We start from the raw sequence: 144,179 nt of genomic DNA on the forward strand, positions 1-144,179 counted from the left end.
TGGCTGCTGCCTGTTCACCTCTCCTGCCCCTCTTCCCCTGCTTCCACACATCCTGCACACCACAGTCAAATTAATCTCTGTCTAAAGATCTAGATATAGATGCAGATATAGACATAGGCATAGAAATCGACATAAACATTGACTTAGACATAGACATGGACGTGAACACAGACATGGACATTGACTTAGACAGAAACATGGATAAATATTTTGATGAAAGATTCAAAAGGTCAGGAATCATGTCTGATTCATTTTGTGTCCCTAGAATCTATCACAGTACCTGTTTCAGAGCAAGGAAGGTCTCCAAAAATACTGGTGGAATTAAGCTGAATGGACTATCGTTTCCCAAATAAAGTATTGGTGACTCCTACCAAATAATAGTATTAGGTACAGAGGCCTCACGTCAGCATCTGGAACTCTCCCCATCTGACCCCACCTGACCTTTCTCATATTAACTACACGTAGCATACACTCTAAGCATACATGTCTCCTTCGTGTTCCCTAAGCCCCACCTTGAACTTTCTTACCCCCATGTCATTTGTTCATAAGTTCCTCCATTTAAAGGGTCCTCTTTAGCCCCACCTATCCCTTCTAAAATGTCATGGCCCATTTAAAATACTACTTCCTCCTTGAAGTGTCTCTCTTTATCGCTTTAGGAAATGTAATGTTTCTGTCTTCTGAATCCCTTAGAGCTGTATATCTTTCTATGGCCTAACCTTTCTCTGACATAGATTTTAATCATTGAGATAATAATTTGTCTTGTATGGAATGTCCTTCATCCAGACTCCTTTTTACGTTCATGATTCAGTCTAATATCACCTCCTCTGTGAAGCTTTTCCAGCTCTCCCAGGCCTGTTAGCCGCTCCCACCTAAATGCTTCTACAGCATCTGAACATCCTCCATTGAAGGACTGGTCATCATGGTTATGGCCCAATTGCTGTTATCTCTCAACTGCCAAGTGCCTCAGAGATATAGGTGGTACCTTCTTGGACTTTGTCTTTATGGCTTCCACCACAGTTTCAGCAGTAATTGGTAAATGAATAAGTGAAAGACAAGAAAGACACTGTCCCATTTTCCTGTGTTCCCAACCTTCTTTCTCTACCATTCTACCTGTTTGCCTTCTGTTATCAGTATGCTATTTGTAGGATCACAGGTGGAGGCGTGGGAAACAAAAAAATAAGAAAAACTAAGCAGCACTCAAAAATACAGGAAAACACAACAGATCATCTGATCTGAGGGCACAAAAGCCAGGTTATCAGTTACAATTAGAATAAATGGTTTTCATCAAATGAGTTGGTGGCAATGACTGTTAATTTATTTGTAGTTTCAGTATTTCCCTCAAACAACAGCAACAAGAAAAACAATAAAAAATAAAAATAAAAAAACTAGGGCCTGGCATGGTGGCTCATGCCTGTTATCCCAGCACTTTAGCAGGCAGAGGCAGGCAGATCACTTGAGGTCAGGAATTCGAGACCAGCCTGGCCAACACGGTGAAACCCTGTCTCTACTAAAAATGCCAATTAGCTGGGCGTGGTGGCATGCACCTGTAATCCCACCTGCTCGGGAGGCTGAGACAAGAGAATCACCTGAACCTGGGAGGCAGAGGTTGCAGTGAGCCAAAATTGAGCCATTGCACTCCAGCCTGGGTGACAGAGAGAGACTCTGTCTCGGAAAACAAAAAACAAACAAACAAACAAAACCTAGAATATTATACTGGTTTATAATATATTTTGAACCCATTGTTCAAGATCACAGGTATGTCCTTTAGAGGAACAGCTGACTTGTGACATATGGGCAAGGAAATGTGTATTTTTATTAGAAGGTTATCCCTAGGCAGAAGCTGATAAGAAACACTTAAATGAATAGAGAGCACCAACTGAAGAGGAACACAAAAGCCTTACTTGCAGGTGATGTATCTGTCATCTTACCTCCCACCACTTGGGGCAGCATAAAATGAGTTTTCCTGATTGATTTTTAAGACAAAGCAGTTAAAAACAAAACAGTCAAGTCGCAAATTCAACATCGCAAAACAGACAAATAGATTTGTGGTTACTGCCTCTGGTTTTCTAGAAAGAAAAGCAGAGGCAGTAGAAGAACCATAAGTAGTAGACAAACTGGCCTTATCACCAGGGTCCTAATATGTCTTTTTTCCTCCCTTCTGTGCCTTTACCCTGGACCACCTCTTCTACCTAGGAATCCCTGCTTCATATAATTTAATGAGCATATTAGCAAACATTAGCTAAACCCTCCCAAAGATCTTTATGAGGCTGGTGTCCTCATCCCTATTTTACAGATGAGGCTAGTTGTTAAGACTTCACAGTCCTATCTATAGCTGCTGAACCTAGGTCTGAAATCCTGGACTTTCCTGTTTCAACAGCTGTCTCCACCATTTTCCTTTGTAAAACGCATACCCAAGGCACAACTCAAGGACATCTCAAAAGTGCCCTGATCACTCCTGGAAGGAGACCTTTTGTTCCCGAAATGTCTGTGGACTCTGATAGCAGTACTTTTAGTCACAAGCATTAATAATAGGCAAATGCTCCTTGTCCCGGATGCCCATGAGACATCAGCTTCTTGAGGGCAAGGATTGCGGATCTTTCTAGCCTTTATCTATGAATTCAATATTTTCCCTGAGAAATGCATGTCAGGTATTCAAGAAAGTCAGAGAAACCTAGGGTTACTTTCAGCGATTAAAGCCTCTGGCCATAATTTGATGAATTAAAACTGCATGAAAGCAGAAGAAGACATTGAAAGTGCTTTGCTTATATAAATGCATTAATTATTGCTCTATATTCTAGCTTTCATATGAAGTTACAATTGATATTAAACTCATGGAGGAAATGTAAAGACCCCAAAATGGCTAAACTATGTAAACTTGTGGCCCATATTGAGCTGGAGACACAAGTCAAAAGGTCTTCCTACTCACATAACTTTACTTACCTTAGTCTGTGGCACATAATCATGCTTAATAAACATTAACTTGATAGACAGATGGGTTGGTAAATGGACACAGTGATGCATGAAACATATAAGTGAGTATGTAAACAAATAAAACAATATTGCTTCTTTTTAGTAATGATTTTTGAGGAATATTAATAATAATGCTTTAAACCAAAAACAAACGAATCCAAACAATCCCATCCCTGGTAAGTTGTCTACAAACAAAGCAAAGCTCTCATGATCTCTGTAATTCTGTTTTGACAGTATGGCTTCTGTGTCTGAAATATCTACAATCCCTTTGTTTACAATAGCACCTTAACTGGGTGATTTAAATGAGTAGAGATTGCTTTTACATTTTTCTACAATTATTTAAATGCACATTTCAATTTTCCTGAATTGTGCAAAAGTAATTTGGAAGATTAATTTCTGAAAATACCTGCTGGAATTTGCATACACCAAGCATAATTATTATTGATATTTGCATAGTTCTCCCTGCCCACGTGCATGCACTATTACCAACTGTTATATAACCCATGAAATTATTGAAGAAGTTGCTGTCAGTACAATATGGATTCATCAATAAATGTTCAGCCTCATAGAAGAAAAACAAACTTCACTGTTCAGCTGTAGAAATGTGTCATTTCATTTTATTTATTTATTTGGGGGCAGAATCTGCAAAGATAAATCCAAAGCAAAATAATGTGGCAGTCTTGTGCAATAAAGATTAATGTTATTGCAAAGAACCTCTGAGATTCCTAAGAGGTTGAAAACCCCATTGAAAAAGCTAGAAAAGCAATAGGAATTGGGGAATCTTCGTGGGGAAAAGAAAGGAAATAGGCCGGGCTCGGTGGCTCATGCCTATAATCCCAGCACTCTGGGAGGCAGAGGTGGGCGGATCATGAGGTCAGGAGTTAGAAACCAGCATAACTAACATGGCGAAACCCTGTCTCTAAATACAAAAATTAGCCGGGCATGGTGGCACGTGCCTGTAATCCCAGCTTCTTAGAAGGCTGAGGCAGGAGAATAACTTGAACCCAGAAGGCGGAGGTTGCATTCGGCTGAGATCGCGCCACTGCACTCTAGCCTGGGCAACAGAACAAGACTCCATCTCAGCAAAACAAAAAAAAAACAAAGTAAATATACCCTTGCTACAGAGGGTTGGGGTATTAGAGTGTAGTCAGAGAGCTATGCCACACATGGCTAGAAAGAAAATTCACAGAGATTTGGACTGTGGGAATCACAAATTCTTGATGAATGTATGGACAGGTTAATTAAATGCTTATAAGGTGTTACACAGGAATGTGACATTTCTTTCCTTTAATCTGCTTGGATGGCAAAACCAAATGGAAAGAAATATGGACAGAAATTATGCAGGAGAAAAATAATAGAAAATACTTTTATAACACCTATTATGTGGTAGGCATTCCTTTTTTTTTTTTTTGAGACAGAGTCTCGCTCTGTTGCCCAGGCTGGAGTGCTGTGGCACGATCTCAGCTCACTGCAACCTCCACCTCCCGGGTTCAAGTAATTCCCTGCCTCAGCTTCCCGAGTAGCTGGGACTACAGGTGCCTGTAGTAGGCATTCTATTAATAGCTATATATATGTATATATTTAATTCTTATAATAAATAGTTATAAGAAGAATATTTAATTCTCATAATAAATATTCATTCATTCATTTAGTTCACCGACTTCAGAAACATTTTGTGTATTTGGCATGTTATAAGGGACTGTGAGAAGCTACAGAGATACACAGATCAAGTTCTTACCCTCAAGCAGCTCACAGCCAATGACACACAAGAGATGTCAAATGTATTTTATAAATATGTATATTGTATATATGGGGGAAATAACAATTGACTCTGCTGGGAACTGGAAGGAAGTTCTTAGAGGAAACAAGAGTGGCGTTTAAAAAATAAATAGGCAATTTCCAAATCAATAAGAACAGAAAACCATATTTGTATGTTGGGCATCATGCACAAAAACATGGTGCTATGAAATGGCATGCCTTGTTTATTACGTCATAAATATCTCATTGCAGCTGGCAGTGGGAGAAGAGGAAAAGACACAGATGACCAAGGCCTTGAATGCCTTATGGGCAATATTGAGCCACTGAAAGATTTTAACCCGTTTCCCATTTAGAAAAAAAATAATGTAGCTCACTGCCAGCACTCATTGAATTTTACATAAACACACTCTTTGAGGGTCAAGCAAATCTGACTGATTTTCAATGTGAAAATAAAACATAAAAACCATTCTTGGAGTTATTTCAGACAGAACTAATATAAAAATTGTCTGAATCATCAGAACCATCTATTTCAGATAAATCAGATTCATCAAATGAGTCTTTGGCCAACAACTGTTCGAGGACGATGGTAACATCACAGGTAGAAATGCTATTTTTTCTAGGATTTGACATTTTCAGTGATCAATAATTACTATATTTCATAAATGGAAATACCACTACTAAAAACAGAATGATATAAATACAGTGATGTCTTTTGTTCCCAAAGTCAATATACGAGAGTGAGGCAAAAATGATAATAAAAGCCAGATATTTCATGGCAAAGGTTATCACACGGTAAACATTGCAGCGGCAAGTGACTCCGGCAAAGTATTCTCAAGGCAAATGGGAAAAGTTAAACAATAAAAATGACATGGATAGGTCCCATCTTGAAAGGATCTCTCCAGGAACTATATAGAGAATGGGCTTATAGCATTAATTCTAGAGGAAGGTAAGTTGTTGCAATTTAAAATATGACCAAGGAATAAAATATCATATTATATATGTATATTATGTAGGTACAATATATGTATAATATAATGGTGTATAATAAATATATATTATATTTATCAAAAATATATTATGTATTGTACATATATAATATATATTGGTGAGAATGTAAGTTGTTGGAATTTAAAATATGACCAGGGAATAAAATGTCATATTATATATATGTATAATATAATGTACTATAGATAACATATATTATAAATATATGCATATAATATATAGTATGTATACTATATATTATATATTTATACAATATATAATATATACAATATATACTATAGTATGTATATAATAGATACATATATAATATAGATATATAACATGTATATAATGTATATTATACAAATATATATTATATGTATATTATATATGTGCCTATCATTGGCTGTTATATCAAGAAAAGTTTCAATTTCTCAGGGGGCGGGGCCAAGATGGCCGACTAGAAGCAGCTGCGATCAGAGGCTCCCATCAAAAAGAACCGTAATCAGCATGTGAATCCTGCACCGGCAACCCAGGTATCCATGCTCTCTCATCAGAATAGTCTAGGTGACTGGCATGATCCACAGAGAGAAGGGAAGAGAGCTGTGGTGCGGGGGCCCCTACTCCCTAGCCAAGGGAGGTGGTAAGTGAGTGTGCTACCCAGCTGGGGAAACCGTGCTTTTTCCATGGAACTGTGCAACGCATGGATAGGAAAATCCCACTCGCAAACCCATGCCACCAGGGCCTAGGTTCCCAACCCTGGAGCCACGCAGATTCTCAACAGACTCTGCCTGCTGTCTAAGCCATTTGAGCTCCTTGGGGGAGGGGCAGCAGCCAGCACTGGGACACATAACTGCCTAACACACGAAGCGGGGAAGGGTGCCATCCATCTCTATAGTTCCGGGCTGCACTATTCCCTTTTTGGAGCCAGGGAGGCTGGATGGCTTGGTCCCAAGAGCTGTCCCCCATAGCCCAACACACCTGCTGTGACAGACTGTGGCCAGAGAACCTCTTCAGGCCTGACCCTGACCCATCCTTCCTTACTAGGCAGGGCCTCCCTGCAGGAACTCCAACAACTCCAGCCAGAGGCTCAGGGACAGGACCCTGATCTCCCTGGGCCTGATCCCCTAGGGGCAGGGGTGGCCACAGTCTCTGCTGACTAGCAGACTTAGCCTTTTCTCCTGGTAGTTCTGAGAAAGCCAGGCAGCCCAGACTAGTGGGTTTCCCCTGAGTGAAGCACACCCCCCCCCACAAAGAGACAGTCAAAGTGCTTTATTAAACAGGTCCTGTTCCCCTGCCACCGAACTGGGTGAGACCCTCCAACAGGGTTGTCAGATGCCCTAGATAGGACTGATCCTACTAGCATAAGGTTGGTGCCCCTCGAGGTCAAAGATCCCAAAAGAAGGAGCAGGCACTCATCTTTGCTGTTCTCCAGCCTCCTTGAGTGACATCTCCAGGCCTGGGAGCAAAACAGATGAATAGGGCCTGAAGTGAACTCCCAGCAAACCACAGCAGCCCTACAGAAGAGCGACCTGACCATTGAAAGAAAAACAAACAGAAAGCAACAATAACAGCATCAACAACAACAAAAAAGCCCCCACAAAAACCCCATCGAAGGGTCAGCAGCCTCAAAGATCGAAACTAGACAAATTCATGAAGATGAGAAAGAATCAAGAAAAAAACAACAACACTGAAAACCCAAAAGGCCAGAGTGCCTCTTTGCCTCCAAATGATTGCAACACCTCTCCAGCAAGGGCACAGACCTGGACGGAGGATGAGATGGATGAATTGACAGAAGGCTTCAGAAGATGGATAATAAAAAACTCCACTGGGAGCTAAAGAAGCATGTTCTAACCCAATGCAAATAAGCTAAAACCTTGATAAAAGGTTAGAGGAGCTGCTAACTAGAATAACCAGTTTAGAGAAGAACATAAATGACTTGATGGAGCTGAAAAACACAGCAAGTGAACTTCAGGAAGCATACACAAGTATCAATAACTGAATCCACCAAGCCGAAGAAAGGATATCAGAGTTAGAAGACCACCTTGCTAAAATAAGGCATGCAGACAAGATTAGAGAAAAAAGAACGAAAAGGAACAAACAAAGCCTCCAAGAAATATGGGACTATGTAAAAAGACCAAACCTAGGGTTGATTTGAGTACCTGATGGAGATGGGAGAATGGAAACAAGCTGGAAAACACACTTCAGGGTATTATACAGGATAACTTCTCCAATTTAGCAAGACAGGCCAACATGCAAATTCAGGAAATACAGAGAACACCACTAAGATACTCCACGAGAAGATCAGCCCCAAGACACAAAATCTTCAGATTCTCCAAGGTCAAAATGAAGGAAAAAATGTTAAAGGCAGCCAGAGAGAAAGGCCAGGTCACCTACAAAGAGAAGCCCATCAGACTAACAGCGGACCTCTCAGCAGAAACCCTACAAGCCAGAAGAGATTGGAGGCCAATATTCAACATTCTTAAAGAAAAAATTTTCAACCCAGAATTTCATATGCAGCCAAACTAAACTTCATAAGTGAAGGAGAAATAAAATCCTTTCAAAACAAGCAACTACTGAGGGATTTTGTCACCACCAGGCCTGCCTTACAAGAGATCCTGAAGGAAGCACTAAATATGGAAAGAAAAAAACAGTACCAGGCACTGCAAAACCACACCAAAATATAAAGAACAATGACACTCTGAAGAAACTGCATCAACTAGTGTGCAAAATAACCAGCTAGCATCATGATGGCAGGATCAAATTCACACATACTACTGACCTTAAATGTACTGACGAAATGCCCCAATTAAAAGACACAGACTGTCAAATTGGATAGAGTCAAGACCCATTGGTGTGCTGTATTCAGGAGACCCATGTCACATGCAAAGACACACATAGGCTCAAAAGAAAGGGACGGAGGAAATTTACCAAGAAAGAAAATTTACCAAGCAAATGGAAAGCAAAAAAAAAAAAAAGGGTTGCAAACCTAGTCTCTGACAAAAGACTTCAAACCAACAAATATCAAAAAAAGACGAAGAAGAGCATTATGTAATGGTAAAGAGAACTATTCAACAAGAAGAGCTAACTATCCTAAATATGTATGCACCCAATACAGGAGCACCCAGATTCATAAAACAAGTTCTTAGAGATCTGCAAAGACACTTAGACTCCCACACAATAATAGTGGGAGACTTTTTTTATTTTTATTGTTTTTGAGACAGAGGCTTGCTTTTGTCACCCAGGCTGGAGTGCAATGGTGCCATCTCAGCTCACTACAACCTCCACCTCCTGGGTTCAAGTGATTCTCCTGCCTTAGCCTCCTGAGTAGCTGGGATTACAGGTGCCCGCCACAACGTCTGGCTAATTTTTTTTGTATTTTTAGTAGAGATGGGGTTTCACCATGTTGGCCAGGCTGGTCTCAAACTCCTCACCTCAGATGATCTGCCCTCCTCAGCCTCCCAAAGTGCTGGAATTTCAAGCATGAGCCACTGTGCCCAGCAATAGTGGGAGACTTTAACTCCACACTGTCAGTGTTAGATCAAGGAGACAGAAAATTAACAAGGATATTCAGGACTTGAACTCAGCCCTGGATCAAGTGGACCTAATAGACATCTACAGAACTCTCCACCCCAAATCAACAGAATATACATTCTTCTCAATGCCACATGGCACTTATTCTAAAATTGACCACATCATTGGAAGTAAAACACTCCTAAGCAAATGCAAATGAATGGAAATCATAGCAAACAGTCTCTCAGACCACAGTGCAATCAAATTAGAACTCAGGATTAAGAAACTCACTCAAAACCACACAATTACATGGAAGTTGAACAACTTGCTCCTGAATGACTCCTGGGCAAATAATAAAATTAAGGCAGAAATCAACAAGTTCTTTGAAACCAATGAGAAAAAAGCAACAACATACCAGAATCTCTGGGACATAGCTAAAGCAGTGTTAAGAGAGAAATTTATAGCACTAAATGCCTACATCAGAAAGCTAGAAAGATCTCAAATCATATCCTGACATCACAATTAAAAGAGCTAGAGATGCAAGAGCAAATTAATTCAAAAGCTAGCAGAAGACAAGAAATAACTAAGATCAGAGCAGAATTGGAGGAGAAAGAGGTGTGAAAAAGCCTCCCCCAAAAAATCAATGAATCCAAGAGCTGGTTTTTTGAAAAAAATAATAATAATAATAACAAAATAGACTGCAAGCTAGACTAAGAAAGAGGAGAAGATAGAAGATTCAAATAGACACAATGAAAAATAATAAAGGGATATCACCACTAAACCCACAGAAATACAAACTACCATCAGAGAATACTATAAACACCTCTACACAAATAAACTAGAAAATCTAGAAGAAACGGATATATTCCTGGATACATACACCCTCCCAAGACTAAACCAGGAAAAAGTCAAATCCCTGAATAGACCAATAACAAGTTCTGAAATTGAGGCAGTAATTAATAGCCTCCCAACCAAAAAAGCCCAGGACCAGACAGATTCATAGCTGAATTCTATCAGAGGTACAAAGAGGAGCTGGTACCATTTCTTCTAAAACTACTGCAAACATTTGAAAAGGAGGGACTCCTCCTTAACTCATTTTATGAAACCAGCATCATCCTGATACCAAAACCTGGCAGAGACACAACAACAACAAAAAAACTTCAGGCCAATCTCCCTGATGAACATTGATGCCAAAATTCTTAGTAAAATACTGGCAAACCAAATCCAGCAGCACATCAAAAAATTTATCCATCATGATCAAGTCGGCTTCATCCCTGGAATGCAAGGCTGGTTCAACATTCACAAATCAATAAACTTAATCCATCACATAAACAGAACCATAGACAAAAAATACATGATTATGTCAATAGATGCAGAAAAGGTCTTTGATAAAATTCAACATCCCTTCATGCTAAAAACCCTCAATAAACTAGGTATTGGTGGAACATATCTCAAATAGTAAGAGCCATTTATGACAAACCCACAGCAAATATAATAGTGAATGGGCAAAAGCTGGAAGCATTCCCTTGAAAACCGGCACAAGACAAGGATGCCCTCTCTCATCACTTCTATTCAACATAGTATTGGAAGTTCTGGCCAGGACAATCAGGCAAGAGAAAGAAAGAAAGCGTATTTAGATAGGAAGGGCAGAAGTCAAAGTGTCTCTGTTTGCAGATGACATGATTCTATATTTAGAAAACCCCATCATCTCAGCCCAAAAACTCCTTAAGCTGATAAGCAACTTCAGCAAACTCTCAGGATACAAAATCAATATGGAAAAAAATCACAAGCATTCCTTTACACCAACAAAAGGCAAGCAGAAAGCCAAATCATGAATGAACTCCCATTCACAATTGCTACAAAGAGAATAAAATACCTAGGAATACAACTAACAAGGGATGTGAAGGACCTCTTCAAGGAGAACTATAAACCACTGCTCAAGGAAATAATAGAGGACAAAAACAAATGGAAAAACATTCCATCCTTATGGATAGGAAGAATCAATATTGTGAAAATGCCCATACTGCCCAAAGGAATTTATAGATTTCAATGCTATTCCCATCAAACTACCATAGACATTCTTCACAGAATTAGAAAAAAAAACTACTTTAAATTTCATATAGAATCAAAGAAGCCCCCATGTAGCCAAGAAAATCCTAAGCAAAAAACAACAAAGCTAGAGGCATGATGCTACCTGACTTCAAATTATACTCCTACAGTATCCAAAACAGCATGGTGCTGGTACCAAAACAGACACATAGACCAATGGAATGGAACAGAGACCTCAGAAATAACACCACACATCTACAACCATGTGATCTTCGACAAACCTGACAAAAACAAGCAATGGGGAAAGGATCTCCTATTCAATAAATGGTGCTGGGAAAACTGGCTAGCCATATGCAGAAAACTGAAACTGGACCCCTTCCTTACACCTTATACAAAAATTAACTCAAGATGGATTAAAGACTTAAATGTAAAACCCAGGCAATACTATTCAGGACATAGGCATGGGCAAAGACTTTATAACAAAAGCACCAAGAGCAACTGCAACAAGAGCCAAGATTGATCACTGGTATCTAATTAAACTAAAGAGCTTCTGCACAGCAAGAGAAACAATGAACAAGCAACCTACAGAATGGGAGAACATCTTTGCAAGCTACCCATCTAACAAAGGTCTAATGTCCAGAATTTAAAAGGAACTTAAATTTAAAAGAGAAAAACAGAACCCCATCAAAAAGTGGGCAAAGGGTATGAACAGACACTTTTCAAAAGAAGACATTTACGTGGCCAACAAACATATGAAAAAAAACTCAACATCGCTGATCATTAGAGAAATGCAAATCAAAACTACAATGAGATACCATCTCATGCCAGTCAGAATGGCAATTATTAAAAAGTCAAGAAACAATAGATGCTGGTGAGACTGTGGAGGAATAGGAATGTTTTTACACTTTTGGTGGGAATGTAAGGTCAGCCATTGTGGAAGACAGTATGGTGATTTCTCAAGGATCTAGAACCAGAATTACTATTTGACCCAGCAATCCCATTACTGGGTATGTACCCAAAAAATATAAATCATTCTACTATAGACACATGCACACGTATGTTTATTGCAGCACTATTTATAATAGCAAAGTCATGAAACCAACCCAAATGCCCATGAATGATAGACTGAATGAAGAAAATGTGGTACATATACACCACGGAATACTATGCAGCCATAAAAAGGAATGAGATCATGTCCTTTGCAGAGACATGGATGAAGCTGGAAGCCATTATCCTTACCAAATTAACGTAGGAACAGAAAACCAAACACCGCATGTTCTCACTCATAAGTGGGAGTTGAACAATGAGAGCACATAACACATGGACACAGGGAGGGGAACAACACACACCCAGGGCCTGTTGGGGGATGGGGAACAAGGGGAGGGAACTTAGAGGACAGGTCAATAGGTGCAGCAAACCACCATGGCACACACATACCTATGTAACAAACCTGCACGTTCTGCATGTGTATCCTGGAACTTAAAGTAAAATTAGAAAAGATTTATCATTAATGATAATGGATATAAATCCATATTTCAAAGTTTCTTTGATCAATACAGTATTTCTACAGGCTCCACAACTTTTTCAGAAAGAGCCCACCATCTCTTCCCTCCACCATCCTATGGTCTTTCTCCTCTCAGTAAAAGACATGATCAATCGCCCAGTCCTCCAAACTAGACACCTGAGAGTCTTCACCAATGCCCCATTATCCTTTATTCCCTAAATCTATCCATTCATCATTTTCAGTTATTTCCTTGTCATCCACCCTTTTTAGTTATCTTTACCTTTTAAATACCACACATATCAGTCACAGTTTCTTTATCCTACTATGGCTGCCCTAATTTCAGTTGGCATTTCTTCCTCAGACTAAAACTGCCCTGCTTAAAATGCCAGCCCCACTGTTACTGCAATGTGACTTTGTACAAGTTGTTTAACCTGCTTAAGTTCAGTGTACCCATCTGTAAAATGGGATAACAATAGATTTTTCAGAGTTGTTGTGGTCATCCAATGAGCAACACAGGTAATGTTTCTGTACAGTGCTAGCACATAGCAATTAATTGATGTACCCTATTCTTATATTTAGCCTTCCTATTGCCAGACTCATGTCTCACCTCCCACTCACTGCAGTATCAATCCATTCACCATAGGTTATATAAAAGTGATTTCCCTAAAACACAAATTTGACCAAATTATTCTCATGCTGAAAACATAGATTTTTCCATACCTTTTCATCAATTACAAGACCAATCCAGATGTTTTGTAGGACAGAAAATGTTTTGAATGGATATCCTGTATTTCTATGTCCAATCCTACTGTTGCCACTCCTTAATGTGCCCTTTATTCCACAGATGTACTGAAACATTTACACCACTCCACATAAACCACATTCCCTCCCTCTTCTAAGCCTTTGTATTTGCTGTTTCCACACACAGAATACCTTTCCCTGTCCACTGTCACCATTCTTCCAACTCTCATGTTGCAGCTTACCCTCCTATGGTCAATTCACATGATGATTCTGATATGAATTCTTGCCTAGTGTCCTGTATCTAAGGATAGAGTTCATCATTCTCATCATTTGTGCTCCCAAGGCCCTCTCCCTGTTCCTTGGTCATAACACCCTGCATGCTGTACTGTAATCATCTCCTCTACCACAGCCCACAGCACCCTGTTCAGTAATTACCTTAGAAGGTATTTGCCTCACGAGATTGTGTGCTCCCTGAAGGAAGAGTCTGCCTCACCCCAGCCTCAAGATCCAGCACAGCAACATCATGCTTAACAAGGGCTCAAAGAAGCCTTGGAGTGTGTCCCAGGTAACTAGGTTTTCAGTGACTTGTATGCTCATGTGTCTATGTGGGTTTTTTCCAGGAAACTGGCCAACATCCTGAAGTCAAACGTTTATAGGAAGCCTTTGGCTTTACTTTTTTCTTTTTATTTATTTATTTATTATTATACTTTAAGTTTTAGGGTACATGTGCACAATGTGCAGGTTAGTTACATATGTATACATGTGCCATGCTGGTGCGCTGCACCCACTAACATGTCATCTGGCATTAGGTATATCTCCCAATGCTATCCCTCTCCCCTCCCCCCACCCCACAACAGTCCCCAGAGTGTGATGTTCCCCTTCCTGTGTCCATGTTAAAGACTTAAACGTTAGACCTAAAACCATAAAAACCCTAGAAGAAAACCTAGGCATTACCATTCAGGACATAGGCATGTCTAAAACACCAAAAGCAATGGCAACAAAAGCCAAAATTGACAAATGGGATCTAATTAAACTAAAGAGCTTCTGCACAGCAAAAGAAACTACCATCAGAGTGAACAGGCAACCTACAAAACAGGAGAAAATTTTCGCAACCTACTCATCTGACAAAGGGCTAATATCCAGAATCTACAATGAACACAAACAAATTTACAAGAAAAAAACAAACAACCCCATCAAAAAGTGGGCAAAGGATATGAACAGACACTTCTCAAAAGAATATGCAGCCAAAAAACACATGAAAAAATGCTCACCATCACTGGCCATCAGAGAAATGCAAATCAAAACCACAATGAGATACCATCTCACACCAGTTAGAATGGCAATCATTAAAAAGTCAGGAAACAGCAGGTGCTGGAGAGGATGTGGAGAAATAGGAACACTTTTCCACTGTTGGTGGGACTGTAAACTAGTTCAACCATTGTGGAAGTCAGTGTGGCGATTCCTGAGGGATCTAGAACTAGAAATACCATTTGACCCAGCCATCCCATTACTGGGTATATACCCAAAGGACTATAAATCATGCTGCTATAAAGACACATGCACACGTATGTTTATTGTGGCATTATTCACAATAGCAAAGACTTGGAACCAACCCAAATGTCCAACAATGATAGACTGGATTAAGAAAATGTGGCACATATACACCATGGAATACTGTGCAGCCATAAAAAATGATGAGTTCATGTCCTTTGTAGGGACATGGATGAAATTGGAAATCATCATTCTCAGTAAACTATCGCAAGAACAAAAAACCAAACACCGCATATTATCACTCATAGGTGGGAATTGAACAATGAGAACACATGGCTTTACATTTTAAAGGCTTTTAGAATTAGCAATGCACTAGCAGAAGGAAAATCTCAAGTTTTTTTCTAAGCACAACTACGAGATTAGAAAACCAGTTGCATAGTTGAAAGATCACGGACACAAAGGACAACCCTGCACTTGACTCTCAGTTCTGCTAACTTTTAGCTGTTTTATTTTAAGCAAGTTACCTACCTTTTCTGGGTGTCAGTTTCCCCTTCTATAAATTAGAGATGACAACAAACCACATAGAGTTGTTTTGAAGATTCAAGGAGAAAATGTGTGTTAAATATTTAGTACATAGTATCAGTTTAATACATGATTAGTATTGCAGTTATTCTCATTCTTATCCTCAGAATTCAATAAACATACCACTTCAAACCCATTAAGATGACTATTTAAAAAAAAACATAACAAGTGTTGGTGAGGATGTGGAGAAATTGGAATGCTCAGGGAATGTAAAATGGTGCAGCCACTGTAGAAAACAGTATAGTGACTCCTTCAAATAAATTCACATAGAATTACCATATGATCCAGCAATTCCACTTCTAGGTATATACCCAGGAGAATTGAGGCTGGGTGTGGTGATTCATGCCTGTAATCCCAGCACTTTGGGAGGCTGAAGTGGGTGGATCATTTGAGGTCAGGAATTCAAGACCAGCCTGGCCAACATGGTGAAACCCTGTTTCTACTAAAAATACAAAAATTAGCCAGTCAGTGGTGGTGGTCATCTGTAATCCCAGCTACTTAGGAGGCTGAGGTGGGAGAATCGCTTGAGCCTGGGAGGAGGAGGTTGTGGTGAGCCAAGATTGCGCCACTGCACTCCAGCCTGGGTGACAGAGTGAGACTCCGCCTCAGAAAAAAATAAAAATAAAAAAAAAGAAAGCAAGCACCCAAACAGATATTTGTATACCAACATTCATAACAGCATTATTCACAATAGCCGAAAGGTGGAAACTACCCATGTCAACCAACCAACAAACAAACAAGTAAGTAGAGAAATGAAATGTGTACCCATACAATGGAATATTATGCAGCCTTTTAAAGGAAGGAAATTCTGGTATGTGCTGAACATGGATGAACCTTGATGACATTATGCTATGAAATAAACCAGGTGCAAAAGGACAAATAATATCACATGATTCCACTTACATGAGGTATATGTAGTCTTCAGATTCATAGAGACAGAAAATAGAGTGGTGATTATCTGAGGGGAGAGGAGAATGGGGAGTTACTGTTTAATGATTACAGGGTTTCAGTTTGGGAAGATGAAAATGTCCTGTGGATGAACAGTGGTAATGGTTGCATAGCAGCAATGTGAATGTACTTAATTCTACTGGAATGTACACTTAAAAATTATCAAAATGTTAACTTTTATGTTAAGCATATTCTACCACAATAAAAACACTCAATGAACAAAGTTTAATCAGATCTGCCAGAATAATTAAACAGCTGTAGTAAAGCCAACTGCATAATTAAACTCATAGGAGGGTTTTTGGAAGGTTAAAGTGAAGACTCCATGTTCCTTCAACTCTAATCTGATTCCTTTATCTCAGAATGATGTTGAGATCCTGCGAATCTTTATTTTCCATAGAAGTGAGCATGCATGCATGCACGCACGCGCGCACACACACACACACGCACATGCACACGCACACACACAGAGTCTCTGGGGCCCATAGAGACACAACCTGGAAACAGGGCTTGCCAGGATTAGAGAGCCAGGCCAGCCCATGTATCATTCACCCAGAAGACAGCCCTCCATGGAGAAAAAGAACCTCATAGTCTCCTAACAAAGAGGATAATAAATTCCGATTAGCCAAGGAAGCTCTGAGTCTAAATACCAGCAAAGCTCAGCCCCTGCAAGTGGGGACGAATTATCTGAAAGGTCATCCTAGAGACACTGAACAAAGGGCCTCTAGCAGCTGGGTTTCTTAATTTGAGGAAACACTGAAGCCTTTAAAGAAGCCAGAGGCAGAACTGGAGAGATGGGAAAGTGGAGCGGCCTTCTGAGCACAGGGAGGATTTAATAGGAAGGGAAACACAAGCCCCGCAGGAAGCTCTGGGACCTGGCAGCCATGGCTCTCTCTGCCAGGCTGACGGCCTCTGGAAAGAGCCGCCATCTCCTGTGCTGGGCCAGGGTGGCCTTTTTTGGCACTGTAATAAAATAGGATGGCTCTGATCTCAGTGATTAAAGCTTTAAAACCACAAGCCTCTGGGAGGGAGTAGACTCAGAGTAACAACCCGTACACCCCTGTTCACTCTTCTCCAGGCTGTGGGCTGCTGACAGAGCCCAGTCTGTCTCCAGAAAATTCCAGGGGCCTCTCAGGAGTTTAAGGCCAAGCCTCGACCAGTGGCCTCTTGCCTGGGTCCTGTTGTCACAACCCCAGTGGTTGAAAGATGGAAAGCTCCGTGGGAGGGCCAGGTGGCAGGCACGAAGCAGCCTGCTGGCCTGGAGCCATCCCCAGCTTCCAATAACCCCTCTGTCTAGAAAACCAAGGGAAGGAGAATGAGAGGGTCATCTTACTTGGGTAAAAACCTGAGCAATTGGCCTCATCCTGGACAGAGGGCACCCCAAGGGTAGACCTGAGTCAAATTCCTGAGTCTCTCAGGGAGCAAGGGGCTAGCTAGCACTGGTATGTTTCGAGCCAGAGACCATGCTAACAAGAGAAAGAAAAGAATACATATGGTGAACCAAGTGCTTAGTGAGGTTTTCCTATTGACTTTAATCCTCACAACAACTTTGTGTGGTAGATAATGTTGTTCCCATTTTAGACAAAAGGGAATGGGGTACAGTCAAAATTTGAACCTGTATCTAGATGGCTCTAAAGCCGTCTCCTCTACACCACACTACCCCTAAATTAAGCCTTTCACAAATACTAGTTTCCTATGCCTTGAAAATAATCTCTAATTCATATATTTGAGACACAGAAAAGTTTAGTAGCTTGCCAAATATACTGTCAGTGAGTTACAGTACTGAGACTGGAATTCATTTCCAACTGATTCCAAAGCTGATGTTCATTCTTCCATGCCTCATATATCTTTAGTTAAAATAAAATAATCCTGTGGCTTTTTGCCCATCAGCAAACATTTTGCTCCTTCAGTTTTGAAGCCTTAGCCCTCTAAAGAGTAGCTCAGTAATTATGCTGCCCCAGTGCCCCAGAAGTCACAGTTTACTGCAGAATGAGGTGATATGAAACAAAACAGACACATCTCCAGGCCAAAGAAAGGCTATCTGGACTGCACAGACTTGATGACTTTTATTGAGACCTGAGGCCCATTTATGTACAAAAAGCAGTGAAGGGAAGTGGCAGTATATATGTGCATTTGGCACATGTTTAGTTCCTGCTCTGGCAAACGGTTCTAGTTTTTTGGTTTTGGTGAGAAAAGACCCAGTGGGCTTGAGCAATAAAAATGACCAATTATTTTATGGAGAGAAATTAGATGTCATTAGCCAAAGTAATAAAAGCAACTGTCTCTTCCAAGATTCATGTATTCCAGCAAATGCAGGTATCTTTCTTCTCTTCAGACTTAAATTCTGCAAGTATGTTAATTTGCATAGGAAATATATACTTTTTTAATCAGGTACCTCTCTTAGTTTCTTGGTGGAAATGTTCCCAATGGCAGGAATATGCAAATTGAATAAAATGGAAATTGTCTAGGATATTGCATATCACCTTATAATTTCAGTTAAAATGGCAAAGCCCACTTTAAGGATTACTCATGCCTAAAGGAAAGGGAATAGTTAAACCACAAAGGCTTGAAGGAGACCTCTTATATTGTTAAAGAACAATCCTAGGGCCACTCAGCTCCTATGAGCACCATCCTTGCAATACAGACTTTCATATTAAAGGAAGAACAAACGATGGGAAGTCTTTAGCAATAGGAGAAAGGCTTCCATGCAATACTTGTGGTTCCAGCAATATGCACAGTAGATATTCTGAAAAAACTCCTTCCACATATAAATGCTAGATAAAATATAACAAACATCTTTTCAGATGCATGGCTGAGCTCACAAGAAAGGGAAATCCCCAGAGGTCAGAGGTCAGAAATGAAGAAGAAACTCAAAAGCAAGGTTGTAAGCATGTGTGCTTATGCTGTTGCTTCCCTGAGGTGACAGAGGGCAGGCACAGTCACTCATGGTAATCTAGGAGTTTGGATTTTAATGCCCATGTTGTGAAAGGAAATGAAGTCTTGTGCTTATGAAATGTGGGAAGAGTCAGAACTTACACACACATAAAACCAGGACCCATGAAGAATAACACATATGATAAAAGGATACACTAGAAATGAGCTGCCTATCCCCAAAGACAGATAAGAGGAAAGTTTATCTCTCTCAGCTAGGTTGTGGTTAGGATAATATATTCTTGAAATCTGTAAACACCAATTTGAATAACATGTATGCTTGGGGCTCTAATTTATATTACATAATCCTGGAACCTCTAAGCTAGAATATTATACAAAATAGGTCCTAGGCTTTTAACATCCCTAGAGACTCTGGAATACCACTCTTATGGACAAATACTTTCAGTCAAAAATGAACATGATTCCTATGGATAAAGACCCACTCACAATAAACTCTCAATCCTAAACTAAAAACACATCAACAATTGATCTATTGTGAGTGGCTATCAGCAGAAAAAAAAATTATAGAGTTAAGCCCTAAAGAACTCCAATAATTAACCAATTTCATAGAGACTATACAAGTATATTTAAATAGTTTAAAGGCATAAAAAAGAGCTGCCAAAATGAGACACTGAGAGAAGAATATACTTTAAAAAGAATTAGAACTTATAGAAATGAAAAATATAGTTATTGAAATAAAAAATTCAATAGACAGTCTACAACTAAGCAAAGACCTTTTGTTTACAAAAGACCAACTGACTGATAAATTTGAGGTTATAAATTGAAGCTACCTGACACAGTGGAAAAAGCATGGGCCTTGTGGCCAGACAGACTAGACAGAATTTTGTAGAATGTGCACCACATCAAATTATAAACTAGTATCTGGTACTTATGAAATGCTTATTATGTACAAAGCAGTATCATAAACACTTTATATATTATTTAATATAATTCTTACAATAATTCTGTGATATAGGAATCAGTATCTTCATTTTACAGGTAAAGAAGCTGAGAATTAGGAAGGAAAGAGCTTGCCCCACATTCCACTGACAATTGAAATCGCTAGGATTCAAACCCAGGTCTGTCTCACCCTCTTAACCGCTGAGATTTATTGCCTGTCCCATTAGACTGAAATCCTATTTGAATCAGCTGTGTAGGTTTACATTGCCTGAGAGTAGGAAAAAAGTATTTTCATCCTGAAGACCTAATAGAGCCTTTCAAGAATGTATTTTACAGCTCTTTTCTTGCTGATAGTAGCAGAATTTGATCTACAGCTCAAAGTGTAGGACCAGTTGAATGTGGAAGACTTCACGGGTTAGACAGGCATCTGATGTCAGAAGACGCAATGGGCCAGTTCTTTAAGTCTGGAAAGCTCAGGCTAATATTAGTGATCAGAGCCTGTCATGGAAGAATTTGAGAAGTCAGTAAAATGGTGAAGGATTGGGGTGACTTTGAAAGTCAAGGCTAGCAAAATGTTCAGAATTTAGTGGTTCAAATGGTTAGGGAGATTAGTATTATCAAGGTGCAATTCTGAATGAGATCTGGATCAGAAATTAGTCATCATTTTTCCGTTCTCTTATTCTCTCATATTTCCTCCTGAGGCTGGTTGCTTGAGTCCTTAGAGGAAGCCCAGAAAGTAAAGATGACCTTGCCTCTGACTAAGGCAGAAAATCATTAGGCTCTGCTTGATGTGTCCTATCTCAGGTTGTATCTCCAGAAGAGGATAATGCTCTATTAACATCTTGTGCAGGTAACCATATTACTACAGTTGTTATACAAAAACTAGAGCTCATTAGAAGCATTTCTAAGAATACGTATTTCATATTTCACAGCTAGTTTCTCAGAAAACAGTGTAAACAATCACTAAGCATTTAAAAAAATTAATGCAAAACCCCAGGAACCTTGCATGGAATGATTTATGTTACATTTGTAACATAAATATAATGCAAATGAACAAAAATAAAAGCTTAAAAAATGTATATTGGGACTTTTTTTGACTTTTGGATAGGCTGTTGAATGGTCGGTGAGGATTGAAATATTTATAATGATAACAAGAATTTATTTTTAAAGCCTTTTTCTCAAGGAATTCTCACAGTTCTCTCTTGAGTCTACACCATTAGACTTAATTTACAGATGGGAAAACTTAGGCAAGGGCAGTTAATGAAAATTGCCTAAGATAAAATAATTCATTAAGTGACAAACCATACTCTAAATTCAAGGTTTCCCAATTCTAAATCTCATGCACTTTTCAATATGTCTGGTTAGCAACTTGGTAGCTGACTTAAAGCACATGCAAAAACTATGGGTTAAAGGAATCTAACAAGGTGAAATTTATCAAGGATAAACTTAAGGTACTGCCTGAATTTATGCCAAAATACCCTCAAATAAGTGAGGTATAATGTCCCAGCAGCTCACTGAAAAAAGACTCAGGAAGTCTGGTTAGCAGGAAGAACAGCATAAATCATTATATGTGACAGGACCACAAAAACTGGAAATTTAGTGACTTTATGCTACATCAAGAAGACAGACAACTCCAGGAACATCTTGCTCCATTTTGGGGTTTATGCTTTAAGAGGAAGCTATATAAAGTGAAAGACGATCCCCAAAGAGAAAACAAGATGGTAATGTACCAGAATGTCACCATATAGAGAAATGATGAAAAAACTCAGCATGTTTAGCTTGGAGAATCAATGAGATGAATTCGAGATATTCCCACCCCCAGGCAAATATAGAAACCCTAGGACTTTTAACAAGAGGATAATTTACCTGGGATAATATGGCTGTTACAGTACTGGACTGTGGAATGATACTTGTCTGGGTTTGAATCCTACTTTCACTATTTACCAGCTATACTTACCACCTTGGGCAAGTTATCTAATCCTTTGGGTAAGTTATCTAACCTGTCTCTCAGGGTTCTCATAAATAAAATTAGACTAATAAGAGTACCTTCCTCCTAGGATTATTTTGAGGATTAAATGAGTTCATACAATTCATAAATTTAACACAAGCTATTGCTATAGCAGAGCAGAAATCTCATTAAGTATTATTTGTTGATGCTATTATCCTTTCTCCAATTAAGTGGGCCATTCACTACCCAAGAGAAGAATCTGTCTCATAGGCATAATGGCAGCTAGGAGATGGGTCTCCACTTCCTCAGCATTTGAGACTCCCACACTCACCTCAGATGAGTCTTTCATTTCCATGAAGTGCTCTCAATGCGTGAAACATTTGTACCAAAATCTAAACCATCCCAAAGAACAGAAATGCCTTTTAAAACACAATCTCCTAGATTTACCATCTTCTACATACCGGCTGTGTGATCTAGAGCAAGTTAATTTGTCTCTCAGAGCCTCCGTTGCCTCATCTGCAAAATGCCTTGTTGTAGGAAAGATGACTGAGAAAATGTGTGTGGCTGTTCCCAGTGTCATGCCTACTATAGACAAAATGATCAGGAAATGCCTTTTTTCTTTCCATAACTTAAGAAGAAGCTGTGACAACGTGATAGTTTTGAAATACATCCATGTAGTCAAACAGGCTATATTAGTCTATTTTCATACTGCTATGAAGAAATACCCAAGACTGGGTAATTTATAAGTAAAAGAGTTTTAATGGACTCACAGTCCCACATGGCTGGGGAGGCCTCACAATTATGGCAGAAGGTGAAGGAGGAGCAAAGGCACATCTTATGTGGCCACAGGCAAGAGAGCGTGTGCAGGGGAACTGCCCTTTATAAACCATCAGTTCTCATAAGGCGTATTCACTATCACAAGAACAGCATGGGAAAAACCCGCCCCCATGATTCAATTACCTCCCACTGGGTCCCTCCCATGACACGTGGGGATTATGGGCACTAGCATTCAAGATGAGATTCAGGTGGAGACACAGTGAAACCATGTCACAGGCACTGAGCCCCATCTTGCTATGAACACAGGGATGAATAATGTATGACCCCAACACTGAGTCTGCTCATGGTCTGGAGGAAGAGGAAGTAAATAAGCAAATGCCTAAGAACATGGCAGTAGCTAGTGATCTCAGGCAGGTTGGAATCATGGATGGGAGTAAAGGGCAGCAACCACACTGCAGGAACTTGAGGAGCAAGCAAAAGTTGGAGTTAGGAGATAACAAATATAGCACACTCTTAAGAAACTAAAATGGAGAAAGAAGGAAGGAGAAGGAGAGGGATATCCAGAGTTATCAGAGGCATGTGTGTGTGTGTGTGTGTGTGTGTATTTGTCTGGGGCCATATTTATAACCTGAAAAAAAGAACTAGTAAACAGGGAATAATTAAATATCAACATGACAAGGGCAGCCATTGTGCAAGTCCAGTTGTCAGAGTTGACTGATAGGTGTATAGATAGCTCACCTCACCTTTACATCGGGGTGGAAAGCCACAGTGGACATTAGGACAAAGGGACAGTTCTAGAAGTTCCTATTCGAGGGATACAGCCAGACCCTCAGCACCTCCATAGGGGATGGATGTTATCCAGAGCCCTGAAGTCACCCATGAAGACAGCAGGAACCTCCGGAACTCTTCTTTGCGGTAGAGGGCCTGAGTGAAACACTGACAAACCACAGTCAAATTTGTTTCTTGCTTTGTTTTTTTGGTGGTGGTGTTTTTCCTTGGGAACCGGCACATTTTGCATTGAGGGTTACACAAAGCAAAACAGCTCTAGTGTCAAATGGAAATCCAGCAGGCTCTTCCCAAGATGTACGCTTCCTTTGTACAGGCTGCCGACTTGGGAGAGGGGGCCCAGGACATAATGCCTGTGCCTCTTGGGAAGCACATCCAGACAATGGTCTGTGTGTGAAAAGGGGAACAGATTAACCAGGACCGGGGTATCTCCCAATTGCTTTTCTTAAAGAAAGACTCTATTGCCAGGAAGCAAAGCACACACAAAAACAATACCTAAGCTAACAGAGTACTGGCTTTAATATACTCAGAAATAACAGAACACGGGCAGGCTACAACTTTCCAAATCCCCTTGAAAATCCTTTGCCAGAGCAGAGATGGTTTGTCAAATCTATACTCTTTGTTTAATACGTTTGTTCTTTTGTTTGATCAAGGGGGGAAGCCGTCTAACTCATTATATTGGGGGAGCTGCATTCATTCCTTTGTGCTTCTTTTTCTTCTTCTAATCTTTATTAAAATCAAAAGAAGAGCCACTCTAATCCTTCAAATGATAATTTATTTCTCAACCTACAAAGTCAGAGTCTTCGCTATTATTTTAAAAACAAATCAATGCAACAATTTTAATTAAAAATGAAACAGAGTGAACCTAAAAAATAAATAGGCATTTGTTAGATCAACGAGCAAACTTGTTTACAATTAATGGGCAACAGGGCTCCTGGTGATAAAGAAAGGGTTTTAAAGCACCAGAATGTTTCACTGCAGTTGGTAAATTCTCTGGACTTTCATTTGAGTCTTTAGAGAGAAAAATACACCTAGAAGTCTCCTAATGAAATGTCCTGACCCTGGGAAATTTTATGCTTCAAAATGTGCTCTACCCACCCCCCCAACTGCCCCCCACTCCCATCTCTGCCAGCCGCTTCCTTGGCTAGAAGACTCAGTGGGTTCTATTTTAGCTGGGGTTATTCATCTCAGATAGCAGAGTAGGTTTGGCATTCTCACAAGGAAAAAAAAGGCTCTGTATTAAGGAGACATGCTTTGGCCTGCTCGTTGGTGGGTGGAGCTGGTGGAGTGGACTGATGATCTTTAGGAAGGCTCAGGTTTCTCCAGCAGGAGAGAAAACCACACGTAGTAGGAAGTGGACTTTCTCCCAAATACCACTGAGGAAAAAAAAAGTGATTTCCTGAAAGGAAAGCTAATGGAAAATGAACTTAAATACGTAAATTTATTCAGTGTGTATTTTTTATTGAGAAGCTACTGAGTTCCAGCAATGGCATTTAGGATTGAATTTCAAGAGATGATCTTTCAATTGGTTTATGGTGGTCCAGCAGTCTCCCAGCTCTGTCTCTGTGGCAAGCCTGAAAAAAGGAGTCACAGAATCTAAGTTCATGGTTCAGTGGAGGAGGCAAAGCATGTGATGAAGGCTGTGGCAGACATGGATGCTAAGTGCTGTGGGAGGGGACATGGAGGGAGAGAGAACCTCCTTTGGAGTCACCTGTACCTCTGGACCAGGTCAGGGAAAGTTGTAGGGAAGAGATGCATTTCAGATGGGCTCTGAAGAATAAGTAAGACTTAAGCAAGTGGATGAGGATGAAGAAGAGCATTCGTGGCAGACCAATACGAGCAGGCTCAAGTACTGTAATAATGTAAGAATGTAGAGGAGTGCAGGGATGAGGGGCAGATGGTTATAATGGTGTTTTTTCCCCCTCATAAACTCCTATTCCTCCTTCCAATGTTAGCTTAAGCTTTGGGGACTTCCCTAAGCTGCCTATCTTGGTTCTGGGGACTCCCTGCACAGTACTGTGTGTCACTTGTTGATTCCCCCACTAAACTGTGCCCCTTAATCTGCTCAATCTCTCTCCCCTTCATTCCCAGCACCACAGTGCCTTGAGAAGTGGACTGAGCAGGAGGCCAGGGTCAGATGCTCAGATTTTCAGGGTGGAATGAGATATAACACCTCTGTTAATGCTGCAGCAAAAAAATGCAACTGAAGTGTGTTGTGTCTAAACTCCTTATGCAGCCCTGGACACTATGATTGGCTGCCCAGGTACCCCTTCAGGAATGAAGAATTTGTCACTGCATGGAAGGATTTCTGTGGGCAGATAGCCCTCAATTGTTAGCCCCTGAAGGGTCTCAGCTGAAGAGACGACCTGACCCAAGTTCACACACTCTTCCAGAGCCATCTGCATCCAGTGACTGATTGTCAGGGTGTTTATATGCTCAAGCTTCTCAACCTAATATTAGACAGGTCTCAAAAGCCATCATCCCATCTTCACAACTTCCTGTGGATTCGTTGTGAACTCCTGTGCATCAAGCCTAACCACAGCTTGACTTCTCTCTCTGCCCAATTGATCCTGCTTTCTTCTCTTTCCTTCCAAGCTCTTAATCCTAAGAGTCCTCCCCAAAAGATTTCCTCCATGCTACTCTCTATATTAGGATCTGCTTCTGAGACAATCCAACCTATTATAGCCTCTTGAGGGTCCAGCCTCAGGGAACCCAGGGTTGACCTGTCACAGTCACACTTAGCATACCTGGTAGGTTTGTTTTTTGTAAAAGCAGATAATTTGAGAGGAATTGTAAACAATTAATAAGTCTTGTGAACACGACTATGTTAACAAATCATCAGAAAAAACAATTAGCAAATTAAGAAAAATAGCATCCAGGTCTGGCAATTTTGTGAGTGTTCTATTCTGGAGAAAATAAAAATTAGTACAGGTCTTCTAAAAAGCAATACGATAACATATATCAAGAATTAATTATAAATCATTCCAAACATGGAATTTATCCTGAAGAGATCATTAAAAAGAATAAAATGAATCTATACAGGATGATGTTCTTTGTAGCATTAACTCGAATGAGAAAAAAAGTGAAACACCCTAGCTATCCAACATTAGGGACAATAATACTGTGGAACGATCTGCAGTGATAACCATGAAGACTAAATGAAAAGCACAAAGCACTTATGATATAATTATAGGGGAAAGAAGCAAACATTTTAAAAGTTCATTATGACTACCTAAAATCTAAGTGGATTCAGATAAAGTAAATAAAAGGAGATGACACAAAATGATTTTGAATGATTTGTTTTCTTTTTCCAAATTTTAGTGTCATCACATTCTTCCCTTTAAAAAATTTAACTAACACATTATTTGCATGATTTGACATCTAGTCTTCTTGCGTGAGAGAAAGGGAGAGTAAATATGAAAGAACAGAAAATCAGACCTCAATAACATGGGCCTAGAATGTGATATGACCTTTCCCTGCCCCCAACTTTCTGAAAGAGATCAAGGTCTTGAAGTGGATGGATATAATTTGACAGCTGCTCTTTGAGCCCTACTTCAAGAAAAGAATAAAGTCATAATTCTCAAGGGGTATCCATGTTTTTTTTTTAATTTAATTTTTATTTTATTTATTTATTTATTTTTTTTTTGAGACAGAGTCTCGCTCTGTCGCCAGGCTAGAGTGCAGTGGCGTGATCTCAGCTCACTGCAACCTCTGCCTCCCGGGTTCAAGTGATTCTCCTGCCTCAACCTCCTGAGTAGCTGGGACTATAGGCATGTGCCACCATGCCCAGCTAATTTTTGTATTTTTAATAGAGACGGGGTTTCACCATGTTGGCCAGGCTGGTCCCCATCTCTTGACCTCGTGATCTGCCCGCCTCGGCCTCAAAAAGTGCTGGGATTACAGGAGTGAGCCACTGTGCCCGGCCTCCGTGGTTTAATTAAAAGAAGTTCTTGTTCTCAGTCTATTGGGGCCAAAGAAAATTACTCTTCCGTATACCATCTCCTTTTAGTCACCATGCACATTTAGTCAATCCCCTTTATAGCAGAAGAGACATCTCCAGCCTTCTTAAGAGAACTCCTTCAGGAATCCCTTCATTCCATGATTCTTGGACTCCTGATTCTACTTTGCATCATGGTACCTGGACTGTATGACCTGGTTTCCTGGACTCTCCTTTAGCTATGATACCCCAAGTAACAACATGTGTTATCATCACAGCTTCCAGTTATTTTGTATTTCTGTGTGCTGAGCACTATGCTTAGCTTCTTATCCATATTTTGTCATGTAGTGCTTATAACAACTCTATGACTATTATTATTCCCACTTGGAAGATGAAGACACTGAGGTTTCAGGAAATTAAAAACTCAGTGCAAGATCATAAGTCCAGAAGGGTTCAAGAACAAGATTCAAACCAGGTTTGCAACCAATAAAAACTATGTCTCAACCATCATGCCTGGAGATCATGCTGATTCACACAAAAGTCAACATTCTGCTCTTTCCACTGAGGAGCATTTCGGGAAATTCCCTTCTGTCATTTGCCTTAAAGACTCCATAATTCTTGGGAGACACAACTGTTGCTTTGCAAAGCAATTATATTAAATATGCATTAGACTGCTTAGCTTGTCCTGAAAATGAATTAGTCACCTTTCTCTTTTTTTCCTCACTCTGCATCTTTTTATACAAGGAACTTGGTGACCCTGCCCTGGTGTGTGCACGATAGAGGGCAGGGAAGAGAACAAGCAGAAAAGGGAAAGAAATATGTGGGGATGAATCTAGCTCATGTCCAGAGACTCAAATGGGAATGCCCTGTGGAAATGAACTGTGAAGGCCTGGCCAACAGGGCTGTCTGTCTAGTACCTTCTGCCTACTGTGTAGCTTCACAAAATAATTATCATAGGTTAATCAGGTCGGCAAACTTGCTGGGCACTGACAAGCCGGGCCGCCTCAGGTGTGCTCTCAGTGGGCAACCGCGGAGGCTCTCTGGCTGCTCAGATGAGCAAGTTACCTGGGAACAACTGATCTGCTGAGAAATCTGATGGCTGCCCCATGAGGGGAACCAGGTCACTAGGATCGCTGGGTGAAGGCTGCTCACCCTTCGAATAGTCTAACCCTCTGTGATCAGGCTGTTTTAATCCCCACATCTCAAGCCTCTCACAAATCTGGAACTGGTTCGTAGTCTAAGGCCCTGGCAGGGATAATATGTTTAATTGGCTTGAAAGCAGAAAACACAAAGTACAGGACATGCAGCAAAGTTAGTTTTGAAATTACAAGAAGTCCGGTGCCCTTCAGAAGGGTTACATGGGGGTATTTCTCCAAAATGGATTGTTTTTTGTTTTGTTTTGGGGAGCTTGTCTTTTTATTTTTGTTTCATGGTGTTTTTATCTACTGCATAGAATTTGGAGGAAAAAGCCCAGGATTTGAAATGTGGACAGGAATTTAAATCCTTGGTGGGCACATAGCAGCTGTGTGACCATGGCCATGATACCTAACCTCTGTGAGGTACAATGGGGATAATTATATCCACCTCTTAGGGAGGTCATGAAAATAAATTGAGATAAAACATATGAAAGCACCCAGCACTGGCATACTCAGTCCATATTAGTTTCTCATTCTCTTCATTATTTTCATCATCATCTTTATCACATCCTCACCTTTTTTCAGCATTGTCAGTAGCTGCAGCATCAACCCAGTGCCCTGACTTTCGAGACGACTATGAAAACACCCCAACTGCTGCTAAATTACCAGCAACAAGGATCTGGTGAGTAAGTTATTTTGGGGAAGTCAGGTCTTGTCAGCGTGCGTCGAGTTTCTTGCAGTCCTGTGTGTCAGTCTTTCTTAAACCCCTCAGATACCCAGAACCTCTCTGTCTACTAAAAAGAACTGAACTATTAATGTCCCTCATAGAAGAAGAAAGGGAAACCGGCTCCTGTAAATGTGGGTCAGGAATCACCAGGGAGGTAATGACTTGGTCTGCTCTGTGTTCTCTGGCCCTCCTTGGTCCTTCCATGAAAGCCCTCTGTCAGGAGCCCTGCGTGGCCATGGAGTGATTGCCCTTTTGTTCTACAAATTCCTGGATATGACTCACAGAACCGTTTAAGCACGTCTCTCTTCATGTTCCTAGGAATTTTCCTGACAAGAGCAGTGCCTATCCTGAGGCAATCGTATTTCTCCTTGACTTCTCTCCAGTATCAGCTTGTTGCTTGACACCACTGCACAGCCAACTGTGTAATGTGGGTGAGTCTAGCTGCATTTTCCTCAGACACAAGCCTGGCTACCCAGTGCTAAGGTGACATCAGGCCAGGCCACAGTAAGTCATTTATCCTCCACGCCTTCCTCTCCAGCCCTGAGTGAGGTGGAGTCCTTGAAACTATCACCATCCAGTGGAAATCAGTGCTGCACTTTCAGGAGGTTAAGCATGAAAAGAGCATAAAAGGTGCTATTACCCCGTGTCTCAGTAATTCCCCTTCTGGAAACCTTTTCTGAGGAAATGATGTGAAAGGATTAGGTCATAGTGGCTGGTAGTTACTGAGCACTCACTATGTGCTGACACTTATAATTGCCAGGTATATATTGACTTATTTAATCATCATAACAACTCCAGGAGGAAGCAGTCAGGTTATCCCCGTTTTTCAGATGAGAGAACCAAAGAACAGTGAGACAATTGTATGTATGTTCATGCTGCTTAAGTGTGTAGGAGCTGAGCGTGAGCCCAGGTGGTCTGATTTCACAACTCCTCACTCTTGACTTCTATACTAGTGTGGCCTCCATGCACAAAGCTTGATATAAATAGAAGAGGAAGAAGAAGAAGAATGAGGAGGGATGGGAGAGAAGGAAGAAGGCGAGCAGGAGAACAAAAGGAAGGAAAAGAACAGGACAGGAAGGAAGATTTAGAATAAAAGTTAAATTTATTGTTATTTATGATAGTGAAAATCTGGGCCAGGGCCATTTGGGTCAAGTATTCTGGCATTCTAGGTACCCAGAGTATTCTGAAGAAAGAGAGTTCTGTGGGTACAGCTGCCTTCTCACTCACTGGGGAGGAGCACAGTACTGAGAGTGGGGCTTACGTTTACAAAGTTGGTATGAAAATTAATAGGCATCTACATTCCTAGACGTCAATAAATAGAGTGAGAGTTGTTTGTTTGCTTGCAAATTGGAATGGAGAAAAATAGGTCCAGTCCTAACAAACTTTAAATTACTTCTGCTCTTCCCTTCTTCCTGAACACTTTCATCTGTCCACATTACTATGCGAATTTTTTGATGCTGTCAATGGGAATTTTTAAAATAAGTATGTTGCTATGTCAAAAAATTTGGAAATTAAAAGATGTTGTTTTACATTCTTGGCACAAAATGCCTCAGGTTCAATCTTCTCAGAAAAATATCAGGCACATCTATCTAATACCAAAAAGTTTTCAGAATGGTTATCCTAGGAATTCTCTTTCTGAAAATTTACTATAGTGAACTAATTGACAAGGGGAGAACAATTTTTCACAGGAAGATAATCCAATATCACTTATAACAACAAATATTAGAAACACCTCAAATGTCCAATAGGGAAATAGTTAAGTATCTTAGGGTGTATCTCCTCCATGGGATAGTATGCAGTCATTGGCAATGATCATTTCAAAGACAAAATGTTGCAAACTGAGAAAATGGTTAAACGTAAAACACACAAAAATTATATAGAAATTATTACCATCAAATGATATACATTTTTGCATATAGACAGAGATACATTTTTCGCATGTAGACAGAGACTGAAAGGCTGTACAGAAATTAAATCAGATTAATGATGATGGGATTCAAGATAGTTTTATTTTTATATGCTTGTTTCCACATTAAATATTACAAATTTACAGATCCAATGATAAAAGGACAAAGCATTGTAATGGGTGCAGTGCAAAAGGAAGTCTTGGGACAAGAAAGAAGATAGACAGGAAGCTACTGCCCTAATGAGGTATGAGATCCTAGTAGTGAAGTTGAACAGTGATAGTAAGGGGAGGATACCAGAGATAAGCTATAGTCAGTGAGAGTGAGAGGGAATCACTGATGTTCGAAAGTTTGTGATTTGAGCCTAACAATAGAGAATAACAGTACAGGAACAGGACTAGGGAGAATTTTGGAAACATTATATGTGGAGGTAACATAGAGACATTCTTTAAGCAATAGCCAGTTGGAAGTTGGAGTAATGTTTTGGAGCTCACAGCAACGTGTGACTCTGGTCCCCACGTGTCTACATGCGCAGAGGATGATTTTGTATCCAAATAGAGATCTGAGCTCATGGTAATTCTTAATATATAAAGTATAGGACTCAGGCCAGCATATTACAGGTCAAGATTCACCTTAGTGATTGCCAAACTTAGAGTTCTGTAATTGTTTTCTTTTGACAGATATTACTCCAAAACTTAGAAGCTTAAGCTTTTGTTATCTCACAATTTCTGTGGGTCAGGAATCCAGGTGCAGCTTAGCTGTTTGTCTCTAACTAAGGATCTCTCAAAAGGGTAAAATCAGGGTGTGAGATAGGGCTGCAGTTATCTCAAGAGTAATCTTGGAGAGGGTCTTTTTCCAAGCTTCCTCATGTGGCTGTTGGCAGGCTCAGCTCCTCACTGACTGTTTGCCAGTGACATCAGCTCCTTACCATTTGTACCTCTCCCTTGAGCAGTTTGAAACATGGCAGCTGGCTTCCTTCAGAGAGAGAAAGAGAAAGGGAGAGAAGGAGAGGGAGAGAGAGAACCCAAGAAAAAAGTCTCAGACTTTTTATAACCTAATATCAGAAATGACATTCCATTACTTCTGCTGTATTTTATTTGTTACAAGGGAAATAAGCCCAATTCACATTGAAAGGGAATCACAGATGGGGAGGAGCAGCAGGAGGTGGGGATTACTGGGGGTTATCTTACAGGCCTCCTACCACCAGTTTTGTGGAGGTAAACTGAAGTTGTTCCACACCATTACCATCAGCACCATCACTGCCATCTTTGCCATATTCGTTCACTACTTACTCTTTTGAAAAATATGGAGAAGTTGATTTTTGCAGAACTGCATAAAGTTAGCCTTCAAAGATCTCTTCAAAGCTATCCAGCTCAGAAACAGTAAATGCAGTGCAGTAAGCGTGTTGCCATTCTCCCTTTTCATGCTGCTGTCAGACATAACTAATCATCCAATTCCCCCTCCCATATCCATGCTAGGCATAACTAATCATTTAAGCCCTTGAATGTTGTGAGCATACCCAAAGTCTTGAAGTAAGTAGCAAAACTGATATTTGAATTCTGATCTGATGCCAATATCAGTTCTCTTCCTGTTACTCACTGTCTACCTTTCAGCTCCACTCCTGGCAAGTTATTTTACAGCTCCATTTCCTATGCAGTGTGACATAACAATTCTAATATTCGGGTGGTTGTGCGGTGAGTGTATATGTGTATACCCACTGGCATGTTCTGTTGAATAGAATTGGCAAAACAGTAATCCAGATCACAAGATCACACATGTACACACATATACATATGTACATGTATATTTGTATATATTTTTCTTTTTCCAGAAAGTGATTATGCCTTTCCCATCCAATCTAGTCAACCCACACCAGTGTGAACACTAGCAAATTGTTCTTGCCAGTAGTGGAATGTGCAATGTGCCCAAGGAGATTGTCTAAAATTTAAAGGACAGAGACCAATACAAAGTATTCACTGCCTATATCCCCCTTACTTAGAATAGGGTCTGCCATGCAATGTGCCGTAAACATCTGATGAATTAGTGTGTGAATGATTACAGGAATGAAATCAGTTATTTTTCTACCATCAATCATTCAGGCACCACTTCACAGGTTTTGCCATACACCAGTGTTTTTTGAACTTAATATTTCTCTTTAAATCAATTAATTTTAAACCTAAATAATTTTTAAACAGAACCTGTAACTTGCTATCATCAATTAAAAAAAGAGTTATTTTTAAATGACATAGCATATCTATTTTACAACATTCACAGATCACCTAGAAATCATCTTGCATAACACTAGGGGTGAGTGCACTGCACTAAACAAATGAATGTAAATCCCATAGCATGTGTCCATGTTTGGAGTCTCAGAGATGGCTGAAGAGGCCCTTTAAAGAACCAGTGGCAGTGCCTGCCAGGAGCCTGGCAAGAGTAACTGGCCTCTTTAACCCTAGGAAAGACTATTGTAAAGTCTGTGAAATATCAGTGGAATTGGAAGAGGCGTGGCCAAGGCAGTGGCAGATGAGAATCCATTAAAACATTCTATAGGGAGGCTGTTCTCACTTCCTGCCAGGATGCTAGTCACATTCACTCATTCATCCAGTACCTTTTCAGATTCTACCATGAGCCTAGTCCTGAACTAGGTTCCATGAAGACCAAAAGGAATAAGGCCCAATGCTTGTCCATCAAGAGCTCAATCTAAAAGAGAAGTGAGAAGTACAAAACAAACAAAAACCCTTCATGCACTTATAAATTCTCTAATAGGGTCATGCATAAGATGTTCAAAATACTTAGGAAGCAAATGCCGCTGCCTCAGAGGATACAGAGAAGAGGTAACACCTGTTCCTCGATGCAAAGAACAGGTATGTAAGGGCGCTCAGAGCAGAAACAGAATAGGTAAAGGCCTTGGAGGTAAAAGACAATGAGCATGACATGTGTGGCAATAGCAGTGAGTATACCAAAGGAAGTGGAAGGGGTAGAGGTTAACTACGAGAGCATGGGTTATGAGGGCTGCTTAGCTTGGTGAAAGAGTCTGGAATTTATCCTGAGGGCAAAGGAGGTCATGAAGGATTTTAAGCAGAGGAATAAAGCAGCCAGTCGTATATTTTAGAAATGTCCCTCCAGCTGATGTCAGTAGTACAGACCGGGGATGCAAACTCGGTTTTCTCATCTGTGCAATGGTCTTTGTAAGCTACTTCAGAGGGATCACAGGAGAATTAACACCTCTGAGTGAAGCACTTTGATTTCCACAGAGAAAAAGTCAAATACATCTATAAAGTTAAAATACTATCATCCTTGAGTTTCCATAATCTTTTCTCTGACCCATCTCGCCCACATAAGCATACTGCCCCAGGAAAGAGTTTGTGAAAAGAATTCAGAAGAATGTAATCCTAATATACAAATTGTGCTATTGTTTATAACTAATCACAGTTAATGTGAGTAGAAAACAAGAAGGGTGCCATACACAGAGTAATTAGCTTTCCTGAAAAATTTATAGGAAAGGAAATTGGTTACAGAGGAACGGAGGTCTCAGCTTGGTCACTTCCTTTTTGGATTTGGGCAAGTCTCTTAGCTTTCTAAGCTTCACTTTTCTCAGCTCTAAAATGCAAAAATAAGTTTTGTGTTATAGATCTCTAAGGCTCTTCTAACAGAAGTTCTAGGTTTTTAAGATGTTCTGGGCAGGGCACGGTGGCTCAAGCCTGTAATCCCAGCACTTTGGGAGGCTGAGACAGGTGGATCAACTGAGGTCAGGAGTTCGAGGCCAGCCTGGCCAACATGGCAAAACCCCGTCTCTACTAAAAATACAAAAATTAGCCAGGCGTGGTGGCACATGCCTGTAATCCCAGCTACTTGGGAGGCTGAGGCAGGAGAATCCCTTGAACCCAGGAGGCGGAGGTTGCAGTGAGCCGAGGTCGCACTACTGCACTCCAGCCTGGGTGACAGAGCAAGACTCCCATCTCAACAAAAAATAAATAAATAAATAAAAATTAAAAAAGATGTTCTACGTTTTTTTAGTTATACAATCTCTTTGATGGTAAAACATACAATAAAAAGTCACAACTTATACAGACAAGTATTAACAATGGATTGTTTTAACATATATTTAACTGGGTGTTAGTATAAAAATAAATCTTTTTATACTAATATATGATGCACATTAATACAAGCAGAATTTTATCTAACTAGTACAACTGTTTTTTTGTTTGTTTGTTTTGGGTTTTTTTTGGGGTTTTTTTTTGAGACGGAGTCTCTCTCTGTTGCCCAGGCTGGAGTGCAGTGGTGCGATCTCGGCTCACTGCAAGCTCTGCCTCCCAGGTTCACTCTATTCTCCTGCCTCAGCCTCCCAAGTAGCTGGGACTACAGGCGCCTGCCACAACCCCTGGCTAATTTTTTGTATTTTGAGTAGAGACGGGGTTTCACCGTGTTAGCCAGAATGGTCTGGATCTCCTGACCTTGTGATCCGCCCGCCTCGGCCTCCCAAAGTGCTGGGATTACAGGCATGAGCCACCACACCCGGCCAAGTGTGTGTGGTTTTCTTTTTGTTTTATACTAATTATGGTATTCTTGCTGTCCTGACCAAATTTTTATTAGTCACATTATCACCTTCTTCATTTTTTTTTTACTTTTATTTTAGGTTCAGGGGTACATGGGTAGATTTGCTATATAGGTAAACTCATGTCAAAGGGGTTTGTTGTACAGATTATTTCATCACCCAGGTAGTAGGCCTAGTACCAAATGGTTATATTTTCTGATCCTCTCCCTTCTCCCACCCTCCATCCTCAAGTAGGCCGCAGAGTCTGTTGTTCCCCTCTAGGTGTCCATGTGTTCTCATTATTTAGCTCCCACTTATAAGTAAGAACATGCAGTATTTGGGTTTGTTCATGCATTAGTTTGCTAAGGATAATGGCCTCCACCTCCATCTGTGTTCTTGCAAAGGAAATAATCTCATTCTTTTTTATGGCTGCATAGTATTTCACGGTGTATATGTATCACATTTTCTTTATCCAATCTGTCATTGATGGGCATTTAGGTTGATTCCATGTCTTTGCTATTATGAATAGTGCTTCAATAAGATGTTCTATATTTCTTAATGGCAAGAGTTTTATAAGTATCTGGAATAAGAGCATTTGAGTCCAGAGAATGAGAAATGCAAAACCCTTAGGGCAGCAATGAGTTTTATGGGTTAGAAGAAAGTCAAAATGCCAATGTAGATATAGCACAATTCACCAATGGGGAAATTAGTAGAAAATAAGATTAGAGAGGTAGGCAGTGGCTGGATCAGGTAATGCTTGGTAGGTCATTAAGAAGTCTGAATTTCATTCTCAGTAAAATGGAAAGCAATTGAAGTGATTTTAGGGACAGAAACACAATCCATTTTAAAAGGAACACTGGCTACTGGAATAGAGAAAAGATACGGGGAGAGGAAAGAAGGAAGAGTAGAAGCAATGAGATCAATTTGTAGGCAATTGTAGTCCAACAAAGAGAGCATGATAGCTTAGACCAGAACTGTCGGATGGAGGGAAGTGAGATTAAGGTAAAGCTGACAAAACTTGCTGATAGCTTAGGTGTAAGAAATAAGGGGAAATGAGAAATCAATAATGATTTCTAAGTTTTGAAAAAGACTGGAAATAATCAGAGTATTTTGAGAGGGAAGAAAAGATCAAGATTTCTGTTTTAGCTGTATTACGTATAAGATAGATAATAGACATTCTAGATGTTTGGCAGGTAATTGATATCCCATATATCATGGAAGAATTTAGGACAAGAGATAGAAAGTTGGGGGTTATCAGACTGTATGAAATAATCCATAAACAAATGCAGGTGACGAGAAGACAGTAGAGAAACACACTGAATTGTCAGAGCAGGGATGGAGGAGCCAGCAAAAAAAAAAATACTAAGATGGGTTGGCCAGTGAAGGAGAAGAAAATCTAGAACACACTATCACAGAAGCCAAGAGAACAGAGTGTTGAGGAGAGAAAAAGTGGATAACTTTGTCAGAGCACCTGAGAGTTTAAGAGTAGCACTGATAATTGATCACTGGATTTGACATGTCACTGTTTGATGGCATTGATAATAATAACAGTTTTCAAAAAATGTTTTTGAAAGAATGGGAACTAACGCCTGATTGGCACATTTTAAAAAAAGGATTAGAAATGAGACAGTGGAGAGAGCAAGTATGGATGGACAATTCTTTTCTCGAGTTTTGCTTTAACAGAGAGGAAAAACATGTGGCAAGAACTAGAAGAGAATGTGAGTCAAGGGCGGGTTTCATTTTCTTAACATGCTTGTCTGCTGATGGTAATGATCAACAGAAAAGGAAAAAATGATCAAGAAGACAAAGGGATGACTACTACAGGAACAAAGTCCAAAAGAAAGAAGTCAGATGAGATCCAGTGCACAAGCAGAAGGGTTGGTCTTAGTAGAAGCATGAACAATCCCTATGAATAAATATATAAACAGGAGAAAGCTGGCTCTGGAGGTTGAGATGCAGATAGGTTCGAAAACTGGTAATGAGAATACACGTTTTTATCTTCAGATCATGACTATTTTCTTAGCTGGATAAGAAGCAAGGTCATCATCTGAGAATAAAAAGAAGGGGGCAGAGTAAGAAGGCTGAGAAATGAGAAGATTCCACTATGGTTGTCTTGGATAATGAGAGAATCAAAAAACGTGGCAAGGTTGCCAGGGAAAATAGAAAGTTCACTTGAGGTTTGTGGTCACAAATTTGAGGTGAGACCAGACAGTATGGTTGACTATTTTTCTCCCGTTCACTATCAGTGACCCTGGTGTAGGGACAAAATAGGCACGGTTGGGTTTGAGGACTGAGTTTGGCTGGCTGAGAATGACAGAAGGGCCAGAAAGGTGAGGATTTGCAAGAAGATGATTACAGCTTCAGATTCTGGAATCTAAGCTGAGTGGTGAGGAAGGAAGGAAGGCATAAAGGGATGGGGACTCTAAAAAGGAATGGGCTCAATGACCCAGAGGTGCAGATGTAGTCAGAAATATATATAGACTAGGGATTAGAAAAGATCTGCCAGTTCCTACTTTGACACATTTGGGCAAGTTTCTTAGTTTTTTGCTCTCATTTTTCTTCATTTGTAAAGCAGGGAAAATAATATCTACCTCATAAGGTTGATGCAACAAAAATATGTTAATTGCCTAGAATAATTAACATTTACAAAGAGATCTAGTACTGGCACACAGTATTTGCTGAAAATCTTCTTAGTAAGGTTTTCTACTTTTGATGGTTAAGGCATTGGTATAATTTGAACTATGTCTACAAAATCCCAAATATCTTTATAAAAAAAGAAAATTCTGGCAATAACTGGATTGTTATTTTACCCAGTTTGGAAAAAATCTGGATTATGCCAGTTCTTAAGAATTTATTTAAACATTGGGAATTGTATAAACATATTTAAACCATTATGAGACCTTTGTCTCAGAGACTGTGGAGGAATGAGAGAGGTGGAAATAGGAGATGGGGTCATAGCTTCAATTTTAGGTATACATCCAAACTTTATAGAAAACAATCCTTTTTGTGTTTGCCTTACAAATCTCAAATCAACAAGTTCATCTTCATTGGTCTGGTATGTCAATGAGTTAAATTACACTTTCTGACATATGTTCTAAGCTTCATAGACATATGTTCTAAGCTTCATAGAGAAATCTGCAATTCCATAATTACATTTCAAAGAGCAATCTATACCAATACCAATACTAAATTTATTATCTCCTCCCTACGCTTATAGTGTCTTTTGTATTTTCTTTCTTGGTGTGTTGGTCCATCTCCCAAGCTAGAAAATCAAGAGATATTGAAGCTTCATCTTTCCTTTTTCTCTTACCTTCCACACCTGATTAATTGCCCATTTCAGGTGTCATTCCTACGTCCTAGGTAGCATAGCCTTTACACCTGCCAGCTCCATCTCCATGACACTATCTCTGCTCATCTTCATCTCTCAACTGTATTCCTCACCAACCTTTACATATCTTCCTCTAATTTTTCTTCCTCTGAGCCAATATCAGTGGTATTTGACCTTAATCATGTTACATCACTGACCTTTTGAGAATAAAATTTTCGACATTCTTTTCAGAAAAGAAAGCTCATGTGCACACAGACATGGCTTTTCACCTACAAGTTTAAGGTATTCATCTCATCACATCTGTGGACTTCTTTGTGTTCAGGGATACCAAGTAACAAACTATAGCATCATCTCTGGTCCAGGGTGAGTTTTAGAAATTGCAGCTCTCACGGCACTCCCCTCCTAAGTAACTTCATGTCAGGTTGTTGCTGAAGTTAAGACTCCTCAGTATAGACTCAAAGCCCATCCAACTGCTGCCCCACATTTTTTTCCAGATGCAGCTTCTTACATCTATATTTGAAACACATCAAATGTAAAACTTGCCCTGTGTTTGATATCTCTGTTCTCTCCCTGCCTATCATGGTACCCAGTACTGAGAAAATTTAATAAGCATGTTGGGACACAGGAAAGAAAGGATTTTTATTGATCCTGTTTTCCAGAGTAATATTCAAAAGGCAGCATTCCCAAGAAGAACATGGGCAATGGCAAACATCTTTGGCAAATACTAATAACAACTTTACAAATCCTACTAATCTCTGTCTCCTCAGCTCCGCTCACTAGATCGATACTGGAATCTATTATTTTAGTGCATTTCCACCTCCACTCTCCAAACCGTATTTCCCCAGAGACTCTACAGTTCACTGATTTTTTAGCTTATTAAAGTCATACCACTGATTTCTCATTCTAAAATGTTCTTACAACAATGTGGTTAAGAGAATGGGCTCTGGAGTGAGAAAGTCCAAGATGTGCATCTCTGCTTTATCAATGATTAGCTGCATGACCTAAAGAACATTATTTAATACACAGGAGCCCCACTTTTCTCATATTTCTCATCTGAAATATGAGTATAATATCTGTTATCTCAATAAATAAAATATTATTTTCAAGTTGTTTATCACATTGCCTGGCACATAGTTAGTGGTTAATAAATATTAGATGTTTTATCCTAAAATATGATATTAAGGTTCCTTCTAAGCCCATGAGTCTATAATTGAAGCCAAATTATTAGTCCAGAACTCACTGGAATCTTGGGCCGGGGGGGAAACCAACAATTGCTTATTGAGCAGTTGCTATGTGCTTGGCTATTTAAAATTCATTGTCTGCTTATCTTCATAGCACTCCCAAATCAGTTTATTAGTAATCCCTTTTAAACATGAGGCTATTATTAATTTATTAGTAATCGCCTGTAAACATGAGGCTACAAAGTTTAAGTCATGTGCCTAAGTTACAGAGAGAGTAGCTTGCAGAGCTGGGACTAATCACCTCCGTGTGTTAGAATCTGAGCTGTACAGAAGGCTTTGTCCTTAATCTCTACACTGCTTATGAGTAAACCCCCACATTACGTCTTTCACTGGAGATAGCACTTTTCTGTTGCTTCTCCTTCTGCCAAGATGGTGTTTTACATGGATGCTAAAACCAGGACTAGAGATCTGATGCCTGTACAGAGCCCACAAAAGCCTAAACAAAAGAATGGTTTGAAGGTCCATCTCTGCTTGGTAGTCTATAGTTTTTCAGTATTAATAATCAGTAGAGAACCGTTTCTAGGAAAACTGCAATGTTCCACTGAGTTCTGGATTAATGGTTTAACTGTAGTTATGGGGTTAGAAGAGACCTTAGGATCCTATCCAAAAGTCTGCTGAATTGATTAAAGCCAAACATTTGGAAAGACTTGGCTTCATAGAGAGTTTTCTTTAGGAGGTTCCACACCATGCTTTGAAAGTAAACCTCACCTTGTCTTAAAGATTCAGTGTTTTAAACCTGATACCCGAGAATCTCAACTTCCCTTTTATGGAATGGCTGAGACTTATCTGTAGAGGAGGCACACCCAGTTAAATCAAATGCTCATCTGGAATAATTGCTCACAAGAAAGTGAGAATTGGATGATAAAGTTGAAATAACCATAACCCTTGAAGAAAGATGGCACTTCTCATTAATAAAATCATCAGGGAAGGCAAAACGTTTGAGAGGCAGACCCCAAATATCCAGAACACAGACCTAGAAGAAAAGAGGGTACAGGAAGGCCAGGAGATCTTCAAATGTGTCATTCTGATTTTTGCAGTGGTCAGTGATTACAGGGCGCATCGCAAGAGGTTGAAAGCTGAAGAAAACAGCGGGAGTCCATTAAAAGTTCTCTGACGTGCTCAGCTTTAAAGATCATGAAAAAGAGATGGAAAGAAGGGCATGTAACCACAGAATCAAATGGGAAAATGGTACAGAGGTGCCCAGAAAATCAATAGAGGAAGTTCTAAGGGGCTCACCCTTGCTGGTTTATGCCTTTATCCAATTGTTGAGCAACATCGATTGAACATCTGGCTCTACCAGGAACTGAACAAAGACTTTCCCTCAAGTGTGAGCTTGAGCGTTAGGTTCTTCAGTTCCTTCTGATTCCCTGTGATCCAGCTCGTGCTTATTGTCTTTATTTTCTGAGTCTTGCCTCTATGGCCCCCCTCCTCTCTGAAAGCAAGGCCACTTGAGTCGTGCCTTTCTGAATGAAGTCAATGTCTGTGCCAGTCAATGCACAATTGTCGCTTATGACCTTCCTGAGGTTTCCTGTTTCCTCCTAATACATTAGAAGAACAAATCAATAAAGTCTGTGTCCCAGTACCTTGGGTAACTGCCATCTTCATGGTTACATCACTATCCAGGGTGACTGTGAAGCAGTGGGGCGCTTAACCCCAGGAGCAGTGGGAGGACTGGGTTGGGCTCATTGGAGTCTCACACAGGGATGGTGAAATGGCTCCTGGCTGATATAGAAGCACAAGACTCCCCCACCACATGGTGATTTGTATTCAGCAGCAGCTCCCTCCCTTGGCACCAGGCAGATGGGTCCCCAGGAGAGATCCAAGGAAGAAGGAAGGGGCTGTTGTCCTTGACAAGGAAACGATTGATGTCTCTGCTTTCTCACCCTCTTTAAATTGAGATGGGGACAAGATTAAAAGTTCAGGCAGGAAGCCAAGTGGTGATTTACAACATTGAGCAACCAGCCTAGTGTGTGAGGAAGCCTGTGGTCCATCTCTCAAGAAATGAGCTGCCTGGATATTTGAAATGTTCACTATTCTTGCTAGAATCTGGACATTAAGGCCCTGTCATGACAATAATAATAATGACAAAAATAGCAAGGAAAAATAAATAATAATAAACCCGATTTATTGTATGTTATATGCAATGTCCTGTATTTTATAATTGTTATCTCTAAATTCTTACAATGATAGTGAAAGGCAGGTACAATTACCCCCATTTTATAGATAAGGTAACTGAGGCTCAGAAAAGTTAAGAAACTTGATTGAGGTAACACAGTTAGCAAGGAGTAGAACCAGGATTCCAAGCCAAGTAGCCCTGGCTCCAAAGCATGTACTATTCTATTGCACTGCATTGGCTGATGCATAACGACATGGTTGGCTTTTCTTAGGGCATAGATACAGTTGAAGCACAGTCTCAGGACATAGATACAGTTGAAGCACAGTCTCAAGTTGGTGTGACCACCTGCTTAGTTAAGGGTTCTCTGGGGTGTATGAAACTAGGCCAGGCCTCTTGTTGCTTAGGTGCCAAGGGTGATGGAGCTCATTCCCTCTGTCCTATGACACTGCAGACTTTGCTGTAGGAGCCTTTGCAGTCCCTTGTCCTGCCTTTGGCTTTGTGTCATGTAGTGGAACCTCTTTCAGTTGTAAAGTTTTCACAGGGAGAGCAAAGCCAAAAATGGGGGTAGGAATGGGGTATCAAGAACAGGTACTGAGAAATGTGTCTGACACTGACATCTCTAGCAAAAGTAAGGACAGTTGTGTCAAGGTAGGTCAAGGTCAGGTATCAAATGGACAAGATATCAACAATTTATACACATTATGTCCAGGATAAAAAAGGGAATGTATTAAAATAAATTAAAGGTAGATCTGAGGTCAGAGTTGTGAGGAAGATGAGACAGGTAATAATAAGACCAGTTAAGGGAAGTAGAAAGTAGGTCGTTCTAGAAACATGAGAACTTTCATGAATAGTTTATGACCATGCAGGGTTTCTCTGTAGAAAGTTCCACACCCTGCTTTGAAAGTAAACCTCACCTTGTCTTAAAGATACAGTATGTTAAACCTGATACTTGACAATCACATCTTCTTTTTTATAGAGTGGCTGAGACTTACTTGTAGGGAAAGCACACCCAGTTAACTCAAATGCTTAGAACACTGTAGTGGAAGGTCAATGCATGTGATCAATCCCCATGAGAGCCAGTTAGGTTAGTTCTGTCTCAATGCCACATCCCAGCCTTCAGCCTTTGGCAACTCTCTGGGGGAAATAAATGCCATTAATTAGAAGGGGCACCAGGCAAGTTTGTGCGTACTGAGCAACAAAAACCCATTCTTTCTCTTTGAAAGGATCTCAAAGCTCACAGTGAAACAGCAGCATGTTCCTTTCACAAGGACAGCAGAGAATTTGGGGGTTTATCAAAGATCATAACCATCTCATTTCTCTCCAAGAGATAGCAGATTTAAGGTCTAATATGATTATTTATGTTTATTTAATTCACAATATGATTATTTAATCATGTTGCATTGATCTTTGAACTCCTTTAATTCAATAACTTTGAGTTGCTCTTCTCACACTCAAGTACAAATAACTAGACATAGACACTTCACAGATCGGCAGATTATTCTGCATTGCCCTCTCAATCTCACCTATTGTTTTAAAAGTTTTTTTAAACTATAACTCTTTTCTGTGCTAACATAAAGCATGCTTCCTTGGCCTTTTAGGCAAAAATATAACCTTGAGGATCCCAAGTGAACTTGTCTTCACTTAAACTGGAGAAATTACTCCTTGGAGGTTTTCTGTGTCATCATGTCTTCCTTCTTCTCACTTTGCTCACTCCTGTTGGGTGAAGTGAGCTTCATCTGGTATTTTATGATTTGAGTGGTTAATTCTTCTGATTCTGAACAAAAGACTATACTTCATTCTGATAATTTGTACCCTCCAGGCTTTCCTCCTGAGTAGTTCCTTTCCAACCTCTTTGGAGAATGATGGGAAAAGTCTATTTATTCAGTACTTCTCATGGGTGAAAGCTCTTCCAAGCTATAAATAAAACAAATTTAACTTGCACAGGGTTACTAATGCTATGGAGAGACAAATAAAGGAGCTTGCTGCCTTCTGGCTGCAGGAATCAGGCCAAGGATTTTCACAAAATAGCGCAGGACTCTAATGTATGAAGAGTCTTATTATGATAAGAATTTAACAATAATAATTCCATTTTTGTTGCAGACATTCTTACTAAAAAGAAAGAACACTGAAATTGACCTTACCCTGACAATATGATGGCTGAAGGATTTATGATCACTTATAACATTTGAAATTGAGGCGGAACCTGAAGAATACGACTCTGGTGAAAGGTCCTATTTATGCTTTTGATGTCTTTCACTTGGACATTTACCACATGCCTATTGGTAGGTTTGTTACATAGGTCAGTTAAGGTGATACAAGAATAAATAAAACACTATCCCTATCCTTTAATATCATTTATTTATGGGGTCAATCACAGATTTTCATTTTTCAAAATCTTTGACAAATGTCAGAATTATGTTTTTTAATATTTTTACAGAATTATTACAATATATGGTAGAGGATGGAAGGCAAGGTAGTATGAAACGGAAAAGATATTTTGAATTAAGATATTTGGACCTGGATTCATATTTTTGTTTTGGTCTTTATTAGCTGAATGACCTTGGGAAAGTTCTTCTACTAAAAAAGAACAAAGATAATAATTACTTCATGAAATTGCTGTAAAAAACACATAACAAGTATATCAAGACTCAACAGTGTATGCTCAAAAATGCAGATCCTTTTTCCCTTACCTGCAAATAAAGTCTTACAGTAATACAGTGGGGGTAAAGGTTTAAACTGGTGGATTCAAGAAGGGTTATAGAAAGAGGTAGCATTTTAATAGGGGAAGGAGTGGATCCAAGAAATCAGATCCATTTTCTACAAAAAGAAATGGGAAGACAGATAATTCAAGAAGAAAAGTTTACATGATTAAAGACCCGAAGTTAGAAATAGTGATGTGTCTCAATAGTAAGTTAGGAATTGGGATGGACACAGTTGTTGGAAGAAGGATGGTTTCAGCAAAGGCCCGAGTTAGGTGACAATTTCAACTGTTTGTGAAGCTATATGAACAAAATTATAAAGTAGTTAGGGTATAAGAAACAGGCAGGAGGGAATGAATTAACATTTATGGAGTGTCTTGCATGTTCCAAGCACTGTACTACTTGCCTTAGAAATCTTTTTTCAATAAACGCCTACAACAATCCTGAGATGTGGAATTATTAGTTCCTCAATGGACCCAGAGAGTTTCAATTATGTGCTTAAGAACACAGAGTTAGTAAAGGACAGAGACAGAATTCAAATGTAAGCCTATGTTACTCCACATCATATGCATTCACTAAGCCTCTCAGGAAAACCAATTTATTGGACCTTTTAATCATTTAAGAATGAGATGATAGGGGGCGGTTCCAAGATGGCCAAATAGGAACAGCTCCAGTCTACAGCTCCCAGCATGAGCGATGCAGAAGACGGGTGATTTCTGCATTTCCAACTGAGGTACCGGGTTCATCTCACTGGGGCTTGTTGGACAGTGGGTGCAGGACAGTGGGTGCAACCCACTGAGCATGAGCCGAAGCAGGGCGAGGCATCGCCTCACCTGGGAAGTGCAAGGTGTCAGGGAATTCCCTTTCCTAGCCAAGGAAAGCTGTGACAGACACCTGGAAAACTGGGTCACTCCCACCCTAATACTGCACTTTTCCAACGGTCTTAGCAAATGGCACACCAGGAGATTATATCCCGCACATGGCTCAGAGGGCCCCATGCCCAGGGAGCCTTGCACATTGCTGGCACAGTGGTCTGAGATTGAACTGCAAGGCAGCAGCGAGGCTGGGGGAAGGGCGCCCACCATTGCTGAGGCTTGAGTAGGTAAACAAAGTGGCCGGGAAGCTGGAACTGTGTGGAGCCCACCACAGATCAAGGAGGCCTGCCTGCCTCTGTAGACTCCACCTCTGGGGGCAGGGCATAGCTGAACAAAAGTCAGCAGAAACCTCTGCAGACTTAAATGTCCCTGTCTGACAGCTTTGAAGAGAGTAGTGGTTCTCCCAGCATGGAGTTTGAGATCTGAGAACGGACAGACTGCCTCCTCAAGAGGGTCCCTGACCCCTGAGTAGCTGAACTGGGAGGCACCCCCCAGTAGGGGCAGACTGACACCTCACACGGCCAGGTACCCCTCTGAGATGAAGCTTCCAGAGGAACGATCAGGTAGCAACATTTGCTGTTCAGCAATATTCGCTGTTCTGCAGCCTCCGCTGCTGATACCCAGGCAAACAGGTCTGGAGTGAACCTCCAGCAAACTCCAACAGACCTGCAGCTGAGGGTCCTGACTGTTAGAAGGAAAACTAACAAACAGAAAGGACACCCACATGAAAACCCCATCTGTACATCACCATCATCAAAGACCAAAGGTAGATAAAACCACAAAGATGGGGAAAAACCAGAGCAGAAAAACTGAAAATTCTAAAAATCAGAGCCCCTCTCCCCCTCCAAAGGAATGCAGCTCCTTGCCAGCAATGCAACAAAGCTGGACTGAGAATGACTTTGATGAGTTGAGAGAAGAAGGCTTCAGAAGATCAAACTTCTCCGAGCCAAAGGAGGAAGTTTGAACCCATCGCAAAGAAGCTAAAAACCTTGAAAAAAGATTAGACGAATGGCTAACTAGAATAACCAGTGTAGAGAAGTCCTTAAATGACCTGATGGAGCTGAAAACCATGGCACAAGAACTACATGACGAATGCACAAGCTTCAGTAGCTGATTCTATCAATGGGAAGAAAGGGTATCAGTGATTGAAGATCAAATTAATGAAATGAAGCGAGAAGAGAAGTTTAGAGAAAAAAGAATAAAAAGAAACAAACAAAGCCTCCAAGAAATATGGGACTATGTGAAAAGACCAAATCTACGTCTGATTGGTGTACCTGAAAGTGATGGGGAGAATGGAACCAAGTTGGAAAACACTCTGCACGATATTATCCAGGAGAACTTCCCCAATGTAGCAAGACAGGCCAACATTCAAATTCAGGAAATACAGAGAACACCACAAAGATACTCCTTGAGAAAGCAACTCCAAGACACATAATTGTCAGATTCACCAAAGTTGAAATGAAGGAAAAAATGTTAAGGGCAGTCAGAGAGAAAGGTCAGGTTACCCACAAAGGGAAGCCCATCAGACTAACAGCTGATCTCTTGGCAGAAACTCTACAAGCCAGAAGAGAGTGGGGGCCAATATTCAACATTCTTAAAGGAAAGAATTTTCAACCCAGAATTTCATATCCAGCCAAACTAAGCTCCATAAGTGAAGGAGAAATAAAATCCTTTACAGACAAGCAAATGCTGAGAGATTTTGTCACCACCAGGCCTGCCCTAAAAGAGCTCCTGAAGGAAGCACTAAACATGGAAAGGAAAAACCGGTACCAGCCACTGCAAAAACATGACAAATTGTAAAGACCACTGATGCTAGGAAGAAACTGCATCAACTAACGAGCAAATTAACCAGCTAACATCATAATGACAGGATCAAATTCACACATAACAATATTAACCTTAAATGTAAATGGGCTAAATGCTCCAATTAAAAGACACAGACTGGCAAATTGGATAGAGTGAAGACCCATCAGTGTGCTGTATTCAGGAGACCCATCTCACGTGCAGAGACACACATAGGCTTAAAATAAAGGGATGGAGGATGAGCTACCAAGCAAATGGAAAACAAAAAAAGGCAGGGGTTGCAATCCTAGTCTCTGATAAAACAGACTTTAAACCAGCAAAGATCAAAAGAGACAAAGAAGGCCATTACATAATGGTAAAGGGATCAATTCAACAAGAAGACCTAACTGTCCTAAACATATATGCACCCAATACAGGAGCACCCAGATTCATAAATCAAGTCCTTAGAGACCTACAAAGAGATTTAGACTCCCACACAATAATAATGGGAGACTTTAACACCCCACTGTCAACATTAGACAGATCAACGAGACAGAAAGTTAAAAAGGATATCCAGGAATTAAACTCAGCTCTGCACCAAGTGGGCCTAATAGACATCTACAGAACTCTCCACCCCAAATCAACAGAATATACATTCTTCTTAGCACCACATCACACTTATTCCAAAATTGACCACATAGTTGGAAGTAAAGCACTGCTCAGCAAATGTAAAAGAACAGAAATTATAACAAACTGTCTCTCAGACCACAGTGCACTCAAACTAGAACTCAGGATGAAGAAACTCACTCAAAACCGCTCAACTGCATGGGAACTGAACAACCTGCTCCTGAATGACTACTGGGTACGTAACGAAATGAAGGCAGAAATAAAGATGTTCTTTGAAACCAATGAAAACAAAGACACAACATACCAGAATCTCTGGGACACATTTAAAGTAGTGTGTAGAGGGAAATTTATAGCATTAAATGCCCACAAGAGAAAGCAAGAAAGATCTAAAGTTGTCACCCTAACATCACCATTAAAAGAACTAGAGAAGCAAGAGCAAACACATTCAAAAGCTAGCAGAAGGCAAGAAATAACTAAGATCAGGGCAGAACTGAAGGAGACAGAGACACCCTTAAAAAAATCAATGAATCCAGGAGCTGGTTTTTTGAAAAGATCAACAAAATTGATAGACCGCTGGCAAGATTAACGAAGAAGAAAAGAGAGAAGAATCAAATAGATGCAATAAAAAATGATAAAGGGGAGATCACCACCAATCCCAGAGAAATACAAACTGCCATCAGAGAATACTATAAACACCTCTACACAAATAAACTACAAAATCTAGAAGAAATGGATAAATTCGTCGACACATACGTGGTCCCAAGACTAAACTAGGAAGAAGTTGAATCCCTGAATAGACTAATAACAGGCTCTGAAATTGAGGCAATAATTAATAGCCTACCAACCAAAAACAGTCCAGGACTAGATGGATTCACAGCAGAATTCTACCAGAGGTACAAGGAGGAGCTGGTACCATTCCTTCTGAAACTATCCTAATCAACAAAAAAACAGGGAATCTTCCCTAACTCATTTTATGAAGCCAGCATCATCCTGATACCAAAGCCTGGCAGAGACACAACAGAAAAGAGAATTTTAGACCAATAACCCTGATGAACATCAGTGCAGAAATCCTCAATAAAATACTGGCAAACCGAATCCAGCAGCACATCAAAAAGCTTATCCACTATGATCAAGTGGGCTTCATCCCTGGGATGCAAAGCTGGTTCAACATATGCAAATCAATAAACGTAATCCAGCATATAAACAGAACCAAAGACAAAAACCACATGATTATCTCAATAGATGCAGAAAAGGCCTTTGACAAAATTCAACAACCCTTCAGGCTAAAAACTCTCAATAAATTAGGTATTGATGGGACGTATCTCAAAATAATAAGAGCTATTTATGAAAAACCCACAGTGAATATCATACTGAATGAGCAAAAACTGGAAGCATTCCCTTTGAAAACTGGCACAAGACAGGGATGCTGTCTCTCACCACTCCTATTCAACATAGTGTTGGAAGTTTTAGCCAGGGCAATCAAGCAGGAGAAAGAAATAAAGGGTATTCAATTAGGAAAAGAGGAAGTCAAATTGTCCCTGTTTGCAGATGACATGATTGTGTATTTAGAAAACCCCATCATCTCAGCCCAAAATCTCCTTAAGCTGATAAGCAACTTCAGCAAAGTCTCAGGATACAAACTCAATGTGCAAAACTCACAAGCATTCTTATACACCAATAACAGACAAACAGAGAGCCAAATCATGAGTGAACTACCATTCACAACTGCTTCAAAGAGAATAAAATACCTAGGAATCCAACTTACAAGGGATGTGAAGGACCTCTTCAACGAGAACTACAAACCATTGCTCAATGAAATAAAAGAGGACACAAACAAATGGAAGAACATTCCATGCTCATGGATAGGAAGAATCAATATGGTGAAAATGGCCATACTGCCCAAGGTAATTTATAGATTCAATGCCATCCCCATCAAGCTACCAATGACTTTCTTCATAGAATTGGAAAAAACTACTTTAAAGTTCACATGGAACCAAAAGAGAGCCCTCATTGCCAAGACAATCCTAAGCCAAAAAAACAAAGTTGGAGGCATCACGCTACCTGACTTCAAACTATGCTACAAGGCTACAGTAACCAAAACAGCATGATACTGTTACCAAAACAGAGATATAGACCAATGGAACAGAACAGAGCCCTCACAAATAATACCACACATCTACAACCATCTGATCTTTGACAAACCTGACAAAAACAAGAAATGGGGAAAGGATTCCCTATTTAACAAACGGTGCTGGGAAAACTGGCTAGCCATATGTAGAAAGCTGAAACTGGATCCCTTCCTTACACCTTATACAAAAATTAATTCAAGATGGATTAAAGACTTATGTGTTAGACCTAAAACCATAAAAACCCTAGAAGAAAACCTAGGCAATACCACTCAGGACATAGGCATGGGCAAGGACTTCATATCTAAAACACCAAAAGCAATGGCAACAAAAGCCAAAATTGACAAATGGGATCTAATTAAACTAAAGAGCTTCTGCACAGCAAAAGAAACTACCATCAGAGTGAACAGGCAACCTACAGAATGGGAGAAAATTTTTGCAGTCTACTCATCCGACAAAAGGCTAATATCCAGAATCTACAAAGAAATCAAACAAATTTACAAGAAAAAAACAACAACCCCATCAACAAGTGGGCGAAGGATATGAACAGACACTTCTCAAAAGAAGACATTTATGCAGCCAAAAGACACATGAAAAAATGCTCATCATCACTGGCCATCAGAGAAATGCAAATCAAAACCACAATGAGATACCATCTCACACCAGTTAGAATGGCAATCATTAAAAAGTCAGGAAACAACAGGTGCTGGAGAGGATGTGGAGAAATAGGAACACTTTTACACTGTTGTTGGGACTGTAAACTAGTTCAACCATTGTGGAAGACAGTGTGGCGATTCCTCAAGGATCTAGAACTAGAAATACCATTTGACCCACCCATCCCATTACTGGGTATATACCCAAAGGATTATAAATCATGCTGCTATAAAGACACATACACACGTATGTTTACTGCAGCACTATTCACAATAGCAAAGACTTGGAACCAACCCAAATGTCCATCAAAGATAGACTGGTTTAAGAAAATGTGGCACATATACACCATGGAATACTATGCAGCCAGCCATAAAAAAGGATGAGTTCATGTCCTTTGTAGGGACATGGATGAAGCTGGAAACCATCATTCTCAGCAAACTATTGCAAGGACAAAAAACCAAACACCACATGTTCTCACTCATAGATGGGAATTGAACAACAAGAACACTTGGACACAGGAAGGGGAACATCACACACCAGGGCCTGTCGTGGGGTGGGGGGATGGGGGAGGGATAGCATTAGGAGAGATACCTAATTTAAAAGACGAGTTAATGGGTGCAGCACACCAACATGGCACATGTATACATATGTAATAAACCTGCACATTGTGCACATGTACCCTAGAACTTAAAGTATAAAAAAAAAAGAATGAGGTGATAGAAGACTATTTCAGTCTTCTATCTACCCTATTTCAGGGTAGTAGCCACAAAAAAAAAAAAAAAAAAAAAAAAGGAGATAAAGGGGTGAGTGGATGGATGGACAAATGAATGGAGAGATGGATGGACAAATGAATGGAGAGATAGATGGGCAAATAAATAAACACGAAGATGGATAACAAAATGGATATATGGAAAGTCAATGAATGAGTGGATGATTGCAGGAGGTGTGGAGGTAAGCTCAACACATGAAAGAACTGGAAGAAGGAGGAATTAAATATAACATCTGGTGCTGGAATATCTAGTAAAATCTGACAGCATTAATGAAGAAAAACACAAGAAAGAACAAGTTGCTAGAAAAGGGGGGGAAGAAGTCAGTTCTGTGACACAGAATAAAAAATTTTTATGGGAATTATCGCTGAAACATTGCTAAATGTGAATATGCTTGAGCATTGGATGATTTGCATAGACAGAGCAGCCTCTTTTTCCCAGAGGTAGGTTCTCCTGCTGGGTATGGACAGGCAAACTGGCTGGCCCTCAGCTTGCATGGAAAAATTTGAGCCAAGATGGTCACAGAAGTCACCATCCTGCTCACATCTGGATTCTGATGGAAGCAGTCAATTAGTGAAAAAAAAATTGGGACATAAATTATTCAAATGCTTGGCAAGCAAAAAAACAGGTTGTTTCTCCTTATAAACTCTGTGTTAGAGCCATGTGAAAACAGATCACCCATAAAGAATGCTTTCTGAGGATTCTGGGGGTGTCTTTCAGTTGGTAAGAATGCTCATTCATATTTGAGGTCCAGTTCCAATGTAAGCTCCTGTCTGAAACCTTCCTCATCTGTATGGACTTGACTGGGTCAACTTAGTTCAAGTAGACTTATGCCTCCTAGAATTTCCTTTCCTACATTGTTTCAAGTTAGCATGGGTCATAGGAGACATTTTGCATGAGTTTTGGAAGGTTGAATTAAAGCAGAAGCCGTAGTTAGTTCACACTCAGAGGGTCAATGAAGGAACACCAGGTGCTATTGTAAACCATGTCCATTGCTACTTATCTGCTTGTAAACCTTGTTGGTCTGGGCCAACAGCCAGACCAGCAGCAATTCCACCTCCCAATGGATCCTTCTTCAGTTTTTTTAACTCCTGGCTTGCATGTGAATTTAGTGTATGAAGAGACACCACTTCTTCAGGACTCAAACATTACTAAAGTTAGAGGCTGGAAGACAATGAGAAACTGAGGCAGATTCTAGGCCATTCTCCATCTTTGCAGGCTCCAGTTCATCCTTGCTCTCCCACACTTCATGTCAACTTCCTTGCCCAACTCTCTGTCCTGCTGACTTCAGGCTCCAGAACTAGTAGTGGCAAGGAAGGTCACTAGTTTGCAAACTATGACCTGCAGAGCAAACCCAACCCACTGCCTGTTTTTGTAAATGCAATTTTATTGGCACGTAGCCAGACCCATGTGTTTATTAATTGCTTGGGGCTGCTTCTGTGCTACAGAGATCATATGTCTTCCAAAGCCTAAAATATTTATTATCTGCTCCTTTAAAGAAAAGGTTTGCCAAATCTGAGCAAAGACAATAACCATACACAGACTGTTAAACCAACTTCCACAATCATGTAAGGTCAAATCCCTAAATGTGCATGTGCATATATATGTATGTACATTCACGTGTGTATGTATGTACATTCACGTGTGTATATATGTATATTATATATACATGAATGTTTGTATGCATGCATATATGTATATGTTTGTGAATATACATATATTTATCAGTTTTATTTCTCTGATCAAACCTTGATTATCACACAATCTCTACTCCATTAATATTTGGAAACCAAGAAAACTGAATGCCTCCTTCTCTGTTGCCACAGTATTTTGCTATTAGAGCACCTGCCATATTGAATTATAATCGGTTTGTATCTCTATTTGTGTCTCTTTTACTAAATAATGAAATCTTAGAAGTGCCCTTTCTCCAATGATAGTAAAAAAGAATAACTGAATAAGGAAATGACTAAGCAATGAGTGAATGAATAAATGTAGAAAAAGACAAAGAGATGTTTTTCTTTCCTTCGTTTGGCCTTTCTAGCTTTTGTGCATCCCCATGGCCACATACCAGCACACAGAGCCAGAGTTTGGCAGACTAATGTTTAACTCTGGGCAGCTCCAACTGGGCTACCCTCTGCCTTGATGCTGGCGCAGCCTGCTCAGCATGAGGGACCGTGGAGTCCCTTTCCAGGTTGTATTGTGCTCTATGCCTTGACAGAAACCAAGGCCAGCTTTGGGTAGGCAGTGCTCCACTTTGACAGTGGTGCGGTTGCTGCAGACAGCCTTAAATACCTCCAGTGGCTGTGGCCCTCTGCCAAGGCTGCTGTAGATGCTGGCAGGTGCTTGAGAGGGGCCTCTGGCATTTGGAAAGCACCTGGACTTTGTCAAGCATTTTCATTCTCATGGACTTAGTTGGAACTTATGAGGGCAAAGGACTTAGAGAAGAACTCAGTGAGAACTGGGGTTCCTCCACGACCTTGGTCAAGTCACGTAAACTGTTTGTGTTTCAGTTTCTCTACCAGCCAAGCTCTGAAGTGCTATGATTTTGTGATTAAGAACTCAGCATCAGACTGATGGCTTGTGTCTCCTACTTATAGAGGTTTTCTGTGCCCCATGTTGCCTCTTAAAAAGAGGCCTCTTCCAGAGGTTGCAGTGAGCCAAGATCGCGCCACTGAACTCCAGCCTGGGCGACAAGAGTGCGACTCTGTCTCAAACAAAACAAAACAAAACAAAACAAAACCAAAAAAAAAAAAACAAAACAGGCCTCTTCAGAGAGGAGAATGGGTAAGAGGTACCTAATAAACTGGAATTTACTATACTGAAAGATATTTTAAATAAAAATGAGTGTAACTAGCATTTACTGAGAACTTACGTGCCAAAATCTCCACTCAGCATTTTAAGTGTATTACCTTAAGGAAATTAGGATTGGTTGCTACTGCCTTTAGAAGCTGCTGTGTGGTGTGTGTGTATGTCTTAGAATGTTCTCCATATGGAGCAGCAACAGTCAATTCAAACAGTGTGTTACATTGTTTTCACTGTTCTAGGTCATATGTGCCTTTTCTGCATGTATGCATGCATGTCTCCAGTATTCGTTTTTAATAGCAAAAAGAATCACACTACGGTGTATTGAGTACCTGCCATGTACCAGGCACCATGCCAAGCTCTCTACCTTCATATGATTGCATTTAATCTTCTAACAACCTTCCATAATGGGTATTATTCCTATGTTACTGTAGAAGAAACTAGGGATCAGAGAAGCTAAGTAATTTACATGAAGTCACACAGCCAGGAAGTGACATCCTAAATTCAAACTCAAGTCTGTTTGACCCAAAAGCAATGTTATTTCTCCTACATTGAGCTGCATCCCATTGCAGTGTGCCTGGAAAAAGTCAGAATATCCTGCTGATATGAACATGCCCCTAAATGCCTCAGCGCTAATCCTATGAGCGAGACCTTTGTGAGCATCTTAATAGGTAGATCTATGGCTACAACCCATAGCCAGACATTTCAAGAATGGTATTAATTGTCTACAACACAAGAGAAAGATTATTTATCGTCAAAGCTGTGAGGGACTTGGGGAGCAGCACTCATGTTTTTCCAGGTAAGGACACTGAACCTAGAGAAGTGAGCTGCTTGGCCAAGTTCACCCGGAGTTAGAGCTTAAATCTAGGTTTCTCTATCTGTCAGCTCATCTTTCTACTCCACTGCCACTTCCTCCCTTGCACTTCTGCCTTCCTCAGAAATTTTAATTGAGCATGTGAGAGAGTTTGTGTGTGTGTGTGTGTGTGTGTATGTGTGGGTGACAGAAAAAAAAAGATTGCAGGAGAGTGCTGACAGGGAGGAGACCAGGTTGGGAAAGAAAGGCAGAAAGACTAGTATATTTTAAAGCCAGATATTGCATTTTTAATGGCAGCACAAGAAAGGCAACATCTTCTTGATGGCTTCTCATGATAGATTGAAGCAGAAGCCAGCCTTCCAGTGCTTTTCTGAGGCTTTCTGCCACAGCTTTGCAAAACCTAGAATTGAAAAAACCAATTAATGAATGCCCTGGTGCTTTGGAGGTAGCAAAGACAAAGCAATTGTGTCACAGGGAGCTGAAGCTAGGGCTGCCACTTCATTTCCTTTCCCATGGGAAATCGGAGCATTACCAGCTTTGAGGAGCCTCTGTGATCCTCCGAGTCTGTCTCTCTGCCCCCTCTCTTCCGAATGCATTTAGAATCTAATGATTCTTCTCCTGGCATGAATTGAAGTGATCCACTCCACACACCTCGACTCCAGTCAGCAAGGATTTGTCAGTGAACCCCAAAAACGGTAGGCAGCAAGAGCATAGGATACAGGAAGATACCAGGGTGCCCCAGATTCTAACCCTTCAATATAATAAATAACATGTGAGATGGGGCTGGGAGTGGGCAGGGAAAAGATGCATCATTCACTTTCATCGAGGTCACACTGCCCTTCTCTGCTCTTTTCAGAGAAAAGCTTTTCTTTATACATGCACGCCACACTCACTCACACATGCACACTCCCTGCAAGAAGCCATCAGAGCATTTTGGTCATCTATAGGCCACTCAGCTTCTTCAGAGTTGAGTAAGATTAAAAAAGCCCGACATCTCCAATATTCCTCAGCAACGGTTTATGTACCTGCATAAGCAGATGAAAAAAGGGCTTGGGGATGTATTAAAAAACATGCATGTATATGATGGATGGGGAGAGAGAGAGCACGCAAGAATCTGATACAGATTAATGGCTCTCTGTATTTTTGGAGTCTTTTTGTTTCAGGCCTATGGTTGTGGTGCATTGGAAGGGTTCTGGAATTTTAGAACACAAAGTAGCAGTTTTAAATAATGAGAGAAGATTCCACATGGAACGCTCATCTGGCTGTGGCAGCCTGTGACTGAATGAGAGAAAAGTGCCCTAGAAGCTATTCATTACGAATTCACTGGAAGCTCTCAAACGAGGCTGGCAGAAGCTGAAATTGAAGTGGTCTCTGACCTAATTTTCTTCTGCATGAAACATCTGCATCAAGGCTCTCTTTGATGTATTCCACTTGGCTCTGTCTACGGGATTGTATCACATGGACTCGGTGTTGCCTCCTTATTGAAAGACATTTCCAGCCTTTGCAAGGTAATGCGATGTTACTGTTACCCAAGCTAATCACTCAATGTGCTCCTAAAATAGAAACAATAGCAGTTCAGAGACAATGTTGTCTGCTGGCTGTTCCTGCAGCTTGGGCTCCTGGTTTTCCAACTGAAATCTGTGGCATTTGCCTCCTGTAATTCCAAAACAAAGGAGAGGGAGAAGAAGGGCAAAGCTATGCAAGATAATGTTGAAGGACCAGCAGCATTATGTGTGAGAAGCTTCATCTTATTTGGTCCTTCAAGCCATTGGGTAGGATTTTGGCACCATTTAAACCACACAGAGCAATACCATAAGAGGTCTGCCTTAAGAAAGAAAAAAATCTCTTTATTTGGATGTTGCTTTTATTCCAAATTCTGATTGACACCCTCCGCTGAGAGAGAGAGAGAGAGAGGGAGAGATGTGTGTACTGAATGTTGAGTGTTTTGTGATTCTTTAGTGATCTATGAACTACTTTTAAAAATTGTCTTTCCCCTCTTAAGCTCTCCCAACCTAGGTGGAATGCAGGAGTGAATTTTAAAAGGAATAATGATAATAATCTTTTTTAAAAGCAACTGTAATGAGGCATCTTCTTTATCCTGGCAGAATAGCTCTTGCCTTTCTCCATAAAGGTTTGCTGCACCGTCTTCGTTAATGGTGTGCTGCTGTTCCCCACCATCCCAGCATTATGTGAATAACGGTGGTGTCTTTTGTGTCCCACCCCCTGAAGAAGAAACCTTTGAAATTCTAAATGACTGTGCTGCAGGTTTTAATGTCTGCTTCTGAGAAAGAATTGAGAAATGTGCACTCACTGAGCAAGATGCAGCATGCCTTTGAAAAGCCTTTCCGCCTGACTCCTCTGTCCCACGAATTTAGATGAATATACATTCTTGTAGATGCCCCCTAGTTCTCGTTATGCCAGGAGAGAATGACAGATGTGATCAACAGCCTCCTTTTGCCCAAATATTGATACTCCCATGGACAAATATGTAGTCATTCCTTTCCTTTCTAGTGCTTTCTAATCAAACAAAGCAATGAGATATGAAGCATTTGGGGGCAGTAGAATCTCTGAGGTCGGTGGTGATCTGGTTCTCCAACAAGAAGAGACTATGGGTGCACATTGACCTACTTGTTATGAACCTTCATAGAAGACCCAGGGAAGGTGTTAAGAGTTGGGGCCACGAGGTGGGCATCTTTAATCATCCTCAAGAATTAAAGCAGATATTCCCCTCCTCCAGGATGTCTTCCCTCATTATCCTCACTGTACTGGGGCCTTTCAGGTATGCAACATGACAGAACAACCGTGTTCTCCTCAATCAAAGCACTGAGAATTGTGTATGGTCTGTCTTCTCTAACAGCCTGCGCTGTCTGGAAGGCAGACACTATTTCTTATCTTTGCAGTCACAATGTCCATCACAAATAGGCTGACCAACTCATCTGAATTTGCCCAGCACTTTTCTGGTTTTAGCACAGAAAGTCCAGTGTCCTGGAATTTCCCCTCATTACTGGACAAACCACTGGGTACATATTAAGTGCTCAGTAAATGTGTTAAATGAATTAATATGAAAAATACTGGCCGGGCACGGTGGCTCACACCTGAAATCCCAGCACTTTGGGAGGCCAAGGCAGGAGGATCACCTGAGGTCAGGAGTTCGAGGCCAGCCTGGCCAACGTGGCGAAACCCTGTCTCTACTAAAAATACACAATTAGCCGGGCATGGTGGCGCATGACTATAATTCCAGCTACTCGGGAGGCTGAGGCAGGAGAATTGCTTGAACCAGGGAGTTGGAGGTTGCAGTGAGCCAAGATTGCACCACTGCACTCCAGCCTGGTGACAGAGCAAGACTCTGTCTAAAAAAAATAAATAAATAAAAATAAAAATAAAAATATTATATCACCTTTATCCCGTGAATAATAAGCTCTAGTGTTAGTTTTAAGAAACCTTCATTACCCATGTTGTCTCTCCAGCCATAAGGTTCAAACCCCAACAGAGCCCAGATCTCCCAGTTGTCACACTTACTCAACAAGCAACAGACCTGCTAAGTCCTACAGTCACTGACTCAGAGTCCTGGACTAAGAAGAGATCTTGATGCTGCCTGATGCAAAATGCTGTCCTGTGTTCTGACTTCCCTGAGTATTATAAACAAAAAGGAGTTATCTTATCACAAAGGCATGAGTGATAAGGTACAGGGGTGTAAAGAGACAGGAGAGAGAAAGAGACTGTGAAAAGAAGAGGAGAGAAGAAAGACAAAACTCAGATCACTTTTGCTCAGGTCTTTTGGGGATCCAAGGCTTAACAGAGCTTGCAAGGCCTCCGTTTTTCTGTCCCAGCCCTGCTTTCTGCTCTGATCTCCAATCATTGCTCCCACGTTCAGTGATTCCTGCTCCAGCCACAGAAGCCTCCCTGCTACTCCTCCAACTGAGAAGCAGGCTACTTCTTGGTCCTCGTACTAAGTACTCCCTGAGTTGGAATGTTTTTCCCCGAGACAGCCATGGAACTTGCACCCTGTATTCATTCAGTCCCTGGCTCAGAGCGCCTTACCTTAATACCCTGTAAACATGAGCCCTGTCCATCTCTGTTCATCCTCTGACCCTGCTTTAATTGTCTTCACAGCCCTTATCACCAGCAGACATATTATAGATTTGTTTATTTTCTATCTAGAGCAATATTAATAAAACATTTTATGGTAGAGGCAACACTCTATATCTGTACTTTTCAATACAGCAGCTAGTAGACGTATGGTGGCCACAAAAGTACTTAAAACTCAAGTATTTGAGTACTTGAGATCACCTAGTGAAATTGATGAAATGCATTTTTAATTTTAAAGCTTTTCTTAATTTAATTTAAATTTACATAGCCACATGTAGCTAGTGGCTACCATTTGGACCTTGTGGTTATAGATGAATCTTGAAAGCAGTTTTTTTCTACTTTGCTTTTTGACATACTTCTTATGAGCAGTTCCTGGTATATAAAGGGCTTTCAATAAATGTTTTTAAATAAACTTATGATTCTAGGCATGAAACAGGCATCTGTGGCTGGGGAACAACCCAAGGAGTCAGACTAATTCTGGATTCCAATCAACCCACGTCATGAGAGGACCCTTCAGACATAGAGTCATCAAAGGGATGTTCTCTGGCCAAATTTCATCATCTCCCTAAACCTCATTTTCTTATGTGTTCAATAGGAATATTTACTCACAGTATCTAAGAGATCTGTCAGTGACTTGATGTTCAACACACTTTGTTCTGTAGTGACACCAAAATCCTATGTGTGAGCACATGGCTATATATATAGGAAAGCACTCTGAAGAATGCTAATTTGTGATATTCTTGCCAGTGATTACTATTTTGGAGGAGGGGGGATAATTTATTTGCATTATAAAATAATTCTTTTCCTAACAAAAGAACCTATAACAGGATTCTCTCAAAATACCTAACTCCATGATGCATTTCAATTAAGAATATATTCTGACAAGTCCAGGGTCCTTGCAATTTATTGCACAATGCAAGGCTTACCTGTATTTTCAAGAATGCATTAGGATGTTCCTTTGACTTGCCTGTGTTCTCATAACATCTCTTTTTCTAGGATTTGGTTTGACTTATTAGTTGCAATCTTGGAAGGGTATAGCATTCATTCCTTTTATTGGTTCAACAAGTATTTATTAAATTCAATGTAGTGCCAACTACTCTTCTTGACACAGGGAATACTTTCACATAATGAAAAATTGAAAAAGATAATCCATGTAAAGCTTTTAAAATAGTACCCAACACACACTAAGCATTCCATAAATATTAGTTGTTGTTTTTCTTGCTGGTGTTATTATACAGAACTTACAGTCTAGTGGAGGTAAGAGACAAAAAGCAAACATATATATGATCAGAATTATCTCTAATACAAAGTGCTATGGCAAATATAAAACAAGTTATAACCTGTAGCCTTAGGAACAGCACCTGAGATCTGAACCCAGATGGTCCTGTGTTCAGCCATTGGGTAGTAAGATTTCTGATTCCAATTACAAAAGTAGTAACATTACGTTTCTGGAATTTTGTTGAGTCTGCCTCCTGTGGGCTTTTATAAAAGTGTAGTCAGACCACTTAAAAGAACAGAGAGCTATGATTTCATCTTGCTAGATGAACTATTTTTTAACCTACCAGCTAATAAATATGGTATATTAGTAAATGTCTATAGACATGGCCTAAAAAAAAAATCAGCTAAATTAAGTGATCAAGAGTTCCTGGAGCAGAAGCCACTTTACATCAGTCAAGGAAGGCTGCTCGTAGGAGGAGGTGCTCTCTGAATAGGAGGAGCCAGATCCAGTCGGAAGGGGCACAGGGTAAATTCCATGTAGGAGCATTTACTGAGTAACTGCTTGGTGCAAACATAACACCGATGGCAATGGAAAGACAAGAAGGAGGGGAAGACAAGTATCTGCCTTCAAGAACGTTACAGTTTGCAGAAGAGTTGAAATGAGTCCACTAATGCTAAGGAAGGTAGAGGCTGTAGGAGAAAGCCTGAAAACACTGAGCTGGAATGGAGAAAGGATCTCGCTTCCCCATCTCACTTGGCTGCCTACTCTTTTTCATCTTGCTGCTTCTTCTCCCTTCCCCCTCCAACAATGCCAGAGTTTGCCCTTAGCCTCCCCAAGGACAATAGAGAAGCAGCCCTTGATGAGGCTGGAGGATCCTCCTGTCTGCCTCCCAGCACACACTTGCCTTGCTTTGACTTTGCTCTATGGAAAATAAATCACAGACACTCAATTCCCAGTCACCGTCGCCAGGGAGCTGAGACCTCACCTCCTCCCTGGAGCCTGCCTGTAACAGGGGATTGTCAGGTACAAAGAGAAAACCTTCAGAGACCCACACCCCATTTGGAGAGCGAAGAGGGTCAATGGGAATAATTGCTAGCAGTTGAATGTGAGCGATTGTAGAGGGATTGGAAGGAAAAGGTTTCAGGAAGGGAAGAAAGAAAAGAAGGGGGGAAAAAAGCCCTCACCCCCCCACCCCCCCAACCTCCATAGTCTGTGCACAGAGAACTGCATGGTGGTCTGGGTCCTTGTAGAACATTTGTGTGCCGGACAATAGCACAGCCTGGCTTCAGATCATCAGCTGCTGTTTTCTGGTTAGCTCTCCCTTTATGTGAGTGCACAATGCAAGCCTTCAGTCACAGTGACTCTTGAGAAATACATCTGGTTTTTTCTTTCAGATGCTCTGAAAAGGTCAGCCTGTTCGTTTCTTAGACGCGAGACACCACAGATTTTTTTCTCTCTCTGAACTGGAAAGACAGACCTACACCTTTTCTTGCCTCCTGGTACATAATTAGACATGGTGCGGCTCTAGAAGCCAGCTAGCCCATCCTCGGCACTCTTTCAGAGACGTGTGGCCCAGCTTCGTGGCTGCCGAACTTCTGCTCTGATCACAAAGGCTCCAAACAGTCCTCCTTCCCCAGCCCAACACCCTGGGGTTCTCTGCTTGTTGTTTTGTTAATTATGACAATGACCCCCCACAGCCTGCTACCCAAACATGGTTCATGACCGATGATGCTGTCCCTGGCAGAGGGAAGACTTGAGCATTTCTGGAGGAAAAAAAAAAAAAAACCAACAATAACAACAACAAAACCCCACATTTTAATCATTTTCACTCCAGTGATGGTAAAGATTCTTCATGCACACTGTAACATAATAATAAATGTGCCCATGAGGAAAGAATGATCAGCAGCTGGTGTCTGACAAATTATCTCATTCCAGACAGGCAAACAGTCCACAGTGGGGAGAGGCTGGAGCCTGAAGAGGCAATTTGGCACACGATTGGGGTTTACCTCTCAAATGATGGAGGTTCAAATGGCCCACTGCGTCTGGGCCTGGGCCTCCGAGGAGGTTTTCTCTGGCTCTCCTATTCTCCCATCACCTCCCGGAGCTCCTGACAGCCATAGAAAGAGGGATTATTCTCTGCGCTTAGCCAGCTCACCTCTTGCCCCTCCTCCAGGGCACTCATATTCCAGCCATAAGAAGCAATTACAGTCCACCCCCCGCCAGGAGTCGTGCTCTTTCATGCGTGGTACGTGCTGTTTCCTCTCCTCATAATGCCCTGGCGCCCACAGCGCACTCCTATTCTGTGTTCAAAACCCATCTAGATTCCTTCTCTCCTTTTGCTAACGAGTGTTAGTCACTCTCTCTTCCGGAAGCTTCTAGCACCTTTTCTTAGTACTTTTATTACCCCGCTTTGTAGCTATTTGTTTTCTATGGACTTTCTGATGGCAGCTACCATGTGTTTCTAATGAACCTTGAGTGTAAGGTACAATCCTGAGTGTTTTTCTTCTATTAGCTTGTTTAATCCTCCTGACCCGAACAGGGAGGAACTCTCCCCATTTTACCATGAGGAAACTGAGGATTAATTTATTTTGCACCACGGCCCCCACATGATCCCTGAAGCGGTGAGGTGGAGGTGGAAAAGCACAACTTCACCTCTGCTCCTGTCTCCTAGCAGCCTGGTGGGGCTCACTGGCTTCTCAAGGTTCATCCCCATGTAACATGAAACACCCTGTACCTGCGTTGCCGGATGGCTGTTATGAGGTTTCAAGGCAATATGCTTTGTCTATGTTGTTCTTATCATGGGCCTTGTCTGTGACTTTATTTTTGATAACTATTTTTAATGTCAGTTTCCTTCCAGAATGGAAACTCCAGGAGGGTAAGGACATTGCCTGCCTTGTTTGCACCTATAGTCTCAGTTACTAGAACGCTGCTTGTCACCTGTAGGAGCTCCACACATTTTTTTTTAATTGAGATAGTCTTGCTCTGTCACCTGGGTTGGGGTGCAGTGGTGCCATCGCAGCTCACTTCAACCTCCGCCTCCGAGGTTCAAGCAATTCTCCTGCCTCAGCCTTCCGAGTAGCTGGGATTACAGGCATGTGCCACCACGCCTGGCTAATTTTTGTATTTTTAGTAGAGACAAGGTTTCACCATGTTGGCCAGGCTGGTCTCAAACTCCTGACTTCAAGTGATCGTTTGCCTCGGCCTCCCAAAGTGCTGGGATTACAGGTGTGAGCCACTAGGCCCAGCCAGGGTTTCATACATTTTTTGATGAATGAATTGAGCAATATTAAGATAATAACACAGTCTTATTTTTAACCTGGGTCCCAACACAGCCCACATCCTGTAAAATAAAGCTCTGGGATAAGATAGCACACACTGAGAGCTAAAAACACTTTAGCAATTATTCCTTGGGTTTCTGACTTAGAGGAACCAACCCAAAGCCCTCCTGAGTATTATTTCCCCTGCTCAGAGTTCCTGTTGGTATGAGCAGCAACATCACATAGCATTCCCATCATTGTGGGAGAAAATTGAAGTTGCTGGCATCTGTCTCTTAACATAGCCTTTTAGAAGTGGGTCTAAGAAGTGGCTATTCGGCAGCTATGACTTGCATCTCTACTATGTGTGCTAGGCAATTACAGAAAGTGAGAAAATTGTCCCGTGTGTGAGTATGCAGACCATGTCTCCCCCATCCAATCTCCATGGGAGCACAATATGATTATCCTCAGTTTACAGATAAGTAAAACTAAGTCTCAGAATGACTATACAACCTGCCCGAGATCTCACAGCTTTCAAGGCAGAGATCGGCAACTCAATTGCCTGTAATACAAATAAGAAACTTGAATGCTAAGGTCAGCACATGATATGAATTCTGTGAAAAACTGTCCAATGGGCCTGGCATGGTGACTCATGCCTGTAATCCCAGTGTTTTGGGAAGCTGAGGCAGGCAGATCCCTTGAGCCTAGGAGTTGGAGACCAGCCTGGGCAACATGGCGAAAACCTGTCTCTACAAAAAAAAAAAAAATTTTTTTTTTTTTTTTAATTAGCCGGCTGTGGTGGCACATGCCTGTAGTTCCTGCTACTCAGGAGGCTGAGGTGAGAGGATTGTGTGAGCCCTGAAGGCTCAGTGAGTTGTAATCGTACCACTGCACTCCAGCCTGGGTGACAGAATGAGAACCTATCTCATAAACAAACAAACAAACAGACAAAAAAAAAAACCCTATGAAATGGAAAGTTGGCAAATCTCAGTAACTTATGTTGATGAGCATAATTAGAAAACCATATGTTTGTATCTGTACCTTTGAAAAACAGAACAAAGAAGAAAAATAATAGGTTGCAGACATCTTCAATGGTCAATACAAACAAGGGTTTGCTCATAGTTGAATCAGGCAACTGTAATACATATGCTTACAGCAAGTACCTAGAGATGGGGACTAGCCCCTATCTGGAGTATTCCCCCTGTTAAACCTATAAGGAAAATATATATCTCGGTTGAGTATCTCTAGAGAGAATCTAAAAGAATTTAGTCTCTTATGTTGTATCTCACAGTTGAGAGCTAAGATCTGGCTTTTCGGTTTCATTCTGTAATAGCTTCCTTTAGTTTGTGTTTATGTTAGACATATAAAAGACTCACAGTCATCTATTCTCTCCCAGGTTTAAAAATGGCCACATCTTCCACTCTCATATTGCAATTTGGAAACAGTGAAGACTAAAGACCAAGAAGAGAATAGTTTCTGGTATTAGATTGCTTGATTAGTTTAAAACAAATATTATTATATTTTTAACTAAAAACCCAAGGGAACTCATCTTGGTCTATAGCCACAATCACTGTAAATAGTAACTCTAGGACACAGAAGGAGTAGTTGAAATCCTCACTAAATCCCCTCTATGGGAGTAAACCGCACTTATATGGTTACCCTGATGGCTTGATGTGTGCATTTCCTTTTGGAATGCTGGGTTTGCAAAGATCTTATTTAAATTCAGACTCTTTTTTACACTGGGTCTTGAAAAATTGGGATTTCTTTTAAGTGGACAGGAATGTTAATAGGCCCTGAAGCATCTCTTGCTTAGATGGGCCTGGTTGAAGCCACATTCTGTAAGAGGGACAGCTCACTTTTTTCAGACACTCTGGTCTGTGGAATTTTATCTGAGGTAGAACCAAGTTGAGATGGAGAGCCATGGGAATACCCGAAGAGAGTCCTTAAAGTGGAGCTTAATGAAGCCTGCAAAAGGATTCACTGAGCATCACAGAAGGCCTGGTCTGTGCAGAACTAATTAGTTTGTTAAGTATAACCTGTTGTATTCAATGTACGCAGTGCCTTATGTGATACACAGATAACAATGGGTTTTTCATGAGAACTTTCCATTCTTCCTCTAAAACTAAAAATATCCTTAGACAAAGATGGCAAAAGAGGAAAAAGTCTCTGGTTGGCCTGGCCTGGATTTCCCACATACAACTTCCTCACGAAGTGGTTGTTTCTGTTACCATGGGCTACTGACATTGGCCTGTTTCCTCTGGTTCCAACTACAGTTGCTCAAAGTTCACTTGGAGTATCTAGATTTCATCAACAATAATCTTAAGACCGTTTTCTCCCTCAAATACTCTCCAATGTTGTCTAGACTGGGTATATTGATTATTATTCTGGATAGGATTTCTCTTTCTGTTTGCTCCTGATTACAACTCTGAAACTAATCTAGTTCTGTTCTATAGAAATATAATGAGATCTGCAAATATAAACCACATACGTATTTCAAATTTCCTAGTAGCTACATTAAAAAGAAAGGTAAAATTAATTCAATAATCTATTTTGTGGAACTATATATAGTATCAAACATATTATATCAGCATGTCATCAATACACAAAAATCATTAATGGGATGTTTTACATTCTTTTTTCCCTGTCAGACTAAGTTTCCAAAATCTGGTGTATATTTCATACTTACAGCACATCCGAATCTGGACTGGTCACATTACATGTGCCCAAAAGCCACATGTCACTAGTGGCTACCAAATTGAACAGCACAGCACAAATCTGTTCTAGGGGCCTTGGGTTCTCACCAACTGCTTGTGGTAACAGAGAGATTTTCATGTTGCTCACATTTCAGTGGGATATATAACTTCCTGATTCAGATCAACCTGAAAATAACTCCCCACTTGCCCACCAAGGAGATGCCCCATGACAATGCCTGTCGATTAAACTCCACAGCTTTGTTCACCCCAACTTCCTTGCATTATTCTTGTTTAATCACTGCATTTGTAATTGCCATGTTGAAGACAGTAATGCAAAAAGTATTTCCAATTTCATAGCTTTGACTGCATCATATTGTGTTGTTGTTGTTTGTTTTTACTTAAGTAGGGTGAGAATGTCAGGATAAAAGGTTTCTTTTACTTTACTGTTTCACCTCACTATTTTCTTTTCCTCTTTCTTTGTTTCCTGTGTGTTGAAGATGTTGTCACCTTCCTTATTCCATGGTTTATGGAGTTCCATGCCTTCTCTTCTTTCTGGAGGTCTTTGCATGCAGAATGTCGAGTAGATCATGTCTGAGGTCCCTTTCAGCCCCTCTGGAGCCTGCTTCCTGTCCACAAGTAGGGTAAGAGAAGAGAGGCTGGACAGGGACTCAGGGCTGAAAGCAGCGATGTGAGGAGTGCCAGGGGGTAGAAAGCAGGGATAGGGAAGCATGATAGGGGTAGGAGGAGAAGGGAAGACAGACAGAAAGGAGTCAAGTATGTGTAAAGCATAGAAAATGGCTGGCAATTACATAGAGAAGGGTATTCTAAAGCTGGTGGGACGATCAAAATATACGAATTGTAAAGGTTAAGTGAAATGTTTATTTTATTCCTTTCTCCTCTTCAGTCAGCCTGACTGAATACGATTAACAGGCACACTGCGCTAGCTGCATACTAAAATTAGGTGTTAGTTCGACTTCTCACTCACAGCATTAATGCACAGAGGGCTCTTACACATAAATGCCTTTCTCACCAGGCTCAGGCACCTCACATCCTTCCTCAAAGTTGTACGTTAAAAAGGAAACATGGAGCTTTTGTTCAGCTGGCCTGCCTGTGTCAGTCAGTGCCTTGTGCTGGAGAGAAAAACATAGCAGAGTGGAGCATCGGACCTGATTGAGGTCAAATCCTGGCTCAACAACATCCTAGCATTGCAACCTTGGGCAAGAATATTTACCTCGCTTAGGCACAGCTTTCTTATCTACTCAAGGGACATACACATTTCTCTTTTACCTACCTTGCAAGGATTTGGGAGAAAATTAATAAGATAATGCATAGGGAAGTATTTAAAATTTCTTAAATCTTACACAAAAGGACTAATGTAATTGTGTCTATGTTGACCATTATGTCTAAATATTTGCCAGGTTGCTCCCAGTTTACAAATAGAGCAAGAAAGACCCAGACAAGTAACACTGGCTCACTCAGTATATCCCAGAAACCAGGGATAAAAGATGAAAACCTAGTCCACTGCCTTCCAGCCACAGCCTGTGTTCTTCAACCATGTTGCCTTTTTGAGAAAAATATTCCTCACCTCAACTCTATTCAAATATAATGTCTGTTCAGCCATCAAGAGAGAAAAGACCAAAGATATTTTTCAGAATTTTTTTAAAAAACTGTCTTTAATAACTCTTTGAAAGATTGATGTCGAAATCATTTTCTTTCTGAAATTTCTTTATCTTCTCCATCATTTATATATATTATTATGTGCCTACTTATAAAAGCTGAAATACATGGAATTTTTAGCCTATTGATAATTGAAACATGTGTCCTTGGGTTTTTTCCCTTTGTTAAGTATACTTACACCAAAAATATATGAGTTTTTCACTTGTTCAACAGTCTCACAAATAAACACTTGTTAATGAATTAGTTTTCAGAAACAATTTATTTTCAATTCCCTGATAGCTTACGTATACCAAGCCAATGACCAAGTTTATGTTCACATTCACTGTGTACAAAAAAGCAGCTAATACTGCTTAAATATGTGTTCCTTGTATTAATACTTGATCTCATTAGGTGACATGCAGTAATGACAACATCGCCGAGCTTCAGAGCTGGTTCAAGCCCCAGAAATGCTTCTAGCTAAGACCTTAGGCTTATCTCATTCCTCCTTGAACCTCAGTTTCATCATCAGTAAAGTGGAAATAATATCACACCTGTGTCACACAATTCTTGGGAGAAATAAAAGACCTACTTTTTATGGAACAGTTTTATGAAATTCAAAGTCTTGTAGATAATTTATTTTTTCTCCATGTAATTCTTTCAAGCGATAGCTATATGGAGGCAAGAGTATTCAATCTGTGCTGTGCTGTTCCCCAAGGGTCATGTTTCCATTGTGTTGATTACTGATAAGGAAGGATAAAAGCCTATGACATGAAAGAGGGTGGGAATCTGAGAGGGTGGAATAATTATCCTAAGAAGTATGGCCTATAATTCTTGGAATTAAAGGACCTTAGAGATGATCTAGTCTAGCTCCTAATTTCTCAGTTAAGAAAACAGGACAGGTGGTGTGGGAAAGATGGGCCTTATTTTCAGCAGTGCAAGAATAAAGACCAAACCAAAACCATAGAAAATGCTTTATTTTCTGAAGCTAGCTATTTCACTACACTGTGCTGTCTCATTTATAAGGACCAAATATCACATTCTCTGGGTGATGGCAGGGCACCCGTGGATGATGCAGCCTTGGAGAAGTCACTCAGGGACTCTCAGAAATAGAAGGGTGATATAGTTTGGACATGTGTCCCCTCTAAATCTCATGTCAAATTGTAATCTGCAATGTTGGAGATGGGAAGTGAATGGCTCATGGGGATGGATTTCTTATGAATGGTTTAGCATCATCCTCTTGATGCTGTCCTTGCAATAGTGAGTTCTCGTAAGATCTGGTTGTTTAAAAGTGTGTGGCAGGCCGGGCACGGTGGCTCACACCTGTAATCCCGGCACTTTGGGAGGCCAAGGTGGGACGATCATGAGGTCAGGAGATCAAGACCCATCCTGGCTAACACGGTGAAACCCCGTCTCTACCAAAAAAAAAAAAAAAAAAAAAAAAAAAAAAAATTAGCCGGTCGTGGTGGCATCTGCCTGTAGTCCCAGCTACTCAGGCGGCTGGGGCAGGAGAATCGCTTGAACCCAGGAGGCAGAGGCTGCAGTGAGCTGAGATCGCACCACTGTGCTCCAGCCTGGGCGACAAAGTGAGACTCCGTAGTAAAAAAAAAAAAAAAAAGTGTGTGGCATCTCCCCATCTCTCTCTTCCTCCTATTTTCGCCATGTGACGTGCCTGCTCCTGTTGTACTTCCCACCATGAGTAAAAGCTCCTCAAGCATTGAGGCCTTTCCAGAAGCCAAGCAAATGCTGGCACTGTGTTTCCTCTGCGGCCTGGGGAACTGTGAGCCGATCAAACCTCTTTTCTTGATAAATTATCCAGTCTCCGGTATTTGTTTATAGCAATGTGAGTACTATACAACTGGCTCTGTAATCAAACCTGTTATACTGACTCTCTTACAAAATCCCCACCAAGTGTCCGCTATCCTCTCTATACCTCTGGTGATGGCACACTCAATGCCCATCTAGACCATCCTGACCTCATTTTCAAACACATTTTTAAAATAAGAATGGATACATGTTTGTTGTTGGCCTCTGTCTACCCTCTCTCCTACTCGTCTGAGACCCAGGCTGCTAGGATAGATTCATCCAGCCAATATATTCACACCTGCCTGGGGCTGGACTTGGGGATACCCTGGAAAGCAAAACAAATGGCAAGCCTGTGAAAAGGGACAAGCATCAAATAAGTCATTGCAGAATTAGTTACTTCATTGAAGTTGTAATGGGAGTTCTAAAAGAAAAGAACTAGATGCCATACATGAATGTAACAAAGGGATCAAACATAGGCTTGGGGTCAGAAGACAGTTCCCCAAGAACGTGGTGATCGAGCAGACCTTGGTCCAGTGAAGTTAGATGAGTGTGAAAAGGGAGTTCCAAGCTAAGAAAATTGCTGCTGTGAAGGCCTTGAAGGAAAAGAGCCCAGAGAGTTCTGGGCAAGGAAGGAAGGCCAATGTGGATGGAGCAGAGTGCAGAAGGTGGGGTGGGGAGAGAGGTCAGGAAAGCTACCCCAAACATCACTCAAACACTTCACAAGGACTTGCTCCTTTGTTTTTCAAGTTTGTCTATAATCCCCTTAAGCAGGTTGCCTGAAAAGAGCATAAGGGTTATGAACACCAACTGTATTTCAGACTGCGTAGATACAAATTCTGGCTCCATGAATTGCTAGCTGTGAGACTTTAAAGTGGTTCTGTATTTTTCTCTGGATCTTCACCTATAACTGGTCCTAATAGTAGTACTCACTCCCAGTGTCTTGAGAATTAAATTAGTTCATATACACAAAGTTTCTAGAACAGCGTCTGGCATATAAGTGTTGCCTAAGACCTATTTATTACTATAATGGGGCAATGGCCTGACTCCTATTTTTCTCTAGCTTTTTAGTCTATGTCAATTCAGGTTCTCTGGGAAGCAGACAGGCTGGGTAGGGAGAGCTTCTGGTGCAATACCCATCTGAGGAAGTCTTGGAGGACCCACTGAGAAGCTCTAGAACAGATTCCCTGAGCAGAAAAAGTCAGGTTCTAGTAATACTGCCATGTTTAGTATGCTGAACATAAAGATGAAATTTAAAAGTTGAAGTTTGATAGCTGGTTTTACCAGAGGTTATGGTTTGAATGTTTATGTACCCCTAAAATTCACATGTTGAAATCTTGGCCTCCAAGGTGATGGTATTAGGAGGTGAAGCTTTGTGGATGGTGATTAGGAATGGGATTAGGGCTCTTGGGTCTTGGGCCTAAGGGAATGTGTTTCTCCTTTTCATTATGTGAGGACACAGCAAAAAGTTGCCATCTATGAGCCAGAAAATGGGTCTTTGCCAGACCTCAAATCTGCCTATGTCTTTATTATGGAATTTCCAGCACCTAGAACTATGAGAAATAAATTTCTGTTGTTTATGAGGTACCCAGTCTATAATATTTTATTATAGCAGCCAAAAGGGAGTAAGACAGAGTCCAAGGAGTGCACATATCACTGTTATAGCTTCTCACTCATTAAGTAGCTCCCCCAGCTCCCTGACCCTCCTTTGAATCTCCCAGACTCTCAGCCGAATTACACTGTCTACTGTCCCCTGGCCCTCCTGGTCTATTTGCTTTGAATAATCCCAAAACCATCCCCCCATACTGATCCGTGGAAAAATTCTCTTTCACAAAACTGGTCCCTAGTGCCAAAAAGGTTAGGGACCACTGTTGAAAGCCTTTTTCACACCTAGCAAAGCTAAGTTATCATTATGTATTTAGCTATGTATAGCTATGTGTGTGTTTACATGTGCACATGTATGCATGTTTAATACAAGCAAAGGTATTTTGGGTAAATAATGGTTTACCATGGTTTGGGTATGTTTGGGTAAATAATGATTTTCAGGTCAACTGAAAGGGATATTTGTGTGTGTGCATGTATGTGTGTGAGAGAGAATAAATAGCATACTGACAAAGTCACCTGGGCCAAATCACGGAATACCTGATAAGCAGTGTGAGCCATTGGATAATATTTCATATGCAATGATGGAATGGAGAGTCAATGGCTTTATTCATGATCCAAGAACTGGGGTCATGAGAAGGCAACCAGGACCAGAGTAGGGAGATCATGAGAAAATCCCAAAGCCGCAGTCCACAGTGGGGCCCAGACCTTAAGAACCAAGAAACTTGTCCTAAAGACACAGAAACAGAAATGGAGCCTTGTGTTAGGCTTGATCCTGTCAACAATGGGGAATCAGTGAAGGCACTAGAGAGTGATGGTCACATATACGATGGAGAAAGATCCCAGTGAGAATGAACCTAGAGAGAATGGGGAAGGGAGAAGCTGACTCTGGGAGACCAGCTTGGCATTTATAGTAACAATCAATGCTGGAGGAAGATGACAATCTTTGAGGAAACATAATGAGTTCATTATAGGACAAACTATACAAGATTCATCAGAGTGTGAGTGAATTGTAGGACATGCTGAAATGCTGACTTCAAAGGACTGGGAGATGGAAAAAGAGAGGGTGCAATTAGGGAGGAAGGAGGAAGCAAATGACCAAAGAGAGGAGTGTCAAAATGCAGAAATGTTTGATCTCTTCAACATGACGGAGAATATGAGTGAAGTTTGCACTGAAAAAAAGCAAGATTTTGAATTGTGTTGGTCCCTGGTGATCATTGATAGAGCAATTTTATAGAAGGTGGTGGGGCCAGACCATATTGTGGGTGGATGATGCATTAGTGGGAGGTAAGGATGTGAAAGCAGATACATGATGTGGAGCACAGTGGAAACCATGGCTGGGCTTTGATTTCCTCCAGTCATGTTTGCTTAACCTTTTCTAGTCTTCTTCATACTTTCTAACAGTTTCACTACATCCTGAATTTTCCCTACAATCATTTGTCATGTTGTCCTTTGATATATGGTCTTTATTCTATCTTTGCTACAGACCTTTTTACTCCTGGACTCCTTCTCTCTTGAGATCCTCTATAGGTTTACAGTCAGAGCTGCCTGTTTGATTGTTGCTTCACCTTCTCTTTCCACTTTCCCTGCTCCAAGTGGCATGTTGTAGAAACATAGCTAGTCATTCTCTGAAATTCTTAAATCAGCTTTTCCAAAGTCCAGGGACATACCTTGAGTTTCGTCAGCCACACACATAACCTTACTTTCAGAAGACTTCCTGCTAGCATTCCTGAGAATGTCTGTCATGCAGAACGAGTGGGGTCTTGCCTATGTCCCTTTGCTAGTTAATCTTTATACAAGAGTATATAAAGATACCTATATATCAAACCTGTGCGTTGTGCATATGTACCCTAGAACTTAAAGTATAATAATAAATAAATAAATAAAAAAGAAATAATTAACAAAAGATACATTTGTGGCAATTATCATGTTAAAATCAGCATATAAAATAACATTAAGTCTGTAGACCACATAGGGATGACAGATCATTTCAGTCTATGAATGCCTATCTTGTTCGACCATGGATGCTAAGAAAGAGAGAAGTCTCCTCCCTTCCTTTCTCCACTTGCAATGTCTCTGAAATTAGTACTGCTCACACAATCCCAAAAAACTCATAGAACTCTTTCTTGCTGGGAACACAAGCTCTGCATGCTACTTCAGGTCTCACTAAGATTTTTGCTACATGCCAACCTCTAGTCTATAGCATATGCTTAGTATTAAAGTGGATAATGTAACAAAAACTTGGACCCACTCACAGAGAACTACCATACTTTTTTTTGCTTATTACTTCTTGCTTAGTCATTATTTCTCCAATCTGATAACAAATGTATTAGGTTGGTGCAAAAGTAATTGCAGTTCTTGCCATTGAAAGTCATGGCAAAACCCACAAGTTACCTTTTTGCACCAATATAATACAATTACCAGGATTAGCTGGATGACCAGATTCCTCATCTAGAATGGCATGGTAGCTTTCTCCCAAGTCTCTATGCGAGTATATCCTGTGTTGATCAAGATATAAAATGCAGTTTGATAAGGATGCCAAGACCATTTAAAAATAATAGTCTTTTAAACAAATGCTCCTGGATAAACTGGATATCTGCATGCAGAAGAATAAAGTTGGACTCCTATATCACACCATATACTGTGCAAAAATTAACTCCAAATGGGCAAAAGACCTAAATGTAAATGCTAAAGCTATAAAACTCTTAGAAGAAAATATGAGAGTTAATCTTCATGACCTTGAATTAAGCAAGTCTTATTAGGTATGATACCAAAAGCACAAGCAACTGAAGAAAAAAATAAAGTGGACTTTATCAAAATGAAAAATATTTCTGCTTTAAAGAACACCATCAAGTATGTGAAAAGATAATTCACAGATTAGAAGATTTTTGCAAATCATATATCTGAAAGGATACTTGTATCTACAATATAGAAAGAAGTCTTAGAACTCAATAATAAAAACAAAAGCCCCATTAAAAAATTGACAAAGGATTCCAATAGACATTTCTCCAATGAAGATATACAAATAGATAATAAGCCACATGTAAAAATGTTCATCATTAGCCATTAAGGAAATGCAAATCAAAGCTACAGATAAATACAACTTCATACCCATTAGGATGGCTTTAATTTAAATGACAGACAGGAACAAGCGTTGAAGATGAGTAGAAACTGGAATCCTCTTACATCACTGATGAGAATGCAAAAAGATGTGGCTGCTTTGAAAAACAGTCTGGTAGTTTCTCAAAAGGTTAAACATAGAGTTGCCATACAACTCAGCAATTCAACTCATAGGTATATACCCAAGATAAATAAAAAACATGTGTTCACACAAAAAGCTGTACACAAATGGTTATAGAAGCATTATTCACAATAGGCAAAGAGTGGAAATAATCCAAATGTCCTTCAACTGATAAATGGATAATCAAATTGTGATATATTTTATTCAGTCATACAAAGAGATGAAGTGCTGATACCTGCTACAATATGGATAAGCCTTGAAAATACTATGCTAAGTGAAAAAATCAGACAGAGAAAAAAAAAAACTTGCAATGTGTGATTCTACTGATACAAATCTCCAGAATAGGGAAATCCATAAAGACAAATTAGTTTTTGTTTAGGGCAGAGATGAGGAGCTTAGAGAGTGATAGCTAAAAGCTATGGGCTTTTTTTTTTATGGGGGAGGGTGTGGTGAGGAAAAAAATGTTCTGAAACTAGATAGAGCTGATAGTTGCACAACTGTATTATTAATACACTAAAAACACTGAATTGTAAATTTTAAAGTGATGAGTTTCACATATCATTCATCTGTTATGTCGATTACACCTCAATTTTAAAATGTTAAAGTGGAGGAAAAGAAAGGAGAAGAGAAGCAAGAGGGGAGAGGAGGGGGAAGGATAGGAAGAATAAGAAGGAGAAGAGGGAGGAATTAGAGGAAGAAAAAGAGGAGGAGGAGGAGAAGAAGTAGTAAAGTGAGCAGGACAATAACTTCCAATTTTGCAGAAAAAGTTCCAGGAGGCAAGTTAGCTACTTTGCCAGTAAAGATTAGGTTCATTAAAACTCCAGATTTGACAGATCCTTTCAACCTACCAACAGGTAGCAGGGGATATCTTATGCTGTCCCCATCAGGTGTAACATCATTACTAACATATTAACATTGAGCTTTTGAACCATAGATGCTGTACATTACATTTGGACAGATACTCCATGTGCCCAAGACCAGGTGATGTGTGCTGCACAGATTTTTTAAAATTATAATTCAAATCTGGGAAGGATTTTAAAGATTGTTATAATCATGATCAATTAATAACAACTAAATTTGATACAGTATAAAATAAATATTTGTTTGATGGGGATGGCCTCTCTCTCTCTCTTTGAATTTCTCTAACCTTGAATTTTATCTGTCTTGTGGCCCTTATTTCACCCTATCTTGTTGTATGCTGTTTTCATGTCTGTATTATCTCACTGACAGATTATCAATTCTTTAGTGCAGTATCATCTCTGTAACCCTCATGCCTAGCACAGGGCTAGCCAACAGTATCCTGGACTCAGTTGATGTTTGTTGGTAAATGAATCAATGAACCTCTAATTCCATTTGGAACTGGACAGAGTACACATATAAGGGAATTTTCTCAAAATAATTTCAACTTTCATTTTAGATTCAGAGCAGGTTTGTTATATGGGTATATTGCATGCTGCTGAGGTTTGGGATATGAATGATCCTGTCACCTAGATAGTGAGCATAGTATCCAACTGTTCGTTTTTAAAACCTTGCCCCACTCCCTCCCCCCTCTATTAGTTCTAACAGTGTCTATTGTTGCCATCTTTATATCCATGAGGACCCAATATTTAGTTCCCACTTATAAATGAGAACATGTAGTATTTGTTTTCCTGCTCCTGCATTAATTTGCTTGGAATAATGGTCTCTAGCTCCATCCATGTTGCTCCAAAGGATATAATCTTTGGATAGTTCTTTTTAATGACTGCGTAGTATTCCATGGTATATATGTATATTCTGTTTATCCAATACACAATTGCTGGGCACCTAGGTTGATTTCATGTCTTTGATATTGTGAGTAATGCTGTGATAAACATACACATGCATATGTCTTTTTGGTAGAACAATTTGTTTTCTTTTTGATACACATATAAGGGATTTAAAAAAATAATATAAAATGTTGTTATATTAGGGGTAGAAGGACTATTGCCTATACCCACTCCCCAAATTAGGCTCAGTTTCCCCAGTGACACAGCCTCCAACTCTATCCTATGTTGAAATGACTTCTATTAATGTTTTTGAGCAGCCATTTCATGATGTACAACTGGAACATGGTTCCCCTTTATAACACTAGTTAGATTTTGGGAATTGTAGAAAACTTTGGCTGGGGTTAGCATTTAACTATCTGGGAGCAGTTGCGTTCTTTTATAGATGTTCTTTGAAATATAGATGAATCCAAAATTCAGAATGCAGATCAGTAATTTTCTTTCTGGATCTCCTGTGGCCACCTCAAGAGCGCCCCTTATGAGGCCACTACAAACCCCAGTGTCAGAGCTCTTCCTGGTTCCGAAGAGCAGGCACTTTCAAGGGAGTCCTGTGGGGAGTGAGTTGTTCAAGGGGAAAGCAAGGCATTGTTCAGGATTTAAAGAGCCCCAGAGATCTGTGAAGACCTTCTGCTACTGATGTCTTCATAGGCTTTGGTACGATTTGCTTTCTCATCCCATAGCAGCTGGAAAATATTTTCAGAAATTTTGTTTCAATACAAAATTGTTATTTAGATTTTGTTTTTTTGAAGAAGGGAATTCAGAATTTTGTGAAAGATTTAAAATATATGCAATGTGTTTTTGATATCTTTAGACTTTTAATGCCTATTAAGTTTTAGAAATAATTGTGGCTTTGACAGAATTTGGTTTGCTCATAATTTATCACATTTGATGCTTTTCTTTAATTACAATAATATATGCAACCATCTTCAGGCTTATAAAGTGCTTTTTCAGTCTGCCCTCATCACAAGATGACTAGGAACCTCATTTTATGGATGAAAACATTGAGCTTAAGAGAGGTACAGTGATGTGCCAAGCTCACACAGGTAATAGCAGAACCAAGACTTCAAAGTCAGGCATCAGGCTCTAGATTTTATCTTTTTCAGCACCTCACCTTATCCTATTCATATTCAGATATGCGAAGACTAGACCCCAGAGGAAGTCAAACAGAATTTGAGGGCATATAGTCCAAAATTAACATGGACAGAAAAAAGTAAGCCAAGCCTCAAGATATAGACAAGATGCATCTTATGGGTTTTAGTCTCTCTCTTTTTGATTCAGAATCACATCTCCTTTCTTATCACAATGCAGACGTTAGGTTTTCCCCAGACTGAATTTACAGATAATAAGAACCCCAGCTCTTAGGTCTGGGATTCAGACAAACATTCTCCCAAGGCAAAGGTTCAGTGCTTTACGTACTGGTATAAATGGAAATGCTATAACATTCCCGTATGCAAACAACTTGCCAAAACAGTGTAGTGTTTCAAAAGCCATGTGCTGAATGGAGACAAGATTTCTGTACAAGCTGTGGGAGTAGGGTGAATTTATGAAGCAGAAGGTATGGGCTGAGGAAGAGATCAGCCCAGTAACAGTTTACTGGCCTTGCCGTTCTCTTAAGAGGCACTAATGGTAGTGGACTGGTGCAATGGAAGTAAACCCAGCTTCATTTAAGGCAGTAGCATGAAATTGGTTGCAATAAAATTATGCATTAAGTGTGCATTATGTTTAATAAGACTGGATTGCACTTCCCATGTTTACTCTGTGACTATTGAGGCTGATCCAGTTTTCTAAAGTTCTCCAACTGGTTCACGATCAAGTTTTCGGCCAGAAGGTCAAATTTCCCTTGCTGTTATTATATGTCTCTATTACTTTACTATGGCATTTACACTTTATATTCATTACTTTTTTTCTGTCTCCTGAACCTTCCCCATTCCAAAATGTTCCCTGTAGATGGCCCGTTTGACACAAATTAGAACAACCTTGATAGCTGTCAACTGGAGACTATCTGAGAACAAAAGGACATTACTGCAAACCAGCACTGGAGGTAATTTCATGTGCTTTCTCTGAAGACTTCTTAATGGCCTTTGAGAAATAACACAATTCAGATCTGCAACCAGGAGGCAGGGTAGATGTTGAACAGCATGGGAAACATGTGACTTGGACTTTAGATCCTACCATCTAGGGGTTAGGGGTATTACCATTAGAAAATAGAAATATCTATTTTTCATTTCACGCATATTAATTAATTCACCTAATTAGAAACACTCATTGGGAACCTACTATGTGCCAGATAGTGTGAATGTGGTGAGGATACACCAATGAATAAGACTCGGTCCTGTTGTAATTTTATAGTATAATAGGGATGGGAAGTAGGGATGTTGATACATTAAAATATACTTTCAATTCACTGAGATATATGAAATAGCAGAGGAAGAATTTAGAAAGTATAAGTAGTATTTCTGGTGGAGAATAGACAACCTTTGCAGAAAAGGTGAAAGAGCTTTCTAAAGAAAAAAAAAGAAAGAACAGAAGGAATAAAAGGCATTCCAGGCGGAGAGAATGGCATATGCAAGACATGGAGGTGTGAAAGAGGATGATATATTTAGGAAATCACAAGTAGATCACTGGGGGCCATAAATGGTATGGGGACTAGAGTGGAATATGAAATGGCAGGAAATGAGGCCAGAGTGTGAGGATTGCTCAACATAAATCTGTCAGGGGTTTAGACATTATCCCATAGTCATGAAGGCATCAACGAAAAATTCTCCCAAACAAGGAATTTTAATCTTTTACTTCTACAGCTTGGTTCAAGTTGGGTGAAGAATAAATAGGACCCCTTTGAAACATCTTTCTGAAAGAATACATTGAGGGAAGTGTAAAACAATGCATTGGTATACATATGTGTATGTATGTGAATAAACATATATATCATACATACATATATGCATATCACATACTGTATTATGTATATAGTGTGCATACCTATTATATGCATATAACATATATGCATATGTATCTGTATAGATAGATAGATATGGCAATACTTTCTTATAACCTTTTACAATAGTCATGGACTTTAGCCATGTTGAATTAACGTGCATCATTCTTACACTTACTTATCATTGTAAGCAACTCTGAAAGAAGATAAAAGTACATGAAGAAATCGTTTGCAGGCACTGGACAAAAAAGAGTGCAAAGCTATAATCTTGAGAGCAGGAAACACACAGGTAAGCTCCACATTCATATTGTGTTCCTACATGAGAATATTTTAAAATATTTCATATAAGTAGACCCCAAACTGAAAGCATCAGTATCCCTAGAGAAAGGAAACAGAGATCAGAATTCAGACTGCTGTGGCAGCTAGAATTTATAAGGCAAGGTACTAGAAATAAGAGAACTGTACCAAAAAGACCTCCAGAAATTTCCATTGATTCTCTTTAAGTCTTTGCCCAAATACTAATCTGTATGTGAATATGGCAAGATTTGGTCGGGCACAGTGGCTCACACCTGTAATCCCAGCACTTTGGAAGTCCGAGGTGGGCGGATCACCTAAGGTCAGGGGTTTGAGATCTGCCTGACCAACATGGTGAAACCCATCTCTACTAAAAAAAAAAAAAAAAATACAAAGACCAGCGAAGCATGGTGGCCCATGCCTGTAATCCCAGCTACTCAGGAGCCTGAGGCAGGAGAATCACTTGAACTTGGGAGGCAGAGGTTGCAGTAAGCCCAGATTGTGCCACTGCACTCCAGCCTGGGTGACAGAGTTTTGCAAAGAAAAAAAAAAAAGCAAGATTCAACAAAGACTGGCATGGAATAACTACATGCAAACTGTCAGCTGATGAGCGATCACAGAGGTCACACAGTACAAACGGAGATCAGATTTCCAGAGTAGATTGTCCTCAGTGAACACCTCTGCCATGAATGTAAGTCTTCAGAAAAGATACGTGTTGGGGGCAGTGCTACCACTTTAATCATGGAGTAAGGATTAATTGAAAGCCTGATGCATCTGAACTAACATCAAGCCTTGACAAGACCAAGCTGATCTGCTTGTGTGTGAATTAGCTGAATTGCAGACAGACAGACACACAGACACACAGACACACAGACACACACACACACACACACACACACACAAAGGGAGGGAGAAAGAGAGGGAGGGAGGAAGGGAGGGAGGGAGAGGCTGATAGAAGCTATAAAGGGAAACAGCAAAACCCAGACTGTCAACAATGTAGGAACCACAAAATCTAAATAATCAAAACTTACTAGCCATGTAGAGGATCAAGAAGACATAAACCATAAAGGAAGGGAGGGGAAAAGTAAACAGAAAAAGAAAATAGACTACACATATATTGGATTGAGTAGATATGGACTTTAAAGTAGCTAGAATAAATGTACTCAAAGCTGTAAAGTACAAGATGAGCATGATGAATAAACAGATGAGGAATCTCAGCCAATCAAAATAATTATTTTTTTAAAGGGAGCTAAAGGAAAATAAAATTCTAGAAATAAAGAATACAGTATCTGTAATTAAAATTTAATTGAAAAGTTTACTGAATGACCTTCATAACTTATTAAATACTACAGAAGGAAAGATCAGCAAGCTTGATGAGAGATTAATAGAAAACATCCAAACTGAATAACTAAGAGTGAAAAATACTTTAAAAAATGTATCCTCTGTTATCTGTGGGAAAATATCAAGTGGATTCTTATTGTAAGTATACTTGGAGTCTTAGAAGAATCTAAGGGAAGAAAAATAAATTTTTTTAAATGGCCAAAAATTTTACAAAAGCAAATGAAAATATCAACCACAGATCCAGGAGATTCAGTGAATACCTGGAAGAATAAACACACACACAACTAACATACCTAGGACAAAATAGTCAAATTTCTGAAAATCAAAGATAAATAAAAATCTTAACAGCAATGAGAATAAAATAACATTATTTAGAAGGTAACAATGATAAGATTCACTGGTGACTTCACATCAGAAATAATACAAGCCAGAAAATAAGAAAAAGGTATATTTAAACTACTAAAAGTAAAACAGAACAAAACCTACTAATCTAGAATTAGATATGCTTCAAAAATAAAGATGAGATAAAGACATCTTCAGGTAAGTTAGAGCTAGGAAAATATGGTGCCAGTAGGTATGCACTACAAAAAAAATGTTAAAAAGATTTCAAGCTAATGCCAAATTGAAATGCAAACCTACAAGAAGAAATGAAAAGCATTGTAAATGATAAATATGTCGATAAATACAAAACACTACTTTTTCTTTGAATTGCTTTAAGATACTTTTTAAAAGAAAGATAATCGGTGGCTCAAGGCTATAATCCCAGCACTTTGGGAGGCCAAGGCACATGGATCACCTGAGGTCAGGAGTTCGAGACCAGCCTGGCCAACATGGTGAAACCCCGTCTCTACTAAAAATACAAAAAATTAGCTGGGCATAGTGGCAGGTGCCTATAATCCCAGCTGCTCGGGAGGCTGAGGCAGGAGAATCGCTTGAACCCGGGAGACGAGGTTGAAGTGAGCAGAGATCACACCACTGCGCTCCAGCCTGAGTGACAGAGTGAGACTCTGTCTCAAAAAAAAAAAAAAAAAAAAAAGAAAGATGACAGTATATTGTGGGTTTTAACACATATGTAGATGTAAAAGATACGACAACAGTAGCAGAAATGATGGAATGGTAAATGTAATTATATTTATTACAAGTTTCTTACATTTCTGTGAAATGATAAAAAATTATTTTAAGTGGGTATAAATAAAAGGCAATAAATTAAGTATGATAGACATCTGAAAAATATTCAAATATTTGGGAATTCAACACACTTCATAAACAAGCCATGAGTCAAAGATGTCACAAGGGAAATGAGAAAGTATATTGAACTGAATGATATGAAAAACACAACTTACCAACATTTGCAGAATAGGGATAAAGCATTGCTTAGAGGGAAATGTATAGCTTTAAATGAATACATTATAAAATATAAAAAGTTGATAATTAAAGCTCTAGAATTTCATTCTAAGAAACTCAAAGAGAGAGAAAATTAAAGAGAGTGAAAGAATGAAATAATAAAGAAAAATGGAAATCCACGAAATAGGAGATGGTTAAATAATAGAGAAAATCACTAATTGCAAAAATATATTATTTGAAATAAATAAAGTTGATAAACCCCTAGGTAGATTAATCCAGAAAAAAATACTAATATCCAATATCAAGAAAATATGATCTTCAATAAAAGAGATTACCAATATCAGAACAAAGGAAAGACATCACCATAGATTCTACAAATAATGAAATATTATGAACATCATGCCAATAAATTTAATAACTTAAAATGCCAAAAGCACGAACCATGAAAGAAAACATTAATAAGTTGTATTTATCAAAGTTAAACTTGCTGCTCATAAAAAGTCATTGTTAAGAAAATTAACAGGCAAACCGGAAGGAAATATTTACAATACAGATTCCGACAAAGGACTTGTATCCAGAGTATAAAAAGAATTCATACAAGTCAATAACAACAACAAAAACAAAGTGTGTCTCCAGATGCCAAAATAGGATTAGAAGTGCTAGAGATGTACTGGTTGAAGTATCTGTGAAGATAAACTGGTGGGGGAGTGGTGGCACACAAACAAGGAAAGACATCTAACCCCAGGGCAATTCTGATACCTGTCCAAGATAAGAAAGAAAGAAAAATTGGCTAGGAAGAGCCTCAAATTGCAACACACTCTCAGAATATTTTAATCAGGCTGATGAATAATCTTTAAGCAAAAGTTGCCCTTTAGAGGAATCCTTGTTAGGTGGGCATAGGTTAGACTCACATTCCCCAGTGCTTAGGCACTGGTTGAAAGCAGCAATGGGGAACTGTCAATCGATTATATTTCCCAAAATAAGCTTTCTCAAAGGAGATCTGAGCAGCACACTCCTATGGATGTCAAATCACACAGTTTAAAGAAATAGGCAAAAGAATTAAACAGACATTTCACAAAGGATGATATATGAATGGCCAAAAAGAACATAAAAAATTGCTCTACATCATTAGTCGTGAGGAAATTACAAGTCAAAACCACAATAAGATACCACTGCACACACATTAGAATGGCTGTAAATAAGAATGTTGACAACACCAAATACTAGTGAGGATATAGAACAGCAATAACCCTCATATATTACTTGTGGGAGTCTAAAGTGGTAAAACCAGTTTGGAAAATTGTTTGTCAGTTTTCTATAAAGCCAAATGTATACTGACTCTATGATCTAGCAATTTCGCTTCTAGGTATTTACCCAAGAGAAATAAAAACAAATGTCCATAAAAATGTTTGTTTAAGAATGTTCGTAGCAACTTTATTCGTAATAGTCTAAAATGGAAACAACTCAAACATCAATTAATGGAATATTACTCAGCAATAAAAAGGAATGAACTATTTATATACACAATAACATGGATAGAGCTCAAAAACATTTTGCTAAGCAAAAGAAGTCAGACACACAAGAGTACAAAGTGTGTGATTCACTTACATGAAATGATAAACAACATTTTTTGTAATGATGAGAAATAGATCAGTGCCTCAGATAAGAGGGTACAGTAGTTCACTGAGGAGGGGCATGAAGAAACTTTCTTGAGTAGTGGAAATGTTTTGTGTCTTGATAAGAGTTTCTGTATTCTTTGGAAGTCATGAAATGCACATGAAGAGAGCTGTGAATGTATATATACATACATATATACATATATACGCACACACACATACACACACACACACACGTATATATTATCCACCAATCAAAAAAATTAGGTACAACCCTAACCATAAACATCTAGTAGAGTCAAAAGTTTGCATATTACACTAAAATATTCAAAGAAAATATAAGTTCTTTGTCTCATGATCTGTTCTTTCTCAAGAATTCCCCTCCCACAGCTCTCTAGGTAGCTGGGAAACCTAGAACTGGAAATTTACAATATCTCAATCTTTTTTCCACTTTAATCTCTTTTCACATAAAATGTTGGATATATTTTAAGTTCACCTTCCTCTTAGAGATGGCTTAAAGTTTTCCTTATTTCTGGCTGCTCTTTTACTTTAGGTAAGTGTTTCATCTTATAGTGTCCTGAATCCTCCCTGTTCTTTATCCTGAGATGATTTCTGGATCTGATGACAAGGCTTCTTTGCATACTCTCAAAGCAGAGAGAAAAGGCGTAAGTTCCAGCAGGTGTTCTTGGATCCTCTCTTATCTTTACTGGGAAGCGTCCGATCTATTCTGATACTTGGACTGATCACTGCTGAGGTGTTATTGGCCCCATCTAGAGCAAGGTGCTGCTGTTGAAAACTGGAATCCACGGCTCTGGTCATATGTCCCTGTTTGGAAAGCCCCTAAACACAGTGCTGTCTCTCAGCTCCTCAGTGTCCCCTCAGCGAGGCTCACAGAAACTTCTGGATTGATTACCTGACATAGCTACAGACAGCCCTGTCTTTCACCTATTTATTTCCTCCCCAGTCATCACTGCTGTGTATAACCCCACACCATATTGAAAGTAGCCTTGTGAGGAGACTTCTCCTGAAAGCATATGACCTTCCTCTACTATCCCCAAGGTTGCTGGTGACTGTCTCCTCTCTACATCCTCCCACCATATTTTTAAATTCTTTCATGTCTATCTGGATATTTCTGACTCATCTCCACCCACATCTTCTATTTTCTAACTGCTGTATGTCCCCTATGTCATATCCTGAGTTCTTTCTACTCCCTTTGTTCTAATTGTCTAGGACTGACACTAGTTATGAAAGGCACAAGCCAACCTGGAACAAGAGCTCACCGTGAAAACAAAAAATGCTGCACATTGCCCTAGTATCATCAAAATATTGTCCCATTACACACAAAATATTTAGTTCGGAGTCTATCTTTTTAAGTTGGACAGTCAAACTAGTTTTACTGTGTTTTATTTCTCTTCTGTTTTTCTGGCCAGTTCTCCAGTCTTGGTAGCTCTTTTTTTTTTTTTTTTTTTTTTAGATGGGGTCTGGCTCTGTCACCCAGGCTGGAGTGCAGTGGCATGATCTCGGCTCGCTACAAGCTCCGCCTCCCGGGTTCACGCCATTCTCTTGCCTCAGCCTCCCCAGTAGCTGGGACTACAGCGCACACCACCAAGCCAGGCTAATTTTTGTTGTATTTTTTAGTAGAGACAGTGTTTCACCATGTTAACCAGGATGCTCTCGATCTCCTGACCTCGTGATCTGCCCGTCTCGGCCTCCCACAGTGCTGGGATTACAGGCGTGAGCCACCGCGCCCCACCCAGGCTTGCTAGCTCTTTAAACAGTAGCAGACAGGGTGGCAAAAAGAGCCATAATGTAAATCCCAGCAGGGCAGCACCTTTTAGACAATGTGATGCCCATACTAGTCTGATTAGGCTGGCAAAGTTGTGACTCAAAGTCTTTTAAAAAATGGAGGAGGGAGAAGAGGAGTACTAGGCATGATTATACAAACTTAAAGTAGGAAATTAAATTCACCAGCATCAAGTAAAAAAATCTCAAAATGCTTAAAGATTGAAAATAGAGACATTTCTATTATAACAGTTAGCTGAGAATACTCTCCTTATGGATAGAGGGGCTTATTGGACAGAACCGACTAATCTGTGTTCTCCTCACCCCATCAACATCATATAACACCATCCCAAGGTACCATCATACTGTCCTGATATCCCCAAGGAAAATTAATCAAAAAATTATAATAATCAAAATTAATATAAAACATCGAAAGTACAAAATTTCAACTACTTGCCCTGTGAAATTTTGACCAAGGCTCTATTTGTTGTGTAACAACTTAAAGATCACATATTTTTCATCATGATGTAATATAAATACCAAGAAAGGCCATATCCCCACCTTCCTTGTTTTAGCAGACAGTCATTGGCATTTCACTGTGGTACATTTCACAGCCCTAATGCAATCACAACCAGGAGCCGTTTATGAATTAAATTACTCTAGCATTGCCTAAATTTCTGTGAGAAAGCAGATTTACCCCCCTTGAATGTTATTAGTGCAATCCTGGAATTATTTGTGTTTTCAACTAGTAAGACCGAATATAACCTTTCTGCTAAAATTCTGGCAAAAAGACACAGCAATATGTCTAACTTACACATGTGTGTTCATGTTCAATGCAAATGCCTTGGCAAGGAAACTTAGGTCAGAGGCTCCAATCAATCACTGGGATTTGAGACCTTGACTGGACTCTGCAATAGGAACTCATTTGTGGCCTGAACCCTCTTTATTAGACATGTCCACATAATACCAAGCAATGCCCCATTTGATCAGTTGAAGCAACTGACCAGGTCAGGTTGTTGTTTCTTGTCTTGCTTCTGTTTGTTTAAATATAAGAACTATAGCACGGCAGATAAAGTTGAAGCCCCTTTTGTTACCCCTCACAAGAGCATTTATTCCTCTTCCTCTTCCTCTCTCCCAAAGCTACCACACTCAGGAATTTACTGTGTATCCTATTTCATATGTTTATAATTTTATTACATCTATATGTGTCCCCAATACATTTTTAAATGCTGTCATATAGTCTATATGATTCTGCAACTTTTCATCCATTCAACATAATGTTTATGAGATACACCCATGTTGACACATGTAGACTTAGTTCATTTTAACAGCTACATTTGAATTCCATCACAAGCATATAGCACAATTTATATATCCATTCTCCTATTAATGGACATTTCAATTGTTTCTAATTCTCCTCTATTACAGACAATGCTGCAATGAATGTCCTTGTTCAGGTCTCCTTGGTGTACATGGGCAGGAACTTCGGTAGGGAATCGCTAAAGGCAGGATTTCTGGGTCCTAGAGCATATGGATTTTCTACTTTCTTAGTGGATATTGACAAATTAATTTAAATTCAAGTAAAATAGGATCTTTACTATAGCTTATACAGCCCACTCCCTTTTTTTTTTATTTTTTCATCTGGGTGTGTAGTTTGTATCCCAAATAACACGGGCAGAACAGGACTCTTTTTTCCATATCTTACCCTGCAGTCAAATTGTTCATCCCCTAGGCTTTTCCATTTTCACTGATGATACAACCATCCATCAGCTCAACTGCTCAAGCCTAGAACCAGGTGACATACTTAACTCCAAACTTCCTCTCACCTCCCACATGCCTTTCATTTCTCCCCACCACCACCATCAACACCAGTCTCCCATCGTCATTCCCATCTAAGTCACCATCATCTCTTGTGGACCTCTGTGCTAGCCCTTGACATTCTTCAGAATTTCATTCTGCCTCTCAACACTTAGCAGCCAGAGTGAGTTTTTTTGAAACATAAATCTGAGCCTGTCTTCTTCCTTGTTTAAAATCACCCATTGTTCTTGGAACAAAATCCATACTTCTTAGCCTATAAGGCCCTACATCATTTGAGCTTGTTCCCTTCACCTAATCCACCTAGGCCCACTCTCCCACTCCACTGCTCTCAGTCCATGCTGGTCCTCTATGCTCACACCTGCCAAGCCAACTCCTGCCTATGGATTATTATAATATTTCCTTATTTTATTTTTAATTTACACATAATAGTTGTATATATTTATGGGATATATAGCGATGTTTCAATACATATACTGTATAATGGTTAGATCAAGGTATTAGCATATCCATCGTCTTAAACATGTATCATTTAACATTCAATATTCTCCTTCTAGCTATTTGAAACTATATATTATTGTTAACTATAGTTATCCTACAATGCTATAGAGCACTACAACTTATTGCTCCTATCTAGCTATAATTTTGTTTACTTTAACAAATCTCTCCCTGCCCCCTCTTCCTCCAATCCTTCCCAGCCTCTGGTATCCTCTGTTCTACTTTTGATTTCTATGAGACCAACACTTTTAGCTTCCACATATGAGTGTGAGCATGTGGTGTTTAACTTTCCATTCCCAGCTTATGTCACTCAACATAATGCCCTACAGTTCCACTCATGTTGTTGCAAATGACAGTATTTCATTATTTTTATGGCTGAATAGTATTCCATTGTGTATATACCATTTCCTAGAATGTTCTAAATTTTTGCTGGGCTGGCTTCTTCTTGTCCTGTAGGTCTCAACATAAATATCATTTCATTGAGAGGCTGCTCCTAATCACTTAACCTATAGTAGTTCTATTGCAATATCCCACTTTAATTTTGTCAGAGTTATCATATTTTGTGTTTTGACTTGATTTAATGGTAATTTTCTTATTCTTCCTTTTAGAAAGTAAACTCCATTAGAAAGGAAACTTGTCTGCCCAAGGTTTCATCTGTATCATCTACAATAGCACATGGCATATAGGAGATGCTTTGTGATTATCTGGTCTGTGAGTGAGTGAATAGTAATTCAAGAGAATTTTTCATTTTTCTATGGCTTAGAGTTGTCTGTACACAGACAAATATTTAATGGACATGTTTAGGATGCTTTCATATGATAAATTTGGAGAACATATGATGTCCCTTGTTTTCTCCTTTAACTGATTTTTAAATTCTTTCTCAAGCTTCTTTAGCCAGAATAGGGTATCCCTTCTGTGGTATCCTGAAGCATTTTAATAGCCATTCCTAATATCTTCTATGGTACTGCATTGTGGTAATTTATTCAAATGTCTGTTTTCCACACTGTGCTGAGAGTTCCTTGAGACAGGCACAGTGCTGGGTCCATTTCTGTATCCCCAGAGCTCAGTGACTTGAGTGAATGAATGATGGCTAAATGGGTGGATAGATGAAAAATGTCTGCCCAATTTTGCCATGACGGTCAGAACCAAAACTACAAAAAATGAAAAGGAGACAGACCTACATTACTCTCCAAAAGAGGGAGCAATAGAGTTATTATCACCTGGATAGTTCTCAAGATCTGCAAATCGAGCAAAGCCAGGAAATTCAAATTTTTGCCAGATAAGCCCTTGGCTTGCCAAACATATTTCTGTTTAAATCATTTACGATTCTGCTTATAGTACATGATAAACTTTTTGTTTTATACATCTCTTATTTTAGCATTCCATATTCTTATAAACATTTACAAAATCTTTCTTTCTGTGCTATGGATATTGTGTTGTGATTCTGCTGCTAAATTTGCTACTTTTTAATTAAATCAGTTTGGTTGTCATCTTACTAAGTCATTTCTTTCCATTTTTCTCCCAAACATTTATTACTAAATTTTCAAGCACACAGAAAAGTTGGAAAAATTGTACAATTAGCATTCACATATTCACCATCTGAATTCAATAATTATCTTGCCATATCTATTTTATATCTCTATATACATATATACACATGTATTTATATTTTTGCTATAAGTAAATTATAGGAATTATGATACTTCACCACTAAATATTTCAACCTACATCTCCTAAAAACAAAAGCATTAATTTACATAATCTCAGTAGCATTATTTTATCCAGAAGATTAATAGCAATTCCCTACATCAGTTAATAACTAGTCCATACTTAAATTTTCCCCAATTGTCCCCAAATTATATTTTATAGATTTTTTTTCAAACTAGGATCCATGAAGGCTCACACGTTTTTCTTGGTTTTTATGTCTCGTGTCCCTTTTACTCTACAAAAGCCCCTCTCACAACTTTTTTTGTTGTTGGTGTTGTTGTCATTACACTGACTTTTTGAAGAGACCTGATCAGTTGCCTTCTAATAGATCTACATTCTGGATTTGCTTCAGGATTTCTCTGTGACGTCATTTAGCTGTTTTCTCAGCTACCTGTGTTTCCTCTTATTTAGAAATTAAGAATAGAAGCTTGATTGGATTCAGGGTAAATATGTTTTTTGTAAGAATAATGGTGATGCTAAGTATTCCGTATCTTTACGGAAAGCACATAATGTCAAGCTGCTCTGTGATTACTGATGTTAAATTTGATCACTCCATTATAAATCTAACATTTTGCTTTTACAATGAACAATTAGTTGCAACACAAGCACTTAATAGAGCTGTCATCAGTGAAATGCCCACTATGTCCAGGTGCAGTGCTAACAACCCTTCATAACAATCCAGGAGGAAGAATAACTTCACTTAAAGATGAAGAAACTGCATATGGCTAGCCAGTTTTCCCAGAACCATTTACTAAATAGGGAATCCTTTCCCCATTTCTTGTTTTTGTCAGGTTTGTCAAAGATCAGATAGTTGTAGATATGCGGCATTATTTCTGAGGGCTCTGTTCTATTCCATTGGTCTGTATCTCTGTTTTGGTACCAGTACCATGCTGTTTTCGTTACTGTAGCCTTGTAGTATAGTTTGAAGTCAGGTAGCGTGATGCCTCTAGCTTTGTTCTTTTGGCTTAGGATTGTCTTGGCAATGAGGGCTCTTTTTTGGTTCCATATGAACTTTAAAGTAGTTTTTTTTTTCCAATTCTGTAACTGGATCCCTTGCTTACACCTTATACAAAAATTAATTCAAGATGGATTAGAGACTTAAATGTTAGACCTAAAACCATAAAAACCCTAGAAGAAAACCTAGGCGATACCATTCAGGACATAGGCATGGGCAAGGACTTCATGTCTAAAACACCAAAAGCAATGGCAACAAAAGCCAAAATTGACAAATGGGATCTAATTCAACTAAAGAGTTTCTGCACAGCAAAAGAAACTACCATGAGAGTGAACAGGCCACCTACAGAATGGGAGAAAATTTTTGCAATCTAGTTATCTGACAAAGGGCTAATATCCAGAATCTACAATGAACTCAAACAAATTTACAAGAAAGAAAACAAACAACCCCATCAACAAGTGGGCAAAGGATATGAATGGACACTTCTCAAAAGAAGACATTTATGCAGCCAAAAGACACGTCAAACAATGCTCATCATCACTGGCCATCAGAAAAATGCAAATCAAAACCACAATGAGATACCATCTCACACCAGTTAGAATGGCAATCATTAAAAAGTCAGCGAACAACAGGTGCTGGAGAGGATGTGGAGAAGTAGGAACAATTTTACACTGTTGGTGGGACTGTAAACTAGTTCAACCATTGTGGAAGACAGTGTGGTGATTCCTCAGGGATCTAGAACTAGAAATACCATTTGACCCAGCCATCCCATTACTGGGTATATACCCAAAGGATTATAAAACATGCTGCTATAAAGACACATGCACACATATGTTTATTATGGCACTACTCACAATAGCAAAGACTTGGAACCAACCCAAATGTGCAACAATGATAGACTGGATTAAGAAAATGTGGCACATATACACCATGGAATACTGTGCAGCCATAAAAAATGATGAGTTCATGTCCTTTGTAGGGACATGGATGAAGCTGGAAACCATCATTCTCAGCAAACTATCGCAAGGACAAAAAACCAAACACCGCATGTTCTCACTCATAGGTGGGAATTGAACAATGAGAACACATGGACACAGGAAGGGGAACATCACACACCGGGGCCTGTTGTGGGGTGGGGGTAGCAGGGAGGGATAGCATTAGGAGATATACCTAACGTTAAATGACGAGTTAAGGGGTGCAGCACACCAACATGGCACATGTATACATATGTAACAAACCTGCACGTTGTGCACATGTACCCTAAAACTTAAAGTATAATAAAAAAAAAAAAGATGAAGAAACTGAGGCTCCAATAGGAGAGAATCTGCTCTCAAAGCTATATCCCCTACAACACTAATGGATGTATATGGAGGAGGCAATGCAGTATTTTCTGGTTCCTAATCCGTTTCCTTGGTTTACCTAAGAACAACCATGGTAAGATATGGTCAGAAAATAGTAATTATTCTTTTTCTGAAATGAGTAGTTGAGTCTTTTTAACTAAAAACTCTTTAAAAATAACTTTAGATATTTTAATTCTTATTTCAGCACTTTCTACATACAAGTGTTTACTTCCATGCTCTTGAATGCATGATTGTTTATTCATTTATTTATTTTATTTTTTTGGGGGGTGTGGGGGGTGTGGAGTTTGACTCTTGTTGCCCAGGCTGGAGTGCAATGGTGCGATCTTGGCTCATTGCAACCTCCGCCTACTGGGTTCAATCGATTCTCCTGCCTCAGCCTCCGGAGTAGCTGGTATTACAGACATGTGCCACCATACCTGGCTAATTTTGTATTTTTATTAGAGATGGGGTTTCGCCATGTTGGTCAGGCTGGTCTTGAACTCCCGACCTCAGGTGATCCGCCCACCTCAGCCTCCCAAAGTGCTGGGATTACAGGCATAAGCCACCATGCCTGGCTGATTGTTTATTGATAGAAGTAGAAATTAACATTTTATCTTACATAGTTATTCACATTAAACCACAATTGTGGAAACCCATTTTCCTACTTGAATTTGGTAGACAGGAAATCAGGAACATAAGTGATACTATCTTCCCCTTACAGCTGTGAGAATTATAGAAATCACAGGAAAATCTATCTCAGGTTTCAATGATAATAAAAGTATTAATTACTACAATTATATAAGCATTCTCTTCCATCTTTAGGGGGAAAGGAGACAATAAACATTTCAGATGCAAACTTTTCCTTTCCTTTTCCCTCACACAGACTCAACCTAAAAAAAAAAGAGCCTTCCCAGCCGGGCACCATAGCTCACACCTGTAATCCCAGCACTTTGGGAGGGCAAGGCGGGAGGATCACAAGGTCGGGAGATCGAGCCCATCTTGGCTAACATGTGAAACCCCGTCTCTACTAAAAATACAAAACTTACCTGGGTGTGGTGGCATGCACCTGTAATCCCAGCTATTTGGGAGTCTGAGGCAGGAGAATCACTTGAACCTGGGAGGTGGAGGTTGCAGCGAGCCAAGGTCGCGCCACTGCACTCCAGCCTGGGTGACAGAGTGAGACTCTGTCTCAAAAAAAAAAAAAAAAAAAAAAAACCAGCCACCCCATGAGTTGTAGCCTCTGAGCTGTAAATATCTGGGGTCCTGGCAGAACATACAGGGTTGAAGGTAGAGAAGTTGCAAGGGGCAACTGCTGGCTGAACAAATCAAGGAATAATTTCTATTATGTGAGAATTTACATACTTACGTTTTAAAAAAAAGTCCTTATACTTAGAAAGGTTGGGAAATACCAGACTGGTCTATACTCAATGTCTTCATCTCTTACTCAGTTCCAGACAGTCTGGCTTCTGCCCCTATCAACTTCACTTGCAATTGTTAAGTCCTTATATTACTTGCCTTTTCTGTAACCTTTAATTATGTTGCATGCTCCTTACTTGGATCTTGCTCTCTGTCTTCTTTTGGCATTCCATCATGTTCTACTCTCTTGGCCTTTCTCCTATTTTTCTGACCATTCTTTCTATAACTCCTTTGCCAGAATTCTTTTTCTCTGCCCATATTGCACACACTGGTATTCCCTGGGGTCATGTTCTTGGCCATTTTCTCAGTTTGCATGTTTTTCCTGAATGATCTCACCCCTGCTGTGGCTTCAACCATGGCCTGTGCCTGGATAAATCCCAACTCTATCTTAGGGATACAAATTTCCATACTTCTCTCATGGGCGACAGACTCATATGCATAACTTCCTATGGTACATATCCACTCTAGAACCCCAAGGAAGTTTAGCATGCCCCAAACTAAACTTAACACATTCCCTCCTTCCATCCTCCAAGTTGCTCCTTCTCCTTTTTTTTTTTTTTTTTTTTTTTTTTTTACCGAGTTTCGCTCTTATCACCCAGGCTGGAGTGCAGTGGCACGATCTCAGTTCATTGCAACCTTCACCTCCCAGGTTCAAGCAACTCTCTTTCCTCAGCCTCCCAAGTAGCTGGGATTACAGGCATGTTCCACCATACCTGGCTAAATTTTTTTGTATTTTTAGTAGAGACGAGGTTTCGCCATGTTGGCCAGGCTAGTCTTGAACTTCTGACCTCAGGTGATCTGCCCATCTCGGCATCCCAAAGTGCTGAGATTACAGGTGAGAGCCACCGTGCCCGGCCTCCTTTTTCCTTTATTTGCTTGAATGTACCACTTTTCTCATATTCCCCCAAGCCAGACATGTGGGATTCATCTTTGAACCCTCTACTCTCTACCTATGAAGCATCGGAGCCTATGAGATGATGATTTAAATTCTTATTTCGCCCTTCTCTTTCTCTTCCTACCTATAACCCATTGCCTTACTCCATTTGGGGGCTGGGTTTCTACAAATTTTCTAACTGGTCTCCCTGTCCCAGTCTGTGTTCTCTCCCATCTCCAACAACTAGCTTTCTATGGTGAGGGTGTCTACATAAATCACAAATCCGATTATGTTACTGTTTTATTTGAAACTTGGACTTGGCCTCCTGTTGTCCTTGGATAAAGTTTGAATTCTTTTGCATAGCATAAAAGGTTCTTCATGATCTGCCTCCTGCCTCCCTTCTAGTGTCATGCCTCAGCACAACCTCCTTCTGTCATATTGAACAACATATTCTTGGAATGGGGAGTGTCCTTTCTTTGTTTTTGTGCTTCTGCACATACTTCTCACTTTTGCTGAAGTGTCTTTCCCAACTTTTCACACCTAACTCACACATGTCCTCCAAGATTAAGTTCAGATGTCACCATATCCAAGAAGCTTAGCAAATAATCTATTTTGGCCATTGTCTCATCTACAGATACAAGTAAGTAAACATTCCCATTTTTAGCAATGATTGATCTACCATCTAAAATGTTGGGTTCTTATACTACATGTATTTACTTAGTGTATATGAAGGAATTTTGACTCTCTTCCCTCATTATCACTTTACTCCTTGTTGGCAACAGAGTCCAGCTCTCAACCCAAAAGGCTTGGCTGAGTCCTGGTACCTTGCTCGCTCTAGTCTGCACCCATCCCTGAAAAGCTAAATGCTGCCCACATTTTACAATCATTTTCCAGGCAAAACTGCCACATAAAATTGTGTAGTTTGTGCACTACATACATTCACAACAGAACCTGTGTGGAGATCCTGTTCCAAGCCCCTCCTTTGTAGCAAATGATCACCTGAATTTAGAATGCCACAATATACCACTGAAGCTTCAGCCACATTAAATGAATTGGGCCCTCTTGCATGATGAGATTGTTCAGTTTTAAGCCTTGTTGGTATTTCTTTAGAAAATTATATTTTGATCAAATAGTTGGCTAGCCCTCTCAGGGATGAGCCTATGGCCAGCAAGATACAGCAATGTGTGTTCAAACAAACAAACTAACAAAAACAACTTGCATTTTGAAGTCAGCCAGATCTGGGTTTGAATTTTTGTTCTGCTAATTGTGTAGCCCTAGGCAAGCTTCTTAATCTCTTTGATCTTCATTTTACTTCTTCATTGGATAGTAAAACTTAACTTACAGGGAGATCATAGTATTAAATAAGTTAATATATGTAGACTACCCAGCACTGACCCTGACTGGTTTATGTTTGCTCTTCCTCCTCATTGTGGAGGAACAGTACAAGGCGCTTTGTGGCACAAGGTGCCATAGATTAAGGTGCAACAAACACATATCATCTATTTACTTGACAATTCTATGTACTCATCTCATCTAGGCATCTATGATATCCAGGGCATCAAAGAGGACACTGGTTATAAATTTTCTAGTTATATGCCCTAGGTTCAAAGGAAGAGGAGCTTCAAGCTAAAATTATTGCCATTCACATTTTTTGGTTTTGCTGCAATACTCTCTTGCTTACTTACTGTTTTCATTGTGTAAGTTCTTAGCAAACATTTGATTTCTCTCAGCTGCCACTGTTTCTCTCACTGTCATTGCTACTATAAATACTGGGACTAATTGATTGGAGGAATGAGAGGCTTTAGGATTCTCTTGTCTGTAATAATTCATATTATTTTTTAAAAAACACAAAGCAAGGCAGCCCAGACTAGAGATTCTTGAAGACACAGGGTCCACAGGATCAAAAATGGCATTTGGGAACAGTAAGGGACAATGTTTCAGGGTTTTGTGAGCAAGATGATGGTAGAGCTGGAAGGATGTTTCAGTGGCAGATGGAATGTGTTTCCTCTGTGGAGAGAATAACTATCATTCCTTTGAACTAGTGTTCCAGGTAAATCTTTGAACAATTCATTTGAGAAAACATAACAAGGTTTTTAATAGTTAAACCTTCTCAGAAGAGCCCCGTCCAGTGTTTTCCTGCCAGACCACACTGCCACATGAAAGGGGAAACTAACTTATGTTAATGTCCAAAAGGCTGGGCTCTGGGAAAATAAAAGAAACCAAAAGATGAAAAGATGAGTGTCAAGAAATCCATGAAGGATTTTTCCAGCTAGTTGAATTGCTTATGCCAACTTCAGTCCTGATTCCATACTTAGCATGAAGAGGCAATGAACTCAGTGGGAAGGACATGAATTTGCTGCAACAGAGGTAATGAGTTGGAATCCCACCCCCCAGCACTATGGCAGTCACTAAGGCTGTGCACAGATAGTCTAGTTCTCGCTCCTGGGCTGCAGCCTAAGTTTGACCAATGAAATGTGAACACAGTAAGGCGAGTCACTTCTGAATGGCAGATTTAAGAGCAGATGCATTCTCTTTCTTTTGCTGTTATGATACCCAATATGCCAATTCTTGCTTCCCTGTTAGCTTGGGCCCCAGGGTGTGGAACATGATGATGCAGAGCCAGCCGCCCAGGGACTCTCAATCCCACATTCAAGTGGCATAAGAGGGAAGTAAACTTTTATTATTTGGTGTCCCAAAGACTTTGGGGTTGTTTGTTACTGCCACATAATTTAGTCTACCCTGATGAATACAAACACTTTCTGCAGATTATTGAGCATAACTCTTGTTCCTTTAAACATCAGGTTTCTCATTTCTAAAATGGCAATATCTGTAAAAATAGCTACACTTGTCCAATGGTCTAAAATTTGCACATAAACAGTAAATGCTTTTAACAATGGCAATTCTTTTCCTTGCCAGATCTCCATTAAAAAGGATGGAAGAATTTGTCTTCCCAAAGTGACTTCAGAACATATTTCCTTCACAACGGCTAGCCTTGGATGATAAGAATAGTACCAAAGATAACAAAAATTTCCAATGAACTTTATCATCAGGCTTTCATTAAGGAGCAGAATCCACTGCTTAAACATTAGCTGGTAAAATCTGAGGCTTAAAACTAAGGAATTTTATAGTTGAAAGGTGTCATATCCAAGAGATTTGCATCTCAATGACCAGCCGAGTAGGAGCTAATAGAGCAGCAGAACATCTGGCCAGAGTACTTTCCTGTTCCCAAACCTGAGAGGACGTCTTGCTACCTGCAAGGCTCTGTGAGCCAGAGTACAACCAGGAAGCTTGAGCCTTCCATCTGGCACTATTAAATATCCGTCCTCACTGCTCCCCACTATTGGATTTCATTCTTTGCGTTATATGTGTATGTCTGTGTCCCTTAGTAGACTAAATTTCCAGACCACCTTCTTTTCCTACGGGCAGTTCCTATTACAGCATCTATCATGGATGGTCACTAGGTCAGACTTTAAGCATTTCCTGTGAATGGGGACCTTACTGCATCCCAAGGCTTTTCTATCTATGAAAAGAGTCTTCTTATTTTACATACCAGGACAGACCTCTTTAGAATGCTCCCCTACTTCAAGTCCCATCTCCTAAAATAAAACAGAATACTTCTGCACTCTCTTCTAGGGACATTAGGAAGACAATTATCATGTTGACCTTTAATCTTCAGCTCTCTTCATGGGCTGTAATGTCTAGACATCTTATCACTTCTATCAGGTCTAGACTCTAGTTTTCACAGTCCCTCTTAAAATATGGTACATAGACCTAGTCTGTCAAGTAACGTACAATTACTTTGGTGCAGAAATAGCATCTATTATGGTAATGGTTAATTCTTCAATGACTGACAAGGTTTCTGGCTCATTACAGAGACTCAACAAATAAAACTAAATAAATGCATAAGTATAAACAGTACCCTCTGATGTGGTCTATGCCAGTTCATCTGAGACCACATCTTTTTATCATGACCACAGACCTCTGTCCCACCAGTTTTCACTGCACTTCCTTTTCCATGTGTGACCACATAGGAAAACATCTGACTGTTCTGTGTCTTATCAAGCAGTTGACTGCATGTGTCAAGATCATCTTCCTAAGCACTCTATGCAGCTGCTTTGCTGGCCTCCTCCCTGCTGTCATACCCTAGGAACTATCTCAGGACCTGCCACATCCCTGGGCAACCAAAGTGGAAAGTAGGGTCTTTCCCTGGCCTAAAAAATTCTACAAGGTCTGTTCCCTGCCTCCTCTAGACTCATCTCATTTCATCCACATACCTCCACCTGCACCTCCACCCTCCACCCTCCACCCTGCAGCTGTGCTCCAATCATACTGCTGTCTTCTGGCTCCTTGAAGATGCCATGTTTCTTTCTGCCTCAGGGCCTTTGCACATGCTGTTCCTTCTGCCTGAAAAAATCTCTCTCCCCCCTTCTACTCCCCTTCATCTAGTTAACCCTTGCACACATCTGCACTCAAACATCATTTTCTCAGAATAGTCATGCCAAACTGACACTCTAGGGCTGGGTGTTATTTGGTCTTCCTAGCATTGTATACTTCTTTTTCAGAGAATTAATCATAGTTCATAATTATGCAGTGTTTATGTTCCTCTCTAAGTTTCGTGAGTGCAGAAACTTTACTTATCTTGATCATTGTGTGGTACTCAGTGTCTAAAAGAGCACCAGACATGTAGTAGATACTCAAGAACTATGTGTTAAAAGAATGTGTCTGCAACTTTCTCCTTAACTTGCAAGCTGCATGAGGGTGGATAGTGTTATTTTTGCAGATCATTGTGTGCCTTAGGGAGGACCTACACAGTAGCTGGCACAAAGTAGGTACTCAATAATGTAAATAAATAAAGAAGGAAGGCAAGATGAGGGGAAGGAAGAACATGATGCAGACACATAACCAGTAATAACACCTCCTTTACTCTCAGAAGTGTCTCAGTTTGGACAATAAATTACATGGTCACTGTATTTATGTCTTATTAATGTTTTGAAGATTTTTTTAGGTCAGAGAGCAATGTATGTGAAATAAATTAGGACTTGGAAATGTGCCTTATCTCTACAGAGGAGTTACAAGGCAGTCAGGAAGCCAGATAGGACAATTCCATTTCTTATGGTCCCTAAGAAGTCACAGGAGTCTTACAGGTGTTCTGAGTCTCAAAATGGGCTGTCTCTATCCACCTGCTTGTGGAAGCTCAGATCTGAACTTGATTTCTTTTTTATATTAGTGGAAAACCAACATATCTCCAAAACATTTCCCTACCCTATAACATACAACACACACACCACACACACACAGATGAAAGATGTCTTGGCTCGGCTCAGTGGCTCATGCCTGTAATCCTAGCACTTTGGGAGGCCAAGGCGGATGGATCACCTGAGGTAAGGAGTTCAAGACCAGGCTGGCCAACATGGTGAAACCCCATCTCTACTAAAAATACAAAAATCAGCTGGGCGTGGTGGTGGGCGCCTGTGATCCCAGCTACTCAGGAGGCTGAGGCAGGAGAATTGCTTGAACCTGGGAGGTGGAGGTTGCAGGTTGCAGTGAGCTGAGGTTATGCCACTGCACTCCAGCCTGCAGGATGGGAGGGAGACTGCATCAAAAAAAAAAAAAAAAAAACCAGAAAGAAAAAGAAAAAGAAAAAGAAAGATGTGTGAGTCCCTCTGGGCTGCTATAACAAAATAACATAGACTAGGAGGCTTATAAATAACAGATTTATGTCTCACAGTTCTGGAGTCTGGGAAGTCCTAGATGAAGGAACTTGGAGATTTGGTTTCCGGTCTGGGCCTTCTTGCTGTGTCTTCACATGGTGGAAGGGGTGAGGGATCTCTCTTGAGATCTGTTTTTTTTTAATGTTTTTTTGAGATGGAGTCTCGCCCAGGCTGGAGTGCCATGGCATGATCTGGGCTCACTGCAAGCTCCGCCTCCCAAGTTCACGCCATTCTCCTGCCTCAGCCTCCCAAGTAGCTGGGACTACAGGCGCCTGCCACCGCGCCAGGCTAATTTTTTGTATTTTTAGTAGAGACAGGGTTTCACCGTGATCTCGATCTCCTGACCTCATGATCCGCCCGCCTCGGCCTCCCAAAGTGCTGGGATTACAGGCGCAAGCCACCGCGCCCAGCAGAGACCACTTTTATAAGTATCCTACTCCTGTTCATGAAGGCAGGGCCCTTATGACGTTAATTACCTTCCAAAGGCCCCACCTCCAAATGCCATCACATGAGGGATTAGGTTTCAAAATATGAATTTTATTTTATTTTATTTTATTTAGACAGGGTTTCACTCTTGTTGCCCAAGCTGGAGTGCAATGGCGCAATCTCAGCTCACTGTAACCTCCACTTCCCAGGTTCAAGAGATTCTCCTGCCTCAGCCTCCTGAGAAGATGGGATTACAGGCGCCCTCCACCACACCTGGCTAATTTTATTTTCAGTAGAGACGGGGTTTCACCATGTTAGCTCAAAGTGCTGGGATTACAGGCATGAGCCACCACGCCCAGCCAACATATGAATTTTGAGGGGACACAAACATCCAGTCAATAACAGGGGAAAGCAGAGAAGAGAAATATGTGACTTTTTATATTTTCACCGATCTCCAAAAGTCATGGCTTATGACCTGAAACTTTCCCTGTAAAGCTAGTTCATATTCCCTAGGACAAGCCTGATGAAAATCATGAAAGAGAGAGGTATGTTTGAGCCCAGATCTAAAGAAATCAAAACTATTCTGTCTTGTCCCTCTCCTTCACCTTATAGTAAAGTTTTCAGAGCTGAAATTCTGAACTAGTTTGTTAATCAAGTTTAATAGAGAACAGAGTTCATTCCTGACACTTAAGTTCTGGGAACCAACATAGTTCTCAGAGTCCAAAATCTATCTCCCAGCGTCCAGTGTAGTTTTTTTTCCCCAAAACTTCTAGCCACCTTGGACTTATCTCTCTATGTACTATAGTGATAGTTTACTGTAGCTAGGGTGCCCAGGGAGTCACTGAGACTCACTCCTTTCACATTTCAGTGTGAGTTGCTGAGCATATTCAACAGGAGCAGATACTTTCCACACACAAACACACACACGCACGCACACACAGCCCTTACCAATGCGTCTCAGTTCCTTTGAATATGAACACATATATGCTTACATTTAACCATAGGAATGTTTATAGGAATAAATGTTGCCACTCATGATATATAGACATGGTTCGGCAAACATATATATATATCTACATTTTATTCATATATATCAATTCATTCATTCATTCATTCAACACATATATACTAAATGTTTTCTGAACCTAGCTCTGTTCTAGTTGCTTAGAACATTAGTGAACAAATATAGTTTCATGAACAAACCAGAAAAATAGCCCTGTCCCTCCTAGAGTTTACATTTCAGCTAGCGGGGGTTGATGGAAGGGGAGGAGAGTAATGATAAAAAGTAAATGTAATAAATAAGTAAATTATATGATATCTTATAAGGTAATAAGTTCTAGAATAAAGTAATTTAGATAAGCGCATGGGCTGGAATGAGTGGGCTGCAATTTTAAATAGAATGATTGAGTGGTTATGTAGATTTCATTGAGAAGCTAATATTTGAACAGAGACTTAAAAGAAGTGATAAAATAGTCCTCATGATATCTCATGGCTTTGGTGTCTTCTCTGGTCTCATGACCTAAGATCCATAGTCTGGTGGATCTGATATGGGTATTTCATTTACAGGGAGCAACCAGTACAAAAAACTCTAAGGTGAGAATGTACTTGACATTTGTGGGACAGCAGGGAATAGTTTGGAATATAATGATGGAGGGAGAAATATTACAGTCATAGGGGAAATAGTCAGGGATGATGGGGACCAGATCATGTAACTCACATGGATATAATATATAGATGCTGTGTGTATATGTATGGTACACATACCTGGATGTGTTTGTATTCTTACTCTTAAATGTATTTTTAGACTTACATGTATTTTCATATAAATGCCTATTGTAAATGTATAGAGAAATATGTTATATTTGCATGACACCATCTATTTGATTATGCAGATATATGCTTTATCTATGCTAACAGATGTTCACTCATGTATCTATTGTGCAATTGAGTGCACATGTGAATTTATGGAATATGTGTAGCATCCTGTATGCGTGTGTGCATGTGTACTTATATACTATATTACTGTACCTGTCTACTAATAGCCTGCATCATTTCAAATGACAGAAAAGTCTCATGGGTGTGAAATTTTGTGAAATATCCATGCATTCGTGGTTTCTCTCTGCAGACACCTGGCAGGAGACAGAAACTCACATCATTCCTCCTGACCATTACTCCTCCAGAGAGAACCTTGTTCCCTGGCAGAAAGCTTCAGTGCTAAAACTAGCAAATATCAACAGGTTTCAAAGACTATGGATCTTAAGTCATGAGACTGGAGAAGACACCAAAGCCATGACCATTTGATTCTGGAAGAACATGCAAGTGTTCTATGACATCGATAAACCATTGGCCTCATTCTGGTGTTTGGCCATTTATCACGGTAGTTAAAAGTGCCAGCCTGTTCTTTGTTACATCCTATAAGATAATTTCTTTTCTTTTCTTTTTTATCCTTTTTCTTCAACTTGTTGCTGGCAAATAAATTGCTGATACATTCAGATTTCAATTTGAGATTTTATTCTTAAAAAGCTTTGTGTTATAGGGTGAGATATGAGATTGTTTTTTCTCTCTTCTTTTTCATTTTCCATACTTGCCAAAGTTGTAAACCTAAGGCCAAGTTAATTAAAGTCAATGGAGAATGTATTTTTTTATTAAACTTTCTCTTTCTATTGATTTTTTCCTCTCATACAAATAGTACAGACTTAGCTCTCGAAATCAAAAACACTGTAGAGCAAAGAAACAGAATAATTGGGCTCCCAAGATGATTTACAAACTCTGACATAGGATTTCAGAGATGGCTAAGATTTCAGAGTGGCTAAACTGGCAAGATGGTGAGAATCAAGGTCAGCTAAGGACAGACAGACCCAGCTGTGTGCCAGCTAAGGTTTGTGAGGCCAAATTCCCAGGTATATTTGGCTTATAAAAGCTGTGTTGGTTTCTCCATGGTGCAAACATGTGGACCATTGCAACAGCCTCCTAGTTTTTCTTTCCACTTTTATGCTATTCCCTCAGATCTATTTTCTATCCAGTAGCTGGATGTATCTTCCCAAGGAATAATTCTGATGATGCCATTTTTAGGGTCAAAGTCTTCAATAGCTTCCTTTAGTCGAGGGTCAGCAAACTACAGCCCATAGGCCAAATCCAGCTCAATGCCTATTTTTGTAAATAAAGTTGTACTGGAACTATAAGGAAGAGCTTTCTCTCTCTCTCTCTCTCTCTTCTCTGTCATCAATATGAACTCAAGGATTCCTATTTTATGCAACGAGTGGTTGCATAAAATGTTACAATCATTATTTATTTTGATGGTTAAATTGTCCTAGATTTGGCCAGCAGGAGCCCTTCAACCTGACTCTTATTTCCTTTGACTTGTTACCATAATCTTTGAGCATTTTTCTATTTTCCTACTTTCTGGTGCCAAAAATGTATTGAGCTCATCTTACACTTTTCCTGCCTCAGCCTTGGAATCAACCCTTTTTCCATGGGACCTTGTTTCCTTTTAGCAAAAAATTATATTTGGAAAGCAAGATATGGGAGCTGGGTGTGCACATTGCTACTGGAATGGCATTGTTTTTAGGTCCTTTCAGCAGTAAGAAATATATGCATATGTATATACATACATTAACACACATGCATATACATACATACATATATATACACATCTACATCTATTTCTACATCTATGTGTATATATATATATATATACATATTTTAAAACAAAGCTATGAGTTTACTCCTATATCTCCAGTTCCAATCTAACACTTCAGGTTTCTCTCTAGACTTCTCCTTTCCATATTTATAAATCTCTTCTCCAATTATGCTCAATATTGACTCTGATATTTTAACAAACTTAAGAGCAACGATCTTTTCTTGCCTTTGCATTCACCAGAGAGCTGCCAATGTGTGCAAAATTCAGGGACTCGATAAATCAGTGCTGTTCTTTAGTGCCTGGGCCAGGGGCAACCTTGGCTTTAGCAACGAAACTACAGACTGGAGAATTTTCAAGAAATCCGGAGGCTAGTTCTATGCCTCACTGTCTGCATGTGACAAGCGAGCTCTTTAACTGACATTATGGGCTTCTTAAAATGAGAAATGAAAAAAATATTCTCAAAGTCTCTCTGAGACTCTCCAGAGACAGGTGCTGTATAAATTTAAAGTGTAATCATTGTTGCTGTGTGGAAAAAATGTTCTCCATCCATCTTGTTCTACAATAGATGGAGAATGTTCGCCAGGATCACTGCTCTTCCCAGGCTTCTAAACAGGTAAAACAGCTAAATATTGCATTAGATGCGATGGCATCAGTCAAAATGAATTATAAGCAACACTCAACTCTCGTATTTTTAAAATTTATTTTACTTAAAAAAATGCAGCACAACATAGGGAATACACATGAACCTATCTTGCTACTTAAAGTAGGGAATGCTTTCAACTCAGGTCAGATGGGGCATGCTCTCTAGGGTGAAGCAATAGACAATAAGCTAGAAGTGTCCAGGTGGCCTCAACCAAAGATAACTCTGTCTTTTCTTCAGTTTGCAGCATCACACAAAATGATGCTCTCTCCTGCCAAGTCCTATTTTTTGGGAGGAGGAAATGGATTAGGTCCTGGAAGTTGTCATAAATGCATCAAGTGACTTTCTCAGCATCATCTGAAACAGTAAGTGAAGAACAAAAACTCAAAAAATGCTACCCTCTCCATTTACCTAACAGCTGCTTTCTGGCCTCCAGATGTAGTTTTCTTAGAGCATGATTATTTATTGCTGGCTATATTTCAGTCCATTAAACTTAGAGACTTATACAGACATAATCTCAGTTTCAAGCCCTGCCTAGGATCAGACAGAATAGCCAACATAGAGGGACCTTTAGGAAACTTCTTGTCTAATTTCATCTCTTTATAGATGAGAACATTTTATAGATAAGACTTGTCCAAAACAAGTTCCACTCTACCATGCTTTACTTCCCTCTCCCTTGTGATTTGTCCTCCTGATTTAAAAGCTGTATCTTGGTTAGAGGTCAGCTCTGGGTTTAGCTACTTTTCAAGATATCACAGTTCCTCAAAATAATTTTTGATTAAGAGAAAATGATAAACTAAGATTTTGCTCTCAGTCTCAAACTGCATGCTTGGCATAATGGAAAATGCATTAAAATGACTCTTATTCTAACACTGCCACCAACCAGTTGAGTGATCCTAACCTTTCTGAACCTTAGTTTCCACATCTTTGAAATGATAGTATTGGATTAAAATATCCACTCATTCCCCAAAAACGTATTGAACAAAATAGAAATCCTTCCCCCCACCTACTTTATTTGGCACCGGACCTTGGGCAAATTACTAAACCTATCTGTAACTCAGTTTTCTCATCTGTACAATGAGGAATAATAGAAGTACCTACTTCATTGCTTTGTTGTGAGGATTGAATGAGATGCCCACACAAAGCACTTACAACAGCAATTGGCATATATGGCAAGTGCTCAATAATTGCTTGCTGCTATTATTATTATTACTACTCTTCTTTCCATGCTCCTATTCTTGGCTCGTGCTGTTTCCTCTGCCTGAATTGATCTTCCTCTCATCTGCACGTCCAAATCCTACCTGCCCTTCAGGGCCCACTTCAAATACTCTCCCAAGAAACCCTCCCTGATTCTCACCAGCTTCTTCCCTGGAACACCCACCCATGGTACACTGACATCACCATCTCATTTAAATATCATGTATACTCATCTATTATCTGTCCCTCAAGGCTTCTTGATGGCAGTGTTTCCATCTGACTCGTCTTTGAATTCAAGTGGCTTGTGCAGAACCCAGCAACTTGTAGGGAATTAGTAAATATTGGTTGAATGAATGAGGTATAACATTGCTAAAATAGTATGTCTACACTGGTTGTATAAATGGTTATATCAATCCAACCAAGAGACATTTTTTTTCTAAATGTTGTTAATTAAAAGCTGAGGATATAGAACCCCCCCCCCCCAAAAAAAGAAATCTACATTACTGATCCTAAATGCTAGTCCTTAGACCAGTTCAATCCAAATCATCTTTGGAGTTCTTTAAATATGTGAAAACCTGGTACCCATCTCCCAAACATTCTCATTCAGTAGGTTTTTGTGGGAATAGAGGTGACTCAAAAATCTTTATTTTTAAAAGGCTTCACAAGGGATTGTGATGTATAGACAAAATGAGGATGCTCAAGTGTATATTATGTCTAACAACTTTCTTAAGGTTTCCTCCCCCAAATGACTAATTTTAATATGTAACCATAAAGTCCGAGAAGTTTTTGCTCTTTTTATGTTGTCATAATCAATGGGTTTTTGTTTCCAGATTGAAGATCCTAAAAAAATGATAGCAGCTTTTAAGAGGGACTATAGTGGAACAAGCAATATTCTAAGTGACAAGAGACATAGATTCTAGAATAAACTTAGCCAAATATGTATGAGCTCGAACAATCTCCTTTGCCTCTCCAGGTTTTAATTTCCCCATCTTTAAAATGGGAGCAATGACAACAGCAGCATGCAGCTAGTTTGGAGATTTTGAAGTCGGATTGGCTATTTAGCATTAAGCCACCATGCTGCTGGTTGATCTTGCTAGATACAAATCTGTCATAAGTGAAAGCATCTTGACGGTGTCTTGGAAGCTGACTGGAAAAATACTGCTTTTAGCAGTACCTTTAAAGCAACAGGAGCTTTTCTGCATTGCATAGACACAGAATGAGCTTTGTGTAAACTGTGCTGTAGCCACGTTATTCTGAAAGCCCATTGGGAAGATGCCAATAGTAATTCAGCTCAAATAATCTCTATTAGCCATAACCCTTTTGGTTGCAAGAGACAAAAACATGACTGAAATTATTTTCGGCTAGAAGGATCGAGGAGACTTGCAGCATAGCTTTGAGAACAGCTGAAATTAAAGACATGAATGCTGCAAGTGTCTCTGCTACTCTTTGTGTATTAACTTTATGTGCTCAGCCTGGCTTCCTCCACACTGCAAGGGATATGGCTGTTGCTTATATTTTCATCTCCATCTTTGCCACCAGAGAGGGACTGCGTTTTGTCTTGTTCCAATTTGGGAATTCCTGGGGAAGGACTACTCTGGCTTGGGTCACATGTCCACACCCTGAATCAAACATCTGAGGTCATGGAGAAGTACACTGATTGGAAGATCCTACTAATATTAAAAAGTTTGAGGAAGAGAAGGAGCAATTGCCTCTATAAAGGGATGCTACTCCTAGAAAAATGATGGGTGCTGAGAAGGCCAAATGATCAGTGCCTTATGAACTGTCCCATAGGTATTTAGGTAGATATGGGTAATAAAGTTCTTGTGAACTAGCCCACTACATGGAATGCAATGTAAGGAAACACAGCTTGGTTCTGACACCAACTAGCTGTGTGACCTTGGACCTCATCATTCATCTCTCTGCATTTTGATTACTTATATAAACAACTGTCTTCCCCCTCACCCCGCCTTGAGTAGGGCTCTTTGAGATTGGACAGAAGGTATTACTTATATTTACATCTGCAGAACTGAGTACAAAGTATAGCCCTTAATTAGTACCCCATGATGCGGGTGTTTTTTAAGTTAATATCCAAGCAAAGTTTTTAATGTTGCTTACTGAGATACTTGTAACAACTAGATTTTTTTAAGGAAGAAAAGGGTGAATGGAAAATAAACAAACAAGATAAAGCCAAGTGCATACCATAAAGTACTGTTAGAAACCAATGATGATACATTTGCCTTTAAGCTTCCTAACAGTCAGAGCAAAGATGGGAGATGAAAAGACACTCTATAATTAGGGTTGCCAGATACAGAAAAATAATAACAGAAAGCCAAGTTAAATTTGAATTTCTGATTAAAATGAATAATTTTAGTATTCTATATTTATGCTGTATTAAGGATACGTTTATACTAAAAAAATTATTTAGTGTCTATCAAAAATTTAGCTTTATCTGGATGTCCTGTATTTTATCTGGCAACACAATCTATAATCAGGTTTTCCATACCCAAAAGATAAGGACCAAACCAGTTGCTCAGGTGAAGTTGAGTTTTTCCTAATACCAGATTTCTCCTAATAAAAGAGTAATGGGATGCCTAATAATACTTGGTTAACTGAGCTTTCCCAGACTCTTGGTTTTCTCCTCTGTACAATGAAGGAGTTTGAATCAACAGCCTATAAGCCTCCTCCTTGTACCAATGTCCTGTGATTGTTTGTGATTTTTCATACCCTAGGATTATGCTTTTTGACTAGATGGCTCTGCTGTAGCCAAAAACTACCAACTGGAGTACTTTCATTTAGCTGAATTATTCACTTCACTCAAGGTGGTGATGTAGCCATGCTCTGATTCCCCAAACCTTTTGTGCCAGTTCTGGCTGGTGGCTCTTGTGCCCAGCCCAAAAGGACTAGAGAGAGTCGCTTTCCCTCTTTCACTCATTATACATGTGCATTTTACTGCTAACCTCCTAGGCCCAGCAGGAGCAGTGGTGACTGTAGCTTTCCCGAAGGAAGTTAAACTGAGGGCTGGAGTGTAAGTACTGCCCAGGAAGCAAAAGGAGACTCAGGGAAACAAAGCAACTAATCCTAGGTGGTTTGGCCAGTAAGTCATTGAGTGCTGACTTATATCCAAATTCTACAGCCTTTCCGCTATGTAACACTGTCTCACAAAGAAGCTGAAGCCCAGAGCCTTGGAGAAGTTTGTTTAGTTTACCACAGTGGGACCTAAGTGAAGCATTTATTGCCCTAGTGAAGCTCTCTGAGTTTAGATTCTTTTCTTTAACTTACTATTTTTATTATTTTTTGAAGCCTGCATGTTTGAGAAAAGAGTCTGGAAAATACTTTCTGCTCTCTGAAATCAAGTTTTTTTTGTCTCATGGACCAAACTGGTAATATTTCAATGAAAAGATGTCAGGCTTACAAGATCAGGCCTCTAGACCACGCTTCCAACCTTCTCACTTGGTTTCTGTCTGCCCTGAGATGGCCTAATTCAGTAGTCAGACAACTGTTTGCATTTCCCTGAAGATACCACATCCTCCCAAGCCTTTGAGCCTGTCCTTACCTTTTCCAAGATCCAGCTCAAGAATCACAGCTTCTGAGAAATCTCTCCTAGTTCTCTCAAGCAGAGCAAGGCATTGGTCAATCAGCTCTGAGTGCCTACAACTCTTACTACATAAGATTGTGATTCTTCGTTTACACATCCTTTGTCCACTAAATCATAAGGTCCTTATAAAAATTTTTGTGTTTTTATCTGTTTATTTTATATCTACATACCTCCGGCATTTAATGCAGCGCCTAGCATAAAGTTCGAGCTCAGTAACTATTTGCTGAAGGGAGAAAAGAGGAAAAGGAGGAATGAAAGGAGGGAGGCAGGAATGAAGAAAGAGTATTTGTATTAGAGTTCTTCAGAGAAAACCAAGAGAATCTCTCTCTCTCTCTCTCTCTCTCTCTGTGTGTGTGTGTGTGTGTGTGTGTGTGTGTGTAGCGAGAGAGAGAGAAAGATTACGAAGTATTGGCAAACATTCATTGATGACATAGGCCAGGTAGTCCCATGATCTGCCCACTGTGAACTGAAAAACCAGGAAAGTTGATGGTGTAATTTGAAGGCCTAAGAGCTGGAGAGATGATGGTATAAATTCCCATCTGGGTTTGCAGGCCTGAGACAGGATCGTCAAGGCAGGGAGAAGATCGATGCTCCAGTTCAAGCAGACAGGCAGAGAGGGTGAATCCTCCCTTCCTTTACATTTTTGTTCTATTCAGATCCTTAATGAATGGGATGATTCCCAGTCACACTGGAGAGGGCAATCCACTTCACTCAGTCCACCAATTCAAATGCTAAACTCTGGTAGAAACTCCCTCACAAATAGATACACTCAGAAATATTGCTCGGGCAGACATCTGTACATCCCATGGTCCAGTCAAGTTGACACGTAAATTAACCTATCACAGTTTCTGTACAGTCTGCAGAAGAAAGGAAGCCCACTGATGTTTTGTTTGTTTCTTCTATTATTATTCTCTTGGTGACTTCTTTTAACAGTTTCCTTTTATTTTTTTGTGGGCTTTATACATAACCAATTTTTAATAAGTCCCCACTGTTTTTTAATATTGAACCATTAGGATTAGGACTTACAATTGTCTGGACTGTGCCACAAGGTCTGAATCAAGGCTCAAGATACATTGGGAGGAAATCTGTCATTATCTACCTCAGTTTTTTCTTTGGTCTGTGTCTTCTCTCTTTGTACTTTCAGGCATAGGCTCAGTTAGTTGCTCATAATATAAGGATAAACGCAATGAAAGCAATTTGCCAGTGCCATTCACTTGCACATCCAGTCATGTCAGCAACTGCTGCCAATTTTCCTTCATAAATATTTTCCATATCTGCTTCATCTTCTCTAAACACCCTGCCACTGCGTTGGGCCAAGCTTTCCACCTCTCTCTTCTGAAGGATTACCACAGCCTCATGGTGTTCAACCAGCCTCTCCACTTCCCTACCTCTGATCTATCCTCTATCCAACCACCAGAGTGAGTTTACTAAAACTCAGCTCTCAATTGCTTAATTGTCTTTGTCTTCTATTAGTCTTCAACAAAAAGAACTGGTTTCTCTAAGAGTAACACTGTTCGCATTGGATGAGAGTCTACCCTAATAACTTCATTTTAAATTGATTGCCTCTTTTAGGACCCTGTCTTCAAATAAGGTCACATTCTGAGGTGCTGGGGATTAGGAGTCCACCATATGAATGTTGGAGGGGCACGGTTTAACTCATAACATCATCCATCCAGCCCCTTTCATACCTCCTTGTTTTTACACACATTGGTCCATTTGCTTGAGATTCTTTTCCTCCCAGCTCCTAAGTGCCACAGGTAGATTTGAATAATTAAAATCTTCTATTTTCTCTTCATCTTGTTCATCATTTTCTTGTATTCCTCTTCTATTATAACCTTTCTTTCAATGAATAATATCTATTGGCTTCCATATCTATCTCTCTAATTTGCCATTTTGCCATTTTTGTTCCTAGTGCCTAACAGTTTTTGGCATAGTGTGGATAATTAGATGTGTTAGAATAAATAAATTAGAAGGGATGAGACACAGAAACTGACACATAAAGTGAGAGCCCCAAAAAGCTTAAAAAAGTTATCCAAATGAAGAAAATGAGGAAGAACTTTCCAGGCCTGTGCAGATAAGTGACACAATGTGATGTGTTTATGGAACTATTAGTATAAAAATTAGTGAGTTAGAAATTATAGAAAGTGTGACTAGAAATGTAGGCAGAGACATATTATAAAGGGCCTTGTGAGCCAAGGAGTGTGGTCAGTATCTTATACTCATTCATTCATTTTATACACACACACACACACACACACACACACACACATTTACTGACTTCCTAGCACATCATGTTAAATCATTGAAAAGTCTCAAGAAAGGAAATGACATGGCCACATTTGTTTATTAGAATGTTATTAGTTTTGGTAGCAAAGTAAAGACAGATTGAAGAGAGTCAAGACTGGAAACAGGGGGGCCATTGAAGAAGTTGTTGCCCTGGCCCAGGCCTGAGATGATAAATAAACCAGCACAGATATTACAGAGATTGGGGTGGGGTGGTGGGGGGAATCACAGTAATACTTAGAAAATAAAAGCAAATAAATTTGATGGCTGATTAAACAAGAGACATAAGGGAAGTTAAGGAGGAAAAGATAAATCCCATGTTTGGCTGGGTGATTGGTTGGATGATAGAGCCATTCCTAGAAACTTCAAAGATAGAAGAGAATCCAGTTGGAATGCATTTAGAGGTGGGATGGAGTAGGGGATAAAATACAGAGGAAGATAAAAGTTGAGTTGAGTTGCAAGTACTCAAGAAATATCCCATGGGAGATAGCAGATAGATGGCCATCTCTACCAGTCTGAAACTTGAGAGAGGTTCTGGCTGGAGATGTGGATACTGTAGTCATCTACATAGAAAATATAACTGAAGTCATGGTAATAGATCCATATTTCAGAGAAAATGGACATAGTGAGAGGAAGTCAGGATTAATGATAAAACTCTAGGCTTAGTAGCAGTAATCCACCAGCTTTGGCTTTGTCCTATTTGTTGGTAACTCACATATTTGGAAGACTACAGACTTTCTAGGTTCATATTGAATATTGTCATCTAGGAATACATTAGTTTATGAAAACAAATACAATCAAATCCATGACTTTGAAGAGTGACAACCAAAAAAAAAATGCCTCTGGTGATCTCATTTTATTTTGTTCATTTATTTTGCTGATTTTTTTTATTTGGAGTAATGCAATGTATTAAAAATATAGTCATTATTCATAAACCAAATCTCCCCAAGGAACTCATTCAAAGTTATAATTGCAATAATTAAGTTAGATAAAACAGGTAAAGGTTATCTAACCTCTCTTTTCACCTCCATGAAAGAAAACATAGAAGTACACGGAAGTAAAAAAGTCTTTACCTGGCAGGGACCCTATTCAATCGTCACACAAAATGGGAGGGCTGGAAGCCTCCACTTTGAGGGATGAAAACCTAGCTATCAATAATGGGCATGTGACAATTGATCTTTACTAGTAGAGTCAGCCATTTGCAGATTCTATTCTGTCAAGCTACATAACCATGTTCCCTCCCCTCAACATCTTGTTTACTTTCCACTGTCCCAGTGCAGCCATCCAGCCCAGAACACAAAAAGAATAGAGTTGATGAGCCCTCTTTTCCTCAACAAACACCTGTGGTAAGCGAAGGCTGTGTCTACTTCTTGACTATTGTATTAATATTTGTCTATTCTTAAACAGTCTGTCCAAATTCTCAATTTTCTTCATCTGTAAAATGGAAATTGTACTGATTTTTCTACCTAATACTCTTGCATTACAAACTACCTTTGGGTTTGACTGTTTTCCCTCTAGTAAAATCATTCATAGGATTTTTTCTGGCAGGTTAAGCCTTTCTAATTCCTTGGTTGTGGTATCACAATACCCTTGACATAAAAACCCCACTTCTCCACATTATATTGAGAAAATAATCCAAAAGAAAGAGTAAATTTTGTGCCATAGACATTCTTTGAAATATTATCTATCGTAGAAAGATGATATCTCACAACAGGAGATTAATTAAGTAAATATTCACTTAACAGAATTGTATGCAGCTCTTAAAATGGCATATTTATGAAGAAAGAACTAAGAGGGGAAAGGATAAAGGTGATAGCCACTTATATTTCTATAATAATCATAGCTATATGAAAATGATTTAGTCATTTAGGCAAGGACTTTAAGAGGACATTCATAAATGAATTTTTAAAAGTCAAATTCTAATAATCTTGTGGTCATCCCTGCTATTTCCATTTAACGGAAGAGGAAACTGGACTCAGGAATTGCCCAAGACCAGTTTTAATATGTTGAAGTGGCAGTATTGTGAGTGCATTTTCTTCTTGTCATTGTGTCTTCCATTAATGATATTGGATGATTTTATGCAATTTTGTTTCAATATTTGCTAGAAAGAAGACTGGGACAATGAGTTCTATCTTGTAATAAGTAAACAGCGTGTTCATTTTTAATTCTGCAATTAGAAGTATAAACTTTAGATCTGGGCAGTCTCCGTATTCCATTGCTATTGGGGAAAATGCCTCACAGTCATTTTGGAGGTGAGTTCCTCCCACTCTCCATGTCCTGGGTGCTCAAATGGAAAGGTCTATTCACCCCCAACCTTTGTCTTTTCCCATAATCACTCATGACAGTGGCTGAGAATCTCTGTTGATCATTAATTGGATCAAAGAAATAGGCTTGAGCCATCTCTTTGACTGAAATTGTACCACTGTTGTGAGCCCCATGGCTCTCTCGCTCTCTGTAGCTTGGCTCCAGCCCCTTTAAGACTGCTCATGCAAGCTAGCTCAGCACATCGCTGAGAGAAAACTTGAAGACTCACTTAAATGATTGACCTATTTCTGGGCTCTCTGTTGTTGCAAATTACAAGAATATACTGTGTGCATTTTCAGGTAATTTGATACTATTACCTTAAAACTCACTGGTTCCGCCTCCCCTTTCCCTCCTCTGTTCAGATGGAATATCTGACCTTTTCCCTTGGCAGGCTGCTTCTCTTTTCCAGGTAACTGATGATGATTTTATACCCTGGATGATAATCAATATGTAGAAGCTGTCTTTATTGATTTGGATAAAACCACCAATTATGGCTATTTTGAGCAGAGCTCAATGAGATTAGATGTGATTACATGGCAATGGGGTGTGAGCCCATCAGCAACTCAGGGGCTGCTGTGAGGCTATTTAATTGTTACAGATGAAATGAAAATGGGTGCTTATAACCACTTCCCACTCAGAAGACATACCTGCACACTTCACAGGGCAGAACCTCCAGGCTGGACCACACCTGGCCATGCACTCAGGACTCTATGAGTCTGGTTCACAGACAGCACAGATAAAATGGCTCAAGGAGAACAAATGGCCTTCATGAATCCTGTTTACTCCAGTCTCGGCTGTGTCATTTATACAGAAATCAGAGGCAGCAACGTTTCCAAGAATATATGGATTTCAGACAGATCAGTAAGAATGTCAGGCAGCAGGAAAAGAACACAGCAGGCTTTAGCTCAGGCAGTATCCTTAGCTTGGAATGTTGGCGTGTCCTTCCCAGAATCCCCATCCTGATAGTCCCAGATTCTCTGCTGCCTCCTCTGAAAACTTTCCTTGTCATCTTTTCTGGAAGATGATTCTATATCCTAGTCATTAGGGACATAGATCTTGAAGTTCCCCTGTTACTTCTTAGTTAAGTAACTTTACACAAGTTACCAAACTTTTCTATGAACAATTTGTACAATAGGGAAAATACTGAAATACTTAAAACTATACTTGGCCCTCATCCCCAGCCTTCCATTTGCAATGAAAAAGAGTTGGAGCCAGAGATTCCAGTGCACATCTCTGCTCTCTATGCTTCTCAGCTATGTAGCTATGCCTACATTTCCTCATCTGCAGTAGTTACATGATTTAGCATGTGCAATGGCCTCAGCCTACCGAAGGTGTGCTCTCTCCCTGATTATTATTTTTCTCCTCTCAATCAGTTACTGAGTGGATTGTCTGGATCTTAGACATCTAGGACCACACGTTTCCCCCAGTCATTGAGGGCTTGGTAGCACAATATGATCATAATAACAATAACAACACAGTCCTATTCCATTCATTGATTCATTTATCCATCCATTCATTCAAGAGGTGTTTATTGAGCATTTATTAAAGGAGGGACTATTACGAGCACTGGGGTATATGGTGCTGAGCAAAACAAATGAGGTGTCTGAAACAATGGAGCCTAAATGCCAATGGAAGGGGAGAGATACTAAACATATGGAAACAAATAAATGGAACAAGATAATTTAAGTGCTGTGGAAATATAAATCAGGGTTATGTGACCAAGAGTGACTGGGACATGAGCATTGGGAAAAGGCTGTTGATTTGATTAGACAGTGCCTCTCTAAAGGAATGACATCAAAACTATGACCTGGAGGCCACAAAGGATCTTTTCAGGTGAAGTTCTGGGAAGAGTTGCAACAAGGTCATTAGGTGGAAACAGACTGGTATGTTCAAGGAATATCAAAGGCAATCTGGACAGTCCATGGCAAGCAATGGGGAAATCTCTTTGAGCAAAAACGCAGGTGCTCCCGCTCCACTGAAGTCATTAGCTCCTATTTATTTCAGGATTCCTGCACTGACTCAGGAACAATCATGACTCAACTCCTGGCTCCCTCGTGGTGACTCTCCAGAGTCACACTGAATGTGGGGCCTGGGCTTTTTGTTCCTGCAGTTCCTGCTATGCCATTTGATATCTCCAGTGTTGACAGAGTTCTAGCCACTGCCCTGTTCTCTTTCATAATCACCACACTAGAGCAAGGACAGAGATGTGTGTTTGGGGAACAGAATATTTCTCCTTATGTGTATTGCACTCAAGACTTAGATCACAGAGCAGACTTGTGATTAGTTCTCTTGCCAGCCCTAATTGAGTAGAATCTATTTATACAATCTTGTCTTCAGTTCATTCAGACTACCCTGGAAGTGGCATCCTGGAACGCTTTTACTAATCTGGGAGTTCAAGACATTTAAAATGTATGGAATCATGCTCTATTCCACATAACTCTTCTCTTTTCTAGTATACTTAGTGGATAGGAGCCCAGACGTGGGGTCAGATGGACCTGGGTTCAAGCCCATTTTCCACTGATTGAGTGAACCTGAGCAAGGGAAATAATCTCCCTGTGCCTCATCTTCCTCTTCTGTAAAATAGGGAGAGTAATAATAACTGCATCATAGCTTATAAAACACCAGTACAGGACCTATCATATAAAAAGACACAATAGTTTTTCTTCATTGTTGTTACTTTTGGACCAAGATGTGCACCTTGACCTTCTACATTTTTTTTTCTTTCTTTTTTTTTTTTTTTTGAGATGGAGTGCAATGACACAATCTCGGCTTACTGCAACCTCAGCCTCCAGGGTTCAAGTGATTCTCCTGCCTCAGCCTCCCAAGTAGCTGGAATTACAGGCACCCACCACCACGCCTGGCTAATTTCTGTATTTTTAGTAGAGGCGGGGTTTCACCATGTTGGCCAGGCTGGTCTCGAACTCCTGACCTCAGATGATCCACCCACTTCAGCCTCCCAAAGTGCTGGGATTACAGGTGTGAGCCACTACACCCGGCCCTAACTTTCTTCTTTTAAGAAGAGTTCCTTCCCACTTCCTGTGACACTAAGATGTGATTTTTATTCTCCATGGTTGGGACAAAAATGAGACACACCCATCAGCTGGTTTGTTGAGTTACTGATTTCTTAATTACTGAGTTACTGATCCGTCCAAAGAGGATCCCCAGACCCTCATATAAGTAAAACTCTTCTCAGCAGTGCCTGAATTTATAGGAGATAACACAGCTGAGTTCCTTTTTTGGAGTTCCTTAAAACTGCACAAAACAAAACAAAACCCAGAGCTCAGACTATACTAGCTACTCTGATTTGTGCAGACACCTGGACATGCATTAAATTCACGGTGTCAGAAAACAAGCATGGAAAACCCACTGAAGCACCAATCCATTTTTCCCCTCTTGCTTTTCATGTGTTTTTGAGTAACCAAAGAACATTCTTGTTTAAAGTAAAAAAAAAAAAAAAAAATACTAGTATAGTTTGCTTTTGGAGAGAGCTCCTTATAAAAGCTGCAGGCTTTTGGGGGGCTGAAAAACAGAACAATTGGAAACTCCAAGTGTGACTTCTGGCCCCGTCATTTAAGGCCGAATTCTTCTCTCTGAGACACAGTGATGGTTCCCACTGCATAACTCCCACTGCATGACTCCCGCCACGCACTTAAGTCCTATTCAAAGGAAGAGTAGCCACTCAGCCTGCAGCAAAGGTAGAATATGCAATAGTTCTGTGGTGTTGTTGGAAGAGGGCTGACGAGAGAGAATTTTCCTGCTAATCCTCTATCCATTCTGACACCAGCCTGGCATTTGGGAAGTGGAAGGGAGATAAAGATTAGGACTATGTAGGGTGAGCAGAGACATGTAGCAGCCTATATGCAAGTGTCGCTTCTCAAATACGAAACTGAGAAATAGATCACATTTTACACTGAAATTTTGCACTGCTTCTGAGCATCTTGCCAAGAGCTATTCGAAAGACAGCAAATATTTTAGGATTAAGGGTCTCCAAATCTGAGCAGAATAGGCCCAGCCGTGGAGTAGGTCAGCACTTCTGAGGCAGTTGCTTTCAGTTTTCATGGCCATGTTTGTATCCATGTCATGACTGAGTCAGGAAACCCGCCTGTTCTGTTTTGTTTTGTTTTACCAGTTTTGGTTGTTTGACCATCAGATTATACAATCGCTGAGACTCAACATGCTACAACTCAACTTGGCTGCAAAGATAGCAAAACATAGCATTTTTAAAAATCTGCCAGTCTTTAGAGAGTTGAATTGCATAATGTCTGTAGCTTACCAAGTGTTTTTCCATCTTCAGTCTGATACAACCAAACTGAATAGTCTTGACAAGATGATGTTTATGGTTGCTAAGACAGAAAACAATTCCCACCTTAAGCCCTGTTCCCTCTTCCCTCTGCTTGCTCCCTGGGTGACTTCCTTCTTTCCTTTATTTAGTCATTCAATTGGTTTAAACTTCATTTTAACAAATGAATTCATTCCAATATGCATGTGGTTTTAGCCACCACCTGATGCTGATGGCAGCCTGCTCCCTCTTGTCATCCACAAGTGAGTACTACTGTCTGCTGCATGCACATTTCCACCTGGCTGCCTCATGAACACTTCTGCTCACCCTACATAGTCCCAAACTCTGCATTCCTCACACTTAAATGTAAAGCTTAACTCATTCTCTTTCCTCCTCCTTCTTCTGAATTTCTAATTGATGGAAAGCTATCAGCACATTTTGCCTAAGCCAGAATACTAGGTATAACTATTGATCCAGCTCCCTCACCAATCTTATACAAATTGATTAATAAAACTTGCCCACTCTGCCTGTTAACATCCCTGAATTCTGTGCCTTTTCCTGTTGTTGCTGTCGCTCAAGCCAACCTCATTTCTTACTGAGATCACTGCATCAGCTTCCCATCATTTCTCCCCACCTCTATTCTTGTCCAATTTCAATAGATTCTATGCAAGTAAGAGTGATCTTTCTGAAATGCTTATTTGACTATGTCACTCACTACTAAAATCTTTCAGTGGCTCTCCGTGACCCTCAGTCCAAGCTCCTTTGTTTGGCTTAAAAGTTTTCCATACCTTAACCCTTTCCTACCTATATAGCCCTGTTTTCTACAGCCATCTGCCTACTTCTACCCTCCAACTCTCCCCCAGTCTCTCTACCCGCCTCCCCAGCCTCCTTTCTCTCTCTCACTTCCCTGCATAGATGTATGGACCCCTTGCTTCTTAAACAGCACTCCTCTTCTCTGCCTATTTCTTTCCTTTTACCCATAAGTTAGCTAGTGGAACATCCTCCAGGAAGAATTCTCTCATCACCCTCCTCCCTTATTAAACTGTGACCTCCTTAAAGATAGGGCCCATGTCTTCTTCACTTCTCAAAGTCGATTTCTAGCAGAGGGCCTCCCACATGGTGCTTCATAAAAACTCAAAGGTTGAGTGAGAATTTCCATCTCAGTGTATGACTGACAGTCTAAATGCAGCTCTCAGCCCAACATATTACCCAGAAGGCCTCAAGGACCTAGTGAAGAGTGACTTCCTGGGTCCTCGTGGGTTTTCCCTGCATCCTGAAGTGGGAACACAACTAAATGGCCAGCACTTACAGTTAAAAGCCAAGCAAACCTTCCACACCTTTCTGGAAGTTCACAGTAGCTCTGCTTTCATTTTGCAGATGAGAACATTGAGGCAAGGGAACAGGTGGCCAAAAATACCCTCATAGCCTTGAGAAAGTCCATCTTGATGTTATCCAGTGAAACTTAATGGCAACACAGGAGCCAGGGAGCCTGCTTTATTTTGGAAATGAAAAAGTCAGTACAGTTGATGAGAATTTGAAGAGAAAAGACACAACAAAGTAGAAGGCTAACACCAATTCCAAACAATCGTAAAGAATCATAATAAAGTTACTATGAATCAAAATATCTCATATTTATCTCATTTATTTCTCACAATTATCTTTTTATTCCTGTTTGTTGTAGGAAGAAATGAAAGCTCAGAGAAGTTCCATAACTTGCCCAGAACCTCACACACACTAGTGAACAGCCTAGTCAACATTTGAACACCAGTTTGCCTGATTTCAAAGTCTACATTCTTGAATGTGAGGGTGATCTGGCTGTGACATCTGCCACCCACTGATCACCAGGGTTGATTCAGCTGATCTGGCTGTCTGGGCAGATGTCCCCTTCCTCCCTCACCGCTCCATGTGTGTCCTTCCCAAAGCTGCATGCTTGGTTGAAGAGGATGACCATCCCCAACAGAGGAGGGCCAGTCTTCAGTGAAGGGTATATGAGTAGCTGTGCTCCACTGCTAGAACCTCTAAACAAGCTCTCAAAGTCTACATTCTTCATCATCAAGTGATATTACCTCTCTAAACAGAAAATTGAAAAATTCAGGAAGACTGCTCCTTATGGGTGGCCAGGGCCATATATAGTAAACATTCCTTAACTATCTCTTAAATGAAAATGAGTGAGTGAAAAATTTATCTAGAATCTTCTGCTGGTTTATTTTCAGATTTCTTCCATTTACAGAACAGACTTCCCAGGAGTCCTCAGGCCAAGTCAGACAGTATCTCTTGAGTTTTTTTTTTTTTTTTTTAATGGAGTTTCACTCTTGTCACCCAGGCTGGAGTGCAATGGCACAATCTGGGCTCACTGCAAACTCCACCTCCTGGATTCAAGCAATTCTCCTGCCTCAGCCTCCCAAGTAGCTGGGATGACAGGCAACCGCCACAATGCCCAGCTAATTTTTTTGGTATTTTTAGTAGAGACAGGGTTTTGCCATGTTGGCCAGGCTTGTCTCGAACTCCTGACCTCAGATGATCCATGTGCCTCGGCCTCCCAAAGTGCTGGGATTATAGGCATGAGCCACCATGCCCAGCTGAGATTTTTTTAAAGAGAAAAATCTAACCATTGACCATATTGGACATGAACAAGATGCCAACAGCTTGAGCAGCATTGTCCAACAGAGCTTTCTGTGACTAAGGAAACGTTCTAGAACTGCATTGTACTATCTAGAGGTAGCCACCTGTGGCTGTCCAGTACATGACATGTGGCTTGTGTGACTGAGAAACTAAATTTTAATTTTAATTAATATTAATTGAAATAGTCATATGTGGCCATTAGATGGCAAAGACATTTCATTCAACAATTATTTATTGAACACTGAGCTAGATGATGTTAACCACTGAACTAGGTGATAAGTGAGGTAAAAACTAAAACAATTCCTTGTCCTCATGGAGCTACAGTCTCGTGAAGCTAGATATCAATCAAATAATTATACCAATAAAAATAAGATTGCAATAATGCTGATTGGTATGAATGAAGGTTATAAAGTCTATTGAGATCTGGATTAACCTGAGTGTCTCATGGAAGTTTCCTGAAGAAGGAATATTTGGGTCTGATCTGATGGATGTTAACCAGGTGAGAACCTTCCCTGTAGAGGCAAATTGTAGGAGAAGTCCTGAGACAGTTGGCAGAATGAGAACTAAAAGGGGGCAGGGAGGCTAGAATGCTAAGATCATGGGGGCAGTGTAGGGATGGCCTGGGTCACACCATGTCGGGTCTTATAAAGCCACGTTAAGGCCTCTATCTCTGTACCAAGCATAACGTGAATCTATTGAACTGGTTTTGGCTGGATAAGGGGATGCAGGGAAACCAGTGAGGAAACTGCCTGGTAGTGACAGACTCAGTGAACAAGGGAGCTCAAAACAGGCATATACTAGAATCTCCCAGGCACAATACAACTTCTATCTCATCCTTCTCTAGAGCCAGCCTTCCTACAGTTACATGCATGCCTAATTGCAGGGCTGGGTAGCAAGCCCCTCCCACTTCTACTCTCTGCCATGGCTGGCACATCTCACAGGTTCTCATGCTGAAATCTCCTCTTCTACCATCTACTACAAGTCTGCCCACCATACAAAGGGTGCTGCTTGGCTGTTTTAGGCTCATGGCTCCTTAGAATGAACTGTGAAGGTTATGAGAAGAAGAACATTTAATAAGCTTAGTGAGCCTCTTCTCATTGCTTTCTTCTTTCCTTCCAATTAACATTGCGGTCTCACTTCTCCCTTCGCGTGGGACAGTCATTTATTCTTTTCTCTGGTGGTTACTCTTTCCAGCCAACCTCTGACAATCTACCTTTCTGATGCCTCTTGCCAAAGGCATCTTACAGTCTCAAGGGAGGGATGAAGGTTCACATACATAACATAATACAAGATGGCAGGTATTGAGTACCATCTTCATGGAACAAGTAACAATAAGCACTTAGACAATAATAAATCAAGGGAGACTTCACAAAGGGATGATATTGGGCTATATCTTTAAAAATGTGTGCACACAGGAAAAGGAAGCCTTTCTAAGAGATAAAAATGTACAGGCAAAGGTCAAGGGCAGGGAAAGGCAAGAACTGCAACTAGAATTGTTTGGTTAGAGCCCTGAGGGAAGCAAGGCAGGCCAGACAAATTGAAGCCAGATGGCAAGGGGCCTTGAGTGTCACATAAAGCTATTTGAGCTGTTTTCATTAGGTAACAGCCACTGGAAATATGGGGAGGCCTGAGCTAATCTGAGCAGCATCTCACAAAGATGGATCTTAGAGTCATGTATGGAAGAATTTCATTGGCTAAGAGACCAAAGTCAAGGAAACCAGAACAAAAGCTTTTGAATGGCCTTGCTTGGGCTTTCTAAGGCTTCACACTTTCTAAGTGTGCTGACTCTTTCTAAGTGCCTGACTCTTTATTGTACACCTGTTTTTGGTTTAATGTATCTATTAAACACTTACTAGACATTCACCAGGCATGTCCAATGCCAGACAACAAAGTTGACCTCCATCCTAACACTATGTTTTATTCATCCTGCATCCATAAACTCTAGCAGAACTCAAGTCAAGTAGTAGGCACTTAACAGATACTTGTTGAAGGACTGGTCAACTTTGGTTGCTAAACCATTGTAGCAACAAAGATAACAACAATAACAACAGCATGAGTAATGTCAGAGGTGTTTGAATCAGAGTGCCTCCATCTTGAATAGGGGCTGGGTATAATAAGGCTGAGACCTACTGGGCTGCATTCCCAGACAATTAGGCATTCTAAATCACAGGATGAGATAGGAGGTCGGCACAAGATATAGGTCATAAAGACCTTGCTGATAAAACAGGTTGCAATAAAGAAGCCAGCCAAAACCCAGTAAAACCAAGATGGTGATGAGAGTGACTTATGTTCATCCCCACTGCTACATTTCCACCAGCACCATGACAGTTTACAAATGCCATGGCAAAGTCTGGAAGTTACCCTAGATGGTCTAAAAAGGGGAGGAACCCTCAGCTCTGGGAACTGCCCACGCCCTCCCTGGGAAACTCATAAATAATCCACTTCTTGTTTAGCAAGTAATCAAGAAATAACCATAAAAATAGGCAACCAGCAGCCCAGGCTGCTACTCTGCCTGTGGAGTAGCCATTCTCTATTCCTTTACCGTCTTAATAAACTTGCTTTCGCTTTGTACTGTGGACTCACCCTGAATTCTTTCTTGCGCGAGATGCAAGAACCCTCTCTTGGGGTCTGGATGGGGACCGCTTTCAGGTAACAGTAATAAGAGTGACATCAGGGCATCACTCTGTCCCAGGCAATGGTATAAGTGCTTCACACAAATCAATTAATTTAATCCTCACAATTATCTTATGAGATAAGCATATTACTGTTCCTGTTTTACAGATAGGCAAACTGAGACCCCTAAGAGAAAGGTCTTGCCCGAGACATCACAGATATTAAGTAACAGAGCTGGATCGCAAACCACAGCAACAGATCAGAGCCTATGTTCTCACTCAGTATCTCACACCTCCTTTCATGGGGCTGTCTACTGATTTCTGGACTCTTCACCTTCCACATTCTGCTTTATGTCTAGAATAGCAAGAAGCAGAGATACTCTCCAAGTAAAAGTTCATCCAGACAGCCCACTTAAGAATTTCTGGAAGGGAGGATTTCCCTCCCTCCCACCTCTATGGTCATTATGGTCACTGTCAGCCAAGAGAGGCCATTCAGAGGTACATCCTGAGACAACATGAAGGATCTTTGTGGGAAAAAAGCAGAAGAGATGATGCAGGTGGCCTCCTGGGAAAGTGAAGGGAACCTGAAATTGGATAATGGGGTCCAACCTACACTGGGCATGAGGTAAGGAATTTTACCTTCTCACAATTCTCACCTGTGATGGAATTATTATTATTCTCAAATAAATTGCCTAATGTCGCACCACTAAAAAGGGGCAGGGCAAGTCTGTCTGAACTCTTTCCATCTCACCTCTCTGCCTCTGCCCCTACAATAATGGTGAAATTGGGGTGGGGACAAGGAGGAGAGAAGTGAGGGGTCATTTGTACCCCTCACCAACAAATGAAAAAGCAGACATTTGGAGAAGAATCATTTATATTCTATGGGCATCATCATTAGGGTTTTGTGGAGAAGTGGGGGTTGTTCTGTGTTTTTGTTTTTGGCATGAAAACTAAATCTACCACATATTTTATCAAAATGACATAGCTATTCCTTGTTATAAGAAAACTCACCACACCAAACCATTGCCATTACAAAGTGCATTAAAGTAGCAAATTATTTTTATTCTGCCTAAGTATATAAATTACTAAATTTTTGAGGCTTCTCTAGTAAGTGTCATGCCAATGCTATTATCTTGTCCTGGTTCAATGAGCCTTATCTTGAATATCACCTAGTGTTCATAATGGAAATTTTAAAACAAAAATCTGAGGTCAAACAATATGTATTGAAAGCAGACACCTGGCCTGAATGACACAACCTCAGGTCGTTCAGTGATTCTCCTGATTATCTGTATTTTTGAATAGAAGAAAATGGTTTTTCAGATTTGTATTTAAATATCAAAATAACAGTAGTAGAGGCAAATCTCCAAGGCCTGATATTGTCTTAGATCCACAGTTTTTAGTATTTTTCCTTCAACTCTTCAGTAGGATAAAATCATTACAAAAGTCCCCTTAAGATCTCATTAAGAGGAGACCCCATGAAGCTGACCCCACAGGGAGATATAGGTAGGGTACAGCCATCCTATCTCATAAAGAAAGAACAAGCCCTTCCGATGAATCTCAAACTGTCTTCATCTTAGTCCAAATGTAGGAGTTACATGTGAACCAACCAATCGACATCTCACTACTTATAACTAACAGTCCCTGCAGAGGCTGTTCTTGGGCTCTTCCTGAGGTGTTGACTGAAGTCCTAAGATGCAGAGTCTCTGGTTTATTCCCAGAGTCCCTGGGCTTGGTGGAGGTCCTGGAATCCAAGCCACGGTGAACTCATGATCCAAGGGTTTACTCACTGGTTCATGCAACAGGGAGAGAGGCCCAGTTCACCTGGGGCTGGTTTGGAGGGTCTAGAAAATACAAAAAGTGAAGCTCTCCTGGCCTACAGGGAAAAGGTAAGAAAGTGTGTCTGGGGAACAGGAAGGCACTCATTAGGATACGGAGCATCTCCTAGGGGCAGAGTGATTTTGATTCAGATTCAGACTGTAATAGCTCCTGGCATCATGCAAATGAAAGCACCAAGGAGTCTTTCTTCCATGAAAACGGGGCAAGTTGCCCTTTTTTTTTCAAGTAGCTAAGCAACAAAAAATATACATTACATCACAGAATGGTTGCCTAGAAAGAAGAGAAACTATTTGGGCTTTAAAAATGAACTTTCTTTTTGAGAAATATTTAATTGTGTCTAAAAATTGATAGAAAACAAAAGGTAATGAAATGGCCCTAAATCACCTTAGGGTTAAAAATAAGTAAAAATAGTTCTGGCTGAGTGTAACAGTGAGTGTGAGTAAGAGTGTGCGTGTGCGCACGCGTGTGTGTGTGTGTGTGTGGACATGTATAAATCTGTCTTCTGCCTAGACTGAAAATCATTTGAAGACAGAGACTATGATATTTGGGCTGAATTGAAATCAAATAAATTTCTAATGATAAATTTTGATCTACTCCTCTCCCAGTCTTTCTTTTCTTTAAAATGGCACTATTTTCCCCTTGTCTACATATTAGAAACTCCCATTAACTATAAGCTCCTGGAAAATAGAGACCACTTACTTATCTCTTTTGGTTACCTAATTCCATAACATTCACCTAGTTATCTCTCTGTCTCTCTCTCACACACACACGCACACACACACACACACACACACACAACACATTCAGATACTTCATAAGGAAGTCTAGGAAGAGCTAATCAATACATATTTACTGAAACACTTTTGAGTATGTACAATGTGCATGGAAGTTATGAGAATTTGTAAGACCTGCACCAAAAAATGAAATGGTTGAATTCTGATTGTGGATTCCTACACCATAGAAAATACTCATAAAAAAATTATAGCACAACTGTTTCATTGGTATAAAAAGAGAAACATAATCTGTCCTGGCTGTTTTCCTACTTCTAAGTGTGTCTATATGTTTTCTTTATTTCAAGCAAACAAACACACATTGAGCACCTATATAAAACACTACTGTAAGAAAGACAGTAAAGGGTCAGATAGGTGTCTGCCCTTAACATGTTCAGGAAGAGAAGAATAAGACAATATGGTTGGCAGAAGAGAGGGGAGTGTCAAGACTGAAGAATGTGTCCATATTTTGCCACTTTCTTGCTGCGTGACCTCAGATAAGTAGCTTAACATTCCTGAGCTTTAGTTTTATCTTCCGTAAAATAGGGATAACAGTACTTGAAGGTTTTCACAAAACTCATATAAAATCATGAAAGTGATGTGCAATCTATAAAGTACTATTAAATGTTAACTAAAATATAATTTCACAGACAATCAACATATCTACTATATTCACTGAATGGTTGAAACTGGAATTCTGGCCATCCTGGGGTTAAACCTGGCTTGCATTGTGTGTTTTTAAAACTTTGAAAGAGTCTCAACACTTCAAACTCAAATTTAGATTCCATTAAATAAAAATCTGAAAAATCTTACAGCATTGGACGCACATTATTAATAACAATAATGGGCTAAAATTGAGTAGCAATGCTACTTTTATATGGAAGAGTTATCTTTTAGTTAGCCACAGTCTCCACTATTCCCTTTTGGCTTATGTAAGTTAAAAATCACTATAATAAAAGAGAGACGGGGTAAGTGCAACAAAAGAAGGGGAACTGGCAGGGAGATGGGACTTCTGCATATTCAAGAGAACACTAGCAACTGGAAGGGCTGGGAGAGCTGCCTGGTAAAGGTGATATTTGAGGATGTGAGAATGAGGGGAGTTTAAAAGAAGAACAGTTTGAAAGAAGGTACAGTGGCATGGGAATTGGTAGTGATAACCACTATCAAATTAAGAGAAGGGTATGTGGAGAGTACTCATTTATTTATCCAATGTGTATTGAGAATCTAAGTGCCAGGCTCTGGACATCAAGAAACAATAGACAGATACTTGAACCTGCCTTCTCTGGAGCTCATAGCCTAGTGAGGAAGACACAAAAGTGGAGGTAACAAAGTTGAACAAAATCCCTTTGGGGGTCTTTGATGACAACTAGGAAAAAATCACAGTATTGCTCAATCTTTACCAACTAGACATGCTATTCAGGAGTTAGGATCATGAACCATAGAGAAGAGTCCAATTTCACCGTTAATCCCCTGTATACTCATCAACAGCTGGCCATGCTCATACACACCACTCTTTCCTAACTCTTACAAATAGAGAGAAAACCAATATCAGCTACTTCCCAGTTCCTTTTGGATGATAACAGTAGAAAATAGAAGTGCAGATGCTTCTTGACATGTGAGGGGATTGCATCCCAATAAACCCATCATCATAAATCAAAAATGTCCTGTTGAAAATGTATTTAATACACCAATAAACTCATTGAAAAGTCAAAAAATCATAAGTTGAAGTATCATAAGTCAGGGACCACCTGTAAAATTATTTGCAATGTAAAATATGTTATGTAAGTGTATGTTGTTAGCATTACCATTTCTCTGCTCTCCAGGGATCACTTACAGCATAGGCAGTAGGGACAATCTCCTAACAGGGAAACAGCAAGAGTAATGCTTCATAACTATTCATGGGTGATGGAAGACAAGGGCAGAATGAATGTGAGCACAAGCCTTTAAACTACACAGACTTGAATTCAAATCCTGTGTTCACCACTTGTTACCTGAATAACTGGGCCTGTTTCCTCACTTATAAATTATATCTAATAATATCTCTTTCCTAAGGCTGTCATGAGAATAAAATTAGAGTTAGCACAGTGCCCGGTTCATAGTTATTATTTGATAAATGGCAATAAAGATTGTTCTACTTACAGCTCAACTATCTCAAGATGATAGAGGTAGCGTTGCAGAATCAAGGAATCATAGAACTAGAATGACCTCAAAAATTGTATTTTCTCTTTCTGAGACTATGGTCTTTCACATCTTGTTCTAGCATTTCTTACTCCAAAAGTCGTGATCCGACTTATTCATTACAAGAATTCCTCCTCCTAAATGTAAGATCATTTTGTCTTATTTTATTCCTCTGTAGAATAACAGGACTAGAGAAAAAATCTGGATAAGACCAAGATCTAAAATGACCAAATGTTCTGGTTTGCCTGGAACCAAGGAGTTTCCCAGGACACTGCATTTTCCATGCTAAAATGAGGACAGTCCTGGGGAAACAGAGAGTTGGTCACTGTACCTCAGTTAGTGGTGCCATGTTTTGACCTCTGGTTAAGCTAGAAAAGCCAAAAACTGTACAACCTCAGTACATTCTATTTCTTACTGTATACAAATACTGACAACTAGGAGTGGTAAGAAAACTAGAAGCAAATGCCCCAGGTGGACCAGTGTATGCACTGCCACCTTTCTCCCTTAATTAAACCTGGTCTTTACATTGCCAGGACTCTCTGGTTTGGTAGTTATAGTCACCGTGGAAGAAATGTGGCCTTCCCGTTGTAGCTATATATCTGATGCTATCTTAGAATCTCACAACTTGATGTGAAGTGACTTTTGAATGAACAGTGTCTATAGTGAAAGGCTTGTTTTTGTGTCTTGTCTTATGCAACCTGGATCAGAACAAAAACATGGCACCTTTTTTACTTCAGTGACTGTATGTGAATTTTGTCTCCACTGATTTAGGCCAAAGTTGAGTTCTCTTGTCAATGTATTTGTCTGTCTGATTAACGGCAGTCCTCTCTTCTTTGGCTAGGATGCCAAAAGCACATTACTGAGTGGCTTGTGAACCAAATAATGATGGCTGAAGGTATGAGCTCTCTGATAAATTTGCACATATCAGACAAAATGGGCTTACATTACCTATATCAGAAAAAATGGGCTTACATTTAGGAGGAGGAATTCTTGTAATGAATAAGTAGGATCACAACTTGCAGCTGTTTAACTTTATTTTTCATGAACTTAAAATAACTTAGGAAACTTTTTTGCTTTGGAATTGTCTTTCGTTTTTCTCTCAAAGCCTTGAAGTCGGTCAGGACAATGTCTGAATACAGAGAGAATGAGAAACATTCCCTCTACGATGCCCCCAATTCCTTTGAGGGTTATAGGAAATAAGCCAATAATTTCCAGTGGTCAGTCAGTTTTTCCAGTAATTTAAATGACTCACAGTGGTATAAACCAGGTCCTGTTGAGAAGCATTACACCATCCCCTTGTGATGATAAGCAGAAGCTCTTTAGTGAAGTTGTACAAACTCAACTTTCAGCAGCATCAGCCACATAATCAGATAATCTTGAAGAGCCATCTTGATTTTTAAAACATTGAAAAATAGGTCTTTAAAAAACATGGAAGATTTAACAAATGACAAGCTGGAAAAATAAATTGTAACACATATGACCTACAAGTGATCTGGTTTCCTTAATATATAAAAAGCTCTTATAATTCAACAAGAAAAAGCAGATTAACCATCCAATAGAAAAATGGATAAAGATCACAAGCAGGCTTCTTCTTAGAATATACAAATGGCTTATAAGATTTTGAAAAAGATGTTCAGCTTCATTAAAAGCAAATGTTCAAAACCTATAATAAACCAATAGTATAAATTTATTTTATTATGATAAATTACATTGAAACATTTTGAGATAGCAAAAGAATAAACACATATTAAATGTTCATCAGTTTGAAATTGAACTGGTACAAGAACGGAGATTCAGTATTCCTTCCTTATGAGGATCCTCTCAAAACCCTTTCTTGTTGTAAGAACAGACTTTCACAGACCATTGGTTGGAGGAGTGATGTTTCCTTATTTGACCTCCAGAGCTGCTAAACAGGATGAAAAATGTCTGTGTTTGGAGACAGGACAATATTGTTGGCAGGAATGCTGGGGTGTCCAAGACTAGAGGATGAACCTAGGTTCTGCATTTTCTTGCTCTGTGACTTGTGAACAAGTCACTTAACATTCCTGAACTTAAGGTTTCTCCTTTGCAAAATAGGGATAACAGCACCTCACAGGGTTTTCATGAGACTCTGATAAAATCATGAAAGTGACTTGCAAACTGTAAAGCACTATAACATGTATATTTTAAAAATTTCACAATTAGCATATCTACTTGTTAACATATTAACATATCTACATATTAACAATGGGATTGTTAATTCTGCCAGACTTTATAGATCATCCGTGGCCATCCTGGGATCAAATCTGGCCTGCACTATGTCTTTAAAGCTTTGAATTATCAACATTTCAAACTCAAATTTCAGGGTTTTAAAAAGTCTGGAAGATCTGACAACATACTGCCCACATTCTAGCATGGCAATAATAGACTAGAATTGAGTGGTGGAGCCTCTTTTAGATGGGATGTTTACCCTCCACTTGGCCACAAGTCATCACTACTCCCTTTTGTCTTATGCTTCACTCATTTACACTTCCTGTCTGTAGGCCTTTGGATTGCGACCCTGCAGTTAGTTTGTCACCATAGTTTGCAAAAGAAAACACTGCAGACCAGGAAAGTAGGGTCTTGGTCACCCTCACCCAGCAAGCACTGAAACCCACCAGAAGAATCTTTATGGCCACTTACTCTTTAATTCATGTGTGCCTCACACACCACAACTTTGAAGCTCTGAGCCCACAATCAAGCTCATTTATTTTCTACAAAACAAGAGAGAAGATCCTCTGTTTGTCCTGTAGCTAATCTGGGCTCCCTCTTACTAGCTCCCTCTTGAAAAGCTAGATTTCAAATGAGAATAATCCTCAATTAAAACCCTGTCTTGATTTCCCTTTTTAGCTTGGCCACTCTTGCCCACCCCAGTGTCCGTTAGGCAGTTCCTCTGCTACAGTTTCCATGACTGTGTGCTCACAGGCCTAGTCACGTTATAAGAAACTTCACTTCAGCAGGATATGAACACCACAGGGGAAACGGTCTGGCAGAATTTATCCTGCTAACAGTATTAAAACTGGTTCAGCAGAAATAGCGTTTGACCATTGACCAATAGGATTACTGGGTATATACCCAAAGGAATATAAATCATTCTGTTACAAAGATACATGCATGCGTATGCTCATTGCAGCACTATTCACAATAGCAAAGACATGGAATCAACCCAAATGCCCATCAATGATAGACTGGATAAAGAAAATGTGGTACAAATACACTATGAAATACTATGCAGCCATAAAAATGAATGAGATCATATCCTTTGCAGGGACATGGATAGAGCTGGAAGCCATTATCCTCAGCAACTAATGCAGGAACAGAAAACCAAACACTGCATGTTCTCACTTATAAGTGGGAGCTGGACAATGAGAACACATGGACACAGGGAGGGGAACAACACATACTGGGACCTGTCGGGGCAGGGGAGTGTGGGAGGGTGGGAGCACATCAGGAAAATTAGCTAATGCATACTGGGCTTAATACCTAGGTGATGGGTTGATAGGTGCAGCAAACCACCATGGCACACATTTACTTATGTAACAAACCTATACATCCTGCACATGCGCCCCAGAACTTAAAATTTTTAAAGAAACAACAAAAAACTGGTTCAGGCTCTGAGTGAGCTTCAAGATACTCCTAGATGAAATTCTTCTCTATCCCACGGGAGCCAACAGACCCACAAGAAAAGGAACTCGTGCGTGTGTGTGTGCTTGTGTGCGTGTGCGTGTGTGTGTGTGATTTATGAATGAGAATTACACAATAAGTAAGCAAATTAAACCATATCTGAACAACTCTTTTGCCTGAGAAGTATGATGTTAAGAGATAAATGGGTTGACTCAACACTGAAAATGAAAGTCGGTGATTTATGAATGCATTCATTTTCTTCTTCATGCATTCAACATTAACTGGGTGGGTTACATTCCTGGCATTTGCTAAGATTCCTGGATTAAAAAAACAAGCCCAGTTCTTGGTCCCAACAATCTTACTTGACCGTACCATTAACCACCTGTCCAGTTAAACAACTTAACCTCTCTTTTTTTCTCAATTCCTTTACTTTTATAATGGGCATAATAATACTCACTTCGAGAGATTCTGTTAGCCTAAATGAGGTTTGTGTAGGTTACAGTGGCTTAAAATATATCAACTGCAGAGATTTAATAAAATCTGATCCAAGCAGAGCCCATCCCTTTACAGATAAGCCTATGAGGTCCAGAGGAATCAGATTGCTAGCTCAGGTGGGCAGCAAGTTGTTGACTGAGCCAATTCCCAACACTACCACAGTCACTGCCATCACCAGAGCCCAGCAGTTCTGTTGATACCCTAAGCTACACTAGGATGCCTACTCTGATTTCAGTCTAATCACTATATAAATGACTATTGCACAATTTTGTATTTTTTAAACATAATTTTGATAACTTTAAGATAAATGCTTTTCCTTGTTATCCTATGTATTTTATTTTTATCCATTTAAAAACATTAATTTGAGAAAGAGTTAACTATCTTCTCCAGATTGCCAAAGGAATCCATTGCACCAAAATTTGTAAGAAATTATTGCCTTTGAGAAGTGGTTTTGAACTGGAAACAGTTTTGCTTCTGGCCCCTGGGGATATTTCACCATGTCTAGGAAGAGTTGCTACTGGCATGTAGCAACCAGGGATACTGCTAAACATTTGACAATGCACAGGACAGCTCCTTCGTAACAAAGAGTTATCGTACCCCAAATGTCAATCATACTGAGCTTCAGAAACCCTGTTTTGGAGCAGTATACAGCAAAAGGCCAAAAAGTTGCTAGACTTTGTATTCTCACCTAATTTCCAAGTACGTTCATCTTTTTTGATCTGCTTGATCTCCCTATGAGTATTCACACAAGTGAAGTGGTTTTATATGTTTTTGTTTATAATTATTGCACCTACCCCAATTTGAGCAAGTATTACAAGTTCCCCTGGATCTGGGAGCCAGATGCTCTGTGCAAGGCAGAGTTATGATTGCTGCTGAATTTATTGGGCTAACATCTTGGAAATGTAAGTGAGAAATCTGTCCCATAGGCAAAAGCAAGATGGTCCATGAGCCCTTTGCTTAGCTAGCCAGGCCTTGCATGGACTGCATGGCTATTTCAGTGGTTTCCCTTAGGGTGATCTCACTTAAAATGTAGAACTCCTTTTCAAGGCTAAAAGAGCAGCAGGAAAGAAGGAGGAGGTGAGGGGATAAAAACATTTTCTCCACCTGGGGACCAGTAATAGCAACACAAGGTACATATGAACCATCTTCTTCTTCCTTCTTTCCTCTTAGTAATATATTCATCTTCAAAGGAAAGTCTTTCATGTGTTCATTCTTTTTTTTTTTTTTCAGATGAAGCTTCATTCTTGTCATCCAGGCTTGAGTGCAATGGCATGATCTTGGTTCCCTGCAATCTCTGCCTCCTGGGTTCAAGCGATTCTCCTGCCTCAACCTCCCAAGTAGCTTGGATTACAGGTGCCCACCACCCCCGGATAATTTTTGTATTTTTAGTAGAGACAGAGTTTCACCATGTTGGCCAGGCTGGTCTCGAACTCCTGACCTCAGGTGGTCCACCCGCCTCAGCCTCCCAAAGTTCTGGGATTACAGGCATGAGCCACCATGCCCAGCCAGGTGTTGACTCTTAAAAATGAATTACTCAAATAGAAAGAACAAAGGTTGAAAACGCCAGGAATTTTTTCTAAAGCAGAACAAAGGGTAGAAGTCAAAATAGCATTTTTTAAATTCTTGTAGGAGAAGCCTTGACAAATAGCTTGTCTTTTCTTAGCACATTTTACGTTTCCCATCCAGGCTGTGAGTGACATTCTTTTCTGCTTGGAATTTCTGAAAAACATCTGGCCTGGTCTGGCACAGACCCGGCTTGCTGGTGAATCTTTCTTCCTATGTGATAGCAAAAATAGGATAAGTAACTGATGTTCCAGGATGATATAGGTGCAAGAGTGGATCAGGGATTTCCAATGGGTAAAGAATTCAATTCCAAGTGAGCTGGTTAACTCCTAAATTCCCAGTCAACAGTATAATACTTAGCACTGGGAGGATATTTAATAAATATTGTTAAATGTATGAATTCACTAATGGATTAAAAAAATCACAACTACCCTTTGAAGAAAGATGTATTTCTCATTTGCAGATAAACAAAAAAAACTCAAAGAATTTAACAATGGTTGCCTCAAATTATAGAATTGCCAATAGACTAAGCCAGGACATGGGCTCCTAGTCATTTGACTGGAGACACCTTATTCTAGACACTATTTTTTTTCTCTTAGAGCTTTACCTAAGAGGGATTTAGTTTCAGTATACCTTATATGGGCTAAAGAATAATCTGGCTGGAATATCAGTCTCACCGCTGACCATTAGCAATGATGACAACAGACAGTTTGGAAAATACCACATTAGGCAATATTAAACAGGTTTCTTTACTATGGGGCTTATTAGAGCTTCTAATATGCCAATACATGGCAGAAATAGACTGCAACATTCCCTAAACCTAACCAAGCAGTGCATTTTAGACATAGCGTAGCACCAACGTTGCACAGTACTTTTGAGAAATATGGGATAACCATTTTGCCTGTCTTATCTTTGCTACCTGATTGGATGGATGGTGGCCAAAATTGAGAAATTATCTCACTTCATCTTCAGAACAACTAACCCAGTGAGGCAGCTGTTCACCACCATCTGAGTATGAGATATCAATTTAGAGCACTTCAGAATGAAGACCCAGCCCTGTGGTTATTTAGCTATTTAACCATTAGCTAAAACAAAACAAAACAACAAACAAAAGCCTGTGCTTGTTTCAAACCTACTCAGGAATTGAGCAGCTCACTGAAAGTTTGTGCGATGCCAGAATGCGAGTTCATCTTTGCTTTCTGACTGCTGGTGTAACTTGAGCCAAAAAAAACCTTGATAAGATACATATGAACAAATTAAAGTTAAAATAATCTCTCTCCTATCCCGCCCTCTATGAATAAATGTGACATGAAGTACATTCAAGATGTTGTCCAGATGATCATCTATAGGACCTTGTTGGGGTACACATGCGGATTGTTTTTGGTCTAATTATTTTGTCTTTGTTGTAGATATAGGTCATCTTTTAAGAGATATGAAAATGAAACTGATATAATGATATCAGTTAATTGATGAGATAACTGATATAGTGACTTTCTGCCTACCTACTTGGCTCTAGGACTTTCAAGAAAATAAAAGTGACGTTCCATGACATATGTATCAACTCAGAAAAGAAAAAAATCCAATAAATATTATATATAGACCAAACTATTATATAGGTTCTATTTTTTTTCTTATTATAAAACGGGATTGAAAGTTATATCACTTCGCCACTAGAACTCCAATGCACTATCCATTGCTCCACAGAGCTACCTAAAAGTTACATCACTTCAGAGTATAGTCTTTCTTTAGTTGTCTTGTCATGGTGCTGTATAGCCTTTGGAGGCAAATATTTGAGAAATGGGTATCCAGCTGCCTAAGGCAATGCTGAAAATGCCCCAAATACACAAATCCACTGCAGGGTAAGAGTAATAATCAAAAGTAGCATTAAGGAGGTATTTTAGAGTATGAAGAGGTTGTAAAATTCAGAGTGCTCATTTAAGCATGCTTAGTGTAGTATGGTGGTTAAGAGCTCAGATCAGGGAGCTAAACTCCCAGGTTTGAAAAACGGTTCTGTTCTTATAACCTTGAACAAGTTATTTAAACTTTATATGTCTCAATTTTTCCTCTGCAAAATGGAATAAGAGTAGAACCTACCTTACATGATTATGAAGACTCAGTGTGTGTTAAGCGCATAGAATGGGGTTTGGTGCAAAGTAAGCTTTCAGTTAATATTAGCAATAACGCCAGGCTTGGTGGCTCACGCCTGTAATCCTAGCACTTTGGGAGGTCGAGGTGGATGGATCACGAGGTCAGGAGTTCAAGAACAGCCTGGCCAACGTGGTGAAACCCCATCTCTACTAAAAATACAAAAATTAGCTGGGTGTGGTGGCATGTGCCTGTAATCCCAGCTACTGGGGAGGCTAAGGCAGGAGAATTGCTTGAACCCAGGAGGCAGAGGTTGCAGTGAGCTGAGCTCACACCACTGCACTCCAGCCTGGGCTACAGAGCAAGACTCCATCTTGGAAAAAAAAAAAAATTAGCAATAACCAGGATTACTAGCTGTGTGTCCACAAGAAGGCAGTTCACTCCTGTAGGTCTTATTTCCTCCATCTATAAAATTGAGATCCTCATAATTACATTGCAATACTATAGGAAAGATCAAGTAAGACAAAGGAGAGAAGCTAAAGTGTAAAACCTCACTTCACAAACATTAGGAAATTATTTTCTTTCCTCATATGATATGATCTTTATTCATCTCAGTGAATGGTATTTCCTCTTCATCTGCAGGCCTTAGTTTTCCTCTCTGGACACTGCTGTTTCTAGCGTACAAAGCGGTATGCACTTGCTGTGTGTGCTAAGGCGGGAACCCCTGGTCTGTCATCAGCACATTGCTTCTCAGAGAATGGCACCATTTGCTATCCAGGGGTCGGAGCCAGAGTGCCTGCATCCAGTTGATGGGCATTTCCTTTTGGGTCCACCCTCAACGTACAGACCTAATCCCTCTACTTCTCCATGTCCTCAGCCATTATTGTAATTCATGCCATCATCATTTGTCAGTAATAGCCTCCTATACTCCAACTTTCATACTTGTCCAGTCAAATCCATTCCATCCTCCCCAATAGAAAGGGAGAATTTTTAAAAAATGTAATTTTACTCATGTCCCCTTCCAACTCAAAGTCCTCCAATTCTCATATCCCTGACCAGAACACGTTCCTTACAAGGCTTTGCATGATTGGAACCCTGCCCATTTCTTCAAGTTTATCCCACACCATTCCAATCTCCCCAACTTCCTCTCCCTGCTACATTACTTTCTACACCCCTGTCCCATAGCTTTTTTCTCAGTGATGTGAATACCCTTAAGCTCTTCCCTACCTCAGGACCTTTGTACTTGCTGTTCCTTTCCCCTGGCTCTTTGAATGGCTGCTAACTCCTTTACATCTTTCATACCTCAGCTCAGATTTCACTTCCTTAGTGACGTCCTTCCTGACGGCCCCCAAATGCTAGTTTTCATAGTATTTACTGCATAGTTCTTATGAGGTTTGAATGAGAAATGCCTTTAGGACAGTGCTTGGCACATAAGAACTGCTCATTAAAAGTTGTGATAATTATCATCATCATATCATCCTCCTTCTCTGCCACAGTAGCCTATTAAATTGCATGGAGAACACTAACAGGAGTGTGTGACTGTGATGTGTGTTTACTTCCTTTCTTTTTGTCTATCTGATTATTAGTTCCCTAAGGGATAGATCTTGTTTCTCTTTCCCCCGGTGTACCCTCGCCTAGCCTCGCAGCAAACTGCCAGTCACAGAGCCGGCTCTCAAACATTTATTGAAGGAATGAATGAAAGTGAGTGCCTCTTGGCTGTCAAAGGAGTTCAAATTGCTAAAACCCCACAAAGGCCAAGGGCAGTTTCACCATTAGGGCAGACCTGCACCTGGTTCCAGAGAACAGCGCTGCATATGCTCCCAGGCAATTGCATTTGCGTGTCTCAAACACTTGCCTGAAACTGGTACAGAATTTCATCTGATTTCTGATGACTCCCATCCCTCCTTCTTCCCTCCCATCCCTTGATCTCCCTCGCATTTTCCTGTTTGTATTCAACGCGTCCCTGCTTGTGCGAGAAAAGCAAAGAATCCCACAAAACTCTTTTCTTTATCCTCTTTCCAGAAAAATGGGCCAATTCACAGCTGCAATCGTTGGGAGAATTTCCTGTCTGGGAGTCTGGAAACTGCCAAGAGTGGAAAGCTGCAGCCAGCCAGCGAGGCCTCTGTTGTCACTGGCCCAAACAACAACAAAAACAACCGCAACAACAACAACAACAACAAAACATGCCACGTGTGCACTGGCATATACAAACACGCCCACAGAACCAAACCAAGCGGACAAGGCTTCAAGGAGAGCTTCTGGGCGGCTCATTCCCGCGGCGAGGCATATCCCTTGGCATGGTGCCACTGCAGCCCAGCTCCCAGCCCCCCCCCCCCGCCATCTGTCATCAGCGCTCTGCCTACTGTAAGTGTGCCGACACAGTACACGGAGGCTAACAAGTAGCAAATGGAGGGGAAGAAAAAACAAAGCCACTGCAGTCAGTGGGAGAGGTGGCTAGGGCTTTGACATAAACTGACAAAAAGCTGGGAAATTTAAACTGAAAGTTTGCCCTCAAGACTTTCAGCTGTGAGGGTTGGGCTGGGGAGGAGTGAAGGGTGTACGGTGAGGGAGGTTGGCAGGGAGCAGTCTGCAAAAAAGCTGGTGAGATAGAGTTAAGTAGGCCGGCTTTTTCCAGACTCTATGAATAATATGAGACATTACTTAAAATCCATTCTGACTGTTCATAGATTGCCCAAGAAGTCTTTCCCTTTACAAGAAAAAAAAAAAAGGAACTAAAAAAAAAAAAAAAACACAAAACTTTTTCCAATAGAACTTCTGAAGGAAACATTTAATCAGGACACTGCATGTAATATAATACAGGTTGCTAGTTTTCCTATCAAATAATCACCTCCAGAGCAATTAGGATAAATTGCCCTTACCTTATTGTTAAATTAGTTGTCAGCTTTATGTTGTCATTTAAGGAATCGGGGAAAAATCAGGGTATTTGTTATTTTTCAACGTTTTTTCACTATAACAAAAAATATTTTTTAAAACCTAATTGTCTACCAAAAATCTACAGCAGCAAAAGAACCTAAATCAGCTAAGATTCCTGCTAAAACGTGTCTAGATCTTTTGTGTGAGTGGCACAGACTGTCTGCATGCACTTGGATGGATGATTGTCTTGTGGTTTTCATTCCTTGTTATTAAATGCAGAGACTCTTTCCCTTAAAATCTTAAATATAAGGACCCAGATTACCAGGCATTTGATGATCCTCTCACAAGCTTGGCATTGCTCTATGTTAGAGACGGAGAAACTAAGGCTAAGAGAGTTTAAAATTACTCAAAGTTAAAATGGCAGAACCTCAGGATCTTCGGACTTGAGGCCCTACCCTTTTGTTTTAGACAATGAGATTCTGCTAAGCTGCTACTATTTCACTTTGCCCTTTTAGTTCTCGCCACAAAGCCACAAATGCTATAAATGCTAATTCCCACTATTCAAAAAATATTAATTAAGCAAGCAAAATTGCAGTAAGTTTTAACTAATACAGCCAGCAACAAACCAGCTCTCATTCTGTTTGTTTGCCAGTTAAGTGTTACTATTTGATCATTTTAATAGTTGATTACTAAAAAAATTAAACTCTGCAAAAGAAGTTTCAATTCCCAAACAATTCTGATTGACAGCATGGTAGCTCAGCTCATTATCCCTAATCAACAGAGTAAACACGTATTTACAAATAAAAACATATACCAGATGCATTTTCATCCACAAGGTGATGCTGTCAACTAAAATAGGGAATGTGCACCAATGTATGGCATCCACCATTTTCAAGACAGGTTTGCCACAAACCCTCCTGCTTCGTGATTCACAGATGAAAGCCTGTATGCATGCAGGTGGTTGTGATATTACCATGTTTACAAAAAAAAGGGTGAGGTACTTGAAAAGCACCAGTTCTAAAGTCAGAAGAATGCTCTTTGAGTGCAGCTGCTACCATTTCCAGGCTTATACTGTTATGCCTCAGTGTCTTCATCTGTAATACTGTAATAATAATGGCACCTACACAATTGTTTTAGGTATTAAATGAGATAGCAGATAGGAAGGTGTTTTGTGTATAGTAATATACTAATGTAGTTTCTTTTTCAGTATTCCTCCATTTCCTTCAAATAATCTTCTGTTTCTCCCAGACTGATGAGAGTTTAAGAGGAGATATTTTATCTCCCTCTTCCCATGCTCCCTTCAGAAGGTAAAAGTCCATTTAAAAGGACTCATAATATTCTAGAGACCAGCCTAGCACTTTACATCAAAAACCCATTTTGAGTTTCACCTGAGAGGAGAGGAGGACATAGAAATAGCTTTTATTTCCCTTTCCTGTGGAATTGAACAGAATTTTCAAAAACCCTACACAAAGCTCTGCTAGGAGCATAATGATTCTGCAGGAAATTTCCAAACTGTGCTCCATAGATGTCTATGAGTGAACAATGTAAATTAACATCTTATATCAATGCTCATAACATTCATCCATTGGTTCATTAAACTCATATATTGAGTGCCTATTTGTACAGGACAGTTTGTCAGGGACTTGGGTGATAACAGGGAACAAATGTACTCCATGTGAGCAAGTTACATGGTGGTCCTTTCAGTAGGCTTTCCTACTGTGTTAGGAATAATCTAAGTTTTTAGAAGTGTTATTGAATTTTGAGAATATTGTTTAAATGTTAGAGGAATGCGTTCTTGTAACACAGCAAAAAAACCAAGAGTTTAGGAACCCACTTCTCTTCCTGACTTTACCAACATATGAGGCCTTGAATAAATCACTCTCCTGCTTTGGGTAGCTCCTGTACTTTCCTGACATTTAAGGCTTTTCAAGCTCCTCTTGCTTTGTTTGCAGAGATAGTACAGTAGTTTCACCATGAAATATTTGACTAAGGGTTAAATCTGGAACCAGCATTTGTTTCACTCTTTTAAAGTTTGTCTTTATCAAATAGAGTGTCATGGCAGGAAGCTGGGTAAAGATACAGTCCAACAGAGATCCTTGGAGAGGTAAAATGAAGCAGGACTTAAAAAATAGTCTCCCAAATCCTTTACTAAGCTGAAGTGTCCATAAGGGCAAGGTTTTAGGATGCCTCATTCACCACTATTACCTTCTCTCTCATCTCTACAATGGTGCTGGTCCATGGCCAACTCTCACAAGTATTTGTAGAACAAACACATGAATGAATCAGCTTATGATGACAAATAATATCACAGCATAAAACAGCTGATATAAAGTAAAATATCAGCTGATGATAAATCCTCCCAACTACTTTATCAAACCTTTTGGAAACTTCCCTGAAAAGATGACCATGATTCTACATGGATACAGTTGCCCTTGATGCTGAAGCAGCATCTCAAATCCCCTCAATGGTCTCCATTCATTAATTAGAAGATTGGGATAGGATTGAAAAGGCACTTTCTAGAAGCTTCAGCTCTTGGATTCTGACTCTGGCTTTTCCCTAGCTAGCTGTGTGGCCTTGAGCAAATCGTCTACTTCTCATGACCTAAGTTTTCTCATCTATAAACAAGAGGTTTGGGTTTCTAAGACTCCTTCCAGCATTAGGAATTTAGAAAGAAAGTGGTAAATTATACACATGTGGGCATTTTAAAATTAGAGTTTCACCATCCAAAATGCCTCTGTTACTTTATTAACTCCATTCCTGTTTTAAACTTGGAAAATTGGCAAAACGAATGCAACTGTTTCAGAAGTTAATGTTGTGTTGGATCAACACAGCAAATAGACACTTGCCTAGAGAGTAATACATTTGCCAGAAATGGGCTGGCGCTGAAAACCATTGCCCTGAAAAGCCCTCTCCAGCCCGCCACTCACATCTTTTTCTTCCCACAACTCAACACCCAAAGACCAACTTGAACTGAGGTTAGAGGTACAAAGCAGCAGTAGCCTCTCACCTTAGGACTAAACATTGAGTCATCTCCATTGATAGTCCAACCATAACCTGGAATTCAGTGTGAATAACTGATCTTCAGCCTTAATCCTTCATCCTGAGTCTGCGGAAAATTGGAAAGAGTGGTTTATTTATGCATGTATCCCCAAGTACTTACTGAGTTTCCAGGAAGTGCCATCACCCCTAACTCATTCCTGACTTGCACTGGACTCCTTCCCACTTACTTTCCCATGCCCCCATGCTATCCTCGCACACTCACCTATTACTCAACTCCACTCTTCTCAACAATAAACCTTCTGTTGGCTGCTTCACACAGAAACCTTGACTGCATGTAGATGACCTGGCCCACCAAGTTTGAAAACATTGAAATGTCCAAGACCTTGTTAATATGATTTCTCTGGGCCAAGTGAGTTGGGCTTGCCACCTGCAGGAAAAGGCCAGGTAGAAAGAGTCCAGCCCCAGTAGGCACTAAGCCACAGACTAAAGATCATGATTGCATTTCTTCAGAGATTACAAACTGCCCAAAGAATGTCTCACAGTGGCAAGGATTCGTTATCTGAAATGCGACTATTATGGTCCTGTAAGTACACATGCTGACATGTTAATGTTTTCTAATAGGTGTTACTATTATGGGCTAACAGGATCCCTGGAGCCATTAGAACCTTAACCTTGTTAGACTTGACATAGTTTGGCTGTGTCCCCACCCAAATCTCATCTTGAATTGTAGTTCCCATAATTCCCATATGTTGTGGGAGGGACCTGGTGGGAGGTAACCGAATCATGGGGGTGGTTACTTTCATGCTGTTCTTGTGATAGTGAGTGAGTTCTCACGAGATCTGATGGTTTTACAGGTGGCATTTCCCTCTTTGCTCGGCACCTCTCCCTATTGCCGCCATATGAAAAAGGAGGTGTTTGCTTCCCCTTCCACCATGATTGTAAGTTTCCTGAGGCCTCCCCAGCCATGCTGAACTGTGAGTTAATTAAACCTCTTTCCTTTATAAATTACCCAGTCTCCGGTATGTCTTTATGAGCAGTGTGAGAACAGACTAATACAGAACCCTCATCCCCATCAGGAATGAGAGCCAAACCTTGAACTCTTGCCAGTAGCTATTTGACATCATTGATTCCTACTGCACACCTAGACTTTGGAATATCACCTACGCCTGTGTTCCCTGCTCATCCATCAGAAACTCCATTAAAATC

General features: G+C 40.0%; 1 long non-coding RNA gene across 2 annotated transcripts; it reads left to right on the forward strand.

Annotated features, from left to right (window-relative positions):
- The first annotated feature begins 57,262 nt into the window (after positions 1–57,262).
- Positions 57,263–120,808, forward strand: LOC101128024 (uncharacterized). 2 transcript variants are annotated; one of them, XR_008668249.2, is made up of 6 exons: positions 57,263–57,456; positions 79,252–79,345; positions 80,431–80,528; positions 103,484–103,735; positions 105,879–106,003; positions 120,674–120,808. It is a non-coding gene; the product is annotated as an uncharacterized lncRNA (long non-coding RNA). The 2 variants fall into 2 exon arrangements; XR_008668248.2 differs by lacking the exons at positions 103,484–103,735; positions 105,879–106,003.
- The last annotated feature ends 23,371 nt before the right edge of the window (positions 120,809–144,179 follow it).

The sequence above is a fragment of the Gorilla gorilla genome, chromosome 13 (genome assembly GCF_029281585.2).
Source record: "Gorilla gorilla gorilla isolate KB3781 chromosome 13, NHGRI_mGorGor1-v2.1_pri, whole genome shotgun sequence".
Lineage (NCBI taxonomy): Eukaryota > Metazoa > Chordata > Mammalia > Primates > Hominidae > Gorilla > Gorilla gorilla.